The sequence below is a fragment of the Nycticebus coucang genome, chromosome 10 (genome assembly GCF_027406575.1).
Source record: "Nycticebus coucang isolate mNycCou1 chromosome 10, mNycCou1.pri, whole genome shotgun sequence".
NCBI lineage: Eukaryota > Metazoa > Chordata > Mammalia > Primates > Lorisidae > Nycticebus > Nycticebus coucang.
Genome location: NC_069789.1, coordinates 120,446,840 through 120,568,300, shown reverse-complemented (window position 1 = coordinate 120,568,300; position 121,461 = coordinate 120,446,840). Strand labels below are relative to the sequence as shown.

Sequence of the window (121,461 nt, the reverse complement as noted above, 5' to 3'; positions counted from 1 at the left end):
AAGTGGCTAAGATGCCAGCCACATACACCACAGCTGGCAGGTTCGAATCCAGCCCCGGCCTGCCAAATAACAATGACAACTACGACCAAAAAATAGCTGGGCAGTGGCGCCTGTGGCTCAAAGGAGTAGGGCGCCAGCCCCATATGCCAGAGGTGGTGGGTTCAAACCCAGCCCCGGCCAAAAACAGCAAAAAAAAAAAAAAAAGAAAAAAGAAAGGTTTAGCTCGGCGCCGTGGCTCAAGCGACTAAGACACCAGCACATACACCTGAGCTGGCAGTTTCGAATCCAGCCCTGGCCCGCCAAACAACTATGATGGCTGCAACCAAAAAATAGCCGGGCATTGTGGCTGGTGCCTGTAGTTCCAGCTACTTGGGAGGCTGAGGCAAGAGAATCGCTTAAGCTCAGGAGCTGGAGGTTGCTGTGAGCTGTGATGCTACGGCACTCCACCCAAGGTGACAGCTTGAGGCTCTGTCTCAAAAAAAAAAAAAAAATCAACAATGACAACTGCAACATAATAAATAAGTAAATACATTTATAAAAAAAAAAAAATAGCTGGGCATTGTGGCGGACACCTGTAGTCCCAGCTAGTTGGAAGCCCAGGAGCTGGAGGTGGCTGTGAGCTGTGATGCCACAACACTCTACCCAGGGCAACAGCTTGAGGGTGTGTCTCAAAAAAATAATAAATTAATTTAAAAGAAAAAAGAAGCAGGGCCAGTGCTGTGGAGTAACCACAGGCAGGAAGTAATTTCACAAGAAGCTTTTTTATTTTAATATGGAACAGTTCTGTCTCTGCAAGTGGAGAGAGATAGACTGACTGAATGACTCACTGCCTTACTCATCGACTCGCCAGGAATTCTAGGGTTGTTTCCTTTGTGAATTAAAATAAAATTTAAGGTCACCCCAGTGGCTGACTAACTGGACCCTCTCTTGGCCAAGGGAATCCTCTAAAACTGAGTTGTTAGCTATGAGAAAGATCAGACATGCCTCATCATGTCTCCCTGCCTTTTTAGAGATGTTAACAGGCCTCTAAGGCTCTGGAAGACATACCTGCAGGTCCTCAATACACATAACAAACCACTCAGGTTTGGAAATATGTCTGGTAGTTTGTCTCTGATTAACAGACTCTTAGGCATTCCTTTTCTCTGACTTCTGGTCTATTAGAGCCTAACTCTTTCAGGCAACTGTCAGCTAAAGAATTTTAAAACTCACCTATAACCTGTAAGCTCCAGGTTGAGAGGCCCAACTTTTCAGGCCAAACCAAGGTATGAGTTCCATGTATTGATCTATTACCTTACCGGTGATCCTGCCTCCCCAAAATATATAAAACCAAACTGTAATCCCAACTCTGGGATTCCATTTGCTTGAGGTTTCTTGGGCGTGGATTCAGGTCTCAAATTTGGCTCAAAATAAACCTCTTTAAATTATTTTACAGAGTATAGTTTCTTTACCATTGGCATTTTCATTGACCTGGTCTGGGGAGGGATTTCAGGAGGTGCGGAATGTTGCCAAATTACCGACAGTGTTCTCAAGGTTGCATCTGGTATGCCAGCTCCCCCTCTGAAAGCCAACCTGGGTAGATTTAAGGTAATGACATGATAATTAGCCTTAGGTTACTGTAGATCACTTTTCAAATCCTATTATGGGGGAATTTCCAGATTGTTAAACTGTTTACTTCTTCTTCCAGGATCTATTTAAAAGCCTGTTTTAGCATTTGTTGTAACTTTAGATGCTGGTGAACATTTTCCTGCAGGACAATTTGGACTGATCAATATAAAGCACTTTTTTTGAAGACTATTAGAAATCCAGTTTGTGACTTTCTTCATCTTTTTTTTTTTTTTTTTTTTTTTTGAGATGTTCTCACTTTGTCGCCCTTGGTAGAGTGCAGTGGCATCATAGCTCACAGCAACCTCAAATTTTAGGCTCAAGTGATTCTCTTGCCTCAGCTTCCTGAGTACCTGGGACTACATGCACCTTCCACAATGCCCGGCCATTTTTAGAGACAGGGTCCCACTCTTGCTCAGGCTGGTTTCCCAACTCCTGAGCTTGAGCAATCCACTCGCATTGGCCTCCCAGAGTGCTAGGATTACAGACGTGAGCCACCACGCCCGGTGTGACTTTTTTCTGTATAATGCTTCTCATAGTGTACCCATGGCTCTACATAGACCTACTTTGGTCCAGGTATCTATGACTAATGGTTTCAAGATGCTAAAAATGTTTCTGCCTGTTTGGTGGAAATTCCACTTTGGCTGGTGGCCCCAGTGACCACCCAATATCTCAAAGTGTCTTTATCTGTTAGCCACAAGATGTTACAAACCCATTTTTATTTTTATTTTTCTGTCTTAAGATAGGCTACTCACATAACTATAGTCCAGAAAGTAGAAGAGAAGAGGAGGGGGAAGAGAGGGAGGATATGGGAGGAGAGAGGATATTCGGGGGGACCTCACCTAATGTGCATGATGCAATGGTACATTTCAAAAATATTAAGAAATGAGTATAGGGCGGCACCTGTGGCTCATTGAGCAGGGCATCGGCCCCATATACCGAGGGTGGTGGGTTCAAACCCAGCCCCAGCCAAACTGCAACAAAAAAATAGCCGGGCGTTGTGGCGGGCGCCTGTAGTCCCAGCTACTCGGGAGGCTGAGGCAGGAGAATCGCCTAAGCCCAGAAGTTGGAGGTTGCTGTGAGCTGTGTGACGCCACGGCACTCTACCGAGGGCAATAAAGTGAAACTGTCTCTACAAAAAAAAAAAAAAAAAGAAATGAGTATAATGTGATGGATGTGTTACTTAGTTCAATGTAAGCATTTCATATTGTATATCAAAATAGTACACTGAACCCCATAAATGCATCAATGTACAAAGTTATGATTTAATAAAAAATAATAATAAAGAAAGATAAGCTACTCACAAAGAGCCCTGGTCCACATTGTTGTTACATAACCGATGGGTCTTCAGGATGGTGGTACAACCCAAGAAACTGCTCAGCCTTTAAGACAGTGATTTTTTCAACCAATGTGCAGTGGCACATGGTGAAAAGATCTTAGGTGTGCCATGAAAATTTTAAAGATTAATTAAATTATTTTCAAAAGAAGTTCAAAGCACAGCAAGTGTGTCTTTACTCTTTTTTTTTTTTTTTTTGAGGCAGAGTCTCACTATGTTGCCCTGGGTAGAGTGCCATGGCATCACAGCTCATAGCAAACTCAAACTCTAGGGCTTAAGCAATTCTTTTGCCTCAGCCTCCCAAGTAGCTGGGACAATAGGCACTTGCCAGAACGCCCAGCTATTTTTTCTTGCAGTTGTCATTGTTGTTTAGCTGGCCCAAGCCAGGTTCAAACCCGCCAGCCTGAGTGCATGTGGCTGGCACTGTAACCACTGTAACCACTGTGCTACGGGCACCAAGCCTCTTGACTCTTTTTGATCAACATAATTTTTTTTTTTTTAAGAGAGTCTCAACTTTGTCGCCATCGGTAAGTGCTATGGCGTCACAGCTCACAGCAACCTCCAGCTCTTGGGCTTAGCTGATTCTCTTGCCTCAGCCTCCCAAGCAGATGGTACTACAGGCACCCAACACAACGCCCTGCTATTTTTTTTGTTGTTGCAGTTTGGCCAGGGCCAGCTTTGAATGCTCCACCCTTGGTATATGGGGCTGGTGCCCTACTCACTGAGCCACAGGCGCCACCCTGATCAACATAATTTAAATGTGACATGGAAGTTTAATTACAGGTTTGAGTATGCCCTGAGATTAAAAAGGTTGAAAAACACTGCTTTCAGGGTATAAAGTCCAGCGGTTCTCAACCTGTGGGTCGTGACCCACAGGAACTGTATTAAAGGGCTGCGTCATTAGGAAGGTTGAGAACCACTGGATAAATTAATGCAGCTGTTTCCAATTTAACTCTAGTTTTAATTTAGTCTTGATCTTTAACTTAACATTTTTTTCTAATTCAGTTTTCTGAACAATTTTAATCTTTTACTAAGAATCACAAACATTTTATAAAAAAAATTATAATAAAAAAAGAATCACAAACACAACTTCACATTTTCATTTATAGCTAGAAACTTTAATTTCCTTTTTATTAAAAAAATATATATAATTGGGGGTTAAGCGGCTAAGGCGCCAGCCACATACACCTGAGCTGGCGGGTTTGAATCCAGCCCGGGCCCGCCAAACAACAATAACAGCTGCAACCAAAAAAAAAAAAAAAAAAAAAAATAGCTGGGCATTGTGGTGGGCGCCTGTAGTCCCAGCTACTTGGGAGGTGGAGGCAGAAGAATCACTTGAGCCCAGGAGTTGGAGGTTGCTGTGAGCTGTGATGACATAGCATTCTACCCAGGGTGACAGCTTGAGGCTCTGTCTCAAAAACAACAACAACAACAAAATTATATATATGCATATATACATATAATTGGGCTCAGCGCCTGTGCTCAGTGGTTAGGGCGCTAACCACATACACTGAGGCTGGCGGGTTTGAACCTGGCCTGGGCCTGCTAAACAACAATGAGAACTGCAACAACAACAAAAAATAGCCGAGAATTGTGGCGGGCACCTGTAGTCCCAGCTACTTGGGAGGTTGAGGCAAGAGAATTGCTTAAGCCCAAGAGTTTGAGGTTTCTGTGAGTTGTGACACCAGAGTACTCTATTGAGGGCAACAGAGGGGCACTCTGTCTCAAAAAAAAAAAAAAAATATATATATATATATAATTGGACTTTATCCATCAATACCAGAGAACAATATTACAAACACAGTAGTCATCTCCTCTACCCATTTGGACACAGGAGCCAAAATTGACACTGAACACTCATACATAGCTACAGTCTGCACCACATGGGAATGCTGTGGTGACTATTGTGTACAATTGGCAGGGGACACATCTTGGAATTGGTTGCATCATATACAGCTCTATATGGTTAGCTCTGCAAGCAACATCTAATTAAAGCACCATATTATGAAAAGAGATCCCAATTCCCTCCACCCTGGTGCAACATGAAAAAAACTACTAAAGAGTACATCTAGTATCGACAATGGAATCTCCACACAATTAGTAGACAATAGTAATATCAGAGAATACAAATAAATGGCTTTGAGATTTTATCTGAAAAATAAAAACCCTCTGGCTTTTCCATAGGTTTGGTTCTTTTTTAACCTAGTATCAACTACTAAAATTTCTACTTACAATCACATCTACTATTATTATTTCTAAATAAATTGTGAATTAAGGTTAATAGAATATTCTTGAATATTTTCAGAAGTACCTAAAATTCAGAAACTTACACACATAGAAAGCTTCAGCCTGCCACAAAATGTCCTGCTGGGTTCATATGGTTTTTGTCCTCTCAGAAGGAAAGTAAACAATGGTGGAGTAAAATGTGGACAAACCAATCATAAAACAAGAGGAGCTTATGGTCAGAAAAATCACCAAACTAATAGATCTGCAGTGACCTAAGGGCATAGATATTAACAATACAGACCAATGTAAATAATGTCAGAAAGTGAACTATTAGAACGTGGGCAAGAAAGAGGAACAATATCCAAAAGGAATATCCAAGTTTCAAGAGTTTGACCCAATAGTGAAATTCCAGGAACCAGCGCCAAAGAAGACAGAAAATGATCGTGAAGATTGCCATAACTCTACAATGGAAATAGAACACAGAGGCATAAAGGAATCCAGACAGATAATAAGAATGCTATGGAAAAGTTCATCAATTACTAGCTTATTTTCACTGAAATGCCACCCCCAGCGGATTATAAGTCAATACACATTGGCCATAAAACAGAAAACCCAACGTTGCTGTTTCAACATGAAGATGCAGTTGGCAAATCCGCAACATCCTTTTTTTTTGTAGAGACAGAGTCTCACTTTATTGCCCTCGGTAGAGTGCCATGGCGTCACAGCTCACAGCACCTCCAACTCCTGGGCTTAGGCCAATCTCTTGCCTCAGCCTCCCAAGTAGCTGGGACTACAAGTGCCCACCACAACACCCAGCTATTTTTTTTTTTGTTGCAGTTTGGCCAGGGCTGGGTTTAAACCCGACACCCTTGGTATATGGGGCTGGCACCCTACCCACTGAGACACAGGCACCACCCGCAACATCCTTTTCTTTTTATTGCAAGGTCTATAAAACATAGTCATTAATTAAGATCCGAAATGAATCCAAATCCAATCCAATCTTAAAACAGTAAAAACTGCCTACATCATCAACTTGTTCGTAGTTTTACAAAAGCTGTTTTATAAAGTTTTATCTCTGACCCCAGCCAAAGTTACTACATGTTAGCTTGGTAATTTGACCTGATTTTCTCCCTCTCTCTATGTATGCATATATGTATATGTATGTGTGTGTGTAAAATCAGCATCTGAACCATATTCCTACATGAGGAATTTTTCACAAGAGGAATGGACATCACCAAGATCCTGGAATTGGATGCAGTAACAGGAACATTGCATGCATTCCTATGTGGTTTTGGCTATATGAGAGATAGTTGTGTTATGATAGGTAGGGGGTTATATACATTTAATATTTAAATATGTAAAAGTATAGAAAGTGATGAAAACAATAGATTGCCTAGGCAAAAGGGTGGGCTATACTTGAACCTTTTCTCTTTGTTGCTGGTTGACAAATGGTTAACAATTCTCTCAATGACCAACTGTCACTTAATTAGTATGAATGGAAAGTAGAACCCACCTACCACTAAACTCTCCAGAAAACACCGGGCTTCCATGCTTCCTCATAGCTCAGGCACAGGCAGAGCCTAGTACTCACAGTCCTAGGCATTTGCCTCAGCCTTGAAATCAAAATAAATTAGTGCAGAGATGTGACTTTCAGGAATTCTCAAAGATTCCACAGCAGAATTATGGCACTTACTTCTGTCTGTATAACACTGACTGTGAATATTATTAATAGTTTCTTGCCAATTCCTGGAACCACATATACTTTGAATAAACTCCCTTTTTTTAATCAACTGGCCATATCTGGTTTATATGCTTTCCAACTAAAAACCTAGGCTGCTACAATTTGTAATGAGCAATATGGTATTTACTGATGTGAGCCACGAAGTCTTTGCAGGACATTTTACCTGATGGCCTTGGACTGACACAGTTATGCCCTTTCTTCCTTGCCTCTAGTTTTCAAGAATAACCGTAGAACATGCAGAAAATGCAACAACTTGAAGTAATGGAGAAGTGGTCAAAACATCCCAGGCTCTGTTCCAAATTCCCTCCAAAGGATTAAAGGAGTACATCCTTCAAAAACAGAATGTCCTTCAATGCCTTTGCTCAGTGAGTCCTGTGACCCCAGCATAGAAATGCCAGTATGGGCTGCTTTCCAGGATCCCTGAACTGCAAGTGGAGCACACATAAACAAGGTTCCATCTACCCCAGGCAGCTTCCCTGAGCCTTGGGAGACTGGCTCTTGGTCTCAAGCTCTCAAACTTGCTGTTTCATGCAACAAGGGTTTTCTTCCTGTCATTCTTGGTCTTTTCTGGTTCTCAGAGCCGGAAAAGACCAAGCAGTTAACCTGCTTCATGTAATTTGGGGTGTGTGTGTGTGTGTGTATGTGTACATGTGTTCTGTTTCGCTGTACTCAGACAAGTTGGTTACCAGTGCACAGTGAACCTGCTGCATAATCTTTTAAAGCGAAACTGAATCCATGTGTAACCTCTATCAAAAAAATTTATATTGAAAACCAAGTTTTCAATATAAAGTTTTAAAGACCAGATACGATTCATTGGTTTTATCAAAGTACATTAAGATATACAGCACCAGGTGCAGTGGCTCATGCCTGTAGTCCCAACCATTCAGGCGGCTGAGGCAGGAGGATCTCTTGAGACCAGGAGTTCAACATCAGCTTTGGCAACATAATGAGAACTCTTCTCTTAAAAAAAAAAAAAAAATTAGCTGGGCACAGTGCCATGTGTCTTTAGTCCCAGCTATTCAGAAGGCTGAAATAAGAGTTTTGTTTGAGCCCAGGAGTTTGAGAGCTTGAGACCAGCCTGGGTGGTATAGAGAGACCCTGTCACAAAAAAAAAAAAAAAAGAGACAGAGAGAGAGATTGATACAAAATCCAGGGCAGTGCCTGTGGCTCAAAGGGGCAGGTTCAAACCGGGAGGTAGCAGGTTCAAACCCAGCCCCAGCCAAAAACCACACACATACACACAAAAAAGTAATCAAAATCCATACATTTACAAAGATAAAAAGTATATCTGAAAACTGCATCACAAAGCCCATATTTCTCCCACTTAGCTGAAATCTCTCGAAAAAAAAAATCAATAAAAGCACATTTATCTTTGTTAAGCCTAGGAGTAAGCAGAAGCATTAAAATCACAAAGCGTGGAAAAGCAGTAAAAACTGAGCAAGAGTATAGGAAGAAATGGAAGGTGTCCTCAGCAGGTATATTTCTCTGAAATGAGAACACCTATCATTATTATTATTTTTTTGAGACAGAGTCTCTCTATGCTGCCCACAGTAGAGTGCCACAGCTCACAATAACCTCAAACTCTTGGGCTTAAGAGATTCACTTGCCTCAGCCTCCTAAATAGCTGGGACTACAGGTGCCTGCCACAATGCCTGGCTATTTTTGGTTGCAGTTATGTTGTTTAGCAGCCCTGGGCTGGGCTTGAACCTGCCAGCCTCAGTGTACGTAGCTGGCGCCCTGCTCACTGAGCTACAGGCACTGAGCCAGCCACCTCTTCTTCTTTTTTTTTTTTTTAATGCAGAGTCTCTCTCTTTGTTGCTCCAGGCTAGAGTACCATAATATCATAACTCATAGCAACCTCAAATTTTAAGCTCAAGTGATTCTCTTGGCTCAGCCTTTCAAGTGGCTGGGACTACAGGCATGAGCCACAATGCCCAGTTTTTCTATTTTAAGTAGAGACAGGGTCTTGCTCCTGTTCAGGCTAGTATGGAACTCCTGAGCTCAAGCAATCCACCTGCGTTGGCCTCCCAGAATTCTAGGATTACAGGTGTGAGCCACTGCACCCAGCCATGAGAACACCACTTCACTGAAGACGGAAATCCTTCACAATGGAGACTGTACATTATATTTCCTGGAGTCATTCGGCTCTGAGAACCAGAAAAGACCAAGAATGACAGGAAGAAACCCTTTTTGCATGAAACAGTCAACCCCGTGGCACTCACTCTGCATAGTGAGCAACCATTAGCTAATTTCACTGTTGACTACAAAGAAGTCAAGGCTAAAATACCTCTACACATCAACTCTAAGAGCCTAGAATATGGCTGTTCCAGGACACGTTCTTATGCAAAATGAACACATGAAAATGAGTGATTAAAAGGCTTATACAAAGACATTACAAGGAAAGGTGGATATGGGAAAGCACTAATTAATTTTAAATACTAAACGTAAAAACTATCATTTAAAAAATAAGCAGAAAAGATGGCAAGCACTAGTTATTCTGAAGCACTTACTCTAAACATCTTGAAACAACCTTATCCCAGACAACTGAAACTAAGAAAAAAGCAATTAGAGTCACTGAAGCTGGAACATGAGGTCCCACCACTTGTCCATTTGAATTTCAAAAAGAATATAAACAAGAATAGCAGAAAACTTTGAAGAGTCAACACTGAGAATTCTGCACAATCTAAGCACTACACCAAGTTCCTCAAATCAAAAGCATGCTCTGAGAACTGAGCAAAGAAATTCCATAGCTTGGATTATTCTACCAAAAAATAATAGATTATCAACAAAATTCTCTTTGGCATTAAATGCCAGAAGAAAATCAAGTTATACTTTCAAAATGCTATAGGAAAACTGTTAGCCTAAAAAGTCTTCCTTAGCTAAGCTACCATTCAAGAGTAAGTGACCACTGAGGATGCTTTCAGGCATACATTGTGTAAGAGAGGTCACCATCCATCCCGACCACACACACACATTGCTAAGGGAATACTAAAGGATATATTTCAACAAGAAAAGCAAAGATATTAGAAGACATGGGGAAAAATAAACAATGGTGAATACAGATCCCCAGGAGAATAGGACTGTTGATTGTATTTGCTTTGTGTTATATAAAGCTTTTACATATTTCCATTGTTAGTTTTTGTTCATTTTATTGTTTCTACCACACCATGATGGGGCCTCACATTTATTTTCATTCTTTCTCCTTTGATAAAGAAGTGATTTTAGGGGTGGCACCTGTGGCTCAAAGGGGTAGGGCACCAGCCCCATATGCTGGAGGTGGCAGGTTCAAACCTAGCCCTGGCCAAAAAAAAAAGAAGTCATTTTAGGCTCAGTGCCCAAAGCTCAGTAGTTAGGGCACCAGCCACATACACTGGGGCTGGCAGGTTCAAACCTAGCCTGGGCCTGCTAACCAACGACAAATGCAACAACAACAAAAACAGCTGGGTGTTGTGGTGGGTGCCTGTAGTCCCAGCTATTTGGAAGGCTGAGGCAAGAGAATCGCTTAAGCCCAAGAGTTTGAAGTTGCTGTGAGCTGTGACACCACCGCACTATAGTGAGACTGTCTCAAAAAAAAGTCATTTTAAAACTATAAACTTTCAATTTATTGTGAGAACAGCTTTCTCTGTATCCTCCTGCTTTTGGCACTAAGTCAATACATGTAATACTGCCTAGGTGGTTTTAAAATTCATTTTGGTTTACCCTTTGAAAAACTGGTTCTTGGAGAGTATTTTTTTAACATCTACATAATAAAAACATCTTGGTCACCTTCTACTTGTAATTTTACTGGAGTATGATAAAATAAATTTGGCATATAAATTCTCAATGAATTTCTCTATGGTAACGTATGCAAAGGATACACACACACACGCCATAGATCATTAAAATCTAGTTACTGATTGAGCTTTCTGGCCTTAAACTTTATGCTCTGAAGTTTATTAATTTTTGGCATGTTCTTTTAATTTTTGGTTGACCATTTTTAAATTTTTTAATTTTTGGTTGACCATTCCCTGCAAAGGGAAATTATTGAGCAAATGACAAATTACTCTTATATTTTGCTTAATTGTTAAAACTATTTTACTTCAAAACACTTGGCAACTAAATCACTATCCAGGAAGTGATTTATAGTTGTCCTTTGGTGTAATCAGGGAATTGGTTCCAGGATCTCCACAGTTAGCCCTATGTAACTACATATACAAAATGTTTTTTATACTTGGGTTTTGTATCCTCATACTTGGGTTTTGCATCTTAAAAATACTGTGTTCTTTTATATGCATTTGGCTGGGGGGAAATCAGTTAAGTAGACCCCAACGTTCAAACCCATGTTGTTTAAGGGCCAACTCTGTTTATGACTTAGTACACACAGATAACTCACATATGCAACCTGTCCAGAAGTGCCTCTATACATATGCATTATATACATGCATGCACAAACATACACAAAATAACTTGCATTCACACACATATTCACCTCAAAATAATTTTTTACACTTTTAACATTTCATATAGTCCATGAAATACTTTTAACAATCACTGAAGAAATTCCTTTGCAATAAACTACTTCCAAAACTTCAAATCTTCACAGCCCTGATTTTTTAGCCCACTTAGCTTTACATTCATTAGTACAACCACAACTCCTTGCCTTCAAAGTAAGGTGCTTAGTGAAAATCACAGATTTGGAATTCATAAGTTAGAGGCAAAGGAAGACATATGAACTCAATCTAGAAAATCAAAGAGTAGCTACAAAGCTGGCTTCACTAAAAGCATTCTTGCAAACTTAATTTAGGTGATGAACACTTAGATAGGGCAGGACCCTCCCACGCACACGTTTCTCACATTGGGTAGGGTTCTGGCCCCATATACGGAGGGTGGTGGGTTAGAACCTGGCCCTGGCCAAACTGCAACAAAAAAATAGCCAGGCATTCTGGCAGGCGCCTGTAGTCCCAGCTACTTGGGAGGCTGAGGCAAGAGAATTGCTTAAGCCCAGGTGTTGGAGGTTGCTGTGAGCTGTGACGCCATGGCACTCTACCAAGGGTGATATAGTGAGACTCTGTCTCTAAAAAAAAAGAAGAGACAATACTATATGAGGAGAAGGAAACTTGAAAATAAAGCTTATTCATATTGCATTGAATATATGAAAATAAGTCCACTTGTCTTCTACTCTGTCCATGAATTCTCAATCTTTCCTATAGAACACATTGTGGCCTAAATTTCTAGTTACCCATTTCTGGAAAACTATCTTTTTAATGAGGAATACCCCTGGGAATCTAAATCCTAATGAGTGACCTGCTTGTGTTAATCCAAACGGAAATCTCAGAACCCTGGGACTCTTTGTTAACTGGTTACTATTTCCTAAATGGTCAAAGATGAAAATCATTTTATTTCTTTTTTGTTATTGACTAATCTTTACTCATCATACCACTTATTAAAGCAAAAGAGCATACATTCCAAAAAGACAGAAGGTCCAACATAAACCAAAAAATCAAATTACCCAGAATCCCTTTTAATTCTAATCCATACTCAAGTATTTCATCATAACTGCTCTAGCAATGAATATTATTTCTGGTATTCTTAGCCTGCATTATTCACTTCATAACATAGCCATTTTACAAAATCTTAACAGAAAGTGCTGTATGAAACTGATTACAAACAACCTGGGGGGGAAAACATACTAAAATGATACTGTGAAATACTATTTTCCAGTCTAAGTTCTAAAAATGACAGTAATCTTTCAATCATCTCAACAACAAACTCACTAGTGTTACTTTTTATGGGAAAAGTGGTCTACCTCACTGGCAATTGCTCTTTAGGATATGGTTTTCTCTCAGATTCAGGTATATGTGCTTTCAGCAAGAAAAAGTACAAATATTTATTACTTTTATAGGAATATGTCACCAGGGCCAATTTTAATTTTGAATGTAGAATTGCTAAGTTATGTATTTCATACGTTTTCCCACTTTTTTCTTCAGAATGAATTTCAAGTAATATAATACAACAGGGCTAAATAGAATTTTCTCCACATGTATTGCTTTTATACTAGTTCTTCTTACTACATGGGCAACTTACTCCATTAAAATAAGTCTTTAAGAAAGAATTAAAGAAAAAGGAATAAACACTAGCTGAAAGACTTCCAAACTTGTTATATTTCATAAGGTTTCTCTTCAGTGTGAGTCATCTGATGCCTAATAAGTTTAGAACTGTTAATGAAAGCTTTCCCACACAGATTACATGTAAAAGGTTTCTCTCCAGTATGAGTTCTTTGATGTACAATAAGTCGAGCACTCAAACTGAATGTTTTCCCACACTGATTACATTTATAGGGTTTCTCTCCAGTATGAGTCCTCTGATGTTGAGTAAGGCATGAACTCTGCCTGAAGGATTTGCCACATTGATTGCATTCATAGGGTTTTTCTCCAGTATGAGTTCTCTGATGTACAACAAGAACGTAACTCTGGCTGAAGGATTTCCCACACTGATTACATTCATAGGGTTTTTCTCCAGTATGAGTTCTCTGGTGCATAACAAGGTGAGAGCTGCGGTTGAAAGATTTCCCGCACTCATTACATTCATACGGCTTCTCTCCAGTGTGAGTTCTTTGATGTGCAACAAGTTGAGAGCTCCAGCTGAATGATTTTCCACACTGATTACATTCAAAGGGTTTTTCTCCAGTGTGAGTTCTCTGATGAGCAACAAGTTTGTAACTCTGACTAAAGGATTTCCCACATTGATTGCATTCATACGGTTTTTCTCCAGTATGAATTCTTTGATGTGCAATAAGTTTATAGCTTTGGATAAATGATTTCCCACATTGGTTGCATTCATAGGGCTTCTCTCCAGTATGAGTTCGTTGATGTGCAATAAGTTTGTAGCTCTGCCTGAATGACTTTCCACATTGACTGCATTCATAAGGCTTCTCTCCAGTATGAGTTCTCTGATGGACGACAAGGACATAACTCTGGCTAAAGGATTTTCCACATTGATTACACCTATAAGGTTTCTCTCCAGTATGAGTTCTCTGATGGGAAACAAGGTGTGAACTCCGGCTGAAGGATTTTCCACATTCACTACATTCATAAGGTTTCTCCCCTGTATGAGTTCTCTGATGTGCGACAAGATGTGAGCTCCAGCTGAAGGATTTCCCACATTGATTACACTCAAAAGGTTTCTCTTCTGAATGATTTCTCATGTTTTCAGCAAGGGATGAATTCTGAGGGGTTTTTCTATATTTATATTGACTCTCTTTAACAGGAATTTTCTCTTGTTCACTATGGGATAAGCTGTGGTTCAAAACTTGCCCACATTCCTTAAAATCAAAGGGTTTTCCTCCTGCATGAATTTTTTCATGTACATCTAAGGGTGTATCATGGCTCAAAGATGGAAAATTATTGCTAAATCTATAGGATTTTTTGGTTTGAGTTCTTGTATACTGAATAAGGTGACTGCTCTGAGGGGGGGTTCCACATTCATTATTTTCACATAGTTTCTCACTGTCATCAAACTTCTGATGGCTGCTTACAACAGAATTATGATGCAATTTTTTAAAATGTGATACATGTTTATCAACACAGTTTCTTATGGGAATCACTGGGAGTGAACGAAGACTGGAATTCAGACCACTCTTCTCCTCCAGCCCATTGCTTTTGCAGACTCTCTCATGAATAACAGCTTTCCTTTGAGTGAATGCCACTTCCTGCAAAAGTCTCTCTTCTTTTTCCTGTTGATTCTCCAACCGGTGCTTACAATCATGGACTTTTTCACATGAAGATAACCAAGGATCATCCCTTGTCAATTTTTCTATCTTCACTCCATGAAATGATTCATCATCAAAGCTGCTCCTTTTTGAAGTTGATTCTCTTCTTCTAAGTGTAGTTGCCAGATCTGAAAGAAAGAAAAATAACACATCCTAGCAAAAAATGTTGGAGCTGAAAAAATGGAATAAAGCTAACAAAAAACATATGCAAAGTATAAGGGGATTTGTTTTCAACTATGGAACTATAACCTGGATTGAGAAAGCAGTAAGTACCACTGGAGAACCTAGAGCCTCAAAGCCACATGTGGCCTTCCAGATCCCTAAGTGCACCTTCCCCCTTTTAATAAAGGGATTTGTTTTGTGAAGTTTGGATTCAGTCAAAAGACTGCACTCAAGAATCTAGAAGCCATATGTGGCCCCAAGGCTGCAGGTTCCCTACCCCTTGAGCCAGTAGTACAACCAGGGATTAAAAGAGATCTATTTTAATCTTAGTTTTACCTGAATATACAAGATTTTGGATGTCATATACCTTCATATTCTAAAATAAGATCATCTATGCAGAACCTACAGAATATCAACCAAATTTTGCAATCCTTAGCAAAGAAACAGAGGGTCTTTTCCTCCCTCTTTAGTACTAGACACATGTTTATTGAAATACAGATTAGTATCTATGTTTATAGGAATTTCTGTAGGTAGGAAACTTGCTAAAATAGTCTGTGTCAGCAAGACATGAGTAAACTACATTTGTGAAGCCAGGAAAAGGCATATGGCACTATTAACCCAGTTCTCTGAATACCTTAGGGGCTCATATAGCCCCACAGAGTCCTATGATTCCAACTGAGAGAGAATGGAGGTTTGTTCCTGGTAGCCTGGGTGAATGCTAGGCCAAGCAATAGCATACACCTAGAAAAAGTGGTTTTGTATACAGTCTACCAGGAGATGGGAGATGGAGAAAAACACAGTTATCTTTTATGAGAATTTTTTTCAAACAAACCTTCTATACCTGTAGAATTTTTTTCAAACAAACCTTCTAAACCTTCTATAGAACCATATATCTGGTTCTCACCTGGACACATGCAATGAAAATTCTTTTTATATTCTTCCCCTTGTTCCAACTAGGAATTGTATCTGGTTTTGTACCTGCTTTGAAAAGCTGATGAGGAAAGATATAAGACTTTAGGTGTAGGGATGGGGACAAAAGAAAATCACTGCAGAATTTTGTTCCGGCCTTGGAAGGCAGCTATGCTCACCACTATACCACCAATGCCTGTTCCGGTCATTAGCCTTTAGAAACCATGAAGATTTTTTTTTTTTTTTTTGTGGTTTTTGGCCGGGGCTGGGTTTGAACCCGCCACCTCCAGCGTATGGGACCGGCGCCCTACTCCTTGAGCCACAGGCACCGCCCGAAACCATGAAGATTTTAAAAGCTCACACTCATACCTTTCTACCCTACAAATTGAAGTTAATCTTCACTATAGAATGAAGATCACCAAAACAATCCACATTACATCATTTTGGCTGCTAAATAGTAATCAACGGGAAATCACGTCAGTAATCAAACCTTCACTAAGTCTGAGAACTATATCCTTACCCCAAGAGACAAGGTCCCTGTGGTTTTCAAGGATCACATCTCTGTCCAGGGTCTTCTGAGCTGGGTTCCAAGTGCCCTGTTCCTCCTGAGTGAAGTCCACAGTCACAATTTTGAAGTTCACTCCTTCCTGAAACAGGACATACACTCCTGTTTAACTTGAGACCATTTATTTCCAATGTTCATAGTGGAAGAAAAGTTTGACAGATGAAAGAAGAAAAACCTGAGGACCTGGGATTGTCAGTGTCTAAAGGATTCTGGTCAAAGTATACAGGTACCTTCTAGGTAAGTCCATTTGGGTTTTGGATGTTGGAACTGTTTTCATGACCCAAAAAAGGAGTACTAGATGGCTAAGGGAAGTATTTTGAAGGTGACCATAACTGATATTCAGCAATGAGGTATGCAGCACTTTTTCTTTTTTCTTTTTGTGAGATGGTCTTACTATGTCACCCTTTGTAGAGGACCATGGCATCACAGCTCACAACAACCTGAAACTCTTGGGCTTAAGTGATTCAATGCATCACTTTTTCACATAAAGAACAGGAAAGTTAGAGAAATCAAGACATTAGGGTAAGGTAGGTAGCAAGTCAGAGACTGGATTCTCAGTCATCAGTATATATGGCCAACCCAATCCTCACATCCTGCTCTTCAATAGCCCACTCTTAGGCTAACACCCAGACCTTGAAATCACGATAAAGTACTCCATCTTTTGAATCACACACATGACACTGCCCACTCTTTGACAACAACATCAACTTGCTCCATTAGTTCACTTTCTCCCTTTATTCTTCTTGTTCTTTTATTCTTTCAGGCCATTATGCTATTAAAATATCTACTATCTATCAGCCTATATTCTTTTCCTTTCTATTTAGTGGCCCTTTTATAATTTATACTTTTTTTTTTTTTCTGAGACAGAGCCTCAAGCTGTCTCCCTGGGTAGAGTGCTGTGGCATCACACCTCACAGCAACCTCCAACGCCTAGGCTCAAGCGATTCTCCTGCCTCCGCCTCCCAAGTAGCTGGGACTACAGGCGCCTGCCACAAAGCTCAGCTATTTTTTGGTTGCAGCCGTCATTGTTGTTTGGCAGGCCCAGGCTGGATTTGAACCTGCCAGCTCAGGTGTATGTGGCTGGCGCCTTAGCTGCTTGAGCCACAGGTGCTGAGCCTAATTTATACATCTTAATTACTCAGTTTAGAGTCCATGGATCACGCATTTTAATCTTTCTATTTGGTGTATTCTAAAACTTTCTTTGAGGGGCGGTGACTGTGGCTCAAAGGAGTAGGGTGCCGGTCCCATATGCCAGAGGTGGTGGGTTCAAACCCAGCCCTGGCCAAAAACTGCAAAAAACAAACAAACAAACAAAAAAACTTTCTTTGAAATATTCCCTCAACCTATAAAGCTTCCACTCAATAAGAAAAGGACCTGGAGGGCGGCACCTGTGGCTCAAAGGGTTAGGGCGCTGGCCCCATATGCCAGAGGTGGCGAGTTCAAACCCAGCCCCGGCCAAAAACTGCAAAAAGAAAAAAAGCAAAGGACCTGGAAAATCACCAAAACTTTCTAAATTCAAGTGTCAATCTGCTATGTATGGAAACTGAGTCAGAAAATGCCACTGGGGGAAAAACAACCCACAGAGAAGCTGGAGACAGTACTATACTATCTCCAAAAGATCCTTTCAGGCTGACCAGCAAACCTATTACACCTACTGGGGCAGCTTGTTCTCTCATGATCCAAAATTACTATTTTAAGCTTTCCCTACCCTTGTCAAATATGTCTCCATTCCATTTCCCACCTTCATGCTCATGTGATCTTCCAAAGAGAAAAGTGTAAGCCTTCAGATAACCCCCTCAACTTCATTCTTCCTATATAAATATTTCTCCTTATAGAGCTAATTTATTTGCAGATGTTCTGAATTAATTTCTCTAATGTTATCAAGAACTCTACTTTACAGTTCACTTCCTCTGTTTCCTGATCATTAACTTATAGTAATTCCTTCCTATAACCACTTAAACAGAGTCATATTTTTTCAATCCTTTAAAAAAAACACAAAAGCTCCTCAATCTCAAATTTCCCTGTAGTTCTCACTCTCTTCGATCTTCCTATGACAACCAAATTTCTTAGAAAAGTTGTCCACTCTTATCTCTATTTCCTCACTTTCTTTTTTCTTTTAGACATAGTCTCACTCTGTTGCCCAGGCTAGAGTGCTGTGGCTTCAGCCTAGCTCACAAAAACCTCAAACTCCTAGGTTCAAATGATCCTCCTGCCTCAGCCTCCTGAGTAGCTTGAACTACATGTGCCTACCACAACTCTCAGCTAATTTTTCTATTTTTAGTGGAGATGGGCTCTTGCTCTTGCTCAGGCTCATCTAAACTTGTGAGCTCAAGCAATCTTTCCACCTTGGCCTCTCAGATGCTAGTAATACAGGTGTGAGTCACCATGCCCGGCTGCATTTCCTCACTTTCTATTCACTTCCCAACTCACTTCAAAATCTGGCTGCTATCACCAAACAGCCATGTATATTTCTCAATGTAAAGAATGAGGCCTTCCCCAACTAACCTGGGATGGGATGGACAGTGATCCATCATCTTCTCCTTCAACCTTGATGATAATCTCTTGAGAAAGGAGAGAGTCCTGAGAAGGCAAAACGGACAATAAAAAGAAACATAATCGGGGATTAAACTGCAGCTCAAAACTCCCACTGTAAGTAGGCTGAGATTTGACATACTACCTGCTTTAATACCTCCCACCTGTTTAATACCCGTTCTCTCCCATTGTAAGCTCAGCTAACCACGTGGGGAGAGAGTGGGAGACATGTGGAGAGGCACTGCAGCCCTAGACTTTGGCATGCAGTCTTTGTGGATCTTCTAGGCCAGCCCAGCTGCCAGCTAAATGCAGCTGGCTGAATGACCCTAGGTACTATGTGGAGTAGAAGAACTGCCCAGCAGGGCCCTGCATAAATTTCTAGGTTACAAAATTATAAGCAGATGAAATGGAATACATGACTGAAGCCAGAATCATAAGGAAAACACCAACAAATTAACCTCACAAAATGTTTAGCAAAAAACATCACTTATTAAGGCACCATCGATATGACTCTATACTGTCAAGAATTCTTCCTCATCAAAAAAAGTAGCCTCAACAAGAAAAATGGACAAAGGAAGATGCACATTCAATATATAAAATTATGAAGAAATAAAATGGCCAGCGAATATATTATACAAACAGATAGTCACCCTCCTTAAGTCAAATAAAACAAAATAAAATAAAAATGTTTTTTGAGACAGAGTCTCTGTTGTCCTGGCTAGAGTGTAGAGCAGGTGCCCTCGAATTTTTTAAACAGGGGGCCAGTTCACTGTCCCTCAGACGGTTGGAGGGCCGGACTATAGTTTAAAAAAAAACAACTATGAACAAATTCCTATGCACACTGCACATATCTTATTTTGAAGTAAAAAAACAAAATGGGAACAAATACAATCACACCGCCTCATGTGGTCCACGGGCCATAGTTTGAGGACCCCTAATGTAGAGTGTCATGACAGCTCCCTACCACCTCAAACTCCTGGGCTCAGGTGATCCTTCTGCTTCAGCTTCCTAGGTAGCTGGGACTACAGTTTAATATCTATTTCCATTAACAATCTGTATATAGTTACACTGATATCTCCACTACAATTTAACAGTGCATTTTATTTTAGCCTCTTGCTTTCCATATTTAAATCATCTTTCTCTGGCTCCCATTATGCTCTTTATATTTACTTATTTGCTCCAACCCCTGTATGTAACCAACATCCTGAGCACATGGAGTGTTTTGTTTTGTTTTGTTTTGATAGTCATTGGTCTGTTGCTAACAACTCTAGCTCTGGTGGCCTGCTTGACAAGAGCTTCATATATTCTTAGTAGAATAGAAATATAAGTTGATACTGCCTTCCTGGATTGGCTATATATTAATACGTATAAATACTGTTTTATTTTGAAATAGTTGAATACTCACAAAAAATTGCAAAAATAGATCTTCACTCTCCTTTCCCAAATGATAATACTATATACAACCACAGTACATTGACAAAACCAGGAAATTGACACTGGTATGTTATTAACTCAGGAATAGACCGTATTCAGATTTCATCAATTTTTATATATATCTTTGTATTCATTTTTGTTTTTTTAATAGCAATATTTTTTAACAATGCAATATCCATTAAGTGTACTTGCAGGCTCGGCACCTGTAGCACAGTGATAAGGGCGCGAGCCTCATACACTGAGGGTGGTGGGTTCGAACCCAGCCTGGGTTGGCTAAAAATAAAATTAAAAAGTAAACTTGGCTCAGCACCCGTAGCACAGTGGTTACGGCGCCAGCCACATACACAGAGAGTAGCAGGTTTAAACCCGGCCTAGGCTAGCTAAACAACTGCAACAAAAAATAGCCAGGCATTGTGGCCAGCGCCTGTAGTCCCAGCTACTTGGAAGGCTGAGGCAAGAGAATCGCTTAAGCCCAAGAGTTTGAGGTTGTTGTGAGCTGTGACACCACGGCACTCTACCGATGGTGACACAGTAAGACTCTGTCTCAAAAAAAAAAAAAAAGTGTACTTGCAAATATTTATTTTTAGAATACAACAGAAAGTACATTGAGATGTATGCATAATGAATCTTACTAACAAGTTATATTACCATAGAAAAATGGGGAGGTATTAAATATCCATTAGGAAATGCCTGGTTAAATATTCATTAGGAAGTGCCTGGTTAAATAAGTTATGCTTCATCCAGACAACTGAGCATCATTAGCAGCCAAGAGAAGAAGAAATAGAATTGCATGGTACACATATATGACAGAAAAATGTATTTTTGAGTGAAAAAATTAAGACAATTATACAGGTCTTTATATAACATAAAAATGCACAGAAAAACCAGAAAGAACATTCTCAAAAGCATTAAAAGGAGTTATTCCTTGAAAGGTTAGAAATGAGGAGCATGTTCACTGCTTGATTTAATACTGTATCCATGTTTTTCAATAGCACTTTTCTTTAATTAAATATTCAGAATCAAGAAAAAGTGTTTCCCTCTTGAAAACTGATCTTCAAACAAGAAAATGTCCTGAGGCTTTTTCCTACAAAGTACAATAGCTCAAATGACGGTCCATTCAAGTATACTTCACCACTTCTCAAATCATCAAACATTTATTCAAGTATACTTTGCTACATCTCAAATTTTTTCTTTCTTTTTTTTTGCAGTTTTTGGCCAGGGCTGGGTTTGAACCCGCGACCTCCAGCATATGGGGCTAGTGCCCTACTCCTTTGAGCCACAGGTGCCACCCTACTTCTCAAATTTTCAAACACTGAAAAGGAAACACTATTGATTCTTAAATATCACTTATTTATTTAAAAGCCTCACAATCAGAAACTAAAAGAAAACTCTTGTACTTTCTCATAGGCATAGATGTGTCAAAATTTCCCCCTTACTAACCTAGCCTGCTAAACAAACAAATAAAGAAACAAAAAAATAGCCAGGTGTTGTGGCAGGTGCCTGTACTCCCAGCTACTAGGGAAGCTGAAGCAAGAGAATCGCCTGAGCCCAAAAGTTTGAGCTTGCTATGAGCTGTGACACCACAGCACTCTACTGAGGGTGACAAATTCACTACTGCAGTGGGAAGGGTTATTTAAAACAGCTAGGATCAGCTCGGCGCCTGTAGCTCTGTGAGTAGGGCACCAGCCACATACACTGAGGGTGGCAGGTTCGAGCCTGGCCCAGGCCTGCTAAACAACAATGACAACTGCAACCAAAAAATAGATAGGAGTTGTGGCGGGTGCCTGTAGTCCCAGCCGCTGGGGAGGCTGAGGCAAGAGAATTGCTTAAGCCCAAGAGTTTGAGGTTGCTGTGAGCTGTGATGCCACAGCACTCTACCCAGGGTGACATAGTGAGACTCTGTCTCAAAAAACAAACAAAAAAAAACCAGCTAGCATTAATGTCTTTAAAGGCAGGTTCTCCAAACCTAAAAACACCTCTGGGTATTTTCTAGACAGATAGTGAGGTTAACAATGACTATGCAAGGAGCAGGAACTATATTGCAATGTAAAGAAGGCCAACTGTGAAAGACAAAATGCTGTGTTGCTTGCAGTTCTACCACACACAAATATCAGGACAGTTAAACTGCCTTAAAATTGCTGCATGGGCATTACAAATAGAACAAAAACCAAACAAAACACCAAAGAACAAAAACAAAGCTCGCAATGCCAAATAACCAAAATAAAACTACAGATGGTCCAAGGGAGCTGTATGTTTTGGCCTCAAACTGCTAATCGGCTCAAACACATTCATGGATACTCGGCCTCAAAGAAAAATCATATTCCCAGTGCACAATAATGCTAACATGTCATTTTTTTCTTTTTTTGAGATAGAGTCTCACTTTGTTGCCCGAGTTAGAATGCTATGGCATCAACCTAGCTCACAGCAACCCTCAAACTACTGGGTTCAAGCGATCCTCCTGCCTCAGCCTCCTGAGTAGCTGGGACTACAGGTGCCCACCAGGACACCTGGCTAATATTTTCTATTTTTAGTAGACACAGGTTATTACTCTTGTTCAGGCTGGTCTTGAACTCCTGAGCTCAAAGGATCCTCCCACCTCAATACCAAGAATTGAAAATCCTAGTATTTCTAAATGAGCAGAAACAATATTCCAAAATGCTCCTTATCTCCCACAACTGCTAAAACAATTTTACTTAGAGAATATGTTTGCACCTACTCTTGAATGAAAGCCATTTTTAATAACTTTTTGTCTAATGGTTTTCACAAGAAAACAAAAAGGAACTCAGCTCTCCTCATAGTAGACTTCGGATGAAACGTTCTTCTTGCCCCCACCCCAGCAGTCGACTATACCACTTTAGCCTGCTTTCATTTCTTCACATCACATACCTACATTCTTACCTTTAGTTTTTTATCCAACTCCCACTAAAAGCTGAGATCTTGTCTGTCCTGTTTACCCTGGTTTCACACAGCAGGCACTTTGTAAATGTGCATTAACTATAAAACAACCACTATGAGAAGGGACATGAAAGTGCTAGCTGTACCTTCACATTTATCCCTGAGGTCCTTTAACACTGTCAAATCATTGCTGAGCTCAAACTCCCCCTGGGTTTAGAGGAAGCCTCCGTTGGGTGCCCTTTCTTCTCAGAAAATTCAGAGCACCAGCCTCTAGAATTTACTCCCAACTTACTCATAGACTATCTTACAAATTATCTAAAGTGTATTTTTTTTTTTTTGCAGTTTTTGGCCAGGGCTGGGCTTGAACCCACCACCTCCAGCATATGGAGCCAGCGCCCCACTCCTTTGAGCCACAGGCACCGTCCTTATCTAAAGCTTTTTGAAGAAAAGATATGCCAATCACACCAATGTAGAAATTAATCATAACAAAGTTAATGAACTCATTTAAGTCCACTAATCACCTGATACAAACTCTTCCCCTTTCCATTCTCCTACCAAAGTCTGTTGAATTATTTAAGGCCCAGAATGAATAACACTTCCTCTGTGACGTGCTCCCACATAGCACAAAGCCTCATCTCTTCTTCCCTTAAGAGTTTGTCAGCTGCTTTGCTGGATCTTTATTGTACACCAGTAAAATTATTCTCCTCACATTACTTCCATCTCTATATATCTCTCCCCTTGGTCATACATTCTATACTACAAAGAACTGTATATTTTTCATCTTCGTATTCTCAGTGTTGAGTAACAGCACAACAAAAGTTCTCTTAATTTAGGACTAGAGACACAAGCAGAGTTAAGAACATACAAATGAAATTAAAAGCCTTTACCCCACTTTGTCACCACCTCTCTACGTCATGAAGGAGCATTTTCTTTTTTCTTTCTATACTTCATAGAATGGGAATAGGAATTACTAGACTGTTTACTTTCACAGACAGAAGAGTTCTGGGCAGAAGATAGTAACTGCTCCTTCTGTGACTTAAGTGGGACCACATGTGACCCAAAGCAGAGGAACAGAGACAAGCATCATGGAATGACCTGTCCACTCACAATAAGAGACAGTAGCCAAATCAGACTTAGGGCTATTGGCCTATTTGTTTACCCATAAATAGAGACTATCAAATGTATCTTTCCCAACCTAAGGCATTCATGGGGCAGTAAAACAAAGTTTCTCATCAAATCACAGAATTATTACTGAACTCAATTCTCAGAGCTTTGCATTTGGGGTGTGCCAGCAGGAAACTCCCTATATCTGTGAAAGTTTTAGAAAACACAGGCATCACTCAGAGAGACTTGTCCTCCTTGGTATGTTTTTGTCTCTTCCTGCCCTGGGAGATATAAGACAGAGCTCAAATTTCAGCTCAAGAGATGTGATGTCCACAGGGTCCATATGTAGTTCTTGCCCACATGGTACCAGGGTGGGTCTGTAAGACCAAGAGAATACAAAAGAAGGATGTTGTGTCACTTCTCAGATCAGATGATAAAAGACACTGTGGTTTCCATCTTGACTGTGTGCAATTAAGCACATCTGACCTCTCCTTCTCCTCTCTTCCCTCTTTCCTCTACCCCACCTCCCTTCTTCTCCCTCTTGGATCATTTGCTCTGGGAGAAATCAACTGCTGTGCTGTGAGCAGCCCTGGAGAGAGGCCTAGGTGGTGTGGAAGACCTTTTGCCAAAAGCCACATACATGAGTTTGCACGAGGATCCTCCCACCCAGTCAAGCCTTCAGAAGGTGGCATCCCTAGCCAACAACTGGACTGCAACCTCATTAGAGAACCCAAGTGCCGGAAATGCCCAACTAATTGCTCCTGAATTCCTGACCCTCAGAAACTGTGTGATGAAATAAAAGGTAGCTGTTTTAAGCTGGTATGTTTCAGGGTATGGACAGATAACTAATACGAGACAGAGGGTGTTTTTGCTTTTCCTGGAAAATATAAGAAGCATATTCCTGGCTGGGAGAACTAAATCCTGCAGGGGGGGCAGTCTGCCTCATCTTTCTCCTCGGTGTCTCACGCTGCTTAGGTGATCAGTAAGTATGTGATGAAACTCATATTGTAACAAACTGCTAATTCAGTTATCTCACGTAGAAGAAAATGACAAAAGGATCACTAAGACTCTCAGAAAACAACCAAAGTCACCAGCTTAAAGCAGAATACCAGCAGCTGCATCAAAACATGCTTTACTTACAGTTTTGATAGTTGCAAATAAAAACTTATACTTGCTTAACTCTCTTTAAAACTCCTGCCCATGTGTACAAGAAATCATGCACAAAAACACATTTACAGCAATGTTATTTGTAACAGCAAAAAAATTAACACTAACGCGCTATTAACAGTAAGCTCATAAAACTCGAGACACATTTACAAGTTAAAATCTGGGCACAAGGTATGCACAGTGACATTGGGATGTTACATTCCCAAGCCCTCAGTAGACAGACAGGGAACATATGTGTGCAGAAACATGCACACATGCACACACAAACAGGTACACATCCCTATACATTTCTATATCTATGTATGTGGAAAACCAGGAGTCTACATCAAAACCTGCAGGTCCCCCTGCACACCACAGAGTTCATTATAGTGCTTTCTCTTGTCCAACATGTACCTCCCCACTTTGACAGTGAGAACAGCTCCCAGTCCCTTATTATACTTACTTATCAGATCAAGCCCCCCATAAGGAGCTCATCTCCCCTTAGGAAAGCCACACCCTCTCCCACACAGATGCTCTGCCAGCCCACACTAGGCTGCCCTCTGTCAAGGGCCCCTTTTAGCCCAATTTGGACTTTGACTTTCCCAGCCATGCCGACCCAACTCATGGACCCACACCTCATGCTACTTGAATAGCCCACATCAGGCTGCCCACTACGTGGGTGCCCTCCACATGATCTGAGACTTGGCAGGCTACACTGGTTGAGCTCCAACACACTTAAGCTATGTCCTACCCCCAACAAGGATGTGCTTCTCATGCTGCTCTGACTCTGACACCCCATCTGGACCACCCTGGCATGGACATCTTCTCATTGCCCTTGGGCTCCAACTGCCCACACAAGGGCATCCCCTCTGTGGATACCATGCCTTCCTGCTGTGGCCTGTCACCCCTGCCACACTAGATCCCCTGCCACCATAATAGACACTGGCCTCATCCACTGGCGCTCTGATGCCCCATCTAGGGCTCTAACATTCACACTGGACTGCTCCCTGCACAGACTTCTTCATTCCACCTGGGTTCTGACACCATGCTGGGCTGCTATCCTATGTGGACACTCTCCTTACCCTCTTAGTTACTGATGGCCATCCTACTGAAATCCATCAGGCTGTGACACCTCACAGCAGGCAGGTGCCTGCCTAGCTCGGCCCTTCCTCATGGCTTCAGGGCTAAATTGTTCAGGAAAGGGAAGGGAAAGCTCTAATTCAAAATTTTGAATAGATTAAACGTTTTCAAAGAATGTTTGCTATAGGAAATGCTCTAAGTTGTAAATTTTTTTTTTTTGAGACACAGTCTCACTACATCACCCTGGGTAGAGTGCCATGGCATCACAGCTCACAGCAACCTCAAGGTCTTGGGTTTAAGTGATTCTCTTGCTTCAGCCTCCCAAGCAGCTGGGACTACAGGCGCCTGCCACAACACTTGGCTATTATTTATTTATTTATTTTTTGGTTGCAGTTGTCATTGTTGCTTGGCAGGCCCAGGCTGAATTCAAACCTGCCAGCTCCAGTGTATGTGGCCGGCGCCTTAACCACTGAGCTATAGGGACCGAGCCTCTAAATTGTAAATTTTTTAATCTTGAAAAGCACTATACAAAAACATGACAATACATGTAAGAAAATGAAAAAATAAAGTTACTTTTAAAGTAACTTTGGATAATCCTTGTTAACTGGTATTTATAGCCTTCTAACATATTTTCTATATACCCACAAACTATAATCCCTTTTTAAAAAGGTGATGATTTCTAAATGCTATTTACTTAACATAGGTCATAAATATCTTTGCCGTCAGTAAGTACATATTATCAAATCAACTGCAATGACTACAGTGTATTCCATTCCATGGTCTTACCATAATCCATTTAACTATACTCTTAACTATCATAATTTCTTACACAATTACAACATTTCAAATCATTCATTCTCAAAGCTGTGAACTGCTAGCCAACGAGGAATGAGACTTCTAAGGGCTTTTGACTCAGAACGTCTAATTCCTCCCAGAAAGAGTTACCTAGGCCAAAAATGTGAGGTAACATAGCAGGGAGTGTCATAAAATATGTACTGTCTAAGTGTTAGAAGCCTATTGGTCATGAGGGACCAAAAGTCCCTAAAAGGCTGTGAAGAGAGCTGAAGAGCCACAGCCTCCCAAGTCCAGAGGTTTAGGCTGGATGGCTTGGGTGGCAGCAAGCTCTGAGTCTGTCAGGAAAGGGCGGCTCCACTCACCTGCACGCAGGCCTTCACGGCCCCTGGGCACTTCTCATCCTGCTCTTCCATGCTGTCCTCTAGGTATAGCAGTGTGCTGAGGTCCTGAGCTGCACTGAGAGGAGAAGCCTTGAGTACAGCGTTCAGGTCCACTGGCACTGCTGTGTCTCCTCCCCACTAGTCCCTGTTCCCAGGATGCAGGATGAATTCTCCATGGCAAGTGTGCTTTGGCTCTTCCTGCCCAGACTGCTGCCCAAATACCATGCATGTATGCATAGGAAGCTCCTCAGTCCCTCTTCCAGGCCAAGTCTCCACAGCTTCAGCCTGTCTGCTTCAGGGGCTTCTGGATCACCTACCTACAAACTCACCTCATGTTCACACAAAGGTGGTGCTTTCTGCCCCACCATCACCACCACAAAAATATGCAGCACTAATCCACCTAGATCCTATTCCACTGAGTCCTGAGATCCCCATGAACAGGCAGCACATTGGGGACCACTAATGTGCACCCTTCCCTGTCCTCTCAACTTGAACCTGCAGCCCCGAACCAGCACTTCTTCCTAGAGCCAGCAGCAAGGCCCTAGGATTGATGGCGCAAAATCACACCCATTGCCTAAATGCATGAAGCCTGGGACATAGCTCCACCCCTCCCAGGAACTAATTCAGTAATTAGGACTGATCTTGCCCTTCCATCAGCCATACTCATTCTTCCAGCAACCAATTGCAGAGGGCCTCCCACCTCCTGCTCAAATAGCCAAGCATATCCCAGAGTTCAGCTGCACCCAGCCCTGGTCCCACCATTCTGGAGTCTACTGGCCCCTACCAGAACGGCACTTGCCCAGATTCCCACCCCAACACCCTCCTGGGCCTGGGGCTCTAACCTAGTCACTCTACCAACTTGTGTGTCCCAGACCTGAAACTGCAACAGAGCCAGAATAAGACCTGCCTCTAGGCCCTTATACCCTCCTTCAATCTGGGCGTTTCCCACAGAGGGTTCTCTGATGGAATACTACCTTTCTTGGGGCAAGAATCTGCAACTCCAACCTGGGCTCTCCACAGACCAGAGCGTCTCCTGCCCTTCACGAAGAGCAGGGTCTGCTCCAGAGTCCCAGAGCCTCCTCTCCAAAATCTTACCACCCACCTGTACTTCCTACTCAAATGCCTGCTCAAGAGTTATAGGGGCAGTGGCACAGCCACTCTCCTTCAGGAACCACAATCTCCAATTAAGTGCTCCAGCAACCTGGACGTCCTCAAGCTCTCTGTTAAACAGTCCTGGCATTTCAGGAGGGGGGTCCTCAGGATCCCCACCCCATCAGCGCATGTGTCCTATTTTCAACCCAACTGAGGATCCAAGGGCCCAGACAAGAGCAACACCTGACCAACCACCCGCGCGTGCGCGCACAGCGCAGTCACGTAATCTGCAGCCACCTCAGTATCTCCATCAACCTCGGCGATCAAACGCTAATGTGCTACCCACGCAGCGCAGATGCCAGGTAGCCCACCCACGCCCTCCTCCGCTTCCAGCTGCCAACCTAGAGCCTGCGCAGGCGCGCACGGGACAAGCTGCGTTGTCCCGCCGGGCCCCCAACTAACCTGGGAGTCCGCGGGCCAGTAGCTCAGATTGGGCCTGTCAACGCCTTAGTGACCGTCACCGCTTTGCGACGGGAAGGACTCGAATTAAACAACCTCTGCGCCGATTCTGCAGCACGACCGACTCGGGTTAGGATAGTTAGTTGCCCTCCCCTACTCAGCATCCGCAAGGCCGCTCGGGGCTAACTCCCAAGGACCGAGTTGCCGGGCGACAGCAAGTGTCCGCGCCCGGAACAATGGCTGCGCTTCTGGACGAACCCGGAAGTGCCTTTGGGCTCAGCAAGCTGGAACTACAACTCCCAGAAGTCTCAGCGGCGGGGCGGTATTCCAGCTCCCCCGGGAGGCGGGCCTGGACGCGGCCAGAAGCGAAGTGGGTTCCGCGTCTGGGTACCCCGGTGCGGGGTGGGGCACTGGGACAAGGACCGGTACTCGGGGACTGAGGCCCAGACCAGCGACTCGTGGAGAGTTGCAGACTTGGGAAAGGGTGGTTCTCCCGGATTCACGCCCGGGAGTCGTCCTGGCAGCGGAATCTAATGGAAACAGTGGAGACGCCCAGCCGGACTGTTGCGACATCCGCATTTTACAGTGGAGGGAGCTCCTACCGAACCTTTCGAGGATCTGATGTTTTTATACGTACTAGTAGTAAAATAGAATGTGTTAGTGTCTTCTAATTTGAGTTCTTTCTCTGCCTACGAGACCTTAAAGATCGATTCTCTAACTCTTCCCTTTTCTCTTCACCGCATCTCCTGCCTATTTGCCTGGCTTACTTTCCCCATTCTCAGACAGATCCAGGAGGCTCCTGCCACAGGGCCTCTGCATTTGGCTGTTCCCACTGCCTGGCAGGCTCTTCTTTTGAGGGATTCACTTGGCTCTCGCTGGTGGTTAGGGGGATGTCACCTTCTCATAAAGGGTTGTCCAACCACTCTGTAAAATTGCAAACAAACCCTTCCTTCCCCATATGCATCCTGTCTCCCCCTTCATCTTTATTTTTTTACTAGAGAACTTTTCACTGTCGCACACTATGTGTTTTAGGTATTTATCTGTTCTAGTATCTATTTGTATTTATCGCTAGAATGTCGGTTCCATAAGGAGAAGCATTTGTATCTGTTGATTGCTGCTGTATCCTCAGCATCTAAAAAACAAAACCAAGAAAAGCAGTATCTGGTGTATCATAGTTGCTCAATAAATACTTGTTGACTAAATAAAGGTCCTTGGCTTTTTGTTACACACTTTTAACATCGAATTAACTGACCCAGTCATCCTATGAGATAACTGTGATGTTAATTTTCATCCTACCATGGAGGAAGCCGTAAATTGGAGCCCTACAGTATGGTATTTTTAGATTGTTTTTAAATGCTTGTAAAAGCATTCTTGTAGTTTTCCTTACTTAAATTCTGATCTTTAACAATAACAAATTATTGCTACTTGAAATGTAATCTTTACCTCCCAAAGTTTCTTATTGGTGGTTGGTTTTTTCGTTTAATACTCTCTTTTGCTTGATTTCTCCTGTAAACGTTGAAGGGATTCAGGACTCAGCTGTCAGCCCATGCTCTTCCCTGTCTTTATCTTCTCTCCTTGGGCTTGGTGTAACGGGCTGAGGTTGCTTAAAGCCTGTACATACATTCCCAAGAAAGGCCTGTTTTCATGACTAGCCTTTGGCCAGCTCCAGGAACTGAGCTCTTGTAATGTTCTATCTATAAGAGTATAGTATCTGGTATATCATAGTTGCTCAATAAATACTTGCTGACTAAATAAAGGTCTAAGGCCTTAACCCATACTGTACCACCAGTTTGTCAAGATAGGTATAGGATACTAACAATGTAATTTATGGAGGAAACTTTCTTTCCTTCTGGGGGTCACACAGGCCCATGTGATTGACCCTCTATAAAAACCCAGGATTGAGTGAGCTCCCCTGGTTAGTGACACTTCACACATGTTGTCACATGTCATTGATGGAGGGGGGATGGAGTGCCATGAAGGGCATGAAAGGAGAGGGTGGAAAGGAAAAGAAGGGAGTAGAGTGGAATAGAATCAAATGGAATGGATTTGAGAGGAATGAAAAGGGAAAAGAATGGAACAGAATGGAAAGGAATAGAAAACAGTGAAATAGAATTGAATGGAAAGGATGGAGAAGAGGAAGGGTGGAGAAAAAAGGAAGTAGAAAAGTAAATGAAGATGAAACAAGGAATGAGAAGAAATGAAATGCGATGAAAGCCAATCAAACACAAATGAAGGTAAATAATGCCATTGAATAGAAAGTAATGGCCTGGTAGGAAATAAATGGATGGAATGGCTTAAACATATGAATGGAAAGAACAGGAATGAAATGGGACGGGTGGAAATGGAGCAACTGGAATTAAAGAGAAGGTAATGGCATGCAGTAGTAATGAATAAAAAGGAATTGAAAGAAAAAATGAAAATGGATAAAATGTAATAGAAAGAATGGAAAGGAACACAGGCCTGGCAGTGGCTGACTCCTGTAATCCCAGCACTCTGGGAGGCCAAAGCAGAAAGAACCCTTAAGCTCAAAAGTTGGAGACCAGTCTGAGCAAGAGTGAGACCCCATCTCTACTAAAAATAGAAAAATTAGCAGAGTGTGGTGTTGGGCACCTGTAGTCCCAGCTACTCTGGAGGCTGAGACAGGAGAATCACTTGGACTCAGGAGTTTGAGGTTACTGTGAGTTAAGCCAATGTCATGGTACTGTCTCTTGGATAACAGAGTGAAACTATCTCAAAAAGAAGAAGAAGAAAAAAAAAAGGGTGGGAAGCAGAGAAGAGGGCAGTTGGCTGGTACCAGCGGTAAACCGAATAACTGAGGGGCTCCACCATTGCCACCGGGCTTGTTGTTTTCCTGAGCGCCATTCCTCTGGTTGGCCCCACGTGACGTGCTAGTAGCCGATTCCTATCATGTTTGGGGGCGCTGCTCTGAGCAGCATCACCCTATACACCAGAAAGCTGGCGGGCACTCTAGGGAAGAAACAAAACAAGAAGAAAGTAGAGGACATGCTAGAAGAGGAGGAAGAGGAATATGTGGTGGAAAAAGTTCTCGACCGTTGAGGGGTAAAGGGCAAAGAGGAATACTTCCTAAAGTGGAAGAGTTTCTCGGATGAGGACAACACAAGGGAGCCAGAAGAGAACCTGGATTGCCCCGACCTCATTGCTGAGTTTCTGCAGTCACAGAAAACGGCACATGAGACAGATAAATCAGAGAGAGGAGGAGCAAAGCTGATCCTGATCTGAAGATGAGGGAGAGGAGAGCAAACCAAATAAATGAAGAGTCAGAAAAGCCATGAGGCTTTGCCCGGGATTTGGAGCCGGAGCAGGTTATTGGAGCTGCAAATTCTAGTGGAGAGCTCATGTTCCTGATGAAATGGAAACACTCTGATGAGGCTGACCTGGTCCCTGCCAAGGAAACCAATGTCAAGGGCCCACATGTTTTCACACCCTACTATGAGGAAAGGCTGATGTGACATTCCTACCCTGTGGAGGATGATGACAAAAAGAACAAGAATTAACTTTCCTGAAGTACCAGCCCTGGACACATCTGACTGTGGGTTTCAAGTGGGGAGGGAAAGAATTTTATTTGTCTTGACACCATAGGGGTGGCTTGAGAAGACATCCTTTGAAGAGCCAGTATAGTTTCTGTACCCTACAGCAGCCCAAAGTGCTTTAAAGCCGTGCAGGCTGTATGGAAAGGGGAATAAGTGTTTCAAGGCAACTCATTCTGCACTTTGCTAAGAAAAGCAAAAGGCCTTCTACGAAGGACAAAACTTGCAGAATAGGGTGTGTGGGAAAGCAAAACTGTAGATCTTCAAAGAGCATCTTCACAATCCACAGCCTTCTTCCCAGTAGTGTTAGTTCTGCATTTTTACTGTGTAGCGTGTGTGTAGTTTTTGGTTATTACTGGTGTATTATTTGGGGTGGGAGGGTTAGGGTGGAAAAGAAGGGAAATGAGTAGGATCATTTTGGTTAAAATTTGGGGGCCTGATTGGGGAAAGTAAAATAATGGAAAAAACAGACAACTAGTGATTTACTTCTTTTTTTTTTTTCAGCGATAGAGTCTCACTTTATGGCCCTTGGTAGAGTGCCATGGCATCACAGCTCACAGCAACCTCCAATTCCTGGACTTAGGCAATTCTCTTGCCTCAGCCTCTCGAGTAGCTGGGACCACAGGCGCCCGCCACAACACCCAGCTATTTTGTTTGTTGCAGTTTGGCCAGGGTGGGGTTTGAACCCGCCACCCTCAGTATATAGGGCCAGCACCCTACTCACTGAGCCACAGGCGCCACCCTGGTGATTTACTTCTATGTCCATAATATTTTACCTTTTTAAAAAAAAAATGCCATTGGCACCATAAACAAGGACCGTGAGAGACTGTTTAAAAGCTGTGAATGCAGGCCAGGCAAGGTGGCTCACGCCTGTAATCCCAGCACTCTGGGAGGCCGAGGTGGGTGGATTGCCTGAGCTCACAGGTTCGAGACCAGCCTGAGCCAGAAAGAGACCGTCTCTAAAACTAGCTGGGCGTTGCAGTGGGCACCTATAGTCCCAGCTACTTGGGAGGCTGAGGCAAAAGAATCACTTGAGTCCAAGAGCTTGAGGTTGCTGTGAGCTATGACACGCCACTCTACCAAAGTGACAAAGTGAGACTCTGTCTCAAAAAAAAAAAAAAAAAAGCTATGAATGCCTGAAACCCATAAGCCAAGGTTTCTCTGCCTGAGCTTAATGCTATTCCCCAAAAGGACTAAGGCAGCTTGTAAGTTACCAAAGCAGCCATTTTGGAAATAGACTGATTGAGGAGGGAAAAGTCTTTTATTGGAGAATACACATTAGGAGATCATTCTGTCTTAGAAGTGCTAATTCCTGAAATCAAACAAGATGACCCTTTTCTAGTTATGAAGTTATAAATACCAGCTTATTCATCCAAGCTACTGGCTGCCTTATTGGGGAAGAGGGTGGTATGGGAGATGGAAGAGTAGGGAAGACAAAGGCTCATGCTCTTAGGTTTTTTTTTTTTTGAACTTTGAATTCTAAAACCCATTTGGTAGCAGGGGTCAATCACTGACAGCACAAGTTTCATTGAAACAGTTCAAGAGCTGAATGATTTCAAAAACCCTGGTCTCAGGAGAAGATTAAACTTTCATACTGGGACAGTGGTTAACTGTAAAACACAACAAACAAAAACATTCTTTTAAATGCTAAGAATTTAACGATACCCAAATGCTCTGTCTTGAATCACAAGATCCATCAGTTCTTGACATCATCTAGACTTGCCAACCAGAGCTACAGTGTGGAATCTTTTTAGGGATATGTTAGATTTCTAGGGAAACTTTGTTTAAATGTAAACTTCATACCACACTGTCCATTTTTGTCTTAATAAAATTATAGATTATAAAAAATGGAAAGGAATGCAATGAGATCAAGCAGAGTGCAGTGAGACGGAATGGAATGGAGTGGAGTGAGTGGATGGGAAGGCACAGATTGGGAAGGAATGGAATGGAGTGAAATAAAGCTAAATGGAATAGAAAACCAATGGTTGGAGTACAGTATATGGAGTAGGGTTAAATGGGTAGAGTGAAATGAATTGATAAAAATGTGGAATGTAGTGCCCTGAAAGGGAATGGAGGGAAATTAATTAGAAGATGATAAGAGGAAAATGGATGGACTGAAATTGAAATGATTTGTTAAGAGAAATTCTCTCTCTCTCTCTTTTTTTTTTTTTTTTTTGAGACAGAATCTCACTTTGTCACCCTTGGTAGAGTGCCGTAAGGGTCATAGCTCATGACAAACTCAAACTCTTGGGTGATCCTCTTGCCTGAGCTGCCCATGTAACTGGGACTACAGGCACCCACCACAATGCTATTTTTTAGATAGGGGATCTCACTCTTGCTCAGGCTGGTCTCAAACTCCTGAGCTCAGACCTCAGGAGCGTTGGCCTCCCAGAGTGCTAGGATTACAGGCAGGAGCCACCACACCCAGCCAAGAAATACTCTTGATAGTTCATCCTACAGACTCTTAAGCAGGGAGGAAAAGGGAGATTGGTGGCAGCTCAGTGTAGCATAAAAATACCTCATAGTTTGACTCTGTTTTTCTTTTTGTTCGATAGAGTAGGGACCAGTGGATGCAACACAGGCTTGGGTGGAGGCTTCTTGACACTGAAGGAACAGTGGTGGCTGAAGGTAGCTCCATCTGCAAGTGAGCAGAGAAATCAGGTAGGACCCACAGATACGTACTGCCTGGAAGGTACCAACTTCATGCTTCTCAGGGATCCAAGGGAAGGAAGAGATTCATCTAGGTTCTCACAGAGAATCAAAAGTATGTGTAAGGTTAGGACCCAGGTCCTGCCCCTGGCCTGGAACTCTTTTCTTTTTCCTGCTGGCTCTGCAACCTCTACACCAGGCCTGTGTTATACCCCAATATGTGCTGGGCCAGTACCACCTCACTGGCAACCCAAATCCAAGCCCTGGAAGTGGAAGGAACAAAACAGGAGCCAGAGTCCTAAAATCTGACCCAACTCCCTGTGAGGCCTGGGCCACCTTTCCCTATCCCTGGCTTTGTGGTCTGCAGTGAAGAGAGACCACAAGATAGCCTCTCAGGCTTGTCAAATACAAAGTTCTCAGATTGTATTTCCACTGCAGCTTCCTTAACAAAATCCAGCAGGACCAACAGAACCTATAGAACTGCTCTGGAAGGTCTGGTGGCTACACCTAGGAAAAAAATAAAATGAAATCATAGGGCTTGGGATGGGGCCACTCCCCGAAATTCTCAGAAGTAGCTTTGGCCTCAGAGGCACTATCATCCCTTCTGGTTTCCAGAGGGCTCAAGGCTAGGCATTGTCAAGAAAAAGAGCAAGAAGACATGGAAAAGAGCTGGAAATGCCGGGGTGGGGCTGGGGGGTCTTGATACCCTGAGAGAAGTCAGGGGAGGAGATGCAGAGAGACCCAAGCTAGGACCGGCTGCTCTCAAGAGATCATATCAGCTCTCACCCTAAAAGGTAGGACTAGAACAACCGTATTGATCTGGGGAAGCACCAGGCAATCAGGGGAGCACTAAGGGTCCCTCTGCAGCATCACCCACCTCTTTGACTCCAATCTGTCTTGGGGGCTTGGGTAAATTGACATACTCCAGCCCCAGCCTGTGTAGAGAAAGTGAATCCCAGCCAAGAACTGGAGTTAGGAAGAGATATGGGGGAAGAGGGTGTTTTTCCAGACCTCTGCCCCATGATTGAAGTGGCTGTAATTTATTTTCCTTTCTTCCCAGGAATTCCCACTCTATCTCCAGTGAGTTTGACCTGGGAATGTTCTGGAAATCAATTTCTGGGTTAGATAAGGCTGTTTTTTTGACACAGTTTAGGAGAGAAGAGTGAGAACTAGTCCCAGTTTTGTCACTGAGTCCTCTGTAGCCTGCATTTAATCCTTTATCCCTCTTGACCTCGGTTTTCTTCTCTGCAAAATGGAACTGGGTTGGACAGTTTCTAGAGGACTTGCCATGTCATAAAGTCCATCCTTCTAGAATTCTAGATCCAGAGATGAGAAATATGTTTTATTTTGACTTTGGTCAACTTTCATCCATCAATGGAGAGTACTTGGGGCACTATATTCACGTATTATGAGACTACATTTGGATTCAGCAGGAAGGAAGGTTATGATTGATTCACTCTGTCTACAACTATCAATTAACAAGGCTTTCTAAAGCTTTAGGAAGGATAAAATGCCAGCTTGTTGTCTTGTTTTTTCTATAGTTGTTGGCACAGTGAGAATCCCTCAGAGTTCTTGACTCCAATCTCATCCGCATGCCAGGTAGAGACACTGAGGCTCAAAGAAAACAGGGCTTGCCCATGACCATACAGAGACCTGATGGCAAAGCCGGGAGGGGAAGTCTAGGCTCCCAGAGCCAGTCTCTTCCCAGCCCTCACCACTGCCCTGGGTGTCAACTGAAGAGTCACTTACTGGAAATGGGCTCTCTCTCAATCCAAATGTTGCTTGCTCTATTAAGAGGTGGTTTGTGTGGCCTCCTGGATGGGGTCCTCTGTTTTTCTTTTTGAGGGCCTGAAACCCCAAAGCCTTCATTCTTCTATGCGTCTAGTGCTTTTCCATGTCCACAGAGTGTGCTCAAATCCCATGTCCATTCTTTGACAGTGTCCCCCAATTCTCTGGATTCTCTGGGCACCATGGACACTGCTCAACACAATGGTCAATAACCCTCCCTGTCAGGTGTGCCCCCTGCTGGCCACATCCCCATTACATTTCTTGTGTCCATATATTCATAATATTACCATCTGGAATTTCCAGTGTAGAGAAAATATCCCAGCTCTGTGGCCAGGGCAATGACAGCCAGGATCCTGGCAACAATGCCCGTGATGGCCCCTATGGACAGGGAGGAGGACTGGGGACTTGGGTGAGGAGAAAGAGTCAAGACCAAGGCCTAATACATCCTCATTCCTTCCCTCAGCCCTATTCCCAAGGTTGTGACTTTATCTTTACTGACATTTTATAAGCTCTTGTTTTACAATCTCTGAGAGGCAGCTGTTTGTGGTATTAAAAGCATCATTTCTGGAGTCAAATGGCCAGTTTATAGGTCCAAATTTCAGCTGTGTGCCCTTGGACATAGGTTAGGGTATGGGTCTGGGTGATGGTGAGAGTTCGGCAACCCCCAGGAAATAAGATAGCTCATCGTCATTCAGTGAAGGCTAGGGTTAGGGCTCACAACTGGGTGATTTTGCAGGTTCAGTGGTCACCAGGGATGAATAGATCTCAGGGTCCTTGGGTGAGTGCAAGTGTTAGGGCTCTGGTCCTTGTGATGGTGTGGGTTCAGTGGACCCCATGGATGAATAATGCTCTGGGCCCTTGGGTGAGTGGAAGAGTTAGGGTTTGTTTGCAGGTTATGGTGAGAGTTCAGCAGAGCCCAAGGATGAATAGGACTTGGGTCCCATTGGTGAGGGCTGGGGTTAGGGTTTGAGTCTGGGTGATGGTGAGAGATCAGAAGACACTAGGGATAAATTAGGGTCCAGGCCCCTGGGTGAGAGCTAGGGTTAAGGTTAGGGTTCTAGTGATGATGAGGGTTCAGCTGACTGGGAATTAATAGCACTCAGAGCCCATGGGTGAGAGCTAGGATTAGGGTTTGGTGCTGAGTGATGTTGGATCAGTGGCCATCACGGACTAATTAAAGTCAGGGCTAGACTGACTTCAGTTGGGTGAGGGCTAGAATTGGTATTTGAGTTTGGGTGATTTTGAGTGTTTGGTGGCCCCCAACAATGAGTAGAGGACTTGGGGCCCTTGGGTGAGGGCCAGGTTTAGGGTACAGGTGGCAGTGATGGTTGGTGAGAGTTCAGCGACCCCCAGGGATGAATAGGTCTCTGGGATCTTTGCTTAGGAATAGGGTTAAGGTTGTTTTTTTGTAAAGACAGAGTTTCACTTTACCGTCCTTGGTAGAGTGCCGTGGCGTCACACTGCTCACAGCAGCCTCCAACTCTGGGCTTAGGTGATTCTCTTGCCTCAGCCTCCCAAGTAGCTGGGACCACAGGTGCCCACCACAACATCCGGCTATTTTTTTGTTGTTGCAGTTTGGCTGGGTTTGAACCCACCACCCGTAGTACATGGGGCCAGCACCCTACCCACTGGGCCACAGGTGTTGCCCTAAGGTTAAGGTTTGTTTCCAGGTGATGGTGGGATTTGGGTGGCCCCCGAAAACAATGGTATTTGAGAAAGGGTTAGGACTAGTGTTCAGGTCAAGGTATGAATAGGGGTTATGGCCCTATGGTGAAGGCTGGGGTTAGGGTTCAGGTCTAGGTTATGGTGAGGGATTGGCACCCACCATAGTAGAATTTGGGTCATGGCCCTTGGGTGAGAGCTAGTGATAGGGTTAGGGTTTGGGGGATAATGAAGGTTCAGCTGACCCTAGGTATGAATAGGGCTTTGGTCTCATGGGTAAGGGCTAGGTTTAGGGCTCAGTTTCAGGAAATTGTGATGGTTTGGCTGCCTCTGGGGACAAATATGGCACATGGCCCTTGGTTGAGGGCTAGGGTTAAGGTTTGAGTCCAGGTGATGATGAAGGTTCTTTGGCCCCCAAGGATGAATAGGTCTTGGGCTTCTTGCATGAGGGCTAGGATTCAAGTTCTGATCTGGGCGATTGTGAGAGTTTGGTGGTGCCTGAGGAACAATAGGAGTCGGGTCCCTTGGGTGAGGCCTAGAGTTAGGATTTAAGTCTGGTGGATTGTAAGGATTTGGTGGCCCCCAGGGATGAAAAGGGCTTTTGGCCCTTGAATGAGTGGTAGGGTTTAGGTTCAGTTTCAAGAGATTATGAAGGTTCAGCTGCTGCCAGGGATGAATAAAGCTTGGGCCCTAGGGTAAGGGCTGGTGTTAAGGTTCAGGTCTGAGTGACTGGTGAAAGATAGGCAGCCACTGGAGATGAATTGGGGTCAGAGACCTTGGGTGAAGGCAAGGGTTAGGGAATGGGTTCAGATGATGATGAGGGTTCAGGGATCCTAGACCTCAAGTCCCTTGGGTAAGGGCTGGGGTTAGGTTTCAGGGATGTTGAGGATTTGGCTGCCTCTGTGGATGAATTGATCTTGGAAACCTTAAGTGAAGGCTAGGGTTAAGCTTCAAGTCCAGGTTATAGGGTTCAGTGGCCCTGGGGGATGACTAGGTCTCAGGGCCCTGGGGTTTGAGCTAAGTTTAGAGTTCAGGTCTGGATATGGTGAGGGTTTGGCATCATCTGAGGATAAGTAGGACTCAGGGAACTTGGGTAAGGGCTAAGTTTAAGGTTCCAGGTGATGATGAGGTTTTGGCTGCCCTGGGGATGAATAGGGCTCAGAACTCTTCGTTAGTGCTAGGATTAGGGTTCAGGTCTAGCTTATAGTGTAGGTTTGGCAGCTCCTGATGATGAATAGGACTCTGGGTCCTTGGGTGAGGGCTAGGTTTGGGGTTTGGGTTCAGGTGATGGTGAGGGTTCAGTGGCCCCTAGGGATGAATAGGGCTTGGGGCCCTTGGGTGAATTCTAGGGTTAAGTTTTGGGCCCTCTTGGGGCTCCCATCCAATGGTGGGAGGACAGACTCACCCCAGACCATGATGACCTAGACTGAGTAGAACTGGGATACAGGAGACCAGAGGGGATAACTAACACAAGCTGGGGACACAGTGGGGCTTCCTGAAGGAGGGGTTACTCGAACCAAGACCTGAAGGGTGAGGAGTAGTTACTTAGTCAGGGAAACAACCAGAGGTATGGTGGGGATGGTCAGCCAAGAAGGAAGAACAGCACCTGCAAAGGCCTAGCACAAGCAAGACCATATTGCACAAGGAGTGATGAGAAAGAAGGTTGCAGTGGTTAGCAGGGCCTTGTAGCTTGGCAACTCAGGCTCAGGAGCTTGGATTTCCTCCTGAGGGCAATAGTGAGCCATGGAAGGGATTTGAAGAAGAGAGGGGCAGAGTCCAATTTATGCTTTAGAAAAACAGGGACACCTGAGCTGTTCCTGCCTTTATAACCCTGCCAGGTGTCCCTGGGTCCTGCACTCCACAGCACAATCTGCTAGGCAAGGTGAGTGTGTGGCAGGTGACCTTGAAGGGGACCAGGGGTACAAGATGGACACTTACAGGCAATGCTGTGGAGCAGGGGCTCACTGAGGCTGGTGATGGTGGATCCTTGGCCTCCCACTGGTAAGATCCCAAATCACTGGGCGGCGCCTGTGGCTCAGTCGGTAGGGCGCCGGCCCCATATACCTAGGGCGGTGGGTTCAAACCCGGCCCCGGCCAAACTGCAAAAAAAAAACCAAAAAATAGCTGGGCGTTGTGGCGGGCGCCTGTAGTCCCAGCTACTTGGGAGGCTGAGGCAAGAGAATCGCTTAAGCCCAGGAGTTGGAGGTTGCTGTGAGCTGTGTGAGGCCACGGCACTCTACCGAGGGCCATAAAGTGAGACTCTGTCTCTACAAAAAAAAAAAAAAAAAAAAAAGATCCCAAATCACTCTGGGACACCTGGTGGATGGTCAGGATCCTCTGGTCCAGGGGCAGCCCAGCCACCCACTGCCCACCACTAGTTCCTTGTCAATGTACCACTGGAAGATGGCATCGCTGCTTGGGAATTGGCAGCTCAGAGTCACTGAGTCCACAACTCCAGGAGAGGCCACATGGAGGCCGTGATGGAAAGAAAGAAGGATCAGGACAGTGCCTGGGCTTCAGCGGGTAGGGCACTGGCCCCATATACCGAGGGTGGTGGGTTCAAACACGACCCTGGCCAAACTGCAATAAAAAAATAGCCGGACATATGGCGGGTGCCTGTAGTCCCAGCTAGTCAGGAGGCTGAGGCAGGAAAATCGCCTAAGCCCAGGAGTTGGAGCTTGCTGTGAGCTGTGATGCCATGGCACTCTACTGAGGGTGATAAAGTGAAACTCTGTCTCTTAAAAAAAAAAAAAAGAAAAAGAAAGAAGGATCAATTAATGGTGGTTCCCTAATCCAGCAGATTATGTCAAATCTCCTGTTCCAGGCTCCTATGGGCCTGGAGCAACAACTTGCTGATAGGAAACTTAAAAGTTGCTTATATTTTGAATGCCTGTTATGACAGATCTCAGCTCAGCCTGCTCCCCTTCAGCCTGCTCCCCTCTGTGAAGCTTTCCTGACCCCGTGTCCCTGGGTTAGATGCCTTCCCTGAGCCACGTGACTAAGCTACATATGGGTCCCTATTGGAGGGGCGCCCTCTTTCCTCCAGCCTAGCCAGGGATAGTGTGTGGCAAGGTATCAGACTGGTTGCAGAAACATGCCCTTGTTTAAACCTTCCATCTCATTCTCGATTTGTAAGCAGACAAGCCAATTGAACATGCCTGATTTCTTGCCATAAAACCCCAAAGTGTGAGAGAAACTGGACAACTCTATTCCAGCTGGGCCGCCTTTAGAGCCACCCCTGGTCACGTGGTGCAGCTCCTTATCTCAGGCTTCAGCACTGTCTTCCAACCCATGGAGCTCTTAGGAAATGGGGTCTAGCCCCTTGGTGGGCACAGGAACTCAAGCTCTATTCTTGAGACACTCCACGTGGTCACCCCTTCCCAGGTGGCTCAGAGAATCTGCTCCCTAAACCCCCTTTGTGACAGCTTCAGAACCTCTAGAGCAGTGGTTCTCAACCTTCCTAATGCCGCGACCCTTTAATACAGTTCCTGTGGGTCGCGACCCACAGGTTGAGAACTGCTGCTCTAGAGCAAAACAGGGCCAGAAGAGGAATGTAGGAGGCAGAAACTACGTCTGCATGGCTAACACATATTCTCACCATGGGTGTTTATTTGAGTAGAGGCAAATATAGACTAGTAAGAGAATAAGTATCCCTACCAGGTCTCCGGGGGCTACTGACATCTTCCACAGTCCCTATGACCTTTAACTCTTCAGCTGCCCACCTTCAGAGAAGTTCCAGTCAAGTGTAGACAACTCCACAAGGGACAATATAATTTTAGGGAATGAAGGATACCCAAGCTTTTGGCTTCTCTGCGCTGCCTTGAAAAAAGAAGAGTTGTTTTGGGTCACACATTAAGTACACAAATGCTAACAAAAGCTGATAAGCAAATCAAAAACAAAAAAAAGATACGTGCATAAGATTTGTGATATCTGCCACCACAGATAAACGAAAAAGTCCTCACATAATCTGCATGGGCCTGGCAGGCTGCAGTTTGGACACCCCTGGACCCCTTCCAAAATGCAATAGTTGATCAAATCTTGCCAGTTATCCTTGAGTTCTGAATATCTCTAATAACTCTATAGAGGTCACTGTTTGTTAATGACCACAGAGGCCTGGACTCCTTTGAAAATGCAATGAAAGCTGTGTGATCCTGGACTGAAGCTGCAGACCCACCCTTAGAAAACAGAGGCACACTTCAACTCAATAGACATTGTCAGGGACCCTTTCCAAAGAAACCCATGTCCACACACATCATCACCAAACTAAAAGACAAAAAAACAAAGACAAAGAAAAAATCTTGAAAGCATCTAGAGAAAACCAGCATGTCACTGAGAGGAAAACAAAAATTCAAACGACAGCAGATTTCTCATCAGGAACCATGCAGGGAAAAAGGAAGTGGGGCAGCATTTTCAAAGTGCTGAAAGAAAAGAACTGGCAATCCAGCATTTTGAATCCAGTGAAAGCATTCTTTAGGGATGAAAGTGGAAATCATGGGCAGTCCTTGAATATCTCTTAAATCTCTTAAATCCCCTAAGCATGTATGTGATTTTGTATGCACACCTACAGTGTGTATAGAAAGCTCAGTACCCGGGCGGCGCCTGTGGCTCAGTGAGTAGGGCGCCAGCCCCATATGCCGAGGGTGGCAGGTTCAAACCCAGCCCCGGCCAAACTGCAACCAAAAAATAGCCGGGCGTTGTGGTGGGCGCCTGTAGTCCCAGCTGCTCGGGAGGCTGAGGCAAGAGAATCGCGTAAGCCCAAGAGTTAAGAGGTTGCTGTGAGCCGTGTGACGCCAGGGCACTCTACCTGAGGGCGGTACAGTGAGACTTGGTCTCTACAAAAAAAAAAAAAAAAAGAAAGCTCAGTACCCAGGGTGGCGCCTGTGGCTCAGTGAGTAGGCGCCGGCCCCATATACCGAGGGTGGCGGGTTCAAACCCGGCCCCGGCCAAACTGCAACCAAAAAATAGCCAGGTATTGTGGCGGGCGCCTGTAGTCCCAGCTTCTCGGGAGGCTGAGGCAAGAGAATCGCGTAAGCCCAAGAACTAGAGGTTGCTGTGAGTCCTGTGGCGTCATGGCACTCTACCGAGGGTGGTAAAGTGAGACTCTGTCTCTACAAAAAAAAAAAAAAAAAAAGAAAGAAAGAAAGCTCAGTACCCCATGGGACATGTCTGCAAAATAAAATTTCACAGTTGGGCAGTAGGTGGAGCAGCCGCCTAGAATTAGAACCCTTTCTCTACCTAAATTTCTATAGTTAAGTTTTTACAGGTTTAATGTGTGTATCGTGCAAGTCTATTGCAATTTCTTCATTACAGAGAAGCTACAAGAACCAGTGATCTCTGCCCCCTGATATTCTAATCTCTTTTGTAACCCTCTCTCCTTGAGTGTGAGTTGTCCTACTATCTTCTAATAAATAAAATACAGTAGAAAGTAGTGGCTATCACTTCTGAGATTGGGTTACACAAAGACTGTGGCTTCTATTTTAGACTTATCTTTAACTCTCTTTTAAATCACTTTCCATGGGGTGAAGCTGCCTGCCAGTAGTCACCACCATCTGAGTGGGCTTGGACACAGGATCCATCACCACCCCATCCCAAGTTGAGCCTTTATATAAAAGATTAGAAAACAGACCCATCTATGTAACACAGCGGTTCTCAACCTGTGGGTGATGACCCCCTTGGGGGTTGAATGACCCTTTCACAGGGGTTGCCTAAGACTATCCTACATATCAGATATTTACATTACGATTCATAACAGTAGTAACATTACAGTTATGAAGTAACAACAAAAATAATTTTATGGTTGGGGGTCACCACAACATGAGGAACTGTAATAAAGGGTTGTGGCGTTAGGAAGGTTGAGAACCACTGATGTAACATAATGTAGAGCGGTGATTGCCCATGACAGAGGCAGAGGTAGGGGAGGCAAGAGGAAGGTCAGTAGAAAGGGGCTCAAGATGTGCTCATTATCTGATTGTGATGATGAGCCCACAGGGGCGTACACATGGAGAAACTCATCAAATTCTGCACTTTAAATATACACGGTTTATATTATGAAAACACAACCCCCCAGAGTAGAAGAAAATATTTGCAAAGCATACATATATCTGATAAGGGATTTGTACCAGAATATACAACTGGTACATTAAATTAAATTAACTCTTAAAACAACTCTTCAATAGCCGGGTGTTGTGGCGGGCGCCTGTAGTCCCAGCTACTCGGGAGGCTGAGGCAGGAGAATCGCATAAGCCTAGGAGTTGGAGGTTGCTGTGAGCTGTGTGAGGCCACGGCACTCTACCGAGGGCCATAAAGTGAGACTCTGTCTCTACAAAAAAAAAAAAAAACAACTCTTCAAACTCAACAGTAAAAAGAAAACAAAATCAAACAAAACACAAACAACCTGATTTTTAAAACGAGCAAAGAACATTTCCCCCCAAACAATATAAAAATAGTCAATAAGTATGTGAGATGAGAAGATACTCAATATCACTAATCATTAGAGAAATACAAATCAAAACTACAATGAGATAACACCTCATACCTACTAGGATGGCTACTATCAAAAAAACCCAGAAGGCTCTGTGACTGTAGCACAGTGTTACAGCACTGGCCACATGCACCGAGGCTGGAGAGTTCAAACCCAGCCTGGGCCAGCTAAACAACAATGACAACTGCAACAACAACAACAACAACAACAACAACAAATAGTCAGGTGTTATGGCAGGCGCCTGTAGTCCCAGCTACTTGGGAGGCTGAGGCAAGAGACTCGCTTAAGCCCAAGAGTTTGAGGTTGCTGTCAGCTAAGATGTCACAGCACTCTACTGAGGATGACAACATAGACTCTGTCTCAAACAAACAAACAGAACAGGTGTGGAAGGCTTGAGGGTGACAGGATAAATGGGAGGGGACACAGCAGGGGCATTGGAGTCATAACAGAGTGGAGATAACAAAGTTTGGGTTCCCACATGGCTTTAGGCCTGGGGATCTGCATACGGCAACATGTAGGAGAAGCTAAAGGAATTGTTCCAAGTCTCAGAGGGAGGTGGGGTCAAGAAAAGAACATTCCAGAATCCTGGAGTAGGAGTCAATATGGTCACACCATAGCCAACTTCAAGCTACCAATGGCTGAATAACTGGCGTGCCTTTCTGAGTATTTTATTTAGCAGCTCAACCAAGTTGGTGTGAGCTGCCTTCAGTAACCACCGGAGCAGGTGGAGGTGGTAATCACCTGATAATCAATGTCTGGCAAGCACCTACTATGTCTCAGCTGCCTCAGCTGCCCTTTTTTCAATCCTTACAAAAAAGAAAACTGAGATTCAGAGAAGTGCTTGGCTCAAAGCCACAGCCACCAGCAAGTGAAGAGTCTGGGACTGGAATCCAGGCAAGCAGACTCAAGGCTGCATGGGCATGGATCACTTGATCCTCATACCCTGCTGAGTTCTCACCACCTATCAGGTACCTTTCTAGGAGCCTTAATCCTCACAACAATGCTGTGAGGTAGAGTCTATTATTATCCCCATCATCAGAAAAGGAAGCTGACTTAGAAGAATCAACATGCCCCCAGACAGGCTTGTTCCTACAGTTGTACCCTCAACCCACAGGCTATACCACCAACTGACCACAGATTCATCCCTTCCCCAAGCTCAAGGGCTCCCTTCTCTGCCCTTAATTTAATGCAGATCATTGAATCTTTACCAAGAAATTGAGTTCAGTGGTTTCAGTTTTAATACTTCCATTGCAGTCCATATTACGTCAGCAATGTTTCCTCGTATTGTTAAATTCATCTGGGAAGGCCAGATAGTAATGGCTGAGTGCTTGCTCCAGTTAGAACAATCAGGGCAAGAGACACTGGCAAGGGGTTGGAGAGATAGATACTGGGGTCACAGTGGACTGGGTCCAGGAGTGTTGTCAAAACCACAAAGGGGTGTCAATCTGGGTGCAGTTACTTGCCGCACAAAGATCCAATTATTGAGACAGTGAGGACTGCCAAGGAAGAAAGGAATTTCAAATCTGTCTTTTTGGCTAAGGGATATCATGGGCTTTTAAAGGAGGGGCCCACGTGCCTTAGGGCAGCTTGTGGTGTATCTCACAAGGGGCTACACGCAGTGGAGGCAGGTTTTGGGGGATGGTGAACCTTGGCATTGGGAAGTCTGCCCTGGGGTCTTCAGAACCTCCACTCCTTTATAGGAAATACTTATAGGATTATAGGAAATCCTATAATTTCCTATAGGAAATCTATCATTTCAGGTCAGTGTGGTGTGGTGGCTCATCTATAACCCTAGCACTTTAACAGGCTGAGGTGGGAAGATTACTTGAAGCCAGGAGTTTGAGTCCATCTTTCTTTTTTTTTTTTTTTTGAGACTGAGTCTCCCTCTGTACCCCTGGGTAGAGTGCCATGAGTCACAGCAATCTCAAACTCTTGGGCTCAAGAGATCCTCTTGTCTCAGCCTCCCAAGTAGATGGGACTATAGGTGTCTACCACAATGTCCGGCTAATTTTTCCTATTTTCAGTAGAGACAGGGTCCTCACTTTTGCTTAAACTAGTCTCAAAGTCCTGAGCTTAAGCAATTCACCCACCTCGGCCTCCCAGAGTCCTAGGATTATAGGTGTGAGCCACTGTGTCTGGCCTATTTTTGCCATTTGACCCAAAAGAACCTTAAGAAATACACCTGCACCCTGGTATTTCTCCTCCCAAAGAGAACATTTTGTTAAGGCTAGATGTAGGTGCAAATAACGGAAAACCCCAAAATCAAATGTCCTAAACAAGATGGAAATTTAATTCTCTTTTACATAAATGGAGTCTGAACGTAGAGTCCAGGGCTAATGGGGCAGTTTCATAAAGGTGGGAACCCAAACTTCTTTCATTTCTTTCATATTATTGTTCTGTCATCTTTGGCAATATAGCTCTGGCCCAAGATGGCTGCCATTCTCCTGCCATCACAGCCACATTCCTGTTATTAGTGTAGAGGAAGTAAGGGTTAAAAAAAAAACCCTCTTTTTAAGGTCAGTTCCAGGAAGTCCCATACAACATTTCTACTTGTATCTATCTATTGGCTAAAAGGTTGTCACATGGCCACACTTAGCTCCAGGGAACCTAGAGAATATAGTATTTTTGCTAGACTCCCATGTATCCATTAAAAATCAACTTTGTATTATCAAGGAAAAAGAGGGCATGGACATCAGAGGTTTCTCTTCCACAACTTCATTTCTTCTACAGAGACGGTAGGCATCCTAAACTTTCAAGTTCCTGAGGGTCTCTAAACTATAAAGTTTCCTGACAGATGTTTGGAGAACTGATTCCAGTAAAAATCCACAGTGGGCCAGTGGACTGTCTCTCAATTGGGGCAGGTGGCGGACTGGGAAGCAGGCACAGGCCAAAGAGCAGTTAATCTCCTCAACCATGTCCCTGCTTATCAAAACTCTTGATAAGAATCCTGGCTTCAGCCGGGGCAAGGTCCCTATCCTGCCCAGCTAGAAGCCAACATTAATCAAAAGTCCACTTTTCCCATATGGCAGCCACAGGCAGCCACAGCTACCCCAGTAGCTGTAAATGGGGTGGGTCCTGATGACCTGCACCCACCCAGCCCCTGCAGATGGAGGCCGGTCTTGCACCCACATATGGACGCCCTGCAATCCACTATTGTCCTCACCCAAATACACATTTCTACCACCAGGGGGCACTATCTGCACAGACCACAAGAAATGGCTGCCACCGTGCTGGGCAAGGCCTATAGCCCTGATCCTGGTCCACAGCCTCCTGGGAAGAGAAGCGGTTGTAAGAACTAGAATGAGGAAACATACACACACCCCTGCCCCGAAACAGCTTCCAGAGAAGGACGTGGCAAAGTGGAACACTAACAATAGCTTCCACTTATTCCCAGCAACATAGTTTAACACTGTCACAGATACCAACGACAGGGTCGTAGACAAGGAACAGGAAGAATTCAATGGCAAATGGAGGATGGAGTGGAGGGTGCCCTGGTCCGGGTAGTGCATCCTCAACTATGAGGATTATTCTCTCATCCACACTTGTGTTGTTAGGGTTCCGGTCAGCTCTAAAGAAGAAGAGAAATTAGTAGCTTTTCCCCATTCTTTATACAGTTGGATAAACGGGGGAGGGTGTCCCACGCAAAGGGAACAGCTTGGGGAGAGGCATGGCTGTAGCCTTCTCCTGGGCCCCGCTGCCCCCTCATCACCTTCTCATTTGTCACATTGCCCTCTTGTTGCGTTCTTATTGGCCCCATTAGCCTCTCAATGCCTTCTCATTGGCTACACTGCGCTGCATTGGCTTCTGGTTTTCCAACCCCCTAGGCGGGTACCCAGCTGTGTCACAGGCTTGATCCTAATGCACAGGCTTAATCCATCACTCATCCTTGCCTTTCCCACTACTCATCAGGATTATGTTTAGAAGATCTTAAGTTTATAGGATCATAGACTTATAGGTTTAAAGCCTCCAGCTCAGATCAAGGCTTCTCAACTTTGCTTGCACATTGGAACCACTGGGGACACTAAAAAATACTGATTAATGGATAGGCAAACTGTGGTATCCATCAATGGAATACTGCTCCGTGATAGAAAAAGAAGAAAATACTGGGGCGGCACCTGTGGCTCAGTGAGTAGGGTGCCTGCCCCATATACCGAGGGGTGGCGGGTTCAAACCCAGCCCAAGCCAAACTGCAACAAAAAAATAGCTGGGTGTTGTGGCGGGCGCCTGTAGTCCCAGCTACTCAGGAGACTGAGGCAAGAGAATCGCCTAAGCCCAGGAGTTGGAGGTTGCCGTGAGCTGTGACGCCACCGAGGAAGATAGAGTGAGACTCTCTTAAAAAAAAAAAAAAAAAAGAGGGCGGCGCCTATGGCTCAAAGGGGTAGGGCCCCAGCCCCATATGCCGGAGGTGGTGGGTTCAAACCCAACCCCGGCCAAAAACTGCAAATAAATAAATAAATAAAATAAGAAAGAAAGAAAATAAAAAGAAGAAAATACTGTATTGAGACACATACCACCAAGCCAAATCTCAAAAATATTATGCTAAGTGAAATGAGTGCTCAAAATATGCTCAAAAGAAAATCTAATCTTAAAAAAAAGAAAGTAAATCAGTGGATCAGTGGTTGCCTGGGGTAGGGAATTAACTTTAAAGGGGCACAAAGGAATCTTGTTGGGCAGTTGAAATATTCTATATCATGATTGTAGTGGTGGTTACATGATCAAAATATGTCAAAATATACTCTTAACACGGGAGCATTTTGATGGATATAAATTATCCTCAATAAAGTTGATTTCTCAAAGTAAACTGATCCTGTCTTTATAGATTCTGATTTGGTTGGTCTGGGGTATTTCTTGGGCACTGGAATTTGATTCCAAGTTATCCCATTGTTTTTGAGAACAGGGCTTCTCCAGCTGTACCCCATCGATATGCATCGGAACTATGGTATCTTGTTAATGCAGATTCCTGGGTGTCAGTCCCAGAGGTTCTGATGCTGTAGGTCCTGAGGATTTCAACAATCTGGACTATGGTGTTCAGGATTGTGTCTTTTGGGAAAATGAGCTGAATCTCATCCCCAGGAATGGGTATGTGACCCGGCTCTGGCCACTGCTAAGCAGAAAGAAGATAACCAGGAACAGCAATTCCCCTTTTCTGCACCTGAATGCTGTAGTTGGTCGCCATCTTGGACTGCGAGGGAAATTAGCATTGGAGGACACCTCACTGGGACTGGGGAGGGCACAGGCAGAGCCTGGATCCTTAGTATTGTTACTAAAGCATTGTGTTAGCCAACCCAAGAACTGCCCTTTCACTGGACATCAGAGTCTTAACCCATTTTGAGTTGAGTTATCCTTTTCTTTTTTGTGGCCAAAGTGTTGTTTTGGAGACTGGTTTTCTCATCTGAACAGAGCCCAGGCTCAATTAAGCATGGAATGGGGTGAAGGGCAAGGACACAGAAAGCAAGGAGCACTGTCCATTGAAAGGTTTTAAAATATGAGATGGACGCTAAGGGGAAGAAGGGAAACCCAAGTAAAACTTGAATATTGCAGATGTCACCACTGAAGACTCCTCAATTTTGCAAGAAGACAAGAGTTTATCAAATGCCACTGTCAAGACGACCACGCAGCTGTGAATATTTTCAAAGATTGGAGAGAGCCAAAATATCACCATTATCCTCCGCATGAGATACAGTTGAAAGTGGTGGGTTACTGAGTCCAAACAACGAGCTCAGATTCTCAGCCACAGCTCACATCAAAATTTACACTTTTCTCTCCTACTTTGTGTCTTTATCTTGGTGGTTGCAAGATGTTGCATGCCTCATGCTCCATTTATTAGTAATCCTATTGTTCCCACTTCCTTTTCCACGTTGTGAAGTTTTGTTCTTGTCTCGATGCTAAAAAATGTGATTGTAAGATTTTACCTTGAAACTCCAGGCTCTTGTAACTATTGGTAACAAAAATCTCAGCATAAGAAAGAGAAAATACTCTCTCTTCTCACGCAGCTACAGAAGACAGATGCTCTTTGCCTCAAGAAACTCTCCTTGCAAGTGTGTTTCTAATGTAAGAGGCTTGTAAGACACCCAGACTTCAGAAATTGTTACTGCTGCATCCTGTGAGAACCACCTCTAACTTTCCAAAGCTAGACTGGGTGTCTTTATGAATAATCTGTTGTTCTTAGTAATGACAACTCTTTTTCCTTAAAGTACAAAGAATGGTGACTTTTCATTGACACATCTCTCTTCTCTCACCTTCATGGAGCGAAAAAGACCACCCAGGATTCTGCTAGATCTTTTTTTGTTGTTGCGGTTCTGCGTGAGGCAGGGTTTGAACCCACCATCCCCAGTATATGGGGCCGGTGCCCTACTCACTGAGACACAGTCACCACCGCCTGCTAGATCTTTTTAAACATATAGTACAGCAGTCTTGTCTCATTTAAATAAAAGTTTTCCCTCCTGTTATTGTATAAACCAAGGCTGAAAGCAGCAAGCTAAGAAAATTGCTTTCGCTTGGAGTGCTACTGCACTTGTGCTGTCTGAGATATTACAGGCGTAGGTCCAGCGCTGTGACATTCTTGTGCATCTGATTTGATTAAGAATCGGATTAATTCAATTTCTGAGATGGAAAAGTGAACAGACCTATCCTAGAGAAAGATATCTGGACGCCCTCGGATAGAAAAGGGAAAGGGCGCTGACTCCATTAGCCTCCCTACCCCCACCCAGGATGGCCAGAAACTGCAGAACTCACCCACCAGGGGAACTGCAGCTTCCACCATCACAGACAGGTGCGGGGTCAAAAGCTGCTGCCTCTACTGGAACTGTCAGCTCCAGGTCCACACCATGCTTGACGGGTTCACATAAGCAAGAGCCTCTCAAGACACACAAAGCCAGTCGCTGGCAGTACCTCAGAAACAAAGCCAGCCTCTCAATGATGGTGTTTGCCAAATGAAGTGGCAGAAACATGATAAGTGCAGGCTCCATCTCACTTGCATTTTCCAAAGCTTCAAGGGAGGCAAGGATGTGTCACTTTTAGCTTTCCAGCCTCCACAGTACAGGAAAGCACACGGAAGGAAGGAAGCTCAGATGCTGAGCAAGCCAAGCTGGGACCTTTTCTCTTCTCAGATGCTGAGCAAGCCAAGCTGGGACCTTTTCTCTTCAGCTTTCTGCATCCCTGGGGAACCCCACAGCTGGTCTTTCCCCTATGTAAGTAGGGCCTGCTTTTCTGACAACCTCTAGTGCAATGTCTAATGCAAAGGCATTGACCTTTCTACTGGGTAGAGGTTTAGGATCCCAATGAATGACACCCTTCCTCCTGGCCTGAAGTCAGAACCAATTGAGAGAGAGACAGAAAGAGGATGGGGCAGTGGGAGAGAGGAAATCATTTTGTCCACTGTATTTTCTAGACAATAAGCAACAACAGGGAACATGGCAGAGCTGTGCGGCCTAAAGGCTTGTCATCAGCTCCCCTGCCTCCTGTCACCTCCAGTCTGAACAGCTTGATTTAAGATATACATTTGGCTGCCTGTGATAGATTCAAAATAACAATGGCTTAAATCCCGCGTATTTCCTTGGTAACAGCCTGAGCTGGCATGCAGCTCAGCCTTGTGGAGGCGTCGGGAGTCCAAGCTTTTCCATCTTGTTCTCTGCTATCCCCATGGTGTTATGTTTGTTCACAGGGCCCAAAAGGTCTCCCTACCATATCCCTAGATCTGAATCCTGGTGCTGCCACTTATTAGCATGTGACCTGAGATGATTTATTAAACCTCTAATCTATCTGTTTCCTCATGTGAAAAAAATGGAAACAATAACATGTACCAAGTAGGGATGTTAGGAGGTTCAAATGACTTTATTTTTTTTTATTATTTCAGATTACTATGAAGGCACAAATAATTAGGTTACAATGTTTGCACTGTTAGGTGAGGTCCCTGTTGTAGTTGTGACCCTCACCCAGGAAGTGTGCCCATGTTCTGTTACATCGTGCCCATTAAGTCAGAGCACACCAATCCCTCTCCCTCCTCTCCTCCCTCCCTTCGCCCTCCCCCAGCTTGAATTGAATTGAGTTTTTCCTTTGCATGGGGATGTATTCGTTTGTCTACTGGCCTCATATATATATATTTTTTAGAGACAGAGTTTCACTTTGTCGCCCTGGGTAGAGCAGTGTCACACAGCTCACAGCAACCTCCAACTCCTGGGCTCAGGCGATTGATTTTCTTGCCTCAGCCTCCCGAGTAGCTGGGACTACAGGCCCCCGCCACAATGCCCGGCTATTTTTTGTTGCAGTTTGGCAAGGGGCCAGGTTCGAACCCGCTACCCTCAGTATATGGGGCCAGCACCCTACTCACTGAGCCACAGGCACCACCTGGACTCATATTCTTTTGGCGACGCACCAAAAAATTCCACATGGTATGTGGACAGACATGTTTAATTTTCACCATCTTTTTACTTTTGTCTGTATTTAAATGTAATTAGCATATTGGTATATAATTTCCTGGATGCTATTTAAAAACTAAGTTGAGCTTATCTTAGTTGAGGATTTTTTTTTCTTTTTTGAGACAGAGTCTCAAGCTGTTGCCCTGGATAGAGTGCCATGGTGTCACAGCTCACAGCAACCTCCAACTTTTGGGCTTAAGTGATTCTCTTCCCTCAGCCTCACAAGTAGCTGGGACTACAGGTGCCTGCTACAATGTCCGGCTACTTTTTTTGTTGTTGCAGTTATCATTGTTGGTTTAGCTGGTCCTGGCCAGGTTTGAAACCACCAGCCTCCGTGTAAGTGGCTGGCCCCCTACCCACTGAGCTATGGGCGCTGCCCAATTGAGGATATTTAAATAAATGAAGATAACTAAAGAAAATAGGGGCCATGCCTGTAGTCCTAGCACTCTGGGATACCAAAGTGGGTGGATTTCTGGAGCTCCGGAGTTCCAGACCAGCCTGAGCAAGAGTGAGACCTTGTCTCTACTTAAAAAATAGGAAAAAACAACTAGGTGGGTCTTGTGGCAGGTGCCTGTAGTCCCAGCTACTTGGGAGATTGAGGCAAGAGGATTGCTTGAGCCCAGGAGTTTGAGGTTGCTGTCAGCTATGATGCCAAGGCACTCTATCCAGAGCAACAGAATGTCAAAAAAAGAAAAGAAAAGAAAACAGGATAGGTGCTGGGTCACAGCTCAGGTGGCTGGGTGCTGCCCTAACTTAGGGAACAGAACAAACATCTGGCTTTTTTTTTTTTTTTTTGAGACGGAGTCTCAAGCTGTCACCCTGGGTAGAGTGCCGTGGCATCACAGCTCACAGAAACCTCAAACTCTTGGGCTTAAGCGATTCTCTTGCCTCACTCTCCCAAGTAGCTGGGACTATAGACACACTCAGCTATTATTTTGTTGTTGTAGTTGTAGTTGTCACTGTTGTTTGGCAGGCCTGAGCTGGATTCAAACCCGCCAGCCCCACTGTATGTAGCTGGCACCCTAGCTGCTGAGCTATAGGCGCCAAGCCTACACATCTGGATTTTTGCTAGAAGTCTCCATGGCAAGAATGGTACTGAGTGGGATGAGCAAGAAAAAGATGCCCCATTTGTTAAGCAGTTGGTCTCCAAAGAAGATAAAACCCAGTTAGCAAATAAATTATGTCCTCTGAAAGATGAAGTATGGCCCATACATCCTTGGGAACCAGGTTCCTCTAGAATCAGCCTTATTGCCTTGAAGCTGAGCATGATGCCTTTATGGACCAAACACAGTCAAAAGCACCTGGTCACATTACTTCAGGTGCAAGACTGTCATGTTCTAAAATACACTTCAAAGGAAAGCTGTAACAGAAAAATGGCAGGAAAAACTCTACCACGTTTCTATAAACCCACAACTATACTGAAATTTTACCGAGAATTTGGATTACCATCAAAACAGAAAGTTAGGTGGCACCTGTGGCTCAAAGGAGTAGGGCGCTGGCCCCATATACTGGAGGTGGTGGGTTCAAACCCAGCCCTGGCCAAAAACAAAAAACAGAAAGTTAAACTCTTTCATGGAAGAGATAATGCTGTAATGAACGCTACTCTTCATGCTGCCCACTTTTGTCCAGGACAGTATGTGGATGTCACAGCCAAAATGTAGGTCCTCTGGGCAGTGCCTATGGTTCAAGGAGTAGGGTGCTGGTCCCATATACCAGAGGTGGTAGGTTCAAACCCAGCCCTGGCCATAAACTGTAAAAAAAAAAAAAAAGAAAAAAGTACATCCTCTTAGTGGGTTCTCTTTTACTTGTGTTTCCCCATCTATTACGAACAGAGTGAGAGCTCAGGGCCTGTAGCGCAGCCACATACACCGGAGCTGGCAGGTTCTAATCCAGCTCAGGCCTGCCAAACAACAATGACAACTACAACCAAAAAATAGCCAGGTGTTGTGGTGGGCGCCTATAGTCCCAGCTACTTGGGAGGCTGAGGCAAGAGAATCGCTTAAGCCCAAGAATTTGGGGTTGCTGTGAGCTGTGATGCCACAGCACTCTACCCAGGGTGACAGCTTGAGACTCCATCTCAAAAAAAGAACAGAGTGAGTCAAGGAAGAAAAGTCTTGTCAAGTCAGTGACATTGTCATTCTCTTTCTCCCCCAAAGGATATTTTATTTAAATATAAATTAGGAATAGGGTATTTTAATAAATAAATGAGGATATTTAAAGAAAAATTTGTTGCCTGGTGTGATAGCCCATGTCTGTAATTCTAGCATTCTGGCAGGCCAAGACAGGTGGATCCCTTGAGCTCAGACATTTGAGAACATCTTGGGCTATACCCCATCTCTACTAAAAATAGAAAAATTAGCTGTGTGTGGTGGCAGGTACCCGTAGGAGGCTGAGACAAGAGGATCACTTGAGCCCAAGACTTTGAGGTTGCTGTGAGTCATGATGCCACATTACTCTATCCAGGGCAACAGAGTGAGATTCTATCTCATAAAAAAATAAAAAAATATATATATATTTTTTAAAGAAAAGGTGTCATGTACTATGGAAGGAGTTATAAATGTGGTGAGTAACACTGAAATTTGAGAAATGTTCATGATTTTAAACAGTAGACAATTAGTGAAAGCCATGAAAAAGATTATATTCAGTGACCACTGACAGTGGAGAGAGAGCTGAGCTCTGTTTTGATTTGTACAGAGGTATCAGAGAGGGAGAGAACGTGGGCACAAGTAAAAATCCTAAAGGTTGGTCAGTGTCCCTGGTACTGGGCCAGCTTCGTCTGTGAGCTGGCCGTTGTCATAGTCAGGATTCTAGCCTCCCATAAACACTAGCAGACCAAGCCCAGATCGGGTCTTGAGAAACATCCCTGAATTGTAGGAGATATGTATATATCTCAAAGAAACAGAGGTAGGATTGGCGATTGTAAACAGTTTTTAGTGAAAACTCTAAGAAAGGGAAGTAGGGGTATAATGCCAGATGTTGGCTAGGACAAATAGTACGCTCTCCTGGAGGGGTTGAGATTTCTCAGGCAGGCATTTTGTTTTTTTGGTTTTGAGTTTTTATTGTCTTTTTTTAGGCAGGCTTTTTTTTTTTTTTTGTAGAGACAGAGTCTTACTTTATGGCCCTCGGCAGAGTGCCGTGGCGTCACACAGCTCACAGCAACCTCCAACTCCTGGGCTTAAGCGATTCTCTTGCCTCAGCCTCCCGAGTAGCTGGGACTACAGGCGCCCGCCACAACGCCCGGCTATTTTTTTTGGTTGCAGTTTGGCCGGGGCCGGGCTTGAACCCACCACCCTCGGTATATGGGGCCAGCGCCCCACCAACTGAGCCACAGGCGCTGCCCTAGGTAGGCATTTTAATGGGGGCCGGGGTCATCCTAACCACACTATCTTATGCGGCCAGAAGCCCTTGCTAGAGTTTAGTCGTCTCTTAGTGCAGAAATTTGGGTGAAGTTCTCAGAAACACTGACCTGCTCAATTCTCCTCCTCCCTCAGGGGTCAACTCCACGACCTCTACCCCAAGAGGCATCCCTTATCTAGCCTCCTCTTTGGCTAGATTGGGGATCAGAGCCTCTCAAAACTGTTTTTCATCTTTTCTTTCAATCAGAGTTATTTTGGAGGCAAGTAACAGAATCCTAAATCAAACTGGCTCAGTGAAAACAATGGGAAAACGCAGGCTAGCATGACACAAAATCTGAAGGATTTGCATCCACCTCGGGCTCAGCGGATAGATGATCTAGGTGGGGGGAGGGTTGTTTGTTGGTTGATTTTCAGACAGAGTCTCACTCTATCACCCTGGATACAACCTCAACTTGGGCTCAAGTGATCTTCTTGCCTCAGCCCCCCAAGTAGTTGGGGCTACAGGTGCCCACCAAGATGCCTGGCTATTTTTTCTGTTTTTAGTAGAGATGGGGTCTTGCTCTTGCTCAGGCTGGTCTCAAATTCATGAGCTCAAGCAATCCCCCCATTAGCCACTTCGCCCCGTCAAATCTAGGTGTTTAAGTGGTATCATCAGAAATCTCCCTTTCCATCTGCCGACTATGCTTTCTTCTGTGTCAGCCTCATTCTTAGGCAGCCTCTCCGCTCATTGTAGAAAGATAGACCCTTCACTTAGACTCCTTCAGCTCAGCAAACCTGGAAGAAAGAAAACGTTTTATTCCCCTAGAGTTCCAATAAGATTCCTAGGAATCTGCTTTAGGGACAGTGCCCAGCTTTCAAGCAATCACTATGGTCAGGTAAGATATGCCCTAACTGGTCAGTCCTGGGCCCCTGGTCTCTCTAGAGCCACAAGGACATTGATTTCTAGGAGGAAGTTTCAGTTGCTATTACCTGGATAAGAGAGAGCAAATGTTGGCTAAGCAGAAACCCCAGAGTCCTCACCACATGCTGGTTATTAATCACCTTGCAAATATTTGCTTATCTCTCTCTTGGTGATCTCCTGGCCTGGCTAATCAGCCCAGCAGAGGCCTTTGGACAAGTCATTAAAGAGGTAGTTTGGCTAATGCTAATAAATAATCAAATCACCTGGTGATGACTATAACTAGACACTCGTGGGTGAACCTTGGCCCTAGGTGGAAGCTGGACCTCTCTGGAAAATAACATGAGTAAATATGACTCAGACAGATATGAGTTCAAATCCCAAGACTCATTTCACTCTACTCATTCATTCATTGATTCACTAAATTTTTTAAAAAAATAATTTAGTTACTGGAGCAGTGATTTTCTTTTCTTTTCTTTTTTTTTTTTGGAGATAGGGTCTCACTATGTCATCCTCAGGAGAGTGCTGTGGCATCATAGCTCACAGCAACCTCAACTCTTGAGCTTAAGCGATCCTCTTGCCTCAGCCTCGCAAGTAGCTGTGACTACATGCTCCCACCACAACGCCCGGCTATTTTTTGTTGCAGTTGTCATTGTTGTTTTAGTTGCCCCAGGCTGGGTTCGAACCCACCATCCTTGGTGTATGTGGCCGGTTACCCAATCACTGTGCTACAGGTGCTGAGCCTGGAGCAGTGATTTTTCAACTCATGGGTCACAGTACACTGTTGTGCCATGAGAGAATCTTAGGTGTGCCACAAAAACTTTTAAATTAATTAAATAAGTTTAAAAAGAAGTTCAAAGCGTAGTAAGTATATTCTTTCTTTTACTCTTTTTTTTTCTTTTTAATCAAACTAATTTAAGTGGGCTGGGGAAGTTTAACTACAGGTTCAAGTGTGCCATGAGATAAAAAAGGTTGAAAAATACTGCACTAGAGGGACATGGCCATGAACCAGACAAAATCCCTACCCTCCTGGACCTGACATTCTAATTGGGGAGGTGGGAGTGAGGAGAGGGAGACAGATAATAAACAAGTGCACAAAGAAATAAATTATCTAGGGTGGCGTCCGTGGCTCAAAGGAATAGGGCACCAGCCCCATATATCAGAGGTGGCAGGTTCAAACCTGGCCCTGGCCAAAAACTGCAAAACAATAAAAAATTTAAAAAATAAGAAATATTCTATAAAAAAGAAAGAAAGAAAGAAATCATCTAAGGTAGTGGCAAATGATGTAATGACTAAAAGTGTGACTTGCCAGCAAGGAGCTGGGGGTCTGAGTTGCTGCAGAAGTTAGGAAAGGTCTTTTTGAGGAGCTGATATGTGAATGGAGGCCAGAATGAGAAGCAGTCAGCCTTGAGAAGATTTCTGTAGGGCTGTAAGAAGGAACAGCAAGTGCAAAGGCCCTGAGGTGGCTCCCTCCAAGAACTGACAGAAAGCCACTGTGATGTTAGGTGAGTAACTCAGCCCCTGGGCACCCCTGGAAAATGAGCCTGATCTAATTACCCCTGGAAAATTCAAATTCAATTCAACAATTTTAAAAGGGCTGGTACTGTGCCTGGCATAGAGTGTTTGATAAACACTAGCTAACAGTCCAAGCAATGTGATCTTTAATTTGGGGAGGAAATAATGGCCCTGAAGAGCAAGAAGAGTGAGAAAAAAGAGGCTTTTTGGCTTCTCCTTCCAGGTTCTACAATTCAAGGTATAACACAAGCAAAGTCTTGATAAAGGGATTCTGAACATGACTCCAGGATATCCTGGATACCAAAAATAATAACTGGCATTAATTTAATAACTACTGTTATTCTTTGAGCACCTACTGTGTACCAGACATTGTTCTGGACACTGAGGTCCATGGTCCCCTCCGACTCTGGGGCTCGTGCTATTATTGACATCCCCATTTTACAAAGCTGCTAGTCACAGAGTCTGAGAGGGAAGCCAGGAGACCAGCAGGAGGCGCGGTCACTTCCTACCAGATAACCTTTGGCCGTCCCTTGCCTACGATTTGGATGAAAAGAGGCCGGGAAATTCTGCTCCTCTCTTTGTCTTCATTATCCTCCCTGTGGGGATTGTGCGTTGTGGGGGAAGAGAGATAAACCTCCTCCTCAGGACCCCTGCCCTAGCCTGCTTCCCACCACTAATCTTGCCCGAGAGAAGAATGCCAGCCTGGCTACCGCGGGAGCCGGGGACTCAGGCGGGGCAGGGGCGGAGGAGGGGCCGAGGCGGGGCCAGGCTGTACCGTTGACTGTACTGGTCTGTAAAGATCTCACGCCATGACTAGGAGACTTGTTCGCAGTCCCTGGACAGAACGCGGCATGGGGTGTCCTCTGCACGCAGGCACCAGCCACAGCCCTGCATGGAAGAAGCTGCTTGTAACAGGTGCGTGAGAGACGGCGACTTCACCGCTGGTTAGGGAGAGGAAGGTACACCCCCGAAGACAGTCTCCATCCACAGCTGGGTGGTCCCCACTCAGAGCTCCTACTCTGGTCAGTTTCAAACCCATGCAACACCGGCATCCACCCCACCAGAGCTCTTGACCCACCCCCCACCCCGACCCCAACAAGCGGAGGTGCGATTGGCTCCATTTATAAAGGAGGAAAGTGAAGAGCAGAGGGACGAGGTCACCTACCCAAGATAGCAAGGCTGGAAAGGGGCAGAATCTGAATTTGGAACTCCAACCCAAGCCCATTACACAAGAGAACCCTGTGTTACCACAGCTATTCACGACCTAATAATAAGTAAAAATAGCAATAATAAAATAATAACAGCATTGTAATAGGAAGTCGTTGTGACTGAGTACATGCCAGCCTGTTCCCAGTGTATTCATGTTGTGACATGTAATTCTTATCACATGTCTGATGAGGCAGGGGCTGTGTGATTCCTATTTCACAGTGGGGAAACTAAGGCCCAGAGAGGTTATGTGCCCTCCACAGATCACACAGCTTTCAAGCAGCAGCATGACAATTTGAAGCCAGGTGGTCTGACTACCCACACCACACTTTCCAGAGACCACACACAACCACCTCTCAGATAGCAAATGAATTACCTCCTTTTCTAGGTCTTAAAAATCCCATATGGGTAATTTTAAAGCCCCAAACTCAACCAAGTTCAAAGCTCTGCTAAGTCCCTAGCTCAGGCCAGCAAGGTGGGTCTGTTTCCTATTTCCCTCTTTTTCCCGTCAGAGCTGTTATTTAGGATCCCTCAGGGGCCCTGTCTGAGCCCAGGGGAAGAAGGAAAGAAAATGAGGTGGGAAAGTTTCTACTTGGCTGTGTGTTGCTGGATCTTTCAGAGGAGGGAGTGGGGAGGTGTGTAGGGGGTGGGAGGGTATACTTTGGGAATTGGCTTTGCCACTGGATAAAATAGCAACCAGCTTTTAGAAAGTAACTTACGTCTTTGCAATTGGGAGTGGAGAGTTTGGCAGATTGTTTACAAAACATGGGAAGAAAATCAAGCAGCATACAAACGATTTCAACCCTATAAACACAAAACGCTGTCTTGATACAGTAATATCAAGTTGGGGGGAGCAGGACAAAGGGAGATTCAACTTTAGGTGGTTCTCATTTTCTTCTAAGGAGAAGCACTTGTGTGATTAAAAATTCATTTTAGGCTCTGCGCCTGTACCTCAGCGGCTAGGGCGCCAGCCACATACACCAGGACTGGCAGGTTCAGACCCAGCCCGGGCCTGCCAAACAACAATGACAACTAAAACAACAACAACAACAAACAGCTGGGCGTTGTGGCGGGCGCCTGTAGTCCCAGCTACTTGGGAGGCGGAGGCAAGAGAATCGCTTAAGCCCAAGAGTTTTAGGTTGCTGTGAGCTGTGACACCATGACACTCTACCGAGGGCGACAAAGTGAGACTTTGTCTCAAGAAGTAAATAAATAAAAATTAATTTTATAAATTATGGGAAAAAAACCTCAAAGGAAATATGCCCCCCCAAAATGGTTACCTTTGAGGAACAGAATTAAAGTCCTAAATTTTTGTTTTTACTGTTTTTTTTTAATTTACTTTCCAAATTATTCTATTGTTATTATTCTATTGAGGAGCAGAGGGACAAGGTCACCTACCCAAGATAGCAAGGCTGGAAAGGGGCAGAATCTGAATTTGGGACTCTAACCCAAGCCCATTCCACAAGAGCACCCTGTGTTGCCACAGCTATCCAATTATTACCAAATCTATTCCAATTATTCTATAACTATTAATGAGGAGCATGGGTTGTTTTGTAATACTGTGTAAGATTGGCTGACTATAATTCTACTTTTTTGTAAAAGAAATAGAAACAGGGTGGCGCCTGTGGCTCAACGGAGTAGGGCGCCAGCCCCATATGCCAGAGGTGGCTGGTTCAAACCCAGCACCAGCCCAAAAATGGCAAAAAAAAAAAAAAAAAAAAGAAATAGAAACAATAAGAGGCAATATAAAGCTTGAAAAAGATAGTAAAAATTTCCAAAAGGTAATATTTACCTCTAAGTGTCTGTTTTATGCTATAAAATGTATTACTCTTATATTTTAAAAATCTTTTTCCATCAACTTATGAATGAATAAACAACTGTGGTATATCATACAATGGGATATTTGGCAATTAAAAAGGGAATAAAGAAACGAACATGGTACAAGATGGGTGAACCCTGAAAACATTAAAAGTAAAAAAAAGCCAGGCACAAAAGACCCACAGATTGTATGGTCCCATTTATATGAATGTCCAAAATAGGCAAATCTATAGAGCTAGAAAGTAGATTATTAGTTGTCTGAGGCTGGCAGAAGTTGGGGGATTAGGATATAGTGGGTAATAGGTTCAGGGTTTCTTTTGGGGGTGATGTAAATGTTCTAAAATTATGGTGATGGTTGCAAATTCTGAGTGTACTAAAAGTCACTGAATTATTCTCTTTAAATGAGTAAATTGTTGGGGCGGTGCCTGTAGCTCAAGGAGTAGGGCGCTGGTCCCATATGCCGGAGGTGGCGGGTTCAAACCTAGCCCCAGCCAAAAAACCAAAAAAAAAAAAAAAAAAAAAAAAGTAAATTGTTCACAAAGAGAGATTTTATGGGTTCTCACCACAAACACTGGTATGTGAGGTAACGGATGTTAATTAGCTCAGCTTAGCCATTCCACAATGTGTATACATATTTTGTTTTTTTTCCATTTTTGAAGGGTAAGTATACATATTTTAAAACATTTTATTGTGCACCACAAATATGTACAATTTGTATTTGCCAACTTTATTTTTTTTATTCTTTTTTTTTTTTTTTTTTTTAGGGACAGAGTCTCACTCTATCTCCCTTGGTAGAGTGTTGTGGCATCACAGCTCACAGCAACCTCCAACTCCTGGGCTTAGGCAATTCTCTTGCCTCAGCCTCCCAAGTAGCTGGGACTATAGGCACTCACCACAATGCCCAGCTATTTTTTGTTGCAGTCTGGCGGGGCCGGGCTCGAACCCGCCATCCTTGGTATATGGGACTAGCGCCCTCCCCACTGAGCCACAGGTGCCACCCTATATTTGCCAATTTTAAATATTAATTTTTAATGTGTGTGCTAATATGTAAGTTAGATTATCCTCAGCCCTGAAAATCTCAGGCAGTCCTATGAAATGGTACTATTATCCTCCCTCCGTGATGAATGGGGAAACTGAGGCTCAGAGCCCAGAAATAATAAGTGGTAGAGTCAGGGTGATGAACCCAGGTCTAGCAGCGTCCACATCTACAAATGAAGCCATGCTTTTCATCAGCTGGAATAAGCGTAGCTAAAATGCCTTGGGAACATTCCCTGAATCATGAGGCTCCCGCTGCTATGTCAGAGTTACAACACTGGGTGGCGCCTATGCTCAGTGGGTAGGGTGCTGGCCCCATATACCGGGGGTGGTGGGTTCAAACTCGGCCCCAGCCAAACTGCAACAAAAAAATAGCCGGGCATTATGGCAGGTGCCTGTAGTCCCAGCTACTCGGGAGGCTGAGCACGAGAATCGCCTAAGCCCAAGAGCTGGAGGTTGCTGTGAGCTGTGACGCTACAGCACCCTATTGAGGGTGATAAAGTGAGAGACTCTGTCTCTTAAAAAAAAATTGAGTTGCAGAGTTACAACACCATCCCCAGAGTGTGGGCTGCATGACCTTCTCCTTCTGTCATTTATTCAACCAACATTCCCCAAGTGTTGGCTCTGTACCCAGCCTGTGTGGGATGGGGGAGGGGACACAGCAGTGACCAAGACAGCCCCAGTCCTGTCTTCTCAGGGCTCTCAGTCCAATGGGGAAGACAGACCCATCCCCAGGCAGCAGTGACCCTCAGTGGGTAAACCTGGAACCGTGCAGGGAGAAGGGCAACAGCCAGAAGACAGGGCTCAGATCTGAGGCTGGAGAGTGGGCAGGGGAGGAGCTCAGAAAGATATGGCATCAGTTGTACAAATTGCATCTCTGTACTCTTTGTTCCACAAAAGTGGAAGAATGCAATTTTTTCTCATTAGGTTAGAGAAGCAAAACCCGTGGGACCACACCTATGGTGCATCTTATAAGGGTACATGTGAAATTTACTAGGTGTAGAATATAAATGTCTTAACACAATAACTAAGAAAATGCCGTAGAGGCTATGTTAACCAGTTTGATGAAAACATTTCAATTGTATATAAAACCAGCACATTGTACCCCATGATTGCATTCATGTAACAGGTATGATTTAATGGAAAAAAAAAGAAAAGAAAAGCAAAACCCTAAGCAAATACTTGAGTACAACACTTTATACCTGTCATTTTGCAGCAAGAACTTGCATCACTCCATTAAGTCATTTGAGGGTCCTGTCCAAACACTGTATTATCTATTACCAAGTACACCTGAGGGGCAAAAAGTCTTTAGTAGAGGGGATGCCTGTGCAGAAGCTTGAATCACAAGAAATTAGAGTCAAGAGGAGCAAGATTCTAGGTAGCGAGAAGAGCATTGGCAAAGGCCCAGATGCAAGGAGTTCAGTGTGATGGATATGGAGAGTGATGGCAGAGTGGTGAAAGGAGCTTGGGGAGGCAGCAGAGATGCCAAGTGAAGGAATCTGCACTGAGTCTGTAGGGCACCTGCCACAGAAGGTTTCTGAGCAGGGGAGTAGAAACTTCACACCAGCTGCAGAGTCAGAGATAAAATCAATGGAGGTGGAGGAAGATGGGCAGTGAGTCCCCCACAGGGATACCTGCAACTCCCAGCTCTTCTTTATGACCTTGAGTCTGAGACTGAAACATGTTATGCCTCAGTTTCCCCACTTGTAAAACAGACTAGTACCAATCTCGGGGTTGTGGAGGGTATCCCTGGTAGTTGGGAAGGGTTGGCATGTGGTGTCAGCTGATCACCTGAGCTGCCCTCTGAGACGTCTCACATCCCCTCCAGGGCTCAGAGTGTTTGTATCTGATGGTGTGCCCCTGGGAGTGGCCACCATGTCTCATTTGTCTATCAAGAAGATGTTTTAACGTTTATTCTGTAAGTGGATATTTCAGATCCTTAAAAGTGACCACCAGTGACTTTGCATTTTTAAGAGCTCATTAAATTACAATTGCAATGCACCCAGTACTTGCCACTGTGGAGCCAAGAAGCATGACAGTTGCCCATCACGGTGGCTCACACCTGTAATCCCAGCATTCTGGGGGGCAGAGGTGGGTGGATCCCTTGCGATCAGGAGTTTGAGACCAGCCTGAGCAAGAGTGAGACGCCGTCTCTACTAAAAATAGAAAAATAGCCAGCTGCCATGGTGGGCAGCTATAGTCCCAGCTACGTGGGAAGTGGAGGCAGGAGGATGCTTTCAACCCAGGAGTTTGAGATTGCTGTGAGCTAGGCGGAGGCCATGGCACTCTAGCATGAGGAAAAGAAGAGAAAAGAATAATGGTAATTATAATGTGAAGCATTTAGCCACAGAGGTTGCTTTAGTCACCATCTTGGTTTCAATGGGGTCTTAACCAGCTTCTCCACTGTATCCTCTTCTGTCAGAGACTTTGATTCGGGTCTTATCAAGCAGGGCCTTCTGGCTCCCCATCTCAGTATGAAATTTTACTAACAGGAAATAAGAGAGACTAAGAGAGCAGGGTTGGGCATACTCAACAGTACAGTTTAGTGGCTGAGAATTTTGACTGCCTGAGTGTGGATCACAGTTCTGTTTACCATCTATGACATCTGGACAAACGTCTTAAATTCTTTGAGCCTTTTTTTCTTCATCTATAACTGGGGTATGATTGTCATGTCAGTCAGGGTTGAGGCAAGAAACTGATGGTCTACTCTGAGGGAGCAGTGAGGAGAGTTTCAGACAGGGACTATTTGCAAAGGGGTAGGGAGGCATAGGTAGAACAGAATGAAAGTATGCCGCACCCAGGAGCTAGCAACTGCAGGGAACTGTTTCCTCCTCCAGGCTAGAAGGTGCAAGAGAAAGCAGACCCTGGAACCAGAAGAGAGTAATGTAAGGAGCGGGTCACCCAACAGGAGCTAGAAGAGCACAGCCAAGCCTTGGTGACTGGGTGGGAGGGAATTGCAGGACTAATCACTAAGCTCACTGCCCTGCTGCCTTCCTGTCCCCACAGCCAACATCCCCACTGACAGAAGCCAACCAGCAGCAAAAGGCAAGGGAATCCCAACAATGCAACTCAGAGAAGTTGGCCTTTATGGCAACAGAGCAGAGAAGAGTGGAAAGCAGATATGTGCAACATCTGGCAAAATATGAATGTGTGATTGGTGGGGCAGATGTGAGGAATCAATGAATTGACACATATACAACACCTAGAACACTAGTGCGGGGGTAAGGCTAGTGACTCACACCTATAATCCCAGCACTCTAGGAGGCCAGGATAGGAAGATTACTTAAAGCCAGGAATTCAAGATCAGCTTAGGTCTAAGCTATGATCAGCCCCTACATCCCAGACTGGGTGACAGAGCAGAACCCTGTGTAAAAAAAAAAGACCATGGCAAGCTTGCAGTAGGTGCTTAATGAATCAATGAATCTGCCCTGTTATTTTCTACTCTATTTTTCTCATTATCATTATTGTCATCAACTTTTTTTTAATTAAATCATAGCTGTGTACATTAATGCAATTATGGAGTACAATGTGCTGGTTTTATTTTTTTTTAATGTGCTGGTTTTATATACAATTTGAAATACTTCCATCAAACTGGTGAACATGGCCTTCACCATGTTTTCTTAGTTATTGTGTTAAGACATTTATATTCTACACTTAGTAGATTTAACTTGTACCCTTGTAAAAGGCACCGTAGGTGTGGTCTCACCAATTATCCTCCCTCCACTCTACCTCCCTCCTCCCCTCCCCTCCCTCTCCTCCCTCCCCCTCTTCTTGGGCTATAGTTGGGTTATAGCTTTCATATGAAAGTGTGTGTTTATAAATTGGTTTCACAGTAGGGCTGAGTACATTGGATACTTTTTCTTCCATTCTTGAGATACTTTGCTAAGAAAAATATGTTCCAGCTCCATCCATGTAAACAGGATGGTAAAGTCTCTATCTTTTTTAAGGCTGCATAAAATTCCGTGGTGTACATATACCACAATTTATTGATCCATTCATGGGTCGATAGGCACTTGGGCTTCTTCCCAATGACTTAGCAATTATGAATTGGGCTGAAATAAACATTCTGGTGCAAATATCTTTGTTATAAAATGATTTTTCGTCTTCTGGATATATACCTAGTAGAGGAATTGAAGGATCGAATGGTAGGTCTATTTTTAGATCCCTAAGTGATCTCCAAACATCTTTCCAAGAAGAACGTATTAGTTTGCATTCCCACCAGCAGTACAGAAGTGTTCCCTTTTCTCCACATCCACGCCAACATCTATGGTATTGGGATTTTGTGATGTGGGCTAATCTTACTAGAATTCGATGATATCTCAAAGTGGTTTTGATTTGCATTTCTCTGATGGTTAAGGATGATGACCATTTTTTCATGTGTCTGTAGGCCACACGCCTGTCTTCTTCAGAGAAGTTTCTCTTCAAGTCCCTTGTTCACACAGAGATGGGTCATTTGTTCTTTTCTTGCTAATATGTTTGAGTTCTCTGTGGATTCTGGTTATTAAACCTTTGTCAGAGACATAACCTGCAAATATCTTCTCCCATTCTGAGGGCTGTCTGCTTGCTTCACTTGTTGTGTTCTTGGCTGTGTAGAAGCTTTTTAGTTTGATCAGATCCCAGTAATGTATTTTTGGAGTTGCTTCAATTGCCTGGGGGGCATCATCAACTCTTGATGCATCAGTGGCTCAAAAAGGGTAGTTTGTGGGGAAGCATCTTACCTTTGGTCTCATTTGTTCCTCCCTCCACCTCCTTCAAGGCATCCTGCTCACCTCCTGCACCTGCTCTGACTCCTCTGAGCTGCCCTTCTCTGTGCAGTTGGATTCCTTGACGGAAGGAGCCAGAGTCCACCTGCCTGTCCCTGGAAGCCTGGATGGCATTCTCAGCACTTCGTGGTTCCGAGGGCACGAAGCCCAACCGGCAGCCATGATATTCTCCCCTGAGGGCCTCCCAGGACCTGCTCACACTGGCCGGGAGATGCTGGGCACCCATGGCAGCCTGGTCATCAGAAACGTGACGGCCCAGGACTCGGGCAGCTACACAGTGGTGTTAGAGACCAGCAGTGGACGCAGGAGTGCGACGGAGCAGATCCACGTCAAGAGTGAGTGGCGCCTCATAGTGGAAGGGCTTGGGTTCTCAGAAAGCAGACCCACTAGACCCCACAGGGCCTGTCAAGACACATTCTATACCTGTTATCAATTGCTTGCCAACAAAATACCCCCAAACTTGCAACAGCAACCATTTGTTTAGTTCACAATTCTGCTGGACAATTCTTGTGGTCAGCTGGTAGGATGCCTGAGCACTAGCTAATACAGAATGGCCTCATTCATATGCCTGGCAGTGGCCCAGCTGGGGAGATGGGTTGCCTGGGCCATGAAACCTGCCATCCTCCAGCAGGGTAGCCCAGGCTTGCTCATCCCACAATGGAAGAAGAGCAAGTGCAGAGGCTGCAAGGTCCCTTGGGGCCCAGGCTCAGAACTTGCACACCATCACTTCACCACCTTCCATTGGCTGAAGCAAATCACATGACCAGGCCAGAAACTAGATTCCACCTATTAAAGGGGAGGAGTTACAAGGTGGTGTGGCCGTTTTGTATCCTTTGCTATGCCTTCCAACAGGTATTCTTTTTTTTTTTTTTTTGTAGAGACAGAGTCTCACTTTATGGCCCTCGGTAGAGTGCCGTGGCCTCACACAGCTCACAGCAACCTCCAATTCCTGGGCTTAAGCGATTCTCTTGCCTCAGCCTCCCGAGCAGCTGGGACTACAGGCGCCCGCCACAACGCCCGGCTATTTTTTGGTTGCAATTTGGCCAGGGCCGGGTTTGAACCCGCCACCCTCGGTATATGGGGCCGGCGCCTTACCGACTGAGCCACAGGCGCCGCCCCCAACAGGTATTCTTAAGACGCATGCTCATGTTCATCATTACTTGGGAAAGGCAAAGAAAGTCTCTGGTAGTAGCCTTCAATCTCCCCTATGTTTTTATGAGCTATTAAGCTCTGAACTTGAGCTTTAATATCTGACCCAGAAAGACAAAGCCCTGAGGGTGACCAGCCCCATCCTTCTTACAAGATAGTTTATAGACTGTCCTAGTCTGCTCAGGCTATTATAATACATTACCATAGATTAGGCTACTTTAACAACAGAAATTGGTTTCTTCTCTGTTCTGGGGGCTGGAGTCCAACATCAAAGTGTTGGCAGGTTTAGTTTCTTCTGACACCTCTCTCCTTGACTTGCAGTCAGCCACCTTCTCGTTCCGTCCTCACATTTCCTCTGTGTGTGTATGTGTGTGTGTGTGTGCATTCCTGGTGTCTCTCTGTACAAATTGCTTTTCTTAGAGGGACACCAATCAGATTGAATTGGGGCCCACCCTAACAGCTTCATTTTAAACTGACCACCTCTTTAAAGACCCTATCTCCAAATATAGTCACATTCTAACGTACTGGGGATTAGGGCTTCAATATATGAATTCAAGAGACTCAATACAGTCCTCAACAGAGATCATATTAACTAGATTCAGATTCTGATGCTCTAAAAAAGACCCAAAAATAACAGAATCTGAAACAAGATGATGGTTGATTTCTTTCTCATATAATAAACTGGCATAAACAGTTCAGGGATGATATGGTGGCATCATGGTGCTGGGATCCAGCCTTCTAGTTGTTCCACGATTGCTAGGATGTGGGCCATGGGTCTGCGATGGTGCCCATCACATCTGCATTCTAACCAACATAACAGAGAAAGGGGAAAAGGAATAAAAATGACTTCCTCTGAGAGCCCAATGTAGAGGTTGTTCATGTGTCGATGACTGGAAGCTAGTTACTTGGCCATACTTAGTTGTAAAAGAAGCTAGAAATATTGTCTTTATCCCAGGCAACCATATGCCTAGCTAAAATGTTTGGGTTGTGACTAAAGGAGGAAGAGAAAAAGATGTTGGGAGCCATCCAGCGTTTTCTACCACAGGTTGATATTTGAGGATGCTCTTGGGGGCTCACCGCTCCTCTAAATCCCAAATGGTTTAGTCAAGTGTTTCTTCCAACCCAATGCGTTTGGCTTCTGGATCAGCTAGATAAGCCACACATTCAGCCACACCAAGTGGCCTCTTACCTCCATTGTGGGTGCATGGCGGATGGAGGAAAGGAGTCCATTCCCTGGGAATAGCAATATGGGCCAGGAGAGCTGGGGCTCTGGAGGAAGTCTTGAGGTGGTCAGGGACACTTTGCTATCCATTTATTCAACAAAACATCAGCACCCAACCTGTGCCAGGCAGTAGAGGGGACACGACAGTGACTAAGACAGCCCTGGCCTTGCCCTCACCTCCTTGCATTCACAGTCCAATGAGGGGAGACAGACCCATCACCAGACAGTGATGACATAAAATGAGCAGCGATAGGGGGGTCGGGGAACCCAAGGGTAGCTGCCCCCCGCCAGGGTCTGGGAGTACTTCCTGGAGGGGAGGGACATTCAGCAGTGCACAATACTGAGCTGGTTTCTTCCACTGGATTTCCAGTCTATCAAGGAAAACAGATGAATAATTCCACAGATAGGATTAGAGAAAAGTTTCTCTGTCGACTTGACATTTAACGTGATAACATGAAGCAAGATAGAAGTTATCCAATAAAGATGGTATGGAAGAGGGTTCCAGGCAGTGGGAACAGCATGCGTAAGGACTAGAAGAGTAAGAGACATCCTGGTGAGTTTGACATTGAGAGCTGCAGCCTGAATTCAAGGGATCCTCCCACCTCAGCCTCCTGAGTAGATGGGACTATGGGTGCCACCCTGCACCTCACTTTCTAAAAAAACAGGAGACTCACTGCAACCAATCCGAAGGAGCACCTGAGCTATTGTAAGTCCCCTCTGTGTTACCACTATTAAGAAATTAACTTTAATTCTAGAAAAAGTCCACCTAGATGTTTCTAATGATTTTTGTCTATTGTTAAGTCTACTTACACATCTTGGTGGTGGCTGTCTTCAGTAAGAACAGTAGCTCTTCTCTCCCTGGTGTGAGGAGGATGACCCGCCTCAAGTTCAATCCTTACCTTAGGCAAATAAAGCCTAAGGTCATTGCTCTTCTAAAGGCCTGCCCCACACCTTAGCCTGTGCCATTCTCAGCCTGAGTGACTTTCCAAAGAGAGGAGCAGCAGGAGCTTGTGTTAGTGCGGGCTCTGGAGCCAGAACTCCCGGGATCACGTCATTATGCCACACGTGATTCTTTGCAAAAGTGACTTTCATTCTTGGTGCCTCAGTTTCCTCATCTGTGCAATGGGATCATAGCAGAACCTACCTCACAGGGTTATTGAGAGGATAAGTGAGTTAATCGTGTCAAATGCCAACAACAGTGCCTGGTGCAGAGCACGTAAATATTAGCCCTGTTAGTTTCCAGGGGCTTGATCTCTTTGAGCCTTCATTTTCTCATCAAAATACGGATAATAATAATGCTAATTACCTCAAAGGATTGTTGTGAGGGTTAAATCAGAATATTCAATGGTTTTCATAAAGAACATACCTCACATTGTGTATGGAATAATAACAATTATACTAATAACATAGTTATTGCCAGTAATAATGGGCATGGAGTTATAACTGTTATTGCTAGTAGCATAGTTATTACTATGAGTAATGCAGTCTAGTGTTTTCTGCAATATTCATTTAATGGTTTAAATGCTGATCACCACCTATGCATGGGTCTCACTTGCAGTATAACAAGCCACAGGTAATACGTGAGCTTAGAATGGTGCTTGGCTCATAGCAAGAGCCCAGTCCAGGTGGCTATTATGCGGGTTCTTTCTCCTCCTTCAAGGCTTTGCTTAGGAACCTCCTCCTCCAGGGAGACTTCAGGGACCTCTCTGGTTGTGCTAAAGATCTTTTCACTTATTACATTGCACTGAAATTAAAACCAGCTCTGAGTGGAGGTTCCTAGGACACACTACAATGCCAGACTGCCAGAGTTCAAATCCCAGGTGTGACCCTCTTTGAGCAGGAGGCCTGGCCCTAATGACCCCCAGACCTCAGAGCCTTTCACCAGAAAAATGTAGAATGAGAATTGTGAACCACTTGGTTCACCCCCTTACTGGGCTCCCAGAGTCCACTACTTCGTCCTTAAACGCAGTTTTTCACATGTGTAGCCAGAGCAATCCTGTCAAACCTAAGCCAGCTCATATCCTTCCTCTGCTCAGAGCCTCCCGTGGCTCCCCACTCACTCAGAGTCAAAGGCAGAGCCCTCCCCCTGGCCCAGGAGGGCCTGTGTGATCTGCATCATTGCCTGTGTACCGCCCCCCACTTTGCCCTTCTCCCTGTGCACACCTAGCCTCACACCCACCTCAGGGCCTTTGCACTTGCTGTTCTCCCTGCCTGGAAAGCTTTTTCCCCAGGAATCCACGTGGCTCCTTCCTCGCCTCTTCAGGACTCTGCTCAGATGTGACCTCTTGAAAGAGGCCTTTCTTGACCCATCTTACCTAACATGGGCTTCCCCACCTCTGGTCCGAGCCCGTAGCCCTCCACAGTTTTCCTCAAGCTATCACCACCCCTGCTGTACATGCTTTCATCTGTTTGGTGACTGTCTCCCCACTCAATTGTCTGCATCTGTTTAAAGCCAAGACCCAGTGTCCCAGACTTGGTTTACCTAGAAGCAGATCCAGAAGTGAGAACTCACAGGCAGGTTATTTGGTAGGTGTGGAGACCTGGGGAGTAGGGAAGTGAGGCAGAGAAGGCAAGCTGTGTTCTCTAACCATTTGTCACTCTGGGAAGCTGGATCACAGTCCCACAGGGAACTCAGGGCCCTGGTGTGGAACAGCTCCTCAGAGCTAGCCCACTTGAGGGCGAGGGAGCTGGGGTATTTATGCGCCAGCCTCTGCTGGGCACTGTGGCAGCCTCTCCTCCTGTTGTGCTCTTTCCCCACACTTCCGTTCTGCTGCCTCCAGGGCACAGCCAACTCTGTGCACAGCCAGCTCTGTGCACAGCCAACCCTGTGCACAATCCTCAGCCACAGGCAATGGGATACAGGTGCTGGCAGTTGAAAGTGGTAAGGGTGAGGCGTCAGAGTGGGTCAGCAACAATTCTGTTGCATACACCACCTAGAGCAGCACTGGGCATAGACCAGGCTCTCCAAACACATTCCTCAGTGTATTAAAAGACAAACGAATGGATGAATGGGTGCCTCTGTGGTGGGCAGGAGAAATGCCCAGCCTCTCTTCGTGGCCTCTGCCCACGTGGCCTCGCTTTCCGTTGTTGCAGACAGCTTCAAGACAGTGCCGCTGCTGACATTCCCAGAAACTATTCAGGGTATCATCCAGAGTGACCTCAACTACTCAGTGATCCTAGAGTGGGTGACAACAATGAACCCCGAGCCCATGCAGACGTGGACCCTCAATGGAAAGATTTGCGGGACAGGGGAGAAGCTATTCATCCGGCGGTTGTCCTGGGAGCAGCTGGGCACCTACATGTGCACTGCTACAAACAGCCAGGGGCAGCTGTCCTCCCAGCCCGTGACTGTCTCGCTGCCACGTGAGTCCTCCACCCACCCAAGGCCCGTGAACCCTCACTGGCCTGTGGCAGAAGGTTAAGCCACCTTCTACAAGCTGTCCCCTCAGACCATTAATAGCCAAAATGTTATTCCATTCTTCCATCTACCTGGCAGGTTGTGAATTATTAGCCCATTTTCAGATGACAAGCTGCCACCAGAGGTTAACTGTACTCAAAGCCCACTCAGGATCTGAACCAGGTGACCTGGGTCCCGGGGTGAACATGGGAAGTCCTTTTGCCATTCTGAGCCTCAGTACATGCCACGCCAAAAATGCAGATCATGGCATAAGGATGGGCTCAGAGCACGGGCTTGGGAATCTCAATTCCAGCTCCACCGCTTCCTGGCTGTGTGACTTTGGACCTTGACTTCTCTGTGCCTCAATGTCCTCATCTATAACATTGGAAAAATAATAGTGCCCACCTCCCCGTGTAGTTAGGAGCACTCAATGAGATAGGCAGGTGAACAGCTACAAATGATAACACTAGCACTATTGAGCACTGGCGTGTGCTCAGTGATTGTGAGTTAGTATCATTGTTATAATTAAGGTTCTTGTTAGTGTCATTAATTTTGTAGCTATTAGCAGGCGTGGTAGTACAGGTGGAGCCCAGGCAGCCATGCAAGAACAATAGGCTGTTGGGATCAGAGAAGTGGTTTGGGAGCTGATTGAAACTGGGTTCAGTTCCTCTTGTGCCTTCCTGGCTGGGCAACTTGGGGCAGGTGATTCCCCTCTCTCAGCCTCAGTTTCCTCCTGTGTATGGTGGAAGTGATCCTAATTACCTCTGAAGAGTTGTTAGGAACACAAGCGATAGGGGAGTGAGGCTAACAGAACACCTGTCAGAGAGCAGGTGCATTGAAGAGCAACCATTATCATGAATATTGTTTTTAGCGTTTTATTCATGGAGTGAACTGGAAGAATCCAGAGGAGCTGGCCAGTGGAGGGGGGGCGGGGGGGCATTTGGGGCAGCAAAGAACAACTAAACCAGGGTGGGAACTGGATGGGCATGGCAGGGGCGGGGCAAGAGAAAGCTTGGCCAGGCCAGGTCCCAGGGAACTGGCCAGGGTCCAGGGGGAGCTCCAAGTGGAGTTCAGAGGGGCTGGGCTGTAAGGGCAGGGGAGTGGGAGAGACGAGGCTGGCCAGATGGCAGGATCTTGAAGGTTAAGTGAGGGATCAGCTTCTGCTTCAGGATGCTGGCGAGCCATAGCAGGATTCTGAGCAGGGGAGAAACAGGGTCAAGCGTGAGCTTTTGAGAGCTCCTCTGGCTTCTATGTGGTGGTAGATGGGTGTGAGCTGGACTGGGGTGGAAGAGAGCTGGGGGGTGGAGAGGAGGGGATGGGCTGAAGAGACACCCAGTAGGTGGAATGGTGGAAGTGGAGGTGGGGGGGTGTGCAGAGGGAGGGAGAGGGAGTTGTGCCAATCTTATCCCTATTTTATTCCCAGAAGCCATTGTGGATCCCACAGAGGCTGAGCCCATGGAGCCGGACCCCAGTCTATCCCTGTCAGGAGGGTCTGCCATCGGCCTCCTCGTGGCTGGAATTCTGGGAGCCATGGCCTTGATTGGGGGCGTGGGCTTCACCATCATCCACAGCCAAAGGTACCTCCTGCTCTCCCCTCGCCTCTGTCCACAGGTGATGCCCACTCAGCCCCCACAAGGCACAGAGCTGTCTACAAGGAGACAGAGACCAAACCAGCAGCCCCATCAGAGAGAGCTCTCCTCCGTGTCATCTCTAATCCTCCAGCAGGGTAACCCAAGCTTGCTCACGTGGCAACGGCAGGATCTCCAAGTGGGAGCAGAAGCTGCAAGGCCCCTTAAGGCCCAAGCTCAGGATTGCACCATCACTTCCTCCATATTCCATTGGCCAAAGCAAGTCATGTGGCCCACCTAGATTCAAGGAGTTGAGAAACTGATGACTCCACTTCTTGCTGAGAGGGAAAGAATCTGTGCCCTGTTTTGTAATTCACGACCCAAGGCAGGAGTGCATGGCTGTCTCTCTCAGTCTCCCACCCTCCCGCCCTTGCAAACCTCTTCTCCCTGAACATGGATTCACAGTTTCCTCTCTCTCTCTCTCCCCCCAGATGAGAACTTGATGTTTCTCTGTCCACTGGAGAAAGATACCATCCCAGAGCTTCCAAGTCCACAGCACCTTTGTTCAAGGGAACAGACCAAATAGACTTGCTTTGCCCTGTGTCAGAAATGCCTGAAGAAAGCCTCTGATGGCCTCACTTGGTCCCATCACTGTGGCCGGGAGAGGGGCAGGAAGACATTATGCAAGCAGAGTTCCTGAGGCTCAGCCCTGTCTGTGGGGGCTCAGTACTCAGAAAACAGGGAAGCTTTGTTTTGTAAGCTGGGCAGACCCCAAATATGTCGTCTACACATGCAACTTATTTTTGCGCTTCTTAAAAAAGAAAACACTTCTTTATTTTAAAATGGATGCTCTTTATTCATTATGTTGTTTATCAACTTCTTCTTTTTTTTTTTTTTTTTGATTTGTTTGTTTTTGTTTGCTTGTTTGAGACAGAGTCTCACTCTGTTGCCCGGGCTAGGGCTAGATTGCCATAGTGTCATAGCTCACAGCAACCTCAAACTCTTGGGCTCAAGCAATTCTCTTGCCTCAACCTCCCTTTTCTATTTTTAGTAGAGACAGGCTCTTGCTCTTGCTCAGGTTGGTCTTGAACTCTTAAGCTCAGGTGATCCACTCTCCTCTGTCTCCCAGAGAACTAGGATTACAGGTGTGAGGCACCGGGCCTGGCCAACCCTTCTGAATGTTTTCTCATGAATGCTTTCTTCATGAGAAATTGGGGAGGTGGTCCCCAGAAATCTACGGCACATTTGTAAATAAGATCAACTATTTAGTTTTAAGCTTCTCAAGTTTAATACCCCATTCACTGGAGGATTCTGAAAGATGGCAGCCCTCGGGACACAAATATAGATGAAGCTCTTCTGTGGTTATATCTCACATTTGAGAAATGTTCAGTGCCACCTAACAAGGCATTGTGATTAGCAATGATGGTAGCAATGATTTGAGTTCAAATCTTATTTATTGAGGCTTCTCCACATGTCAGCCACTGGCTATGTACATGCCTTATGTGGTTCATGTTCATATCCTCACTGCACTCACTGAGGAAAGAAGAATGCACACCCATTCTACAGACAAAGCAAGTGAGGCTCAGGAGCACATAGTGGAGTTAGTGTTCAACCAGGCTGTTTGGCTCTGAAATCTCCTTCCCAATCATCCCACTGCCCTGTTTTGCTCCTTTCCTGAGGCCAGATCCGCCTTCCCCCTTCTCTATGTTAAGTAGATGTCACTGTGCTCAAGCGCATAGGATTAAAGTGAGGCTCAGAGAAGGGAAGTGACTTCCCCAAGATCACACAGCCACATGTGATGCCAACTCAAGTCTGCCCAATTCCAAAGCCCATGACCCTGACCAGTGTTGTTCAACAGAAGTCTCTGCAGTGAAGGAAGGAAATGTTCCATATTTCCACTGTCCAATACAGTACTGCCTGAGACATATGGCTGTTGATCCCTTAGAATGTGGATAGTGAAACTAAGCCACTGAATTTTTTATTTACTTTTAATTAATTTTAATTTATATAGCCACCTCTGGCTAGTGGCTATTGTGTTAAACAGCACAGCTCTAAACCCTAATTGTTAAAATAAATATCCCAGCACCCAAGTGTGTAGAATGCTGATTCTTGATTCTGGGGCCATCCTAGGGGGCCTTGCCCTGGTTTCTGGAAGGGTCCAGACTTGTTCAGAAGCCCCAGATACCTCTCCATTTTCTTTCCCAGCCCAGGTGTCCTACCGCACCATTCCTTCCTCCCACGTCCCTCCTCTGGCAAGGAAGAAGTTAATCATTTCCTGCCTGAGTGGTGGCAGAAAAGTAGCTAGCTGGTTTCTGTAGCTCTTAGCCTGGTTGGGTCTCAAAGATAACATGGCAGCCAGCAGCAAGCAGCAGCTCCAGCTGGCCTCTGGCCAAAGCCACAGCTGAGAATCATTGTAATTCTGAATGCAAAAAAAAAAAAAAAAGAAAGAAACAGCAAATGCCCTCAAAAAGACCTTCCTGACCACCCCTACTATAAATCCAGCCCCCTAGTTAAGCTGTCAAAGCATGTTCTCCTTTATACCACTTGTCACAGTATGTCGCTAAACATTTATTTGTGTGATTACTTAACATGTATCTCATCCTTGGGCGGCGTCTGTGGCTCAAGGAGTAGGGCATTGGCCCCACATACCGGAGGTGGCGGGTTCAAATCCAGCCCTGGCCAAAAACTGCAAAAAAAAAACATGTATCTCATCCACTAGACCAGTGTTTTTCAACCTTTTTTATCTCATGGCACACTCAAACCTATAGTTAAACTTCTGTGACACACTTAAATTATATCAATCTCAAAAAAGAATTAAAAAAAGAATATAACTACCGTGCTTTGAACGTCTTCTGAAAATTATTTGTTTATTTATTTATTGATTGATTTTGAGACAGAGTCTCATTTGGTCACCCTGGGTAGAGTGCCATGGTATCATAGTAACTGACAGCAACCTCAAACTCCTGGGCCCAAGTGATTCTCTTGCCTCAGCCTCCCAAGTAGCTGGGACTACAGGCGCCCGCCACAACACCCAGGTAATTTATCCATTTTTAGTAGAAATGGGGTTTCACTCTTGCTCAGGCTGCTCTCGAACTCCTGATGAACCTGCTTCTGCCTCCCAAAATGCTGGGATTACAGGCAAGCCACCGTACCCAGTCCTTGAAAATAATTTAATTAATGATCTTTAAAAAATTTTCCCAGCATACTTAAGATCCTCTCATGGCACACTGGTTGAAAATCACTGCACTAGACTATCAGCTCCATGACCTGCATAGGGGCACAGTAGGTGCGGCATACATGTTTGTTGAGTGAATGAACAAGAGACCAAAATCACACCCCTGGGAAAACTCAAAGACTCAAAAATGGAAACATTGATTGAGTCACAAAGCCTTCTCCAAGCAGGAGTTTAGGGGAATAACCCAAGCCAAACTCCTCTTACTCTCTCAGTCAGAAAATCAGGGCTAAGCATCTGGAGCTGCTACCCAAACCCCAAGAAGAAGGCAAATGATCATCTCACCGCAGCAGAATGGCCTAATCTGGCCAGTAGTGATAGAGATTGCTCTCGCGACCCCAGAATTCATTTTCTACTCCCTCCATAGTAATAGAATCATTGATGTTTATCATTGATGTTTAGTTAGACACATGGTGTCCAAGAGAAGAGAAAACTACATTTTCCAGTTTCCCCTGACACTGGGCATGGCCATGTGACTACATTTTGGTCAAGAAAATGTAAGAGTGTCTGTGACTTTCAGAAAGTGTTCTTAAAGGGAAGTGGCACTCTTTTTTTCCTTCTATAGTTAGGAATTAGAATGTGATGGCTGGAACTGAGTAGCCATAATACATCATGAGGTCTGTGTCACTTGTGGAGGAGGACAGACACAGTGCCACTGAACCCAGCTTATGCCAGCTGGTGAGAGCTGATTGTGCACATCTCTTCCCATCATCACATTCAATGATGACACATTGGTAGTTTGAGATCAACTGTGGTGGTGGTATTTACAACACAGAAATTGGAAAACACTATAAATCAGGAATTTTTTTTTTATAGAATAGGTTTATGAACACACCACTCAAAAAATTAGTGCCCAAAGACTCTTTGAAGCCACCCAGTTAGTTCTAGCCCAAACAACTCTGGATTTCTTTACATGAAAGAAGAAACAAACGTCTATCTTACTCATACCACTATTGTTTTCGTTCTTCTGTTTCTTGCTGCCCAGTCTAATCCTAATGGATAAATCTAACCCTATATTAATTCAAAGATTTAAATGCCATTGAAAAAACAAGGTTGGATGTTCTAGATTTGGGAGGAAAAAAATAGTGACAAGAAGTCAGGAGAGAGCCTGTGGCCACACTGAGATATGAATGGATCGGGCTGCAGTGAAAGTGTAAGCCAACAAGCAAAATAACATCCCAAATTCCAGACAGGGGAAAAGGACAACTTCCAGAAACAAGAAAGCACCATCAAAAGTAAGAGACATTAGCTAAGAAAATTGAGAATTCCACACCTGTTCTGGTGTGGAACAGGTGTGGAATTAGGTGAATATGTAGATATCACGCAGTTTATATCCAGGCAGAAAGCCAAAACAAGAAACTAGAATTTTCTTCTCTATCCAAGTATACTACAAACTCCCAAGTTACAAACATCTGACCTCCATACAACTTGCATTTATGAACAGAGGCTATTACAGATAATAGGTAAATTTAACTGTTTCAACATATGTACAAACTCAACTTCAGGACAAACCTACAGAATGTATCTCGTTCGTAACCCAGGGACTGCCTGAACTTGTCAAAAGTTGCCATTTTAGAAGTGTTTGAGTGATGTTTTGACAATGTCTGTCTGCTCCAAATCGAGGAGCTAGGTCTGCCCTTCACTGTCCATTTTATCTCCTGCACCCGCAGCAGTGCTTGGCTGTAATGGACACTCAATACACATTTGTTAACAAATGAAAGAGTAAAAGAATGAATGCTGAATCCTTTCTAAGGCCCAGAAGTTCTGAGACAGGCTATAAAATAGTAACCCACCTCTTTTCTGTCCCTGTGGGGTAAGCCATGACCTTGAAGGTAAGAAAAGGTAAATGAGGTCAGAAACCGGTAGCGCTTGCAGCATGGCTGAAGAGCATTGACTGAAGAGCAGATTGCAGAATTCAAAGAAGCTTTTTCACTATTTGACAAGGATGGTGATGGAACTATAACAACAAAGGAATTGGGAACTGTAATGAGGTCTCTTGGACAGAATCCCACAGAAGCAGAGTTACAGGACATGATTAATGAAGTAGATGCTGATGGTAATGGCACAATTGACTTCCCTGAATTTCTGACAATGATGGCAAGAAAAATGAAAGACACAGTGAAGAAGAAATTAGAGAAGCATTCCGTGTGTTTGATAAGAATGGCAATGGCTATATCAGCGCAGCAGAGCTTCGCCATGTGATGACAAACCTCGGAGAGAAGTTAACAGATGAAGAGGCTGACGAAATGATCAGGGAAGCAGATATTGATGGCGATGGTCAAGTAAACTATGAAGAGTTTGTGCAAATGATGACAGCAAAGTGAAGACATTGTACAGAAAGTGTTAAATTTCTTGTACAAAATTGTTTATTTGCCTTTTCTTTGTTTGTAACTTATCTGTAAAAGGTTTCTCACTACTGTCAAAAAAATATGCATGTATAGTAATTAGGACTTCATTCCTCCAAGTTTTCTTCCCTATCCTTATCTTACTGTCATTGTCCTGAAACCTTATTTTAGAAAATTGATCAAGTGGGCGGCGCCTGTGGCTCAGTCGGTAGGGCGCCGGCCCCACATACAGAGGGTGGCGGGTTCAAACCCGGCCAAAAAATAGCCGGGCGTTGTGGCGGGCGCCTGTAGTCCCAGCTACTCAGGAGGCTGAGGCAGGAGAATCGCTTAAGCCCAGGAGCTGGAGGTTGCTGTGAGCTGTGTGAGGCCACGGCACTCTACCGAGGGCCATAAAGTGAGATTCTGTCTCTACAAAAAAAAAAAAAAAAAGAAAATTGATCAAGTAACATGTTGCATGTGGCTTACACTGGATATGTCTAAGCCCTTCTGCACATCTAAACTTAGATGGAGTTGGTCAAATGAGGGAACATCCGGGTTATGCCTTTTTTTAAAGTAGTTTTTTTTAGGACCTGTCAGCATGTTGTTGTTGAAGTGTGGAGTTGTAACTCTGCGTGGACTATGGACAGTCAACAATATGTACTTAAAAGTTTGCACTATCGCGGCCGGGCGTGGTGGCTCACGCCTGTAGTCCCAGCCCTGTGGGAGGCCGAGGCGGGTGGATTGCCTGAGCTCAGAGGTTCGAGACCTGTATGTAACAGCATGTGAGCCAGAGTAAGACCCCGTCTCTACTAACATCAAGAACACTGCCAGAGGAAGATAAAAAACAGTATTTCAAACGAAGAAGAATGAACAAGGAAATTGAAATTAAAAATAAAAAAAAAAAAGTTTGCACTATCGCAAAATGGGTGTATTACCCAAGTACTCGTACACTATTTTTTTTTGTACTGCTAGTCCTGTACCAGAAACATTTTCTTTTATTGTTACTTGCTTTTAAACTTTGTTTAGCCACTTAAAATCTGCTTGTGGCACAATTTGCCTCAAAGCCATTCCAAGTTGTATATTTGTTTTCCAATAAAAAAATTACAATTTACCCCCCCAAAAAAGAAAAGGTAAATGAACAAGGAGTCAAATGCACAAGGAACTTTTTTTTTTTTTTTGAGACAAAGTCTCACTATGTTGGCCTTGGTAGAGTTCTGTGGTATCATAGCTCACAGCAACCTCAAACTCTTGGGCTTAAGCAGTTCTCTTACCTCAGCCTCCCAAGTAGCTGGGATTATAGGCGCCCGCCACAACGCCTGGCTATTTTTTTTTCTTTTGTAGTTAAAATTGTTGTTTGGCAGGCCTGGGCTAGGTTCAAACCCACCAGCCCTGGTGTATGTGGCTGGCACCCTAGCAGCTGAACTATAGGTGCCGAACCCACAAGGAACTTCTAGCTATAGCCTCTGGCCATAATTTCTCTCCCCCAGTCTAATTTTTCACATCCATTTTTGCCAGAGTAGACAGATAGGTTTTTTCTCATTTACCATTTTAAATAGATTGGTAGTGGCTGCTCAGTAGCACTATGTCGAGAACAAAAACCTACATTTGCTCCCCAGGAAGATGTTCCTGTATCTATTATTAATGTCTGGTACCATGTTTGCCATCAAGGAGTGTCTGCATCAATTTTTGATGTCTGCTGAGAACTTGGAATAGATTCCTCTGCCCATCAGCAGTGTCTCTTACTCTCTCTACTCCCTAAATGGACCAAAAGAACCTTACTCCAGACTCAAGGCCTGCTCACAGCATGCTATGTTTCACATTATAGAGACAGCAAGATCCCTAGGGTATTTTAACAATGTCTGGTTCACTCATTTACCCAACAGATATTCGCTGAGCACCTTCTATGTGACAGGCTCTCTGCTGGATGCTAGAGACACAGCTCTGAACAAAACAGTCATGGTCTCTGCCCTTCCAGAGTCTTCAAACTAGATTTCCAAAATCCACCCTGTTTCTTGTCCAAGTTCTCAACCCTCTCCCTCCCCAACTTCCCTCCTTTGAACAACTGAAACTCTTCCTTAAGCTCTTTCTCTCTTTCTCTTTCTCTCTCTCACACACACCTTCGTAAGTTTTCTCTAAATTCCAGCATTAACAACATAGTTGTGGGACATAACAGTACTGCTGGAGTGGGAGAGAGGATCGATAGATGTGCAACAAACAGACATCAAATAATTGCTAAAGCCGTTCATTCATTCATTCAACACACCTTCCTCTATTGCCTGGTCTGTGTAGGGACCTGTGCTAGGCAGTGCTAGGAACACAGTGGTGACCACAACAGCTCTGGCCCTGCCTTCCTAGTAATCACAGTTCGGTGGGAGAGACAGACCTGCCGTAGATTGTAACTAATGACTCAGAATGGTCAGGGCTGGGATGTGAGAGCCCAGAAGGGGGATCCAGGAGGGTATCCTGTGGGAGGGGTCAGCAGTACCAAAGGACACATTAAGGTCATTAATAACAAGAGCAGCCAGGTCTTAGAGGGTGAGATTTGCTAAGGATTGCACCAACAGGCTTTAATGTGCCATTTCTGTTTATTTTCCCAAACCCTAAGGGCTATTATTAGCTGCATTTTACAGGAGATGAAATTGAGTTATACAGCCCTGGGCCCAGCTGCCATGAAAATTACAGCCTGGCAGGTGACACAGGCCCATCCCTCAGAGTGGGACGTGCTGAGACAGGGCAGTGTGGAGCCGGGGGGAGACTAGAGAGGGCATTGCCCAGCCTGGGAGTCCCAGAGGGCTTCCTGGAGGAAGGAATGAGCCAGCTGAGACCCGAAAAGCATTCTGGGCAGAGGGTACAGTAAGTGCAAAAGCCTGAAGATGAGAAACCCCGATGACTTAAGAATGACTACAAGAGTTTCCACTGGCTGACAGGCAAAGGGGGAAAACTGAAGGGCATGGCTCTGATTAGTCATCAGTGAGCAGCCAGGAACGGGGAGGGCAGGTTTCATTTCCTTCCCTGGGCCTTGAAAGGTCTGGGGATTTAAAGGGGGAGGAGGGAGGGAAACTACCACTGCGCCCCAAATGCATGTGGATATCGGCATGGGAGGGGGGCTGGTGGGAGATACAGGACGGAAAATGCCAGCTCTGGTAGCTGGTGATGGGGAAGGACAGGCAAGTGGTTGTTGTTTTCAGCATTTTCTTTCCCAGCTCTTTCATGCTTAGCCTCCGAGTATAGACGATGGAAGCTTTGCCCTCACCAACACTACCATCCTGCTTTCTGTCCATCCTCATGATGACACACACACACACAAAGGCAGTACAGGGGTTGTCACTACCATTTCTATGTGAGAAACATGAAATTTAACTGCAATGAGGTTCCCCACCCTGTATAAAACTTTCTATAGCTCCCTACTGCCCACAGCAGTAGTCTCTAAACAGGGATGCCCAGCAGGGTAATACAAAGTGGTCTCCACAAGCCCCAGGACACAAATAATAACTGTTGCCATTTGTTGAGCAGCTAAATAGATAGCATTTTAACCATATAATTTATTTCTAAATAACTTATTTAACCATCATCACACATTTTTATGATGCCCTATTTTATGGATGAGAAAAAAAGAGGCAAAAGAAGCAATACAGGTTGCTTAGGATCACCAGCTACTAACTGGTGGAAGCAAAATTTGAACCAATGGTTTGCACTCTGGAAGGCCAAGGTGGGTGGATTGCTTGAGCTCAGGATGGACCAGCCTGAGCAAGAGCGAGACACCGTCTCTACTAAAAAATAGCTGGCTGGACATTGTGATAGGTGCCTGTAGTCCCAGTTACTTGGGGGACTGAGGCAAGAGGATTGCATCAGCCCAAGAGTATGAGGTTGCTGTGAGCTATGATGCAAGGGTACTCTACCCAGGGCAATAGAGTGAGAAGCTGTCTTTAAAGAAATAAATAAATACAACCACAAATGCGTATGCCCTTTGATGGGAAAATCAACTTCTAGGAATGTATGTGACAGGTACTGTCAGACACATGGGAAATGACATGGACATGGTGACCCAGGGTGGTACAGTTTGCAAGTACAAAGGATTGGAAACCCCCAAGAGGCCCATCCCCTAAAGATGGGTTCAAAAATTATGGTGCATTCATGCAACGAAATACAACATAGTTGTGAATGAATGAATGAATGAGGAAGCTTGTATATGTCCTCAAATGGAAAAATCACCAAGATATGTTGCTAAGTGAAAAACAGGAAGAGACAGAACAACGCTACCATTTCATTTATTCAATGGGAGTGGGAAGAATAAGGACATAGATTCATGTCTGCTTAATTACACAAGCTTCCAGAGTATTCTCTTGGGTCCAGAATTTGGGAAGCCACAGATTCAATAGAATGGACTCCAAGGAATTATAATAGGCGTAATGGAAATATCCATTCACTTTCTTAACTTTTTCAAAAGATGTTTCACCCTCAAAAAAAAAAAATAAAAAAAATATTTTTGAAGACAGAGTCTCACTTTGTCACCTCTGGTAGATTGCCATGGCATCATAGGTCACAGCAACCTCAAACTCTTGGGCCCAAGTGATCCTCTTGCCTCAGCCTCCCGAATAGCTGTGGCTACAGGCCACAACGCCCAGCTATTTTTAGAGACGGGGTCTCACTCTTGCTCAGGATGGTCTTGAACTCGTGGGCTCAGGCAATCCACCCACCTTGGCCTCCCAAGTGCTAGGATTACAGGCATGAGCCACTGTGTCGCACCAATAATTTTTTTTAATTAGCCAGGAGGGTAGCGGTGCATTCCTGTAGTCCCAGGTACTCAAGAGGATGACACAGAAGGATCACTTGAGCCTAGGAGTTGAGGGTCGCAGTGACCTATGATGATACCACTGCACTCTAGCCTGGGTGAAGAATGAGACCCTGTTTCTAATAAATAAGTAAATAAATAAATATTAAAATAAATAAATAAAATAAACAAACAAACAAAAAAAACATTTCAGGGCGGCGCCTGTGGCTCAGTGGGTAAGGCGCCGGCCCCATATACCGAGGGTGGTGGGTTCAAACCCGGCCCCGGCTGAACTGCAACCAAAAAATAGCTGGGCGTTGTGGCGGGCGCCTGTAGTCCCAGCTACTCGGGAGGCTGAGGCAAGAGAATCGCTTAAGCCCAGGAGTTGGAGGTTGCTGTGAGCTGTGTGATGCCATGGCACTCTACCGAGGGCCATAAAGTGACACTCTGTCTCTACAAAAAAAATAATAAATAAATAAATAAATAAATAAAAACATTTCAGCACCTGAGTGAAAAAAATATCTACAGCTGGTTCTATCAGACAAGGAATGTAGAGTCTTGTCAGGGAGACACAAGGCATCAAGCAGATGTGCCCAGAGCTAAACATGCTTTTCCTTCCTAGACTGCTTCTCTGACCACTTTCCCCATGGCAGTTGAAGGCAACTCCTTCCTTCCTCAGGCCAGAATCTGCAAGTTTTCTGTGACCTCGCTCTCCTCTACCCCTCATCCAATCCATCAGCAAATCCCTTTGTCCCTCAAATACATCTTTGTCCCTAGATGTATTTTGTATTTGCTCAAAATACATCTAGAATCCAACCACTTCTCACAGGCGCCCCCTACAGCCTGTTCCGCATACAGCAGCCAGACGGATCCCCCGCCAAATCCCACCTCCCTAAAATGTATTTTCTTTACCTACTACGGTCTAATAGGCAGATAACATCTAACCCCCTTCTTATCTCTAGGATGCTGTCTCCCTTCCCTTCACCATCTAGCTACACTGGCCCCTTTGGAGGTTCCTGCCTCCAGGCCTTTGCACTTGCTGTGCCCTGTACCTGAAATACTTGTCCCCATTTTCTGCACTTACTTCATTTAGAGCTCTGTTTAAGCTCACCAGCTCACAGAAGATTTTTCTATCAGTCGGCTCTCACTAGATTTTGCTGCAGTAATAAACGACTCCAAAATCTTGGTTGACTGACATCATCAATTTCTGACTCACGTTACACATCAGCTGCAGGTTGGCTGTGGCTCTTCTGTTATCTGTCTCCTTCTTCCCAGGATTGTGGCTGAAGGAGCAATCCTATCTGAGACAGGCAGTGATCCTGACGGAAGGAGAAGAACAGTGAACAAAGCTTCAAAACTTCTGCTCAGAATCAGCTGATGCCACTTCTGCTCACATTTCATTGCCCAAAGCAAGTCACGTGACCGAGCCTGCTGTCAGCAGGGCAGGGCAGTAGAACCCTCTTGCAAGGAGAGCAGCAAGTAACTTGGGAACAATAATACACTCAACCAAATGTTCCTTGACCACACTACACTAGCCTATGCCTCTCCAGAATTCTCTATTACCCAGTCTCAGTTATAAACAATAGATACCACTGGCTAGTCACAGCAGAAAAGCTAATAGGTACCACAGTTTGCAGAACCTCTGGGGAAGACCAGAGGGAAAGACTGAGGTATATAGGAGAACCCATGGTCAGCATCCCATGAGGATGTCTCTGGACCGGACTCTAGGAATCTCAGCCCATCCTCATCTGAAAGGACCAGAAGCAGGGCTACTGGGCTGCATAATTCCAGGGCGATATCCACACTATCAGCTCTAGAGTTCCCTGTGAATATGGTGTGAACGGTCCCCACCACCTATCTCCACCAGGCCTCCCACATGAGCAGTTCCAGCAATTATCCCACACACCTGGCCAACCTGCCTTGTCACTGCCAAATGCAAATCCATTGGAGAATCAAGACTTGCAGCCTCCTACAAAAAAACACTAGAGCTGCGCATTTTTAAAAAATAAATATTTTTTTTTTTGAGACAGAGCCTCAAGCTGCAGCTCTGGGTAGAATGCCGTAGCATCCTAGCTCACAGCAACCTCCAACTCCTGCGCTCAAGTGATTCTCCTGCCTCCGCCTCCCAAGTAGCTGGGACTACAGGCGCCCGCCACAATGCCCGGCTATTTTTTGGTTGCAGCTGTCATTGTTGTTTGGCGGGCCCAGGCTGGATTCGAACCCGCCAGCTCTGGTGTATGTGGCTGGCGCCTTAGCTGCTTGAGCCATAGGCGCCGAGCCAGCCACGCATTTTTTAGTTTCCCCCTTAGGAAGAAAGGACACATTAGGGAAAGTGGAGGTCTAAAGTGTTGATCAGCCACAAAAGAGGGGTTTTGAAGGCATTGTTCATCTCCTCACCGTGCCTTATTTTTCTTCCTGGCCTTGACCACGCTCTGATATTAGTACCCATATGCCTTGTTGTTATCTCTCCCCACTTCCATCCCAGCGTGGGAGCTCCAGGAGGGCAGGGACTTGGTCTCTTGCTCATGCTGCATCTTCAGCACCTTGAACAGGACCTAGCACATAGTAGGTGCTTGGTAGATGTGTGACTGAATGAATACAGGGGACAAAAAGCCCAAGACAGGGAAGGCCAAGGAGCTGTAGAAGCCAGAGGAAAGTCATTTCAGTCAGATGCCAGACCACTCCCTGGGGCTCAGGGGTGGGGAGGGGTCAGGACAGGGTTGTCAGGTGAATTGTATAGCTCCTTAGCTCAACCCTCTCATTCCAAACGGCAGCAATTTCCCTCTGCCCCATCCTCATCCAGACCTTAAGCAAGACATTTTATTTAGGCTTGGCACCCATAGCACAGTGGTTAGGGCACCAGCCACATACATGATGGCTGGCGGGTTTGAACCCTGCCTGGGCCAGCTAAACAACAATGACAACTGAAACAAAAAATGGCCGGGTATTATGGCAGGCACCTGTGGTCCCAGCTACTTGGGAGGCTGAGGCAAGAGAGTCGCTCAAGCCCAGGAGTTTGAGGTTGCTGCAAGTTGTGACGCCATGGCACTCTACCCAGGACAACATAGTGAAACTCTGTCTCAAAAAAAAAACACACACAAGACACTTTATTTAATTCAGCCTTTTTTTTTTTTTTTTTGAGACAGTGTCTCACTTTGTCCCCTTGCCTAGAGTGCAGTCATGTCATCATAGCTCACTGCAACCTCAAACTCCTGGGCTCAAGTAATCTATCCTCCTGTCAGCCTCCAGAGTAGCTGGGACTACAGGTATACACTACCACACCTGGCTAATATTTTGTAGGGACAGAGTCTCCCTTATTTGCTCAGGATGGTCTTTTTATTTATTTATTTTGAGACATAGTCTCCCTATGTCACCCTGGGTAGAGTGCTGTGGCATCTCAGCTCACAGCAACCTCAAACTCTTGGACTCAAGCGATTCTCTTGCCTCAGCCTCCCAAGTAGTGGGGACTACAGGTGCCCACCACACGTCCGGCTATTTTTTGTTACAGTTGTCATTGTTGTTTAGCTGGCCTGGGCTGGGTTCGAACCCGCTAACTTCAATGTATGTGGCTGGCGCCATAGCCCCTGTGCTATGGGCACCAATCCTCAGGATGGTCTTGAACTCCTGGCATAGAGCAATCCTCCAACCTCGGCATCCGAAGTGCTGGGATTATAGACATGAACCACCATGCCCAGACTAACTCAGCCATTTTGACAACAGGGACCTTTGGGGTTTCCTATATATCAGTATCTGTTGACCCATTTTTGAGGGGGCCCAGCAATACCAGCCACCAAAGCCCCTCCTCATCTGGCTGACCCTCACCACATCCTAGTCCTATCTCTCAGACCCTCCCATGTCTTGACCACATCTCTGATTCCATCCTACCCTTCACCCCTTGGCCCTTGACCCTTCCTTGACTTTGCTGAGAGTCTGTATCATTTTCATTAGGTGGAATATGTTCAAGGCCAAGGCTTTAATGATTTGTTTTCAGGCCAGTGCCCCATTTCCTTTTTTCTTTTAAACTTTATTCAAATTAATATGAGGGTACAATATTTAGGTTACATTGTTCTCACTTCCAGGATAAAGTTCTATTTATAGAAGAGTACCTCACCCAGGGAAGTGCCCCATTTCTGTCACCAAGGAATCAGACACCCAGTTAGGAAGAGGCAGAGGATGAGGGAGGGAACCCTAAATGTGAAACCCAAACATTAGCAGGTTGAGGGTCAACCTCTGTCCACCCAGCCCTCTGAGAGGTGGGGTAACTCCAGATGGTGACAGCATCGTCCAGAGGAGGAACATAACGGCAGCCACAGCTTCCCAAATTTGGAAATAACGAGGCAGAATGAGATGCCAGAAAATTCAGAGATTTCCAGGAGACCAGCCTCTCTGTTCCCATTCAGAAATTCACCTACATTCATTCCGGGTGAGAGATACTAAGCATTGGACAGCCATGAGCAGGCATTAGATTCAAGTCAGAGAGGGCAGCCAAGGACAGAAACCTCCTAAGTAGCCAAACCCAAATAAGGAAGTTTATAGACATATAAGGATGTCAACAAAGGGGCAGGAGCTCTAGGTGGAGCTCATGAAGACCAGGATGGATGGATGGGGGGAGGAGGGGAGGGAGCAAAGGGGGAAAGGCTGGAGTCTCTCTGGCTCCATCTCTGAGCGTCTGACTCTCTGGGTCTGTCACCTCTCATTTCTCCTCTCACTCTGTCTATCCTATGTCTCTGTCTCTCTCACCTCTCTCTGTCTCTCATCCCTCTGGCTCTTGTCCTCTGTTACTATTTTGGCGTCTGTTTCTCCCAGTCTCATTTCTCTCTCTCCCCCTTCCCCACTGTGTGTGTTCTGCAGCCCTTAGTGGCCCCAGACATGATGGCCTTATGCATATTCATCTGTTTATGGCTGTCTCCCCCGCCTCCAGGATAAAAAACGGGCTTAATAAAGACAGGGATTTTTTTGTCCGTATTACATTCTACTGTTTCTCTAGTGCCTGGAATTCTGCCTGTCTCAATAAATACGTTTAATGGAGAATGAATGAATATCGTTCTTATGAACATTATTCTTTGATGGCAACTTTACAGCAACAATAACTGTCACTGCTGCTGCTGTCCTTGTCAGCATAGCTGATGTTTTTCAAGTTCAAACCGTATGTCAGAAACTGGGCTAAACGGTTTCTTTTTGTTCAAGGCTTACAAACTGCGCTGTGAGGTAAATATTATCATGCCCGTTTTTCAGATAAGGAAATTGAAGCCCCTTGGGGAGAAGTAACTTGCCCAATATGAGCCCAGGCCTTTTCTGACGCCAGAGCCCATGGTTTAGGCTGAGTGGAAGGACAGCCTGGAGGTTAAGAGCTCAGGATCTGTCCGATTATGAGTGGTGAATCTCAGCTCTGCCACTCAGCAACCGCCAGCCTTCATCAAGTTGCGGAATCTCTCTCCGCGCGCCTCAGATTCCCGCCAGTAAAATGGGGGTCCTCGGATCAGAAGCGTCCCGTAGCAGGTGCCACGGAGCAGGCGCAGAGAGGACGCAGTGACTCAGGGACTGCCGACCGCTGCGGCCTCCCCGCAGGCTCCTCCTTTTTTCCTGGTCCACCAGTGTGGACACAGAAGCGGGTTTCCCCTTCCCGCCCCCAGGCACTGGCGCTGCGGTCCCCAGGGGATTCCTGAGGAGAGCTCTGGAATCCGGAGTCGTAGATGCTGCGACCCAGGCCGAGGGAGCGGACGCCGGCGAGCGAGGAGGAGCCGCGTCCCCTGTCCCGGGACCCAGGGGCCCAGAGGAGGCTCGGCATGGCCGGATTGGTGCTCTCCGGGTGGCTGCTGCTGGTCCTGTCACTTGTGTGGCTATTCTGTATACCTCCGGCAGTCGGTGAGTGAAGCCCACGCGGTCCTGTAGCCCTGCTGCCCTCCACCACCACTCCGCACGCAGCCGGGCACTCGGCCCTCAGGGTCCCCAAGGCTGCCGGCTCTCCCCTTCGTCCCGACCCCCACCCGATTCCGCCGCTGGGGGGATTGTGGCAGTGAAGGAGGCAAGACCCTCCTTTCAGCTGCTGCCAGGAAGTGGGTGGAGTTGGGTACAGAGATTCCCTGAAAGGCTGGTGAGTCTGGGAAAAATCAGCCAAGGGTGACTCACACTGGATTACCTTATCTCGAGCTCCCCAAGTCACATCTCTACAGCCTACTGAATCTACAGGAAGGTGACTGATAGGGGGAGGGACAGTAGCACACGACCCCATCCTCCTCTGACCTCAAATGTCTGACCACAAGGGCCTGGCCATTCATTCATTCATTCCTAAAGTCATATGTCCATCCCACACACATTTATTAAGCACCTACTAGGTACCAGGCAGTATTCCAAGGGCTAAGGATTCATAGCTTTGAAGTCAGACAGCCCTCGATTCAAAACTCAGCCCTGACATTTAATACCTCTATGACATCAGGAAAGTTACTTAAGCTCTCTGTTTCCATAAAATGGGGGTTTGGGAGATCTACCTTGTAAGTCTGTTTGGGGAGGATGCTGAGCAATGCTGGACTCAAAGTAATATGGAGGGGATGAGGATGCAGGTCTTGGGCCTGGGGTCTGGGTTAAAACCTCACTTACTCAGAGCCACATACCAAGTCCATGGTAAAGCTCACATTCAAACTCAGACCCCATGGCTCAGTGGGGTGGTTACGGCGCCAGCCACATGCACCGAGGCTGGCGGGTTCAAGCCTGGCCCAGACCAGCCCACCCACAATGACAACCACAACAACAACAAAAAAAAATAGCCAGGCATTGTGGGGGGTGCCTGTAGTCCCAGCTTCTTGGGAGGCTGAGGCAAGAGAATCGCTTAAGCCCAAGAGTTTCAGGTTGCTGTGAGCTGTGATGCCACAGCGCTCTACCGAGGGTGACATAATGAGTCTTTGTCTCAAAAAAAAAAAAAAATCAGACCCTAAATGCCAGAGCATGCTCTCCACCCCCCAAATATCTGGTGCTCCCACTGTGCCCTCCCTCCACCTAGCACTGTCCAAGCACCTTTGTCTGCTGTTCCCTGCTGCTTCTTCCTCATAATGTTTCATAATTATAATACTCACTTATGCTTATCATCATTTATTTCATCATTTAATCCTACCAACAACTCCAATTATCACCCTGGTTGTTTGTTGTTGTTGTTGTTGTTGTTTGAGACAGAGTCTCACTTTGTCGCCCCTGGTAGAGTGTCGTGGTGTCATAGCTCACAGCAACCTCAGACTCCTGGGCTCAAGAAATTCTCTTGCCTCAGCCTCCCCAGGAGCTGGAATTACAGGTGCTCATCACAACACCCAGCTATTTTTAGAGGCGGGGTCTTGCTCTAGCTCAGGCTGGTCTTGAATTTGTGAGCTCAGGCAATCAGAGTGCTGGGATTACAGGCGTGAGCTACCTCACCCAGTGCCACCCCCATTTTACAGATGAGAAAACTGAGGCAGGAGTGAAACCACCTGCACAAGGACCCACAGCTACAGATTCTGGCTCCCTGGTATCAAGGGTTAATATTCCCAAGCACCAGAGCTGCAGTTCAAAGAACTTTACACGTTCCCACCTTCTCCAAATCTTATTATTATATATGAGAATGTGCAGTATTAATGTCCATAAGAGTGAACACATGAAGACCTACTCTCTGCTGGGGCCCTAGACACACAGATTTTCAGATAGTGTCTGGTGGATTAGAGGTCAGGCTCCGAGTACAGACACCCAAGTTCATATCCCAGCTCTACTGCTAATCCCTTTGTGATTTGGAGGAAATCGCACGCTGTTTCTCTTTCCCATGTATAAAGTGATGTTTATGGGGGCTGTGCTTGAGGATTAAATGCTAAGAGAGGTGCCCTCAGAATAGCCGCTGATCTATGTAAGCATCCTGTGAGGGTTCACTGTTATAAGTCCTGTTTTACAAAGTAGGAAAAAGAATCACAGGTTAAGTAACCTGCCTGAAGCCTCAAAACCGAGATTTGAAATGACTTAAAACCCCTGGGCTAATGGTCTTCCTTCCGGTGCAGATCTCTAACCCTAGTTCACCCAGGATAATACCGTATTTTGTGGATTCTAAGACCGAGAGTTTCTTCTCGTTTTTTCCACATTGGCAATACTCTAACCATTCTCAAGGAATAGTGCTGTAAACAACAAGTCGGTGTCTTAAAATAGCACTGGGGCTATAAAAAGTTTCTAGAAAGAGGATGGTAATGTTTGCACAACATTGTGAAGGTACTTAATGGCCACTGAATCGTACACTTTAAAGTGTTAAAGTGTCTTAAATGGTAAACTTAACTAGATATTGGTAAGGGTAGTGGTCCTACGTTGTGAAGGTACTTAATGGCCACCCATGTAAATGGATTAAAATGGATTTTGTGGTAAAATGGATTAAATGGTAAATTTAATATTTTAAACCACAATTTTTAAAATCGATGATACGGAAATGGAGAAAATACGGTAATAGCAGAAAATACGGTCAAGACAGCTGCTGCGAAGGAACCACAGGGGCCGTACCCGGTTACGGACTCACCCTGGACGCCCTAACCCTTCTCCTCTGCCCGGACCTGGATTCCTCTCCCCTCCCCACCTGGGGGTTCCGGGCCCCAGCGTGCAGGTACACGACCAGGTGCGTGGCCTTCCTGTCTAGGCCGGGAGATCAGGGATCTAATCCTTCCTCGGTTCCCCTACCCGACCCCCGCAGGAACCGGGACCGTCCGCGTGCTGGCGTCCACGCAAGTGCGTGGCCTCTTGGGGAACTCTGTAACGCTGCCGTGCCACCTGCAGCCGCTGGAGCCCGGCGTGCAAGTGACGCAGGTGACGTGGATGCGGCAGGAGCTGGCAGGGCAGCCCAGCAGCCTGGCTGTCTTCCACCCGGCGCGGGGCCCCTGGTACTCGGATCCCGGGCGGCTGGAGTTCGTGGCCAAGAGCACTGACCTGCTCAACGCGTCGCTGGTAGTGTCCCAATTGCGCGTAGAGGATGAAGCCAACTACACCTGTCAGTTCGCCACGTTCCCTCAGGGCAGCTCGAGCAACAGTACCTGGCTGCGCGTGCTGGGTGAGCAGGAGCGGGTGCGAGGGGAACGAAAGGAAGGGGGACGTCGCGAGAGGAGCCGGGAGGTGGGCCAAGAGGAAGAGGGCCTGGGAGGGAGGGAGAGTCCCTCCACTGCAGGGATTCTGTGGGAAAGGAGGGCGGGCCATTTGTGGAAGGAGGTTGTTGGGGGTTCCTGCTGGGCTGGAGAGAGTTTAGATCTTCCAGAGTGAAGAACCTGGAGACTGAAAACAGACTGTCCTGGAGGCAGGGATGAGTTTTCTCTCCTTCCTTCCTTCTTTTCCTTCCTTCCTCCCTCCCTCCCTTCTTTCCCCCATCCCTCCCTCCCTTCCTTCCTCTTACTCTGTCACCCCAGCTAGAGTGCTCTGGCTTCATAGCTCACAGCAAACTTCTGGGCTCAAGTGATCCTCTTGCCTCAGCCTCCACAGCAGCTGGGACTATAGGCACCCACCACAAGGCCCCCTAATTTTTCTATTTTTAGTACAGATGGGTTGCTCTTGCTCAGGCTGATCTCAAACTCCTAAGCTCAAGAAATCCAACCACCTTGGCCTCCCAGAGTGCTGGGACTACAGGGGTGAGCCACAGCACCAGCCTGGGCCCCTCCTTTTGTCATCTATAAAAGGTCCTAAGGGTCCTCGTAAGTTTGTCCAGTGAAGCACTTAGAACAGAGGTCTTTGTGGGCTGGTCCACAGAGGGCCTCATAGCTATCAGTCGTTGTCACTCCGCTACTGAAGAGGGAGAAGGCTGAAACTGACTGACGGGAGAGCAGGGATCCTGACAGCCTGCAGAGGAGCGTTTTCTGGCCCCCTGGAACCATAGTGTCCACCTCTTGAAACCTGAGCAAGAAGTCTCTGTGCCTCAAGTGTCCTCATCTGTGGGATGAAAATGGCCGTGAGGATTAGTAAGAGCTGACTTTTTTTCTTTTTTGACTTATGTGCTGGAAACTTTTCCAGCCTGTGCATAAGTAACTCGTGAAGTGTTAAGGGCTTGAAACAGTGCCTGGCACACCGCAACAGACCAAGTCTTGTCACTCCCGCAAGCCTGGGATTTCAGGCATTAATTAAGAGGAGGGTAAAACAGAAACTGTGAGTCAGATTAAAACCTCTTCAGTAAATAATAACACAGTCATTGGAAAGGAACTCAGGTTTGGGAATCACAAGGTGTCTGGGTCAAGGTGGTTTTGGAGTCAGACAGACCTGCCAGGGCTCAGCCCTCTTCTCCTCCACAGAGCCCTCTTTGATCCACTGCCCCAGACTCAGGCACACTCTGGGCTCCCCCATTCCAGCTCTACTGACCCTGAGTCATCCCTGCCCAGGCAAGAGTCTGTCTTCTTCTTGGGCTGTGTACCCCCTGAAGGCAGGGCCAGGCCTGTCTTGGTCATTGCTGCATCCCCAGGCTGCCTATCAAATCATATTTACTGAGCACTTATTATGTGCCAAGTACCAGCAAATTCTCATTGCCTATGACTCCATCATTATCCCCAGTTGACAGACAAGGAAACTGAGGCATAGACCTGCCCAAGGCCACCCAGCTGCTCAGGGACAGAGCTGGAGTTTGAACTATACCATCCTGTACCCTTAATGAACACCCCTCTTCTGCTGCTGAGCGGTTGGTTGGGTGACTGCTAGTGAGAAGTGACCTGTCCTGTTTGCTTCTCTCCCAGTTCAGCCCCAGAACACAGCTGAACCACAGATGGAACCACCTAGCCTGTTCACCTCAGAGCCTGTGCCTGTGGCCCGCTGCATGTCCACAGGGGGTCGCCCAGCTGCCCAAATCACCTGGTCCTCACACCTAAATGGAACAGTCAATAACAGCCAGGTAGTGGGGCCCCTGCCTGGCACGTTCACTGTCATCAGTTTCTTGACCGTGGTGCCCTCAAGCCAAGTGGACGGCAAGAACATCACCTGCAGAGTGGACCACGAGAGCTTCAAAGAGCCCCAGTTGCTGCCTGTGAACCTCACCGTGTTCTGTAAGTGTGCCCAGGTGCAGGCGAGGAAGGGAGAGAACTGCTGCCAAGCTGCCTCCATTGCCCCTTCCTCTCCACTGACTCCCGGGATACTCTTGACATGCCTCTGTCATCTGCACTCACTCCCTGACTGTTGTCTACCCGCCCCACATTCATTGTCCACACCAGCTGCCCAGCCACTGACAAAACCGTCCCTATTGTCCACACCAACTACTTAGGCCACAGTCAATGCTGCTACCCAGGTCATCTGCCCTGGCTCCCTAGCCACTGTCTACACTGATACACCACACTGTCTATACTGGCCTCCGTGAGCACAGCTTACACTGCCTCCTATACTTTGCCTACGTCTGCTTCCCTGGGCAGCTGTCTACACTGGTTCTCCCTGTCAGCACTGCTTCCCCATGGTCTACACCCACTCCTTTATCCGTTTTCTACACTGCCTTGACATTGTCTACACTGGCTCTTCTGGACCACAGATAAGATTTCCTCCACTGTCTATACCAGCTATTTAGGGCACCAGCTGTGGGGAGTTGTCATTGTTCCCCATGTTATCTAGAACGGCTCACGTGACCACTGTCCACGTGGATGCCCTCCTTGTTCTACACTGGTTCTCTGAGGCACTCTCCAGTGCCCCCAAACACTGTCTACGCAGAATGCCCTGGAGAAGTGTCTGTGCCCACCTCCCACATTGTACATACCGGCTTCCCTGAGCCACAGTCTCTGTCTCCACCAGGTCCTAACCATATTAGCCTTCGGATTTTTTACGCTGGCTCCTCTGGGCAGGATCTATACTCTCCGCACTCCTGGTCTACACTTCTCTCTGCCCAATATTGTCTACACCAGCTCATCTATAGGCTACTTACCCTCCCCCCACATTGCTACCACTGGCTGCCCTATGTTCTGTCTACACAGCCTCCATCTGCATCTGCCCTAATGCTCCATCGGTGTCACCTCCGCTCACTCCCCAGCATGTTGTCAGCATAGACACCTGCAGACTCATCAGCACTGACACCCCAGGGACTCTCTAAGCAGCACTGTCCAACAGGAGCTGGGTGCACGCTGCATGTGGGATTTTCAGTTTTCTGGTAGCCACTCCATTAAACAAATTAAAAGAAAAAGATGAATTTAATTTTAACAGTTAATTTTATTTTACCTAATATACCCAAGGTATTATAATTTCAACATGCAGTCAGGTGTTGAAGATTACTCATGAGATCTTTCACATTCTTTTTGCCATAGTTTGTGACCAGCGGTTTCCATGTTGAACAGCACAAATCTAGACCAAGCTCCCACACTGTCTACCCTGGTTCATCCAGACACTGTCTACAGTACACACATACACACATCTGCGAACACACTGAGCCTGTCTTAATGTCTCCAGCTCCCTGGACACACTGATATCACCCCTCCTACGACATTTTCAACACTGGCTCCTACATAATAGCATTGGCTCTGATATCCCAATACTCTGTCTACGCTGAGACCATCAGTATTTCTACACAAACTCACCTAGCCATTACCACGCTGTCCCTCCCATCATTGTCTATACTGGCCACTTTCCCCCTGCCCGGGCAATTGGTACACTGATTACCTCAGGCCTGTCTGTGCTGGGGACCCTCTTAACATTCTCCCTAGGTCCGAGGGAAGAAGAGGTCTACACTGAGGCCTGCCCATCCCTCAAAAGACACTGTCTCACCGGCCTTCCTCCTGAGGACTTTGAAGTCTTCCCTCAATCCCTTTGGGGATGGGTGAGCAGGAGGTTGGAGCAGACCCATCCAGGCCTCTGTCCCACGGGACATGTCAGAGCCTTGAATATGTTCCTGTGTTATCAGTACCCAAGAGGCCTTTTCTCACAGGACACCCAAGACACACCTGAACCAGACTATTCGGGAAAACTAGAAAGGCAGGTCCTTAGGGCAGCGTCCATAGCTCAGTGGGTAGGGTGCTGGCCACATACACCCGGGCTGGTGGGTTCGAACCTGGCATGGGCCAGCTAAACAACAATGACATCCCTCAATGGTGGGGGTGGGGAGGCGCCTGTAGTCCCAGCTACTTGGGAGGCTGAGGCAAGAGAATCGCTTCAGCCCAAGAGTTGGAGGTTGCTGTGAGCTGTGATGCCATGGCACTCTACCAAGGGCTACATAGTGAGACTCTATCTCAAAAAAAAATAGAAAGGCAGGTCTTGAGAAGCCCTCTCTGTGCCCACTGTCCCAGACACCTCACAGGTCTCTCTAGCTCTGGTTGTTCTCCAAACATGCTGAAGCCTTTTCCTATTATGATATAAATTCCACAGACCTTCAGGCCCCTCTGAAGGCTGTATGAACCTGTGTGTCCATTTCCCCCAGACCCCCCTGAGGTCAGCATCTCTGGCTACGATGGCAAATGGTACCTCAACCAGCGTGAAGCCAACCTGACCTGCAACGTCCGAAGCAATCCAGAGCCCACGAGCTATAACTGGAGCACGTGAGTACTGAGTAGCCCTGGACCCCTGGGTCTGAGGGAGGAGGGACAGGGCTGGAGGAGGAGGGACTAGGGCTGGACTCCTGGGTCTGAGGGAGGAGTGACTGAGGGTGGACCCCTGGATCTGAGAGACAGGGGAGATTCAGGAAAAGAAAAAGAAAAAACGTTGACTTTGGGCTCCCAGTAAAATTTGTCTTGCAATTGCAGAGTTCAGGTTTGGTCCAAGCTCATATATGCACCTGCTCTTTAGGGCGTGCCTGCTCTGTGCTCTCCCCCTCGCCCCACATAACCTCACTCTGCACAGTCAGCCCAAGATAAAGATCAGCCAGGAGAGAGTAGACACACCTTGTGTAACCTGCTCAGTCATCTCTGAGAAAGCAAGTACTCTCCATTGCCTCAAAGAAAAAGTTGAGGCTCAGAGCAATAAGATTTCCCCAAATCCATACCGAAGCTGTGATTAAGAGTAGGGGAAGCAAGGGGATGAATTATTTTACATCATTTTATTGGGCCTTTTCCCTCATTACAGAAATAAATTGTGTCCTTTGTGGAAACTTCAGACAGTATAGTTATAACCAAAGAGGAGAAAGTAACGCCTGTATTCAACTGCACTCAGCCACCTCCAGAAATGTCCACTGTCACCCTTCCCTTTATCTCTACATTTTTGTCCTGTTTGTTTTTTTGAGACAAAGTCTCACTCTGTCACCCTCAATAGAGTGCTGTGACATCATAGCTCACAACAATCTCAAATTCTTGGGCTCAAGTGATCCTCTTGTCTCAGCCTCCCAAGTAGCTGGACTACAGGCACCCACCACCAATGCCCAGCTAATTTTATGGATGGGATCTCACTTTCGTTCAGGCTGGTCTCAAGCTCCTGAGCTCAAGCAATTCACCCGCCTTGGCCTCCCAGAATGCTAGGATTATAGGCACGAGCCACCACAACCGGCCTCATCTCTATGTTTCTAAACAAAATCTAGAATTGTGCCGTATGTACAATTTGAAACTTTTCCTCTATTTTGTGAACACTTTCTCATGTCAAAGAACATGGATCTACAATCTCCTTTCCCTGGTGTTTTATTAGGAAAACTTTTAATTTTATTTATTTATTTATTTATTTTGAGACAGAGTATCACTCTGTCACCCTTGGTAGAGTGCTGTGGCATCACAGCTTGTGGCATCACAGCTCACAGCAACCTCCAACTCGTGGACTTAAGTGATTCTCTTGCTTCAGCCTCCCGAGTAGCTGGGACTACAGGTGCCCGCCACTACACTCGGCTGTTTTTTGTTGCAGTTGTTTTAGCTGGCCGGGGCCGGATTCAAACCTGCCACCGTGGTATATGGGGCCGGCGCCTTACCCACTGAGCCACAGGCACCACCCAAAACCTTTTAAATGTACAGAAAAATCATACGAATTTTCCAGTGAACACTTAAAGTCCATTACATGGATTCTCCCACTAACATTTTACTGTGCTTGCTTTCACACATTCTGTCCACTAGTCTCTCCCTCTATCCATCTATCAGTCTGTCTTATTTTAATGCATTCTGAAGTACCCACAACCCGTTTTTTAATGTCCCTGGAACTCTGTCATAAATGTATGGCATCAATTATTTAACTTGTCCCTAACATGGGATATGACAATCACTTTCCATTTTCAACACTGCAAAGGCCCCGTGGTGGTGACCATCATCGACCATCTACCTCTGTGGGTAGCCCAGTCATTTGTCAATTGTCAGTGGAAGGAATTGCCCATCAGAGTCTCACTTTGTCGCCCCAGTAGAGTGCTGTGGCTTCAGATAGAGCTCACAGCAACTTCATATTCCTGGGCTCAAGCAATTCTATTGCCTCAGCCTCTCAAGTAGCTGGGACTACAGGCATCCGCCAAAATGCCCACCTATTTTTAGAGACAGGTCTCGCTTTAGCTCCAGCTGGTCTCGAACTCATGAGCTCAGGTGATCTGCCCACCTTGGCCTCCCAGAGAGCTGGGATTACAGTCATGAGCCATTGTCAAAGGTTTTCAGTTGGTGTTGACAGAGGTCCTGCCTCTAAGCTCTGCAATTCAGGCTCTTGGCCTGGCAGCTAGGTTTACACCCAGCACTGCAGAGCGCCTCCACCTTTGTGCATTAAGCCCACATTCTTTGACTGCTCACTCTGTGCCAGGTGCTATCGGCACATATGTCAACATCAGTCCCTGAATACGCAAACACCCTGGAAGCCTATTGGGGATCAACAAAGAAGCCACTGTGGATGGAAAGGTGGGGAAAGGGGGCAGAGTAATGGATAATGTGGGCAGAGGTCAGGGGAGGGGCAGATCACGTGAAACCTGTGGCCTGGTGAGCACTTTGGTTTCATTCTCCCTGGAAGGTTTTAAAAAAAGGTTTGTGGGGCAGCGCCTGTGGCTCAAAGGAGTAGGGCACTGGCCCCATATGCTGGAGGTGGTGGGTTCAAACCCAGCCCCGGCCCCCCACCAAAAAAAAAAACTGCAAAAAAAAAGGTTTGTGAGCTGGCTTAGAGCTCACAGACGACCTCTGGTGGCCATGTGGGGAACATACAAGACAGCCGGGACAGAAAGAGCCCACCAAGGAGCCCCACCCACTGCTGTGTCCAGGAGGTGGCCTTGAGGAGCTGCTGGACTCTGAGTACACTTTGAAGGTGGGGCCAGAAGGATTTACTGGTGTGTTGGATGTGGGCATGAAAGGAAGATGAGCCAGGGGACCCCAAAGTTGCTCTCAGCTTACATCATACACGGCATGAGGATTTCTGGCACTATGTGAGTGCTCAGTTGCTGTTACTTTGGACCTCCAGCAGAGACTTCTCCCTCACCTGTCTGTCTCTCCCAGGACCAATGGTTCCCTACCACCCTCTGCCGTGCCCCAGGGTGCCTGGCTCCTGATTTATCTTGTGGACAAGTCGATCAACACGACTTTCATCTGCAGTGTCACCAATGATATAGGGACTGGCCAGGGGAAACTGGCCATCCTGGTCAAAGGTGAGGAGCTCCCTGGGTGGGGAGAACAGAGGAACCAAAGGATTCTCTATGACAGAGAGGCTGAGGGTGGTCCTGCGTGAAGGGAAGCCCTCAGAATACTCTCTGACTCCCATCCTTCTCCTAAGCCCTCTCACGAAAGGACCGATGGGGCTAGCTTTACTCTCCTGCCAACTCAGTATCTGTACCACTGGTACCATTGTCTCACCATCTGGCTATACCCTCTTAACAAACCCAGGCAGGGGCTCAGCTCCTGTAGCTCAGCAGCTAGGGCGCCAGCCACATACACCAGAGCTGGTGGGTTCAAATCCAGCCCGGGCCTGCCAAACAATGACAACTACAAAAAAAAAAATAGCCGGATGTTGTGGCAGGCACCTGTAGACCCAGCTACATGGGAAACTGGGCAAGAGAATCACTTGAGCCCAAGAGTTTGAGGTTTCTGTGAGCTGTGATACCATGGCACTCTACCCAGGTTGACAGCTTAAGACTCTGTCTCAAAAAAAAAAAACCAAAAACCCAGGCAGGGGTAATTGTGGGACGCCTCTTTTCCAGGAGCACAGAAAAGTCTTTCTAAGTGTATTAGGCCAAATTCTATCAATTGAAATTTACAGAAGCATTATGCAAAGTAGTCTAAGCCAAAAAGAAAAAAAAATACTAGTGAAAAATAAATCTAGGCTCAGCGCCTGTGGCTCAAGCAGCTAGGGCGCCAGGCACATACACCTGAGCTGGCGGGTTTGAATCCAGCCCGGGCCCACCAAACAACAATGATGGCTACAACCAAAAAATAGCCGGGCTTTGTGGCGGGTGCCTGTAATCCTAGCTACTTGGGAGGCAGAGACAGGAAACTCGCTTGAGCCCAGGAGTTTGAGGTTGCTGTGAGCTATGATGCCACAGCACTCTACCCAGGGCAACAGCTTGAGGCTCTGTCTCAAAAAAAAAGAAAAATAAATCTAGGCACTCCAACTATGTAACCCAGGGACTTTTTCTTTTAACATCTCATCTCTGCTTTTCTTTATTCTATCTTTATTCCCAAGCAGGCTCTGTCCTTGGAGAAGCAAGATGGCCCTCAGAAGCTACAAACTCACATTCTACCACTTTAGAAATCCTAAGAGAAAGAACACACCACTTTTTCTTTCTTTCTTTTTTTTTTTTTTTTGAGACAGAGTCTCACTATGTTACCCTTGGTAGAGTGCCGTGGCATCACAGCCCATAGCAACCTTGCCTCAACCTGCCAAGTAGCTGGGACTACAGGCTTCCACCACAGTGCCTGGCTAGAACACACCACTTTCAATAGCTGTAGCCGAATTCCCAAAACTGGCTGCCATTGGCCCAACTTGGGCCATAGCCCGACTATGAACCAATCACAGCAGCCGAGACCAAATGTTCTGATTGTTCTGAGTCAAAGTTTTATCCTAGGAACCAGAGAGTAGGGTCAAGCCCACCTGAATAATACAGAGGGTCGGGGTTGAGTGGTAGCTACCTATAGGAAATTCAAGGTGCTGTTCCAAGAGTGAAGGGTAATGTTTGCCAGGAAGTGAAAATGCTAGAAGTTTCCTAACCTAGATACCTGTTTTCATCTTCTCTTCCAGACCAGTCAGACTCAGTCAAGTTCCATGTGATCATCTCTGTGGTTGTGGTAATCCTGGTGTTCCTGGCCATACTGGTGGGCGGGATTTGTTTCAGGCTCTCCAGATCCACCTGTGAGTTTTTTCCTCTTTGAAACCCCTACCTGTCTGCCAGGAGTGAGCCTCACCAGAGGTCCCAATATTGAGCCAACCCCTAGGCTAAGCCTCTCACTGAATCCTCACCCCAAGGCCATGAGGCTTCCCCTATTTGACCGCTGAAGACACAAAACCAGGGAGTCTTGTTCATTTTGATTCATTTCACAAATATTGAGAAAGTTGGGAGAAGAGTACATTGGGCCTCAAGAGCCCTATGGACTTGGGCTTTTAATTTGGGTGACATGGGAGCCCCTGCCAGATGGACTGGGGAGGATTAGTACTTAACCCCACCTCCTTGCTCAGGAGTGTGTGACAGGAACTGGCTCCTGATCCTCTTCTGCTCTAATAAGGGCCTGATGATTTCACACCCCAGATTTTGCGCAGGCCATTCCCTGCCTGGAGCAGCCTCCCGTGGCTCCTTCTGGCAAATTGATTCAGGGAATTCTGTAATCAGAAAAGCTCCCTTTTGCTGAGCACTTTCTACCTGCCAGGTGCTTCCTGTGCACAGCCTCCCTCAATGCTAACAAGCCCCCAGGAAATGTCCTTTTGTGAGCCAAGTTTTACAGATGAGGAAGTGTCTGCTCTGAGCAATGGGGTTATCTGCCTGTCACATAACTAGAAAGTGATTGATCAGGAGTAGAAGGCAGGTATTTGGCTACAAAGTTTTTTCCTGAACCACCAAACAAAACTGACCCCTCACATCCCAGCTGGATGCCTCCTCCTCCAGGAAGCCCTCCCTGACCTCCGAAAATGGGCCAAACACCCACTCTGGGCTCTCTCATCCCAGCCTTGCCTGCTCTGAGGTCTTATCTGCCTCCCCCATTGTACTGGGGGAGCTGTCATGGTCACAGCTCTGTCCCCAGCACTGCCTAGCAACGGGCCAGACACAAAGGAGGCACTTGAGGAAGTTGTTTGCGGAGGGAATGTGTCAACTCCAAAGCCAGACTTCTCAGGCACGCTCTGTCCTTGGAGAAGTAAGATGGCCCTCAGAAACTACAGGCTCACATCCTACCATTTTAGCAATCCCAAGGGAAAGAACACACCACTTTCAATAGCTGTACCCAAAACCCCTGAGCTGGCTGTCATTGCCCAATGTCGGCCACAGCCCACCTACGAACCAATCACAGCAGCCAGGGAGAATGAGATGTTCTACTGCCCCATTAGTTACGTCACCAGGGGCAAATGGCTTAATCTCTGTGACTCAGTTTCCTCATCTGTGGGGGGGTTAACTGTACCTGATAATATGAGTAAAGCACTTGCTGCAGCATTTGTCATCTTGTAAGCCCGTGCTGGGTAGATACCAGCTACCGACATTGCTGTTAGGATCATTATCATTATTATGAGAGTGAGGTCTGTGAGAACAGGGATTTTTGTCTGTTTTATTCACAAAAGTAGACATTTACCACTTGCTGAATACACCTTCTATTTGCCGAACAGACCCCTCTTCGATAGTTGTGGAAACTGAGGCAGCTGGTTAAGTCACTTGGTCACACAGCTCCTCAAGGACAGAGATAGGATTTGAACCCACCCAGAGCCTGTGCTCAATAAATACTTACCTGGATTTAATAACTAAGTGAATAACTGGATGACCTGATCCTTAAAGAGCGTGCACACAACCCCTGTCTGACAAATGTACAAACCACCGAGGGAAGTGGTGCCTCATGTAATAGCAGAGGCAGGACGTAGAATTTTAGGGGCCCTGACACCCACACATGTCCTCTTCCCAAGCTTCCCAGCATTGTCATTCCCACCTAACAAATTCCCCTCCTGTTTCCCCAGGTTGGAAGCGTGGCAGCCCCTCGGCTAACGGGGTAAGTGCAGTGGTGGTGCTGAGGAAGATGTGGGGTGTGCACACGTCACAGACCGTCCCAGCCTCAGGAGCTGGGGTCTTGTCTTCCATTTCCCAACCCCTCCGGCGGGGCAGCATCCCCCGGGGAGCTTGCGAACACAGCCTGCTGAGAGTCTGGGCTGGTGGGCTTGTGATGGGGGCTGGGGGTGTACATATTAGTGTGTCTCCCCGCAAATCCCACTCCCTGATGCTCCTGGCCACACCTTGAGAAGTACTGCCCTGGCTTCCAGGGAGGGGCAGACAGGACGGCAGCATTCTGCATGTTGGGCTTCAGTGGGAAAGTTTTGTCTGATTTTGTTGAAAAGGACCCAAAGCTAACATGTGAATACCCTCTGTAGACTGTCTCCTACTTAGCTGTGAGCACTGAAGCCGGCCTTCCCCAGGATACACAGAGCACAAGATGACAGCATCGGGACTAAAAGCAGATAAAGGCTCCGGCTGACAAAGACACGTGTCTCCGTGGCTGGACCCCGACCCAATGGATGAACATCCCCCCACCAAAGAGACTGGCGACCCTCCCCCATGCCAGACCTCGCAACAAGGTGGGCAGGGGCAAGCTGAGGGGTCTCCAAGGCCACCCTCAGCTTCCATCATTCAAAAGAAGAACTCCTAGAACTCAGTTTATTACAGGGAAGGAATAGAGATTAAGATCAGCAAAGAGACAAGACACATAGGCCTGGGCCCAAGAGAGACCAGTCACCAGCTTCCAGTTGTCCCTTCCCAGTGGAGTCACATGGAAATTGTGACTTAATTCATCCAGCAATGATGTATAACAACATGCAAGAAGTGTTCCCAATCAGAACAGCTCACCCAAGATCTTAGTGTCCAGAGATTTTATTGGGCATCTGCTACATGACTGACCTTCCACACAGCTGATATACCATGTGGCCCAAGGTCCCCACCATAAATCATATCATTAGCATAGGCCACCCAGAGTGGCCCAAATCCCCCAGGTAAACTAACAGGCAGGATATGCCAAAGGATTTGAGATGACCTCCTAGGAGCTGAGAGCAAAGGGCCGTATCTTTCTTTGGACAAGGTTAAGCCTTACTACAACACTGGACTACACAGAATGGTGTGGGTGCCGGAAAATTTGGGGTAAGAATTTGGCCCACGGCCTTGAGCTTCCAAATCTCTGTATCAGTCAGATCACTATGGTTACAAGAAGCAGCCACTGACCCTGGTCACCAGAAGAGAACCGGAGGCTGGAACTCAGGTCCCAAGCTGCTGCATGGGCCTGTCCAAAGGACAGGAAGACTGGTGGGTGTGAACTTTGGAGGAGGTTATCAGCTCCAGCCACCCTGTGCCACCAACATCTGCAGCAGAAAAGCTGGAGTTGACAGGAAGAAAGCCACAAAGGAAGGCAAGATGCAGTTTCCAAAGCAAAGGGAAGAGAAGGTGGGGCAGCCATCACTACAGCTCCCCTAGGACCAGGACCCCAAGGCCCAGGAGGCAGAACTGCTCTTGTGCAACTGGCCAGTTTACTTTTTAGAAGTCTAAGCTCTCGGGGGCAGGCACCATAATTCCTCTTACAGAGAAAATTCTCTGTTAGGGAAAATATCTTTTGGGAGATACCACCTCGGGCCAGGAGGCTAAACAGGAAAGTTAGGTTTGAGCTGCTCTGTAACAGAAGATGGCAGAAAAGAAGAGTTGCTTCCAGAAAAGATGGAAGAATTGGGGAGGATGGGAAATGGGAAAGAGATAAGAACCAGCAGGGTGGCAGGCATGCGTGACTTAAGGGCTAATGAGACCAGAGGGTCCCCATAGAGTTGGGAGGGGGGCAAAGAGAGATTGGTTGCTTTGCTGAACAGAAGCCTGTTGTCTGTCACCAGCCCCCAGCCTATTTATTATCTCACTAAAGCCTATTTATTACACCATTAAAGCTTATTTATTTTACCTTGTGTGGCTATGTGCAATGGGGTTGTGGGGTTAAGGAAAGGCCACGTTTCATGTGAACTGTCACCATGTGAGATGGAACCAGAGGTGTGGAGACAAGACCCCCAATCCAGAAGGTCACGAGGGCATGAGACCCTGCTATTCTCAACAGGTGAGAGCTCCTCTCTCTCTTTGGCTTTCATTTTTTATTAGATAGTACATAAACATCCCCAAATTAAAGTTCTGAAGAGCATCAGGGGGCCATTGCAAGTTAATCTGCAGGCAGGGTGTAAAGGGAGAGTCCAGCTTCACTTTTTTGGATGTGAATAGCCAGCTTTATACGACACAGCGAATGTGTTTAATGTCACTGACTTTTTTTTTTTTTTGAGACAGAGTCTCACTCTGTCACCTTGGATAGAGTGCTATGGCATCATCTGAGCTCATAGCAACTTCAAACTTTTGGACTCAAGCAATCCTCTTGCCTCAGCTCCCAAGTAGCTGGAACTACAGGTGCCCATCATGATGCCTGGCTATTTTTAGAGATAGGGTTTTGCTCTTTCTTTCTCAGGCTGGTCTCGAACTCCTGAGCTCAAGCAATCCACCTGCCTCAACCTCCCAGAGTGCTAGAATTACAGACGTGAGCCACCGTGCCAGCTAATGCCAATGAACTGTACACTTAAAATAGCTCAAATAGCAAATTTTATGTTACTTCTCTTTTACCACAATTTTAGGAAATGAATCATCTACCAACAGCCCACTGGGCAGGTGAACTGTGTCACCACAAACTTACCCCCTCCCCAAGCTGGAGGCCAGAAGTCTAAAGTGAGGGCTAAAATCCAGATCCCTGCTTCTTTCCGGAGACTCCAGGGGAAAACCTATGTCCCATCCTCTAGAGCCCACCACAGTCTTTGGGTCATGGTCTCCCATTATGTCACCTTCTCTTTGTTTGTTTGTTTGTTTTTGAGACAGAGTTTCACTCTGGGTAGAGTGTTATGGTGTAGCTCACAGCAACCTCAAACTCTTGGGCTCAAGCGATTCTCTTGCCTCAGCCTCCCCAGTACTTGGGACTACAGGTGCCTGCCTCAATGCTCCGCTAATTTTTCTCTTTTTAGTAGAGACAGGGTGTTACTCTTGCTCAGGCTGGTCTTGAACTCCTGAACTCAAGCAATCCACTTGCCTCAGCCTCCCAGAGTGCTAGGATCACTGGTATGAGCCACCATGCCTGGCCTGCACGTCACCTTTGACCCTTTGCCTTCCTCTTTCAAGGACCCTGTGATTACATGGTGGGTAATCCAGGATCACCTCCCCAGTCACCAGAGCCTAAACACATTCACCAAGTCTCTTTTCAGAGGTTCCAGGGATTGGGACCCGGATATTTTGGGAGACTCAATATTCTGCCACTCTACTCTGGGTCCCTGCTCCACCGAGGTAAACTGTGGCAGTATTTTCTAGTGAATTTAATATTTTTTATTTTTGGAAACAGAGTCTCACTTTCTTATCCTTGGTAGAGTGCCAGGGCATCATAATTTATACCAACCTCAAACTCTTGGGGTCAAGAGATTCTCTTGCCTCAGCCTCCCAGTTAGCTGGGACTAGAGACACCCGCCATGCCTGGCTATTTTTTTTTTTTTAGAGACAAGATCTCACTCTGGGTCAGGCTGGTCTTGAGCCTTTGAGCTCAGGCAATCCACCCACCTCAGCCTCCCAGATTGGATTACAGGCATGAGCCACCACGCCTCCCGCCCAGTGAGTTTATTTATGCACAGACAGCAAATAAATGCATTTTTTTCTCTTCTCTCTGTTTCTTTCTTTCTTTCTTTTTTTCCACAACAGGTGAACATCTCAGGCACACCGCTCTGTACCTTGCTTTCCTCACTCATGGTTTCTGGCATTTCAGCATCCTTAGTTGTTCTACAGCCTCCTCTTACTCAGTGAGAGGGACTTACAGGACCTTTGTAACCAGGCGCCTGGGAACAGGCCTCTGAACCATTTGAACCAACACCACTATGGTGTTATAGTGAGTAACTTTGCACACCATCGTTTCATTCATGCTGATGCATGGCTGTAGGACGCACTCCTGGAAGTGGAATTGCTGGGCCAAGAGTGTATGCTCCTGTCCTTGGGAAAGATATTGACAAATGACCATCATAGAAGTTGTGTTGATCTGTTCCCACCAGTGAACATGGCAATGGCCTGTTTCAGAGGGACAATTCTTGGATTCCACGGTCAGAATCTTGGTATAGGTCTTGTACAAACTTATACCCAAAAAAAAAAAGGAAGAAAGAAAAAAGAAAATCACAGTTATTCATATCAGAGGATGGGGGTGGGGTTGGAGATCACAGAAAAGCTGAAGCACTTCCTCAGCACCACGCCTGTGTACGGCGGGGAGCCATTCCTATCTTGCCTTTGCCTTCAGGACCTGTGAGGTCCCAGAAGCCTCCGGGTTGCAGATTGGACTGGGTGAAGATGCCTACGCTGCTGAAATTTAACTTATTTTTTAAAATTATGAAGTGATCTAGGAATTCCATATCTACATTATACATCCCCCCAAAAAACTAAGTATTCAAAACTTTATGTCCACGCAAAAAAAATGCACATGAGATTTATAGCAGCTTTATTTATAATTGACAAAAATTAGAAATAACTAAGATGTTCTTAGTAAGTAAATGAAGAAATGAAAATGGAATATTATGGAACACTAAAAAGAAATGAACTATCAAGGCAAGGAGGGGTGGCTCATGCCTATAATCCCCACACTCTGGGAGACTGAGTGGGTGGGTGGATTGCCTGAGCTCAGGAGTTGGAGACAGGTCTGAGCAAGGGTGAGACCCCCATCTCTACTAAAAATAGAAAAACTAGTGGGGCATTGTGGCTGATGCCTGTAGTCCCAGCTACTTGATAGGCTGAGGCAAGAGAATCGCTTGACCCCAAGAGTTTAAGGTTGTTGTGAGCTAAGATGATGCTACAGCATTCTATCCAGGGTGACAGAGTGAGACTGTGTCTCAAAGAAAAAAAATGACTATGGAGTCATTGCAAGGCTTATTTCACTTAGTAATATGTATTCAAGGTCCCTCCATGACTTTTCATTCTAACTGTAGTAGAAGCTCTGTAGTGGACCACCCAAGGGACAGTAACAAACTGGTCAACACATGGAGGTGGTCAACGTAAGGATCTAGGCCTGCTGTACTGATATGTACATGTGATGCATGTCCAATCTATGAAAATTAGGTCAACTTCAGGTGTCAATGTAGGGAGGTGGTCAACTAGGGAGGCTCCACTGTATTTACACATAAATGTTCATTGCAGCACTCTTCATAATAGCTAAAAGGTGGAAGCAAATAAATGTCCACTGAGTGGTGAATAAACAAAATGTGTTATACCTGTGTGATGGAATATGGTTATTCAGTCATAGACAGGATGATGCTACAACATGGATGAGCCCCCAAAACATTATGCCCCAAGAAAGAAAACAGACACAGAAGGTCATATGTTAGACGATTCCATTTATATGAACTGTCCAGAAAAGGCAAATCTACAGATTCAGAAAACAGATTAGTGGTTGCCAGAGGTGAGAGGGAATGGGGAACAGTTGTTTAACAGACTCGAGGTTTCCTTTTGAGGTGATGGAAACATTTCAGAACTAGATAGTGGTGGTGGTTGCACAACATGGTAAATTTTTGTGTGTGCTTCACCACAATGAAAATAAAAAAGTTGTGTTGTGTTTTTTTTTGTTTTGTTTTTTGAGACAGAGCCTCAAGCTGTCACCCTGGGTAGAGTGCCATGGAATTACAGCTCACAGCAACCTCCAACTCCTGGGCTCAAGCGATTCTCCTGCCTCTGCCTCCCAAGTAGCTGGGACTACAGGCACCCGCCACAACGCCTGGCTATTTTTTGGTTGCAGCTGTCATTGTTGTTTGGCGGGCCCAGGCTGGATTCGAACCCACCAGCTCAGGTGTATGTGGCTGGTGCCTTAGCCTCTTGAGCCACAGGTGCTGAGCCAAAAATTAAAAGTTTTTATAGAAAAAGAATTTTTTTTTTTGAGACAGAGCCTCACTATGTCGCCCTGGGTAGAGTGCTGTAGCATCACAGCTCACAGCAACCTCAAACTCTTGAGCTTAAGCGATTCTCTTGCCTCAGCCTCCCAAGTAACTGGGACTACAGGCTCCCACCACAATGCCCGCCTATTTTTTTTTTTTTTTTTTGCTGTTGTTGTCGTTGTTTTAGCAGGCCCGGTGGGTTCGAACCCCCCAGCCCCAGTGCATGTGGCTGACACCCTAACCCCTGAGTTACAGGTACCAAGCCTAGAAAAAGAATTTTTTTCACTTCCCAGCTCTTGCTTACTTAGCAGAATTTTCAGAAACCAATTAAAGCTATGAAGTGGAAGATGGGTGTATATTAAGATGCGATGATGACAACGCTTCCACCACCAATAGCAGAAAGCTCTCCCCCTCCCCCACCCCTACCATCTGTAGGATAGAATTAAAAACAAGGAACTGGATCGCCCGGCTCTACTCCAGGCACGATGCTGGGGGCTCATCTCTGCCTCCCTGCCTGTGTTCCCTCCCCCTCCACCGTACTGACGTCATCCTCGGGTCGATACCAAGACGGCTGCAGCATTCCAGAGGTGGAATCCTGACTCAGACCCAGAGAAGCAGCCCCCCTCCACGGGGCAAGCCTCTGGGATCAAGAAGCTTAACCTTGGCTGAGCACCAGTAGCTCAGTGGTTAGGGCGCCAGCCACAGGCTCTGGGGCTGGTGGGTTTGAACTGGCTCAGGCCTGCTAAACAGATAACCAAAAATAAATAGCCGGGCGTTGTGGCGGGCACCCGTAGTCCCAGCTACTTGGGAGGCTGAGGCAAGAGAATCGCTTGAGCCCAGGAGTTGGATGTTGCTGTGAACAAGGACACTAGGGCACTTTACCAACAGTGACAAAAAGAAGCAGCAGCAGCAGAAACTTTACCTCACAGCATCCCCTCTGGTCTCATTGGCCAGCACCGCCCACTGCTCAGACTAATCCCTGAACAGAACAATGGGGTGCCTAGGAGGCTTTGACCAATCTGGATCCGCCCTCTGGGTCTGGGAAGAAGCCAGGATGATGGCTGAAGGACAGGATGGAACCCTCCATCTCTGTATTAGCAGTGACTATCTCTGGGTAGTTGGAAGATGTTTAAAGTGAATTTTATGCTCTTCTTTTTGACTACTGTCTAAATGTTATTTCTATAATAAACCCTAACTCTTAATCATGCAAAAGGAGTCACAGTCATTATTTGAGAGGGAGGGAGAGGGACAGAGGGCAGGAGGAAGGGAGAGAGAGAGGAGGAGGGACAGGAGAGAGAGAGCACACTCTCCAGCAACTGGAAAATCCAGAAAAGCTGGCTTAGCTTTGTGAGCTGCCTGGAAATAATTTTTGCTAGGTTTGCAACAACCTCTCTTGCATACGGAAAAAGGAAATTGCAAAACTGCTGTAAGAAAGATTGAGGTTAGATTCTTTGAGGATGTTGACCCCAAGAACATCAGCAAGAAACCTTCCAGGTTTGTTGGGAATATGAGGAACTGGAAACCCCTCCAGGGAAAATACATTTCCCTTGAGCAGGGTTACTAGGGGCAAGGGCCATCTAGGAGGTGGGGCAAGTCCAAAGACAAGGTCAATAGTAGTAACGACAACGACAGGCATCGTTTGTTGTTCACTCGCCAAGCCTTTTGCCTACAGTTCTGCCAACGACTCTATGAGGTGGCAATGCATATCCCCACAGCGAGGGGAAGTCATTCACCCCAAGATCCTGCAGCCAAGTGGTGACTAAACCAGGCTGACAGGCAAACTCCCCGGCTCACACAGGGATGTTTGGGGTCTGCAGCTGTTCCATCTCCCTGAGCCACACCAACCTTCAAGGTGGCTCAAAGTTGAGATTCCTGATTTGGCCCAACTTGGGGGCTCAGGAAGATGCTGTCACCACTGACATGCTGACAGCACGTGTCTAGGACACACACACACACACACAAAGTGCTCCTGATACACTGCACCCGAACTTAATGTTCTTTCTTCCAGCAAGACCAGAAATCTCACTAGGGTGGAAATGCCTATCATGGCCTGCCCCAGATCTCTCAGTCAGTGTTTGCTCTGATAGAATTTTCCAAGATAATAAAAAATATTCTTTATCTGTGCTATCCAAAGTGATAGCCACCAGTTTGAGAAACTTTCTTTAATGCATTTAATTTTAATTAGCTTAAATTTATAAACAGCTCTGAGGGGGGCTAATGTCTATTATATTAGACAGCAGAACAACAAATCCAAGTTCTGTCGCAACAGAGCTGACGACCAGGAACCATGGCTCCCTCTGACCTCCCCAGCCACACACACACACACACACTCACACACACACACACACACACACACACACACCCTGCCCTTTCCCGCCTGCCCATCCATTTGACTGGTATTTTACAGCATCCTCCGTACATCCCGAGGCCTGCCTCAGCCTCTGCCCTTCTACATACGTTGTTTATGCTGCCTGTTTATGCATCAGCCCACCCTACCCTCTGCCTCATTTCTCTTTTACTCCATGTCTCAGCTCAGATGTCTCCTCCTCCAGAAAGCCCTCAGGTGGAGTGAGCTGTTCCCTTGGGCTCTCCCAGACCCTTGGGTTCCTCCATCCCAGCCCTGATCACTCTGGATCATCATTGTCTGGGGTTGCGTCCATCCCCCACCCCACATAGGACTGCAAGCCTTGATGTGGGCTGAGAGCAGGGCAGGGGCAGTCTCAGTCATTGGTGTGTCACCAGCACCACCCAGCACCCGGGCCAGGCACCAGGAGTAGGTGTTAGAATGGATGAGGAAACAGACAAATCGAGGATGCTTTTGAAAAACTAGGCCAAGAGCTTTAGCAGGAGTCAGCCACAGGTGAAATCCCACCTTTGCCTGCTGCCAGACTTGCCTCTATCCCTGAGCCTTAGTCTTCACATCTGTGAGGTGGGAACAGTTAGGCGTGGTGGCTATGGGATAGGCAGCATGTATTGCCTTCCTGCAGGGGCCCAGCTGACCCAGGGGAATTGGCTGCTGTTACCATTGCCGTGATGACTGCTGTTGCTGCCCATGGTCACACTGAGTAGACAAGGTTGAGGGGCACAGGGGAGGAGCCTGGGGAAGCCCCAGGAAGTTCCCCAGTCACTCTGGAAAACTGGTTCAACCAGTGTCTGCACTTCTGTCCCAGGGAACACAGGTGGAGCCCGTGGAAAGGGGAAGCTGGGGCTGAGCCAGCCTCTCTGCAGTGTCCCTAAGACACCCCCAGGACCTCCACGGAGCTGGCCCACTTCAGATTGCCAGGCCCAGCCCTCTGGCCCCTTTGGTGTCCAGCAGGTGGCTCCTTGCCTCTTCACAGGAGATGGAGATTAACGTGGGGACCCAGGGCCACCTCTCAAAGAGTCTCCTGCTCTCAGGTAAGAAAGGAATATTCTCTAAAGACTGAGAGGAGAAGATGAGACTTAGCCCAGAGGCTGAGGTTTTCTTCTTAGAAGGAGGGAAAGGCTTGGTGCTGGTAGCACAGTGGTTATGGTGCCAGCCACATATACCAAGGCTGGCAGGTTCGAAACCAGCCTGGGCCAGCTAAACAACAATGACAACTGCAATAAAAAAAATAGCTGGATGTTGTGGCGGGTGTCTGTAGTCCCAGCTACTGGGAGGCTGGGGCAAGAGAATCCCTTAAGCCCAGGAGTTTGAGGTTGCTGTGAGCTGTGATGCCACGGTATTCTACCGAGGGCAACATAGTGAGACTCTGTCTCAAAAAAAAAAATAGGAGGGAAAGCTTATCCTGGAAGATGAAGTTGTTAAAGTAAGATGGGGAGAGAGACAGTAGAATCACAGCCCCACGACCATTTTATCTATGGAATTTTCTAGAATGTCAGGACCATGAATGTGAGAATTTATTTGTGTTTGTGTTTTTGCTGTATCCTCCGTGCCTAGAAATCTAGGGCAGTTTAGACCGATTATACATAGTTGATACTATAGCTTACATGATACACATGCCTATAAATATGGGTTAAATAAATGAATGAATGAATTTAGATAATCTGTGCATTTGAGGCAGGCCACACAACACCTCATGGCAGAAAAACCACCTGAATCAATAAGATGGCAAATCTGTGGTGTTATTTCTATATTCCCATGCCTGCACCCAGAGCAGACATCACTAATCAATGCTAGTCCTGCCTTTGGTGAACAGCACACAGAGTATTTGCTCCAAGTGATGATCTCTATCTAGGGAGGTCCTTGACCAACACTCCTGATCTCAGGCCTCCCTCATAACTCCCACAGCTTCAATCCTGGCACTCTGGATGCCCCAAGACTCCCAGGCAGCCCTCTATATCCAGAAGATTCCAGAGCAGCCTCAAAAGAACCAGGACCTTCTCTTGTCTGTCCAGGGTGTCCCAGACACCTTTCAGGACATTAACTGGTACCTGGGGGAGGAGACCTCTGGAGGTACAAGGCTATTCACCTACATACCTGGACTACAGCGGCCCCAGAGGGATGGCAATGCCATGGAACACCGAGACATTGTGGGCTTCCTCAATGGCTCCATGCTGCTGCGACGTGCCCAGCCCACAGATAGTGGCACCTACCAAGTAGCCATCACCATCAACCCTGCCTGGACCATGAGGGCTAAGACTGAGGTCCGGGTGGCAGGTGAGTCTTAGGATCTGGGGAGGAGGTGGGCAAACTAACTGGCCTTGAGCCACCACTATGGACCAGGCCCTGTACAGACACCATTTTATTTAGTCCTCTCATTCATTCATTCATTCAACACATACTGCTAGAGCATCCACTGTGCACCAGGTCCTAGAGATATCATATGAGCCTCACATACATTAAGTAATAAAATACGTATTAAATACCTGGTTTTTGGGCGGCGCCTGTGACTCAGGGGTAGGGTGCCGGCCCCATATACTGAGGGTGGCGGGTTCAAACCCAGCCCCAGCCAAACTGCAACAACAATAAAAAATAGCCAGGCGTTGTGGCGGGCACCTGTAGCCCCAGCTACTTGGGAGGCTGAGGCAAGAGAATCGCCTAAGCCCGGGAGTTGGAGGTTGCTGTGAGCTGTGTCACGCCACAGCATTCTACCAAGGGCGATAAAGCGAGACTCTGTCTCCACAAAAAAATAAATAAATAAAAATAAATACCTGGGTTTTGCTAGACATTGGGGAATTCGCCATCTCATTTACTACACACATACATTTATTTATTGAGCACTTACTGAATGCCTGGTCACAAGCAATACATTACTTAATCACTCAATCTTTATGTTCATAAGGCAAGTATTTATTGCTGAATAAATACTTATTGATGAATACTTATTGAATAAATACTTATTGATGAATCCACTCTGGGAAAAGTGCTAAGGCAGTGGACAATAGCAATGGTTTCATCCAGGTGCGATGGCTCACACCTATAATCCTAGCACTCTGGGAGGCTGAGGCAAGTGGATTGCCTGAGCTCAGGAGTTCAAGACCAGCCTGAGCAAAGTGAGACTCTGTCTCTACTAAAAATAGAAAACTTAGTTGGGCATGGTGGTAGGCATGTGTAGTCCCAACTGCTCAGGAGGCTGAGACAAAAATATCGCTTGAGCACAAGAGTTTGAGGTTGCTATGAGCTATGACACCATGCCACTCTAGCCTGGGCAACAGAGTGAGACTCTGTCTCGGAACAAAAACCTAAAAAACCAGCAATGGTTTCTCAGCCTCAGCACTGGTGACATTTTGGACTGGCCAGTTCTTTGTAGTAAAGGGCTTGTGCTTGTAGAGATGTTTATGCAGCAGCATTCCTGGCCTCTACTCACTAGATGCCCATATGACCTTCCTAGTTGTGACAACCAAAAATGTCTCTAGATATTGCCAAATGTCACCCAGGGGCAAAAATCACCCTGGTTGAGAACCACTATCCCATATTAACTCATTTCTACCTCAACACAACTCTGTGGGGCAGATGCCATTATGGTTTAAATTTTACAGATGGAGAAACTGCAACCCCCACGGGTTATGATTTGCCCAGTAAAGAAATTAACCATGAAGATGTATCTGCCATAGGAAGGGAGGGACCAAAGAGGCCTCACTGAAGAGGAGACATTTGACCAGAAGAAGGGGATTAAGGGAGGGAGGTGCTGCGGTCTGAATTCATACACCAGCGTCTTAACCCCCAAACTATTAATAATTGGGGGCTCAGCACCTGTGGCTCAGTCAGTAAGGCGCCGGCCCCATATACCAAGGGTGGCAGGTTCAAACCCGGCCCCAGCTGAACTGCAACCAAAAAATAGCTGGGCGTTGTTGCGGGCGCCTGTAGTCCCAGCTACTTGGGAGGCTGAGGCAGGAGAATCGCCTAGGCCCAGGAGTTGGAGGTTGCTGTGAGCTGTGTGAGGCCACGGCACTCTACCGAGGGCCATAAAGTGAGACTCGGTCTCTACAAAAAAAAAATAATAATAATTGGGGGCCTCAGGAAGTTGATTAGATCATGAGGGCAGAGCCCTTGTGAATGGGATTAGTCTCCTTTAAAAAAAGGCACAGGGGGGCGGCGCCTGTGGCTCAGTCGGTAAGGCGCTGGCCCCATATACCAAGGGTGGCGGGTTCAAACCCAGCCTGGGCCAAACTGCAACCAAAAAAAAAAAAAAATAGCCGGGCGTTGTGGTGGGAGCCTGTAGTCCCAGCTGCTTGGGAGGCTGAGGCAAGAGAATCACTTAAGCCCAGGAGTTGGAGGTTGCTGTGAGCTGTGTGAGGCCACGGCACTCTACCGAGGGCCATAAAGTGAGACTCTATCTCTACAAAAAAAAAAAAAAAAAGGCACAGGGGTGTGCATCTGAACCTGCCACCATGTGAGGACACAGGCATATTTTAAATCTAAACAAGTGAACCAGGCAACTTCTGCTGATACCAAGCTAAGAAGAGTGTAGGAGTTTGGCACTGTTGAGTGCAATGTTACAGTAACTTGACTAACTCGTCTTAAGTCCTGCACAGGGCGATACTCTGAGGTCCTGGGCCTTGAGACTGGCAGGAGAGAAGTGTTCCATTATGAGTGGCAGGGACAGATTGTTTCATAAGACCTTAGTTTGTTCAAAAGGGACTGAATTCCTTCCAGTGCCACCTTTGGCTTTGGATACTGCCATTGTCTGACAGGTTGTGCCCCTGTCTTTAGTTCCACATATCACAGGTCCCTGGTTTAGGCCAGTCCAGAGGGATTATTTTCTGCCCATACCTTAGGCCACTTAACAATTAACTCTGACTCTAAATTTTCTTGTTCTGGCCTCATGATTAATCTCCATTCTTCTTCCTGGGGTATAGTTACAGTTAACAATAGGCATGGTATGGCCGGGTGCAGTGGTGGCTCATGCCTGTAATCCTAGCACTCTGGGAGGCCGAGGTGGGTGGATCGCCTGAGCTCACAGGCTTGAGACCAGCCTGAGCAAGAGCGAGACCCCATCTCTAAAACTAGCCAGGCATTGTGGAGGGCGCCTGTAGTCCCAGCTACTTGGGAGACTGAGGCAAGAGAATCACTTGAGCCCAAGAGTTTGAAGTTGCTGTGAGCTGTGACACCGGAGCACTCTACCAAGGGTGAAATAATGAGACTCTGTCACAAAAATAATAATAATAATAAAATAAACTCCCTTCTGATGGCCAGCCTACTCCAAAGGATGGCCATTCTAGCTCACAAAGTTTTCCCAACTTTTTAGGGGTCATAGTAACTGCATAGTCTCCTACAAAACCTTTTTTTTTTTTTTAATTTTGAACCATTAACCTTAGGGGAGTTTCCTTAGATGGCGCAGGACCCATCCCTGTGGCGCAGACAAATAAGGGGGCGGGGTGCTGAAGATCTCTCAGGTCCCCCCAGCTTTAAGGAGTGTCTTAGCTAAGGTGCACCCATATAAGCCCTGGGCCTGGTTGCTGCTGTGCAGCAAGTCACCCTTATGCCTTATAATGTCACCGTAGGTTAGGGCCCAATCGAGCTCCATAACATGACCAGTCATGGAGCTATGCAGTCACTCATTCTTTCATACACCACTTATTCGCAGAGGCTGAATAATTCCTCCCAATCCCTTTTGCTTTTGTGGAGGCCCCTGCCTATTCTGTTTCTTTTTGCCTCTCTTACTGAGGCCCCCTGCATTATGGAGGTCAGTTCCTTTTCCTGCCCGTTTTTACTGAGGTTCCTGTCTCAAGGAGGTGATCAAACTCCTCTTCCACTCTTTAATCCAGTTCTTACCTAAGTCTGGACGTGTTCTTCCTCCATATGTTCGTTCCTCTATTGGTGAGCTGCAGCTGCAGAGGACCGCAGTGAGACCTCCCTACCACCCTACTGAGGGCCCCCTCCATGGAATCTGCACGAGAGCACTCCTAGGCAATGGCATCAGTCAGGATGCTGGGGAGTGCCCCAAGGGGTGCTACGCCCAGGATGGGGAAGCCCCCAGAGTCTCCCGCTTCCAATCCACCTGCTCGTTTTCCTGGTCTGGGAACCAAAAATGTTGCAGGAAAACAGCCAATTAAAACAGACAGACACTGACACCAACAATATAGAGGAAGGAACCTTTAATTGCTGGGGAAAACTCAGGTGCCTCAAGGCCTGAAATGCTGAGTTCCAGGAAACAGTTTTTTCCCAAACATTTTTTACCTTCTTTTTCCTTTCAGTTCAATATAAGTGACATAGTTAAGGCTACAGATGATAGAAAGCAGCATATTGTTATTAGTTACAGAGTCTTTTTTCTTTTGCTTTTCAAGGTTATTTCGGCTCAGTGTAAAGTTTGTTCTTATCTTTGGAGGAGGAGTTCTTCTGCAGCTGCCTGCTGCTTTCTCAGGATCACTAAGAAGTGTAAGATTTATTTTTCCTTCCTCAAGGAGGCTGAGACAAGAGGATCACTTGAGCCCAGGAGTTTGAGGTTGTTGTGAGCTAGGACGCCATGGCACTCTTACTCAGGGCTACAGGGTAAGACTTTGTCTCAAGAAAAGATGAAAAACAAAAGCAAAGACAATTCTTTCAAGCAGCAATAAGACCTGAAAATTATGCCACTGAAGCAACTTATAAAGTAGCTTATATGCTCAGGAGAAAGTGGAAGCCATTCAATGATACATAAATTGTAAAAGAATGCATTGTACCTAACTGGTAAGAGGGGCTAAGAAAGCAAATCTCTGCCAGGACTTATGACAAGGAGGATTCCACAGGCATAGGGCAGCCTGAAAACACGAGAGGCTCAGGAACTATAGGTACAGTTGGAGTACCCCTTATCCAATAGGCTTGGGACCAGAAGTGTTTGGGATTTCAGATGATTTTGGATTTTGGAATATTGAAGTATATATATAATGAGATCTCTGGGGACAGGACTCAAGTCTAAACATGAAATTCATTTATTTTTCATATGTACCTGATACACATAACCTGAAGATAACTTTATATAGCATTTCTAGTAATTTTGTGCCTGAAACAAAGTTTGTGTTCGGTACTTATATGTGGAATTTTCCACTTATGGCATCATGTCAGTGCCCCCAAATTTTCAGATTTTGGAGCATTTTGGATTCTGTATTTTCAGGTTGGGAACACGCGATCTGTAC

At 45.9% G+C, this 121,461-nt stretch overlaps 4 protein-coding genes and 2 pseudogenes across 9 annotated transcripts in view; 5 read left to right on the top strand and 1 right to left on the bottom strand.

Annotated features, from left to right (window-relative positions):
* Window positions 1–12,909: 12,909 nt before the first annotated feature.
* On the bottom strand, window positions 12,910–30,374 carry ZNF180 (zinc finger protein 180). Of its 2 annotated transcripts, none has more exons than XM_053604300.1 (5): window positions 29,209–30,374; window positions 27,637–27,730; window positions 18,794–18,868; window positions 16,244–16,370; window positions 12,910–14,780 (listed from the first exon to the last, which is right to left on the bottom strand). In XM_053604300.1, exons 2-5 carry the CDS (start codon window positions 27,685–27,687, stop codon window positions 13,042–13,044), a joined length of 1,992 nt encoding a protein of 663 aa, XP_053460275.1. In that variant the 5' UTR covers window positions 27,688–27,730; window positions 29,209–30,374; the 3' UTR covers window positions 12,910–13,041. The 2 variants fall into 2 exon arrangements, with proteins under 2 accessions (XP_053460275.1, XP_053460276.1); XM_053604301.1 differs by having other exon boundaries at window positions 27,637–27,725.
* Window positions 30,375–32,112: 1,738 nt separating this feature from the next.
* LOC128596580 (chromobox protein homolog 1-like) lies at window positions 32,113–32,720 on the top strand (annotated as a pseudogene).
* A 27,538-nt stretch (window positions 32,721–60,258) lies between these two features.
* On the top strand, window positions 60,259–76,524 carry IGSF23 (immunoglobulin superfamily member 23). Of its 2 annotated transcripts, XM_053604280.1 has the most exons (6): window positions 60,259–60,434; window positions 68,335–68,676; window positions 73,806–74,075; window positions 74,209–74,292; window positions 75,533–75,686; window positions 76,169–76,524. In XM_053604280.1, exons 1-6 carry the CDS (start codon window positions 60,329–60,331, stop codon window positions 76,170–76,172), a joined length of 960 nt encoding a protein of 319 aa, XP_053460255.1. In that variant the 5' UTR covers window positions 60,259–60,328; the 3' UTR covers window positions 76,173–76,524. The 2 variants fall into 2 exon arrangements, with proteins under 2 accessions (XP_053460255.1, XP_053460257.1); XM_053604282.1 differs by lacking the exon at window positions 74,209–74,292 and having other exon boundaries at window positions 60,280–60,434.
* Window positions 76,525–80,770: 4,246 nt separating this feature from the next.
* LOC128595560 (calmodulin-1-like) lies at window positions 80,771–82,347 on the top strand (annotated as a pseudogene). Its single transcript, XR_008382952.1, has one exon. The product of XR_008382952.1 is annotated as a calmodulin-1-like (transcript).
* Window positions 82,348–91,585: 9,238 nt separating this feature from the next.
* Window positions 91,586–107,908, top strand: PVR (PVR cell adhesion molecule). Of its 2 annotated transcripts, XM_053604275.1 has the most exons (8): window positions 91,586–91,869; window positions 94,688–95,041; window positions 96,699–97,004; window positions 99,347–99,464; window positions 102,297–102,445; window positions 104,032–104,142; window positions 105,943–105,974; window positions 106,351–107,908. In XM_053604275.1, exons 1-8 carry the CDS (start codon window positions 91,698–91,700, stop codon window positions 106,414–106,416), a joined length of 1,308 nt encoding a protein of 435 aa, XP_053460250.1. In that variant the 5' UTR covers window positions 91,586–91,697; the 3' UTR covers window positions 106,417–107,908. The 2 variants fall into 2 exon arrangements, with proteins under 2 accessions (XP_053460250.1, XP_053460251.1); XM_053604276.1 differs by lacking the exon at window positions 102,297–102,445.
* Window positions 107,909–115,105: 7,197 nt separating this feature from the next.
* The window catches only part of CEACAM19 (CEA cell adhesion molecule 19), a 20,529-nt gene continuing 14,173 nt past the window's right edge, over window positions 115,106–121,461 (top strand). For both annotated transcript variants that reach the window (XM_053604286.1, XM_053604285.1), the window contains exons 1-2: window positions 115,106–115,320; window positions 116,195–116,563. In XM_053604286.1, coding sequence (XP_053460261.1) covers window positions 115,266–115,320; window positions 116,195–116,563 — 424 coding nt within the window. In that variant the 5' untranslated portion in view covers window positions 115,106–115,265. The remainder of the gene's footprint in view (window positions 115,321–116,194; window positions 116,564–121,461) is intronic.

Bases quoted from the DNA above. Each gene is read 5' to 3' on its own strand.
- ZNF180 (XM_053604300.1), bottom strand. From the start codon at position 27,687: ATGGAAGAGCAGGATGAGAAGTGCCCAGGGGCCGTGAAGGCCTGCGTG. The intron at 18,869-27,636 runs GTGAGTGGAGCC...TTGCCTTCTCAG, and splicing joins CCGTGAAGGCCTGCGTGCAG to GACTCTCTCCTTTCTCAAGA. The intron at 14,781-16,243 runs GTAAGGATATAG...TCTTTCTTTCAG, and splicing joins CAGGGACCTTGTCTCTTGGG to ATCTGGCAACTACACTTAGA.
- PVR (XM_053604275.1), top strand. From the start codon at position 91,698: ATGCTGCGACCCAGGCCGAGGGAGCGGACGCCGGCGAGCGAGGAGGAG. The intron at 102,446-104,031 runs GTGAGGAGCTCC...CTTCTCTTCCAG, and splicing joins ACTGGCCATCCTGGTCAAAG to ACCAGTCAGACTCAGTCAAG. The intron at 105,975-106,350 runs GTAAGTGCAGTG...TACCCTCTGTAG, and splicing joins GCAGCCCCTCGGCTAACGGG to ACTGTCTCCTACTTAGCTGT.
- IGSF23 (XM_053604280.1), top strand. From the start codon at position 60,329: ATGACTAGGAGACTTGTTCGCAGTCCCTGGACAGAACGCGGCATGGGG. The intron at 68,677-73,805 runs GTGAGTGGCGCC...CCGTTGTTGCAG, and splicing joins GGAGCAGATCCACGTCAAGA to ACAGCTTCAAGACAGTGCCG. The intron at 74,293-75,532 runs GTGACCTGGGTC...TTTTATTCCCAG, and splicing joins CCACTCAGGATCTGAACCAG to AAGCCATTGTGGATCCCACA.